General features: G+C 39.2%; 6 protein-coding genes across 18 annotated transcripts; 4 read left to right on the top strand and 2 right to left on the bottom strand.

The window, feature by feature from the left end:
• The first annotated feature begins 287 nt into the window (after positions 1-287).
• trappc13 (trafficking protein particle complex subunit 13) lies at positions 288-10,594 on the top strand. Of its 2 annotated transcripts, XM_040007300.1 has the most exons (13): positions 288-421; positions 1,508-1,576; positions 5,195-5,294; positions 5,412-5,496; positions 5,584-5,711; positions 5,815-5,887; positions 6,211-6,255; positions 6,584-6,601; positions 9,091-9,224; positions 9,302-9,500; positions 9,601-9,701; positions 9,822-9,969; positions 10,056-10,594. In XM_040007300.1, exons 1-13 carry the CDS (start codon positions 376-378, stop codon positions 10,161-10,163), a joined length of 1,254 nt encoding a protein of 417 aa, XP_039863234.1. In that variant the 5' UTR covers positions 288-375; the 3' UTR covers positions 10,164-10,594. The 2 variants fall into 2 exon arrangements, with proteins under 2 accessions (XP_039863234.1, XP_039863235.1); XM_040007301.1 differs by lacking the exon at positions 6,584-6,601.
• A 2,611-nt stretch (positions 10,595-13,205) lies between these two features.
• sgtb (small glutamine rich tetratricopeptide repeat co-chaperone beta) lies at positions 13,206-21,134 on the bottom strand. Of its 2 annotated transcripts, none has more exons than XM_040007303.1 (12): positions 21,021-21,134; positions 18,922-19,034; positions 18,506-18,609; positions 18,293-18,368; positions 17,061-17,160; positions 16,726-16,830; positions 16,489-16,627; positions 16,312-16,374; positions 15,874-15,911; positions 15,696-15,779; positions 14,370-14,490; positions 13,206-14,205 (listed from the first exon to the last, which is right to left on the bottom strand). In XM_040007303.1, the coding sequence occupies exons 2-11, from the start codon at positions 19,019-19,021 to the stop codon at positions 14,379-14,381; spliced, it is 921 nt and encodes a 306-aa protein (XP_039863237.1). In that variant the 5' UTR covers positions 19,022-19,034; positions 21,021-21,134; the 3' UTR covers positions 13,206-14,205; positions 14,370-14,378. The 2 variants fall into 2 exon arrangements, with proteins under 2 accessions (XP_039863237.1, XP_039863236.1); XM_040007302.1 differs by having other exon boundaries at positions 13,206-14,231.
• nln (neurolysin (metallopeptidase M3 family)) lies at positions 21,104-28,643 on the top strand. Its single transcript, XM_040007293.1, is given in 14 exon segments — positions 21,104-21,194; positions 21,798-22,045; positions 23,101-23,249; positions 23,643-23,747; positions 23,965-24,067; positions 24,158-24,318; positions 24,976-25,111; positions 25,976-26,223; positions 26,225-26,343; positions 26,481-26,682; positions 26,771-26,957; positions 27,042-27,170; positions 27,382-27,518; positions 27,609-28,643. Coding segments are annotated over 13 exon segments (2,055 nt in total). The 5' UTR covers positions 21,104-21,194; positions 21,798-21,816; the 3' UTR covers positions 27,759-28,643.
• Positions 28,644-29,410: 767 nt separating this feature from the next.
• Positions 29,411-77,698, top strand: erbin (erbb2 interacting protein). Of its 3 annotated transcripts, none has more exons than XM_040007285.1 (26): positions 29,411-30,071; positions 51,230-51,424; positions 51,619-51,736; positions 55,102-55,180; positions 55,319-55,408; positions 56,142-56,198; positions 57,984-58,047; positions 58,258-58,332; positions 59,028-59,172; positions 60,960-61,032; positions 64,056-64,185; positions 64,268-64,383; positions 65,029-65,098; positions 66,465-66,564; positions 67,865-67,986; positions 68,251-68,424; positions 68,564-68,746; positions 68,821-68,938; positions 69,013-69,196; positions 69,288-70,800; positions 71,369-71,512; positions 73,296-73,352; positions 73,519-73,686; positions 74,446-74,538; positions 74,623-74,697; positions 74,792-77,698. In XM_040007285.1, the coding sequence occupies exons 2-26, from the start codon at positions 51,239-51,241 to the stop codon at positions 74,897-74,899; spliced, it is 4,242 nt and encodes a 1,413-aa protein (XP_039863219.1). In that variant the 5' UTR covers positions 29,411-30,071; positions 51,230-51,238; the 3' UTR covers positions 74,900-77,698. The 3 variants fall into 3 exon arrangements, with proteins under 3 accessions (XP_039863219.1, XP_039863220.1, XP_039863221.1); XM_040007286.1 differs by having other exon boundaries at positions 68,821-68,923; XM_040007287.1 differs by lacking the exon at positions 71,369-71,512.
• Positions 77,699-80,825: 3,127 nt separating this feature from the next.
• Positions 80,826-91,887, top strand: srek1 (splicing regulatory glutamine/lysine-rich protein 1). 6 transcript variants are annotated; one of them, XM_040007298.1, is made up of 12 exons: positions 81,286-81,401; positions 82,094-82,610; positions 83,072-83,201; positions 83,584-83,699; positions 85,083-85,229; positions 85,680-85,858; positions 85,943-86,073; positions 86,164-86,275; positions 86,360-86,467; positions 86,818-86,901; positions 87,013-87,127; positions 89,431-91,887. In XM_040007298.1, the coding sequence occupies exons 3-12, from the start codon at positions 83,171-83,173 to the stop codon at positions 89,581-89,583; spliced, it is 1,176 nt and encodes a 391-aa protein (XP_039863232.1). In that variant the 5' UTR covers positions 81,286-81,401; positions 82,094-82,610; positions 83,072-83,170; the 3' UTR covers positions 89,584-91,887. The 6 variants fall into 6 exon arrangements, with proteins under 6 accessions (XP_039863228.1, XP_039863230.1, XP_039863229.1 ...); XM_040007294.1 differs by lacking the exons at positions 82,094-82,610; positions 83,072-83,201 and adding an exon at positions 80,826-81,091 and having other exon boundaries at positions 81,268-81,401; XM_040007296.1 differs by lacking the exons at positions 82,094-82,610; positions 83,072-83,201 and adding an exon at positions 80,826-81,091 and having other exon boundaries at positions 81,268-81,401; positions 86,830-86,901.
• On the bottom strand, positions 91,499-106,945 carry LOC120718674 (protein sidekick-1). Of its 4 annotated transcripts, none has more exons than XM_040007291.1 (17): positions 106,684-106,944; positions 105,586-105,990; positions 105,402-105,455; positions 103,265-103,321; positions 103,031-103,142; positions 102,769-102,926; positions 102,511-102,656; positions 97,604-97,745; positions 97,411-97,499; positions 96,372-96,579; positions 96,106-96,291; positions 95,256-95,387; positions 94,987-95,148; positions 94,093-94,236; positions 93,923-94,004; positions 93,731-93,812; positions 91,499-93,574 (listed from the first exon to the last, which is right to left on the bottom strand). In XM_040007291.1, exons 2-17 carry the CDS (start codon positions 105,665-105,667, stop codon positions 93,104-93,106), a joined length of 2,307 nt encoding a protein of 768 aa, XP_039863225.1. In that variant the 5' UTR covers positions 105,668-105,990; positions 106,684-106,944; the 3' UTR covers positions 91,499-93,103. The 4 variants fall into 4 exon arrangements, with proteins under 4 accessions (XP_039863225.1, XP_039863224.1, XP_039863222.1 ...); XM_040007290.1 differs by having other exon boundaries at positions 91,547-93,574; positions 106,804-106,942; XM_040007288.1 differs by having other exon boundaries at positions 91,547-93,574; positions 106,809-106,941.
• Between the last annotated feature and the right edge of the window lie 1,219 nt (positions 106,946-108,164).

Genomic DNA, 108,164 nt, shown 5'->3' on the forward strand with positions numbered 1-108,164 from the left:
AAGCAAAACTAACAAATTTCTATTGCTATTTCAACACAGCAGAGGTTATGGCCGAATGTAATGCCTCTTCTCACCGCTAGATGTCAGTGACGTTTATCATTAATAGCACGTTTTATCTATTTATTCGCGGTTTGGATTAGGAATAAAACATATGGTAATATAAATTAAATTGTCTAAAGTACAACTTATCAACGGTGACGAAAAGAAAAGATTCTCTGTTGTTGTAACGCCCATCTCGGACTATTGGAGGCAGTATAACATGTCAGGGGCGTCCATCCTGTCCCTAAATGACATGACGAAGAAGAAACTGCCTGTCACATAAGCAGCTAGCAGAGTGGCTAATATCACCCTGATTAGGCTGTTTTCACTGTCAAAATGGATGTAAATCAGGCGAAACAGGAGCACCTGCTCGCATTAAAAGGTATTTTACTGTTAACATATATGTTGTGACTACAGAGGTTGTCTTCATGGTTAGATGTGTCAGTGTATCGCGCTGTTGTCATTTGCTGCTGCTTCAAGTTGCTAGTAGCGCTAGCTAATGCAATATCATGCATTTACTTTTGTGAAGGTGTAAACAAGGCTGATGGCCAGTGGTGCGACTTTAAAGACTTTTCTTTTCGTTTGGGGCGCTTAAAACATATATTAAAGACCCTGTTTAGCAAAGTGTAGCTTAAGGAACTGTGTCATAGTGTAAGCTAACTCTCTCTTGTGCTCTTAGTTGTTGCAGCTAATTTATTTATTGCACTAATTCGTTTTTTGTTTGTTTGCTTGGGTTGGACTTTTTTTTTTCTCGAGGCAACATTTTTTTTGCTTCTACTTCCTCTAATCTGAATCTGACTCAAAGAAACAACTCTGGGAAGTTAAAGTGTTCATTTTCCTGTTTCTTTTTGTTAGCTTTCAGCTCACCACCCGCAAAAAGAAATTCTGAGCATAAGTGATATTCTGCAAACTGTGCAGCAGTCAGAATACTAACGGTATTACTCAAGTATTAGCTACTACAGCTACAGGTTTTATGCAGTAGCGAAGGGAAGATTTTATTCCCTGTTTTTAGAGCACTTCATGGACCTGGGCTTTGACATTTGTGAGGACTGCAGAACATTTTCTGTTAGGCAGTTACAATTTTTATCAGTGAACAGCGTGTAAGAAATGCATCTTACAACAGTTTTGAGACTATTAAACAAACTTCTGGAACTTTAGGCTTACTGCATTTACCTAGAGAGGGAGTTGTAAAAGTTGCATTCAGATAAGGTAACATATAGTTGTCCTTCACACAAAACCTGTATAATTTGTGCGTTTTAATTTTAATATCAGACCACCACTTTCCCACTCAGAACTTCTCTTTGTCAGCAGATTCATTCTTTGTTGAAATAATCTTTAGATACACCCCTGTTGTGGGTGATTTCAGTAACTGGTAAGCATTCATTCTTGAATGCAGGCTCCTGAATCCATGTGAAAATATCAGCTTGGTCACTAATTGGCTGCTAACCAGTGTCACTTTACTTTACAGTGATGCGCTTAACGAAGCCCACTCTCTTCACAAACCTGCCGGTGACGTGCGAGGATCGAGATCTGCCAGGTGAGCCTGTTTAAACTTGCAGACAGAGTTCCACCCACCGAGCCTGAAATGAATTTCACTCCATATTCTTTAGCAGAGCTGTAGCAAACAAGAACAACAGGGGTCAGGTCTGTGAGACTGAGCATCATGATATTATCAGGGAATCCAATTAGCTCAGTTGATGTTAACCAATCCAGTGCAGGACGTGGGATAGTAGGAGGAAACCACAATGGCTGAGCCACTGTACCACCACTCATAGTAATGACAGTTTATTAGTCAGAGGTCTCATACTCATGTTTATCAGGACACAGAAGATCAAATAAGACAAGAACAGTAAAACAACAGCCTTGTGTCCATGGTATAATCCCTTGCCTGTGGGTTGTTTTTGTTTTTAAATTGGTAGTCTAATGCTTTTGTTAGCATTGTGTAAAATGGAAAAGTTAATTCAAGGAGAAATCTGTTTGAACGCTTAAAAGCTTCTTGTTCATTAAATCTCCACCTTTTTACATGCATATACAACAATCTGAGAGATTTTTCCCAACTTCTGTAAATTCATGATCGTGTTCAAGAAGCTCACAGTCAAGCATTGTGAAGCTGAATGCTGAATGATAAGTGTTTTTGTTGTTGTTGTTGATGTTTTATTTTTTTTAATGCTGTTGTTTTTCAGAGGTCCACGTCAGCATTGCACTCCACTACAGGAAATAACACAAGTATTGAGGCCAAACTTGGTCAGGCAGCTTCCTCAATTTTTTTTACACTCATTTAAACATCCTCTGTGGTTGCACCAGGAAATCCCACTCAAGTCAGCTTACAAACGAAAACAAGATACTGTGTCTGCAATAGAGTCCTTGTTGGGCAAGAAAAAAATAGTTAATATTTTCAAGTTATCAAGCTTGTCCAAATGCTATAAAACAGAGGTAGACACATTAAAGTTGTTGTTGTTAATTTATTTCAAACATGTAAACGATATACAGTTACATTTAGTAAAGAAAATAAGAGAGAGAGAAAAAATACTATACAAAAGTTATGTTTTCTGAGTTTGCCCATACAGTGGATATAAAAAGTGCCAGGTTTTTGTAATGTTAAAAAATGAGACCACAGTCATCCAGTCCAGCTCTTTGCAGTGTCACTGTCATCCCATATTTTCTTCACTTTTTTGATGACGCAGTCTTTACTGTGCTCTGTGTTGTGGTATTTTCAATGCCGTGGAATTTATTTCTGTAAATGTTTGGCGACTGATAAGATCAGTGTGATGCTTTGCAAGCTCTCTGCGATGCTGCCAACCTTTTCCTGTAGCAGGCAAGTGAGTAAATGTCAGGCGAATCCTACTAGAACGCCTGAACTTTACCTGGGGGTTAATCAGTCTCTTTAACTGATGTCGAGTGTGTACCCAAGAAAACTGAACGCTGTGATTCAATAACGTGAAGTAGTTATGAGAGTGCACACTGTTTTATTTTATTTTTTTATTTCTCCTCGAACAGATTTGTTTCTTTTTTCAAATGATTGTGCGGGTAGTTAATAGTTAATTTGCTAATTATGTCAAAATTTTTGCAAAAATGTCTAAAAGGATAAAAGTGACAACTACAAGGTCAAAGGTTAGCTTTGCAGCTTTGCAAAAATTTAGCCAAATGTTATATTTGTGACAATAATCTTCCATCTTTAAACTACAGTTATTTAAGACCTTTTCTGCTGCTGGGTTAAAAATGTGTGTGCTACGCATCTGTTTCTGGCATTTTTGTAGCAACATCCATATTTGAAGGATTGCCTGCTGTCATTAGTTAAACCTTTATTGGCCAAACATCAGTATAGTTTATACCTTCTTATTAAACCTCTTCAGAATCATCATTATATTTATTAAGTGAGTTACTGACTGGCTGGCAGAGGCATTCAACAGCTAAGCAGTAATTCTAGTTCCTTCTGGCTGAATGCAGCACAGAGCAGTGCAGTGGTAACTGAAGTCCATATAAATCAAAAATGTGCTGACGAGTCTAGGTTGGACACCTATTTCTGTAAGTAGTAGGGAAGTTATAGTTTATTTTTAAAGAGATTTAAAGATGAATTGCATTAGTATTTAAAAACATTCCTTTTTCTTGGAAACTTGTTGGGTCAATTGAAAAATCAATCGGTACCTTCAGCTGACCCTTTTAGAATTAGCAGGATTTTTTCTGGGACCATAACTTTAGTATATTAAGTAAAAATTTACCTCAATATTATAAATAAGTCTTTTTACAACTGCAGCTATTGCCATCTGGTGGCCTTCAGATAGAATACAGGGTTAAGGTACTTCTGCATTGGCTTCAGTGAAGTAGCATCTGTATGATGTCTAATGTTGACAGAAACACATATTGGTACTCTCAATGTTTAATCTGTTTATTAAATTTCACTGGAGGAAAAACTTGAAAAAATGTTTTTGAGCATATTTTGGAAGGGTCAAAAACCCATGTGGAGTAATGGTTGCTCAAAAAAAAGTAACAGCGTATGAAAGATCTCATCTGTTAGGCTCGTTTTGACACCAGGCTCGTCTTCTCGCTGTTAATTTCTAGTCCATATTTATATTGTATTATCTTACATTATACATATGGACCAACAGGCGACTGTTGTTGTGATTTGCTGCTATATAAATAAAATTGAATTGTAAATTTAATCAAATTATTTCTGTATTATAATCACTTTCTAATCTAGTCCTTTTCTAACACACATAAATGTATCCTATAGCTGTGAAATGGAGAAACACACTGGTGTTCTATGTAATAGTTTAGTTTAACTCTCTTTCTTTCTTTCTTTCTTTTTTTAAATCCAATATGAACACACACATCACTGGGTGATCTGAGTATCAGCAAGGGACACTGAACTGAACACAGGGGCTGGATGTCCCCATTCAGAGTTGAGTGAAGTGAATATGCCAAAAAAAAACATTGTCACAAACTGTGAGTCCACTGAAACCCCGAGACCCTCTGTGATCAAGCATGTAGGAGTTGATGAAACTGATTTGGTTACAGTCTTAAAATGTATTTTTCAGTCCTTTTAGAAGTTATGACAGTTAAAAAAAAAAAAAAAAAAAATAAATAACTGTACTCAAAAAATATTAATAATATTCAGGGTAGAATCTTGCATGTCTTTATTAAATACATTAAAGTTAATGAAGAGAAAATTATTGTCAGGGCATCAGGTGGAAACGTATTATATTAAGATGTTAGAACCTGTCACAAAACTAACCACAGTACATATTATTCAGTGAATTGAACACAAGATGTTTGAGGCGGAGTTATTAGAAGGAAAGAAGGAGACGTTGAAACCTAATGGTTTTACCTTTCAGGTTCAGTCTGCTTTGAAACTTCATCTTCAAAGCGTCTTTCTTTAGCTTTCTCATTCTCCTTGCAGCAAACTGAGTGCTCACCTTGTGCAGCGCTGCCTTACAGCATCAGAAGAGCATCTGCCTGTTAGATATCCACACATTATGTTTCTCCAAAACCAATTCTGTTAGTGTGCACGTAGATATATATCTTATTGTTTTCATATCACTTATCCTCTAAATAGTAAATCTTTAGTGAGGAATCAAATTTCATGTGCGGGAGCCAAATTCTGGACTACATTATACATATCCATGACACCTACCTACCCATGTTTTTGTCTCCACAGCGGACTTGTTTGGTCAGCTTATGAGGCAGGATCCCTCCACCATCAAAGGTGCAGAGACCTTAATGCTGGGAGAGATGCTCACATTACCACAGAACTTTGGGTAAAACACCAATCAGCTGTAACTCTTTAAAGTTAAAAACAGCAGCAAGTGCTTTTTTTTAAAAAAAAAAAAAAACAAAACAAAAAAAAAACGAATTCTTGTCTTCACATCATACAGAAATATATTCCTCGGCGAGACCTTCTCCAGTTACATAAGCGTACATAATGACAGCAGCCAAGTTGTTAAAGACATTCTGGTGAAGGTACTGTAAAGAAGGAATACCTGCTCAGTTCAGATTGTGCGCTTTGTCTTCCATTTGCACGTAATCACGATGTGGTTCCCTATGTAGGCTGATCTGCAGACGAGCTCGCAGAGGCTGAATCTCTCCGCATCAAACTCTGCAGTCGCAGAGCTCAAACCCGAATGCTGCATCGATGATGTCATTCACCACGAAGTCAAAGAAATTGGGACACACATGTGAGTGTTCCCACTCCCGAAATGTTTTCCCAACTCACCAGTAATAAAAAATAAATAAATAAATAATAATCCTGTTTGTTTGTTGCTGTTTTCACATTTCCAGCTTAGTTTGTGCAGTCAGTTACACCACCCAGCAAGGGGAGAAGCTCTATTTTAGGAAGTTCTTCAAGTTCCAGGTAAGTTATGGCTCAGTGTTCTAATTAGGAGATGGTTGTAAAGTCACGAGTAAGCTTAGAGATGAGTGGAGAAATGCCACAGAGCTACAACAGATTGCCTTCCTCTGTGTGGGTTTGGTGTCAGGCAATCTTCTGCCCTCAGTTCAAGAACCAGCTGTAGCCTTGCTGCCTTTCCTTTAGATGAATTTCTGTCACTCTGATTCCCACTTTCAGTAAAACTCCAGTTGGACTAAACAGTACTGCATGGAAATATTATTTTCAGCTCGATGGCGGTATCTTATGAGAAAACTTCAGTGTTCAGCTTTCAATCTATTTTTAATCAGGTTTTGAAGCCGCTGGATGTGAAGACGAAGTTCTACAACGCAGAGGTAAATTAGCTCTTCTCAAGCAGCATTGCGAAGCTCTTATTTCATTTTATAGTCAGGAACATTTACAATAGAGGCAGTTAGCATTAGTTAGGCCTCCATGAAAACCTGTGTGCCTCCAGGTGAAGAAATGATCCTGGAGATAAGTGGTTTTCCTGGATAAAGGCATTAAGCTCCCCCCCCCCCCCCCCTTTTTTTTTTTTTTTTTTTTTAAATACTCTCATTTTCATAGCAGTAGCTTCGTGTATTGCAAATATTCATTGTCATCAACATTGGCATGTAACTCCATTTGTTTACTGTGTCTTGTCTTGTATTTTATTTTCTCCATTAGAGCGACCTCAGTTCTGTGGTAACTGTTTCTTCTGTTATCATCACTGAACATTAGCTTCTACTAATCATTTCTGGCGATGGACACTCTTTCTTTCTGAGCTCATACAAAGGTGCAAAGTAAAAGAATGGAAGAAAGTCTGAATATAGAAAAGATCTTCAGTGACTCAGTTGTTTGTTACCCCTTGACATAAACTTCCATTCTTTTTCTTTTGCCCTCTCTTTGTTTCCTCTTCTTTCAAACTGATCCTGCACGGTGTTTGTGGTGTCACATTGTTGTGAGTGGGTACGGCATTGATTGCGGTTAGCATCACAGAAGGTGCTATGATTAATCTCGTATCTATTCGTCTATATGTGAATGATTATGTAGTAGCGCAAGTTCAGCGCTGCTCGTTTTTAAAGTGGACCTGTTACTCTTTTCATATGCTGTTCCTGTTAAACACCAACAAAAAACCTCTGCAAAAGCGCACACACAACGGTAAACGGCTAATAGCAAACATGTATCTACACTATGATGTGAATCATGTGATTAAAACGAACGTTACTTTACAGCGTTTTTCTGTTAGCTGGTGTTTCCTTAAGTTGCACTCCATTTGACCTTTCAGGGCTGCCAGTGTGCAAAGATCACAGGCTTTAACCTGCTTCAGTTTCACACAGGTTTTTTTTCCTTTGTCATAGAGAGTGGACAATCCCTAATGTGGCCATCTAATCAAACAGCTTAGACTATAAGCGCGGAAGCCCCACCCACCTGCTCTTCAACCTTCTGTTTGCAAGGGTCAGCCAATCAGAACAAAGTTACTTAATTTATGCTGTGAATCACGAAACGCTGCCCTAGTGCAGTCTGAGAATAAAATATTGAGCTACAAAAAGCAATTTAATAGGTCCACTTTAACTTTTGTATCACTACAATTATGCTCTCAATAGTTAAACAGCCAACAATGACAGTCTTTGACTATAAGCACTAAAATGTGAGGTTTGGCTGATTTCACACTAACTTCACTCAGAATGATCAAGTCACTTATGAATAACAGGCACAAACTTATCCACGCTTCCTCCTTTTTGTTTCTCACTTTACAGTTGTGGCTGCACAGACAAGTTTACTGTTGTAAAGACATCTGAGTGTTGCTCAACCAGAACATCAAGTAGCTTCCTAATTAAAATAGGAAAGCAGAACATTCTCCACATTTCAGGCATCTAAATTCTTTCTATGTGACAACATAACTTTCTCAGGGATTAATAAAATACTCTGATTCTACGTTTGAGATGCATTTATTATGCCTCTGCACAAGTAAATAACTGTACTCTTAACCGGTAATGATTGCTCTCAAATATTAATAAACTTATTGTTTTACTTACTGCTGAGCGACTGAGTAGCAGTATTGAATTTGGCCTGTTACTACACAATACCAATACTTTTCACCTTTCCAAATGGTTTCATTTTTGAGCTGACCAATTTAATATATTTATAAAATCGGTGTACACTTGCAAAAGTTTTATTTTTCTATTTTTTTGGTTCTAGTTTAAGCTTTCTAAGAACCCATAACTAGGGTCGCTCAGTGGCCCCAGAAGTATAGTTGTACACCATAAGATCTAAACTGGTAGAGCCAGACATTTACTGCCTGGCGTTACCTTGTTCCACATTTCCTGTCTTGACAGTACTGAACAAATAAAGTCAAACATTTCTAAACATACTTTCATAAGCCAAACTGCTTGATGTTTGATAAACTAATGTTTCACTGTGCAGCCCGTACTGTGCACCTGCCGACCAACAATTGTACTAATATGTCCTCAAAGGTACACTGAGCAAACTTAATAGGATTCAGTTAAAGTTTTTCTTTTAATGCCAGTCTTCTCATTGACATTCAATGTATAACTCCTATATGACCAAAGAAATTTAAGGGTCACATTTAAGTCTGTCTTAAAACACCTCTCAGATGTCTGTAAGAGTTACAGCTTCCTGTGATCTGTGGTGTCCATGCTGGCTGTGAGAAACTTCCATACGTTTCCTAGAAGAAAACAGAAAAATCTGATTGCTCTCTGTCATTTTCAGTGAGTAGAACATTAATTGCTTTCGAGAGCAGCACTTGCAGCATCTGTGGTCTGTCTTTTCTTTTTACACGGCGTCAGAAGTTATATTTTTAGTATCATTCCTCAAAGTCTCAGAGCACATTTGTGACGACAACGGGTCACAGATGTGCTCCCCAGTAAAGAAGTAGCGCGTGCTGTGAGAACCAATGAAGCAAGTGTGCTTGCTGGATCAGGAGGTTTTACCCACTTCCCTCGGGGAAATAACCACGAGAAACTCTAACAGCCTCTGTGAGCATGTGAATATCGTTTTAAGACAAACTTTAAAATATGAGCTCATCTTTTTGAAGCTGGCACATTTGCAAAAGCCCTAACCCAGCTGTTAATACCTGACATGTTGCTCAGTTCACCTTGGAGATTATGTAGCTTGTTATAAAGGCTAACATCAAATAGCCTGTTAGTGTGACGCTGTGCTTCTGCGCTCAGACAGATGAAGTGTTCCTGGAAGCGCAGATTCAGAACATTACCACCTCGCCAATGTTCATGGAGAAAGTGTCTTTAGAGCCATCCATGATGTACAACGTTACAGAGCTCAACACGGTCACACAAGCAGACAAAGGGTAAAACAAACACACACGTGTCCTTATTTTTGATAACATTTTACACTCAATACTCAGCTGTAACTTTTCCTCTGCAGAGAGTCCACATTTGGGAAAATGTCCTACCTGCAGCCTATGGACACACGGCAGTATTTGTACTGCCTGAAGCCAAAGCCGGAGTACGCAGAGAAGGCCGGCATCATCAAGGGAGTGACTGTCATAGGCAAGCTGGACATTGTATGGAAGACCAATCTTGGAGAAAGAGGGAGGCTACAGACCAGTCAGCTGCAAAGAATGGTATCTTGATCTGTTAGCCTACTGCTAGAACAGAGGCGCTCATTTCACTTATCCTCTTATAAATACGTTTAATACAGTTTAATCCCCACGTGTCCTCCAGGCTCCAGGGTATGGAGATATTCGGCTGTCTTTAGACCTGATTCCTGACACTGTCAACCTTGAAGAACCTTTTGACATCATCTGTAAAATCACCAACTGCAGGTAGAAACCCCTGAAAAATGAAATCGCCCTCATAATACAACCCTTAGTATTATTCAGTTCACTGAGGGGGTTGAATTAGCCCATAATAACCAGCTTTTCTCTGCTTTTCTGATATTGCAGTGAAAGAACTATGGACCTGGTGCTAGAGATGTGTAATACTAGTTCTATCCATTGGTGTGGTATATCAGGGCGACAGCTGGGGAAACTTAGTCCTGGCGCCTTCCTCTCACTGCCCCTCACAGTCCTGTCTTCCGTCCAGGGTCTGCAGGTACGATCCAGACTTTGCAATTGACCGTGTGCTCAGATCAAAGTGCTCTTTACCGACTTACTCGTGTGTTTGCCTCTTTGTTTCAGAGCATTTCTGGTTTGAGGCTCACAGATACATTTCTGAAGAGGACGTACGAATACGACGACATTGCACAAGTGTGTGTGGTCTGCCCGTTTACGAGCAATGAGTGCTAGGAGTTTTCTTTACCCTTTTTTTTTTTTTGCATTTTACATATGAATGGACCAACTGTGGCATTCTGCACATGACACTATGTTTTTTGCAACTTAATGGAAGAATATTGTATTTTACAATTAATTGTGAATAATATAAATCACTTTCTTTGAAAATAATGATGTAAATGTGCATAAATGTTAATAAATCTGTCATCTTTGATTTAATATTGCTTTTAAAAAGGTGCTTCATGGCATCTGTGTTGGCTTTTGTTATTAAAACTCTTACAAAGGCACAGACATATATTTACTGACTTGATCAATGAGTTTTTGGATATTTTTGTATTTAACTGAAAATTTCTAATTATATTTTTAATGTGTTGATTCATGTGGGAATAATCTCCACCCGTCATCTACTTGGAGCTGCTCATTTCTTGTGCTACTAGTCATATATTTAAAAAAAAAAAAGAATTAAATAAAATGTCAAGGCTAAGGTTCAGGTGTCACTGAATTCACTGAAAATATAAATATTCAGAATAAAAAATACAAATTTTTAATGAAATGTGACAAATTTATGTATAATTTGCTTCTCTTATATGTGTTAAAGCAACAGGGCACTTTCACGTCTTTAAAAGCGAAAGGTCAGCCTCTCCATCTGTGTAGGAGGCTAATTGAAACACTGTCAGTGTCCAAAGAAAAACAAGTCTTTAAATACACTGATCAACAAAATTAAAATAACTCTTTGAAAAGACATCAGATCTCAATGGGGAAAAATGCTGATGTGTGTGTAATGTTAGGAATGAAAGGACGCCACATTGTGTGATGGAAATAAAAAATATTAATCTATGGAGGACTTGATTTAAAGATTACCCTCAGATGGAGCAAAACATAATATTTCTAATAATGTCCTGGTCATGTAGGCCCAGTCAGTAGTATCAATTCCTTCATCCTCCAGGAACTGGCTGCATACCTCACCACATGAGGAAGGCACCAGAAGGAATCTAGGACCCACTGTGCTAGCATAAGGTCTGTCACATGTGCTCTCCTGTGTTAAAAGCAAGGGCACCAGTGGTGGACCTGCCATTTCTAGTATTGTGGTATATACCAATCGGGCTTCACAGTGCCGGAAAGTGAACACAGGTAGTAGAGGATGTCGGACTCTCGGGCCACTCTCGTGAAGTCTGCTTCTGATTGTTTGGTCAGACATTCACACCAATGTCCTGCTGGAGGTGATTTTGTAGAGCTATAGCAGAACTCACTCTGTTCCTCCTTGCACAAAGGAGCAAAAAACGATCCTGCTGATGAGTTCAGGACCTTCTCTGGCCCTGTCAAGCTCTCCTAGTAACAACCTGTTTCCTGGAATCTCCATGGTCTTGGGACTGTGCTGGGAGACACACAGCAAACTTTCTGGCAGTGGCACACACTCATGTGGCATCCTGGAGAAGTTGGACTACCTGTAGGGTCCAGGTATCCCCTCATGCTACCAGTGATGACACTGATCCTAGCAAAATGCAAAACTAGTAAAAAAAATAAATAAAACAGAAAAGATGAAGAAGAAAAAACATTCCTGTTTTGGGGGGTGTCTCATTTTGGCCCCTCTAGTTCTGCTACTGTTACTGTATTTAACACCAAAGCGACTGAAACTTATTAACAACCGCCTCTCTTACTTAACTGATCACATCAGTATCCCACAAGTTCAACTGACTCGATGCTGTACTCTGATTAAAAAGTTCCCTTCATTTTTTTTGATCACTATACTTTCCTGTTCCAGGTCTCACTCACTGTGGGGTCTCCTTTACCAAAGAGTCCTCAGAGTGGCCCCTGTAAATAATCCTACTCTTGCTTACCAACTCCAAATTCTTGTTCAAGTTCTCATGTTCCTAATAAAGACTATTAAACTTGTGACTGTGTCCGGGTCTTGATGTTCTGGTCTTTATGACTATGGATAACTTGAAAAGTGGTGGTTCATCCAAAATCTTGTATTTGTTTGCAAAAACTAAAGTTCTTTGTCAGTGAACAGTTTATTGAGCTCAAAAGGAAAACTTAATTTGAAATTATGTGAAGCAGATCAATCTGGTATGGTCTTTGGTCAGAATAACAGCTGATTTGAAGTGTGTCCTCATCTTTAATTTCCTTGCCTGACGTGATTTCACTGACACTGAACGGCCACTGTATCAAAGTCTGTTCTGTATCAACGCGAACATGACTCAGCTGCTTATGTCAATAGCACAAGGTCTTGCAAAACACTTGCTTTTGCATGAATTGTGATGGTGGAGAGCATTTTTGGTCACACAACTAAAGTAAAAGAAAAATTACTGCAGAGAAGAAAACGTGTAAACACCAAAAAGCACATAGTGTGGAAAATGAGCCCAAGGGTATAGCAGTACTCATCCTGTTCCTCCTCACACAAAGGAGCGGATACCATTTCTGCTGATGGGTTAAGGACCTTTTACAGCCCTGTACAGCTTCCCTAATAACTGCCTGTTTTCTGAAATCTCCTCCATGCTCTTGCAGCATACAGCAATCTTTCTGGCAGTGGCACGTGATGATGTGGCATCCTGGACGAGTTTGACTACCTGTAGGGTCCAGGTATCACCTCATGTTACCAGTCAACACACAGTGACACTGACCCTAGCAAAATGCAAAACTAGTGAAAAAACAGTGGCAAAAGATGAGGTGGAAAAACTGCACCTCTAGAACCATTGCTATTTTGGGGACTGTCTCACTGTTGCCTCTCTAGTGCACTTGTTAATTTCATATACACCAAAGCAGCTGAAACACATTAACAACCCCCTTCTGTTAACTTCACACACCCGATCAGTATCAAGTTCAAAACACTTGATCTTGAAGTATCCTTGGGCAAGATGCAGAACCCTGAGTTACAAGTTGGGTGTGTAAATGTTTTGTAAAGAAAAGTGCTCAGGCACTGAAAAATAGCACAGTATGAATATGTGTGTGTGAATAGGTGAATTAGCCTTGTAATAAAAAAGTGGTTCACTGACAGTAAACAATGATTCTTTTCATATAATAATGACATTAATTCAAAGACATAAAGGCGCATGTGAGTAGTTTCGTTTCAAGACATTTATTATTTATATGGTTTAGACAAAACAATGTGCTGCCTTAGCATACCTGTGTTTCCATAAAGCATCTGATCTCAAATACCAGATTCAACAGCATGCAAAGGAGCTTGCAAAGAAAAGCTCCACCATTTGACCTTAGAACTGAAGAAGCTTCTCGGATGAGAGGTGAAACGTCTTCAAGCAACTTAAAGAAGTCCAGACGCTTTTCTTTGCAAGCTCCTTTGACTACGATGACCTGGATGACCGAGAACCTTCACAGACAACAGCATGCAAACTGAACAATATGAATATGCTGTAAGTAGTTAATCAGAAATTAAATAGGCTTAAAGTTAGGATGTTAATTTTAGCTAAAGTGCTGTAACAACATAATGCAGGCGGCAAACACTGGTATACAATTAGACTGTTGTCTTAATTAAGTTAAGTAGTACTCACTGAAAACCACTGATGTGAGTCTCAGGAACGAATGGTGTTCATCACCCAATAAACAATTACAGTGCATTCTGTCTACAAAAATAAGACTAAACAAATAATATAAACCCGATGTGTATTATTATGAGGGAAAGCCGAAGTGCTCCCCACAATGCTGTAAAAGTACATTCCTTTCAAACCCTCCATTTATCATGACTTGACAGAAGGAACCCCTAAAATCACAACATGAAGAGGGCGGTCATTTCAGCACACAGAAAACATGATCTCTGAAGGACGGAAAGAAGTTCTGAAGAAAATAGTTACTCGTATTCTGTCGGTAGGCTGAATGCATTCGTGGCTCTTTTTTATGGTTAGTGTTTACATGTGTTGTCCTAAATGTGTGAGATGCTTCACTTCATGGTCCAATCTCCAGGCTCTCATATCTCCACTCCAGAGCCTTTAGTCACAGTAAAGTGCCTAAAACCCCATCCTTGTCTCTTTATTCCAGCTATGCCGGGGGCCTGACTTTAAGAAATGGGTGTAGAGATTGTGATCGCGCCATATGGATGCCCTTCCTTGGAAAAACAAAAAAATCATGAGGCTGAAATAAAAACATTAAATGTTAATAAAACAAATATGATCCAAGTTTGTTTTTTTAGTTAGCTACAGGTTTGATTTTGAAATATTAAATAAATACCTAAATAGAACATGAATAGAACATTTTTTAAAAAGAAAATACCTGACTAGATCATGAGTGCTCCTCGGCGCTGCCGCTAAAGGAACGGCTCCGGATGTGGTTCCTCAGCTGTTCAATGAGCTCTGGGTTCTGCTGCTGGATCTGCTGGGCAAACTGTTGTCCTCTGAGAGAAAGATAACTTAGCTGAATTCTTTTCAACGAGAACAGGAACAGCACGACGAATTGTTCTGTTCTTAAAAAAAATAATGCCTGTTGCCTGGTCAAGTCTCTTTACAATATGTATGATATTGTACCAATATGTGTATTGCACACTAAGTCAGCACCACTGTGCTGCCCTATAACACTATATAGTAATAGTATTATACTATTGTACTATAGTATTATGTTTGCCAACTTTCATATGTTTAACTAAAGAAGTGGGAACAAATTCTGTGTTTTTGTGACAGGCTGCTAGCAACAATCTTTCCTAAGTTATTTGTTGTGTGTTGACACAACACTAGTTTACCTCTTGAGCTACGAATCTTTTTTTTAAGGAGCATCTTTTTTATGCTTGAAGGTCAGTGTTAAGTAGCTTGAAGGTGGTCAGGTACAAGGACGGGAAAGAAAATGAGTGAAAACACAGCCAAAGACCTTTAGGAGAACTACTGCTCAAAACCAATTTAAAAATTAAAAGAAAGTCTGGCTCGTTGGAAGCAAAATATAAAGAAATTAGGCGCGGCTCGAGGCTTTTGCACAGTACTGCAGTGCAGCTTTTTGATGCCGAGTTCCCAGTTAATGAGTGATGTCTGTTTAGGATTCTGTAACATGAAAATATCACATCAGTTAGATTGTAGCAACTCTAACAGCTGTGCCTTCTGTCCCTGCTTTAAAATCCTTTCAATCATTCAGAATCTGCAAACAGGTACTTTAACACCCCAGAGTGGGTTTGCACATCCAGACAAGGCAACAGGGATAAAATATTACAACCAATATTGTCAAAACTGCAAGTATTGTTTCAGAAATGTTGAAATAAATCTCGGTACAATTTGGGGAATTTACTGCCCAGCTGTCCCTTGCCAAGAGTCAGATCAATATCAGTAGCTACAGTAGCTGACACAAAAAACACTCATAGGTAACAAGTTCTCCTTAAATCCTCTCTACAGCTGACAAGTAAACACATTTTATCCGGTTTGTTGAATGTGTCAAGTTGATATGGTTTATCTGGGGAACTGTACAGCGCAGTACTGTACAGCGAGATGCAATATAAAGACTTTATAAAAAAACTGCCACATCTTTCAGTATAAAAAGTACATATAAAAAGGTTATTTAGCTCAACTAAATAATGGTGTAATTAAGCATTGCTTTTAATTTTTCATTCAGTGTACTTACGCTTCAATCAAGCTGGAAATGTCTGAGAGCCCTCCTACTCCTGCTGCAGGGCCTCCCACTGCATTAGACATCATTCCTGACATGCTGAGCACAGTGACACAGTTCGTCAGTTCACAGTGGGACTCGTATTTTGAAACTACACTTGAATGCTGAAGTAAATGCATAAAGTTCGACTTACAGCTGTTGTACCTGCTGGTTCTGCATCACGCTGGCAGCCTGCAAAGAGAAATCAACAGGAATTCTTGATGTGTTTCTCACGTACATAATAAATGGGCAATTTATTTTTTATCACACTGGCAATTTTGTCAGAAGAACAATCTACCATCTAGCGCTGTGGGGCCTGAATGCGCATACACAGCTATCGGATTTAGATGTGTCTTGTCCTTGATGCTGCAATAAAATCCTGGCGTGCTCGGAAAAAACATTCTCGGCCAAACGCATGCTCCCGTGTGTCATAATTTAATGAGCTCGGGTTGTCAGGCTCTCATTTCTACTAGACAATTACTGCGGTTGTTTAACAGGCTAACTATCACTCCTGGGACTAATCCAGTAAAAAATAAAAACAATCCTGAGGCTCCTGAATGGAAGCTGCGCCTGTTAGAACTCATGCTCTTACCATGCTGATGAAGGCTGGGTTGTTGATTAAACTAGCCATGTCAAATCCCAGTCCAGCTGCTATCTGTGGCAGAGATGTGTAAACGACAGTCCAATAAGAAAATATCAACATTAATCCCAATTACATTATGCTACACATGTGGAGAGGATTAAAAGCAAGAGGCTTGTTTCTACTCACAGGGCTGGTTGCTTCTTTCTGCTTCTGCTCTGCGATTTTCAGGTTGGATTTGTACGTGTCATTCTCGGGGTCCAATACCAAAGCTTTCTTGAAGTAGGTAATTGCCTCTGGATACTTGTTCATAGCTGTCAATGCCAACCTGAAACCACAGAGGAAACAGTGAGCAGTCATTTTTGGAAAATATTATGGAGAGAGCAGTTTATTTCAAAATGACTTGTTAATAGTAAATGACCCAACCCCATCCTCCCGTATGCTTTGCTGTAGGTCGGATCAATCCCGATGGCTCTCTCACAGTCACTAGTTGCTTCGGTATAATTCCCCAGCTTACTGTGAGCTGCAGCCCTGCAAGTAATAAATTCAGAGCACTGTGTAATGTTTGTGTTCAGGTGGGTAATGAAAAAGGGAGGGAATCGGTCAGCAAGCACTTTCTCGAACAGTTCAAGCATTACATCACACTTGGCTCTGCTTTGTTTGTCTACTGTCTGCCATTATATACAAATGTGCAAATCATGATTAAAGGACAAAATTAAGTTCAGATAAGTAACAGCATAAAATATCAGTTCAGTAAATACCTGTTGCAGTAGTACACAGCATTTCTTAGATCCAGATCAATGGCCTTTGTGTAGCACTCCACTGCACTCCTGTAGTTCTCCTCCTTCATGTGATTGTTTCCTAAAGAAACAAAGTGTGTAGTTATAACAACAAAGTTAACATAAAGCTCATGACTGGTTCAGTCAATCTTATGGAAAAATAGGATGACAATTCAGCTTTAGGGTGATAAATTATAATATAAGGTGTCTTTTTTTCCTTTTCTTGAGCTTTAGAAAAGCATTGGCAGGTTTTTAAATCTTGTAGGTGAAAGCAAATTGACATGTTTCATGTGCCACCAGCTACAGGTTCAGAAATCTGAACACCACCCTCCACCTTTTTTAAACTTGTGAACATACATGCATAATCCTCTCCAACATCCAACCACCAGAATAAAACCCCGAAACTAAACACTCAAGCAAGGACAGAGAAACAGCAGAAACAGCAGAACACGCCTACTCCCATCAAGGCCACCCAAATCATCAGAGAGCAAACACCCATACACACCCGCCCAGAAACCCCCAGTCGCCGCAACCAACAGCAAAGACAAAGTGGCAGTGGACGCCAACATGTCGACACAGAAACATGCAGGAAGGCCTCCACCAGTGTCTGGAGCCCTCACTATGACCCAACAGAGGCCAGACAGCACATTCCAGCATGTACAGCCAGGAATAGGATCCCACTGCACTGATGAAGCCTGAGCTTTTGGCTCAATGAGGCCTTTTTAATATGAGCAGTGTATATATGATAGATAATGAGGAAAATAACACAAAATTAGATTCAAATGCACTTGAGAAACATCAACTGAACTTGCACTGCTACAGAATCATTTACATCTCGACAAATAGAATTGAAACTAATCATGATGCCTCCAGTGATGATAAATGTAATCAGTGTGGTCCCCACCCACAACAATTTGACAGCACAATTCAATAAAACATTCCAAACCCTGTGGAGGATTAATTTACAAGAAAGCAAGAGCAGACACAGAAAGGTAGAAGTTTAGGGATTATTTCAAACTTTGTCCATGTTTAATATGATCAACAAAACAGTAATAATAGGAAATTATAAATTAAGTACTAATAATACAAAATAAGATAATGCATACATGTCCACTATGAAGCGCATCAGAGCTGATGCAAAACATTTAATATAGAAGCTCACCATATTTATTTATGACCCTAATGTAATTAGATGTGAAGTGTTTCAAGATTACCTTCATTCTTAAGCAGCTCTGCTCGTTCGATGTCTTCAGGAGATGGGGAGCTCTCTGGTATAGTTAGATTGTCATTCTGTGAAAATGAAAAATAAAAGAGTCAGTGAATAAACACACAGGACATTCTGACTTGACACAAAAAAGCACTGGTGTAATTAAGTCGGCATAATTGTACTATGTATTTTACAGTACTTTAAAGTGTTCACTACCCACCTTGAGCAGGGCATTGAGGAATATCTCTCTAAGTGACTGTGGCACTGCAAGATGACAGTCACTGGAGCTGATCTTGAAGGTGGTCTCCAAGCACTGTATAGCAACTGTGGTGGAGAATCAGCCAACATATGACAGAGTAGTTTCGAGTTAACTGGACAATCATGTTGAGTCAGAACTTGGCTGTACGCTCAGAGCAAGTTATTTGAATAATTCTCTTCAACTGCACTGCTTATCAAAGCCTGATTTTGGTCATGTTTTCTTACTACCTTGACAGTTCTTAGCTTACTATCAAGAAAAGGGACATAATGTATGTACAGTTTGTGCAGATTTAGAACTCTGAAATGGATGAGACAAGGCAGAGTGCCCATTGTTTGCACAGACACTTTCTAAGGCATAAGTGCAGTGAGTCGACCTACCTTCGAGGCTTTCCTGCTCATCAGAATTTAAAGTACCACAATGTGTTTGATCTCGTAGGAACTGCACAATAGAGAATGCCAAGCGCTTTTCCACAGCCATTTTTACCTAGAAACTGGTAGAGACAAGAAGGGGTTTGGAATCAAATGGAAAGGAAACCACTCAGTGGTGACTGAATTACTAATTCACGAGGTGCCATTTCATAATAAAAATAACAAACACATGCTTAAATAATGCATAACTGATATATAAGTCAGTATAAAATACTGTAATTGTGCTTATTTAATCAAACTCAGACAGACTCTATGCAGTCCTCTGAAGTACACACCTACTGCTTCCATAGGAATTATGAGGGTAAGCAGCAGGCTGATGCGACTTATCAAATGCACTTGATTAACTTTTGCAGCTTGCTGGTCTGGAGCATTTAGATGTGTATTCACCTCAAGGCCAGACCATGCAATGCTTAGAGAAATGGCAAAATACCCAAGAGCTACATCTCACACTCTACAGGGCTCAGTAAGCATTTTAAATGGTAAATTTAATGACAGTACACTTAGAAAAAGACTAAAATGCTCTGGAAGGCTTGCCATGAGAAATCTTCTTCTCTCTAAAAAGAACATGGCAGCATAGCTTTAGTTTGCAAACTTGCACATGAACAACCCACAAGACTTCTGGGACAATGTCCTTTGGACAGACAAGACCAGAGTGTCGAATTTAAAATGAGCACAAACACTTTTTACCAACTGTCTGGTGGTGGGCTGATGATTTCGGCTTGTTTTTTATTTGATTTGTTGAGCCAAAAAACCTCCACAGCAATGTGAGAGAGTGACACAGTTATACATTAAGGTGGTTCTACAACCTACTGAATTACAGCATGTACTTAGTTTTTCACTGGAGTGCATACAGTCCAGTGAAAACGTTCTTTTTCAAGACTGTATTTCCTGGCTGATATAGCAATCAGACAATTTTATTGAATGATGCTGTTCTGCCACAAGTATATAAATAATGTAGAATATTTAATAAAGATTAATAAAGAATTACCTTTTCCTTTTTCCAGTTTAATTTCTGATTTATGAGTTACATGTTTATATTATTGAATATTTTTTACCCCCAACTATGCAAAAATTCAGTATCAGTGTGACTCTATTAAAAGTGGGCACTACTTCAAAACAAAGAAGCTGGCTTAGGGGATAGATTTTTGGTGCTTTTAATATATGCATTTCATTTTTTATTCAACAATACATTATTTTTTATATTCTCAGGTTTAGAAGAGGCTGAGATAGTAGTTATGACCTAATTATAAACCTGGGCTCAACTATCCCAGGTTATTTTTTGGGTGCCAGTAGTAATCTTGCATTTGTTAAGGACTCTGTAGCAGTGAAGGAGAATATCAAACGACTGCATTGCATTTTGATAGTAAATCTCTACAGCTACAAAGTTGCACTACAACTGATACTGGCGATCTGCAGTTTCGGGTCATTATATTGCCTATAACAAAAAAAACCTTGCCCCTCAGAAGGCTAGTTACTGCTTGATTTTTCTAAGTCGGACTGAGGCAAAAAGTCTGTGGGGAAACTGGGGCAAAAAAATAAAAACATGGCCACAGAATCACAGTGCGGGATGCTACAGACACAAACACTATTGCCTCATACGTCTATCACGTGCTGAAACCAAGCGTTATGCTCATTTGAGTCTAGCTAGCACAGCTACTCCTCCCTTCGTGTGTTGACACACGTAAATGCAGTGATGCAGAAGCTGTGATGTAATAGCATAATGGGTGTTTTCATTCACTGCACTGACTTTATACATTTATTTCAAATAAATGCTAAAATAAAATTATAATTTAGCCAGTGGCGCTGGCAGGTGTTTGTCTTTAAAGGAAACCTACACCCTGACGGTCCGGACAAACAAGGCTCGCGCGCTGCTTGTGTGATGCTGGCTAAAACAATCACAACCCAAAAACAAAACAAGACAGGAAAACAGGAGGAGGAGAGGAAACAGAGGTCATCCTCGGAGCCCTACAAACAACACGAAGTCATATTAAAAATAACACTCTATTAAAGGATGCTGTTCAGTGTGTGTCCCCCTCCCGCCCACCTACCTGAGGTCTTATCCAGCTGTCTGCTGCTACCGCGTCATGAGGAGGGCTCGAGTCGGATCGATCGCGTCCTCCTCCTCTGCGCCTGCGCGTTAACAACGGAAATAAGAAGCGGTTCCCACGCGAGAAACGGGGAGAGATACCGTTCTTTGCGGCGACTACAGGGACTGAGCCACAGTAAGGGAGGAAGAAACGGGTTAATTTTTATTTTTATGTAATTATTTTTTTTTTTTTGCTGAAAGAAATCGCACGATACTGCTGGCATGTATCTGCTAACAGCTATAGCTTGCCGAGCACATTTGAGGTATGCTAAACATAGTCCACTATGGACTAGTCCACTAAATTGAAGTTGTTTATTACGTATGTGTGACAGATTGGTAAACTACGTTCAACAACTTTAAATTGCTCTCTTCTGCTTCCACGGACACCGGTCCACAACTAAAAATAATTTAAATTGACAAAGTGTCATCTCATTGGCACTTTAAGGATAACTGAGCTGTTTTGTACGTTTTGGCTGCTTGACAGTTATTCCACGCTTTTATGAACTTCGTTTGAAAGGCTTCCGCTTGCACTGCCATGGCATGAAACTCTACACTGATGGATAAGGGAAAAATATCACCGGTTATAACATGGAAAGAAGTGTGTCGAGTGTGCCATGAAGATAGTGCTTACATTAATACCACCTATTCGAGCGGATCGTTTTCTTGACTATGGAGCAACAGAAAATATTGTACGTTTGGGGGGCGGCGGTGGGTATTAAAAGGTCCGGTTTTCTTACAGGGTCTGTAAACATCTGAGAATGACCATCGCTAGTGGGTCAGTGCTGTCTGCCAGACACTGCGCTCAGGCAGGACATGCAAGGAACACACTGAGGTGGGACCTGTCTCCAGATAAGATCAGGACTATGACAGACAGCTTGATTGCCAGAGTAAAGAAGGTCTATGACGACGTTGGATCCCTAAATATAGAAAATGTCTCTGTTGAAAACACCCTGATGACCTTGGCTAATGCTAAGATGGATTATGCATGTAAGTCTACTGGTGTATTCTGGTTTACAATTCCATGAAACCAACAAACCCAACAATGTTTGAATCCCACTAATGAGTATACACAAGTTAACTATATGTTAATAACATCAGTAAGCTATACTAGGACAATGGAGAGCATGTTTCCTGATCCCTTCACTTTCAACTGAGTCAGTCAGTGTGGATCCATCTTTACAGGGAAAATGATCCCAGACAAGTACACACACACACACACACACACACACACACACATATATATATATATATATATATATATATATATATATATATATAAAGTACTGCACATTACATGGACTCTGTATCAGGGTACTGGCAGGTAAAATGCATCAGGTATCGGTGATATCACAGAGAGTTATGCTGCACATGTGAAAATTCTTTAGTTCTTGCAGCAATTTCTTTGCTTACATTACTCCTAGCACTGTCTGCAGCATAAGAGTAGCATCACACCTGAGCAGACTGTGGTGTGGAGTCAAGCTGTGTCTTCCTGTTACACTTCCTAACTAATTAGTGACATTTCCTATCCAAGGCCTGATGAGTTTATATAATGGTGAGGCATCCATCCATCCATCCATCCATCCATCCATAGCTCATATGAATGATTACTGCTCCCACAGTATTCAAAGTTACATGCAATGATCAGCTAATAGAGCTTCACCCAATTTGTGCTCAAAGTCAAGGTCACGTTTGTGGTTTTACAGGCAGTAACATGCAAACTGTGATTGATCATGAACCTGATGAGCTACTACGTCACTCTGGCATGTATATGTGTTTAAACATTTTTTTTTAAAAATTAATTGATATTGGAATATTTTATGCCCTTAAAGTATGTACCATTATAAAAAATCTAATTTAGGTATTCTCTTCTATTTTTTGTCTTCATTAGGAAGGAATACAAAGGCTTTTAGCTGAATAGAAACCAACCTATTCATGGATTTGAATTCTTGCATAAAATGTTGTTCTTGTTGTTGTTTTTTATTATTCTGTTATTTTTGTAACGTTCACCGTTGCTTTTTTTTTTTTTTGCTTTGCTCCCTTAGCATCACACCACGTTCTCGCCTTCCCTCAGTATGTTTGTCCTTCTAAGGAGCTTCGATCAGCAAGCACCGAAGCTGACAAGAGACTGTCTGAGTTGGACGTGGAGATAAACATGCGGGAAGATGTGTTCAAACGAATCACTGCCTTGCAGGTACGACTCAAGCCACATTCACTTCAAGTAAAGTGAGGACTTTTGTAAAAACTGATACCTTTATGAGGCCACACAGATAATGACGTGTTAAAGCAGTCTTAATCATAAGGCTAGTGTGTGAGGATTGGCTGCATTTAAGAAAATCTTAAACTATTTTCACACTTCATGTCAGCCAGAGGCCAACAGATCATAGAGGCGCAAGGACTACTGGTTCTTAATAGCCTGGAAATGAAATGTAATCTCATCTGATCAGTGGCAGCCAGTGCCATATGTTATTTCATGCTGTGCTGGCTCCCTGGCATGCAATATATAAATAGGTGAATAAATTTAGCAGAATGCCTGCTATTCTACCTGTATGAGAAGATGTTTAGTGTTATGATTGTGTTTTGGTAGAATAAACAGAAAGACAACCTTTCAGCTGAGGAAAAAAGATTCCTGGACAGACTTGTTACACTGGGCCAGAGGAAAGGATTGCACCTGTCTAAAGATATACAAGAGGTAATGTAATGTGTGATCTGATTATTAATATGGAAGTTGTTTGTTAAAGTTACAGGTTAAAAGAGTTTAGAGATTAATTCCAGTGTTTCATAATTGAAACGAAGAAGTAAGCAAATAGAATCACATAGAAAGTGCCTGTAAATCTTTGCTTATCTTATTAGATAGTAAAAAATTAAAATCTCTGTGATGTCTTTCGCTCTGTGTTCTCTCTCCTAAGGAAATAAAAAGAACTTCCAAGCTCATCAGTGAACTCTCCATCGAGTTTAACAAGAATCTGAACGAGGAGAGCAAATTTCTTATTTTCTCTGAGCACGAATTAGGTGTGTTTGATACGTGAAACTCATGAAACGCTGCCTTGAGAGCCACGCTTTAACCGTATTCACTGATTCTCTTGTGCCATACTTGCTCAGGTGGGCTAGCTGCCACTTTTCTCAGTGGACTGGATAAGACGGCTGAAGGACGGTATAAAGTGACCCTGGAATATCCCCATTACTATCCACTGATGAAGAGGTGCCATAATCCTGAAACAAGGAGAAAGATGGAAATGGCTTTTAACAGCAGGTGTAAAGAGGTAAACTGCAGGCTGATGATTAATATTTATACCCTGTAACGCCAAGCGGATCATATTTGATATATGAGTTTCTAAGACCTCTAACCATCTGATTCTTTGGCCACTTATAGGTTTTTGTTTGATTAGGATAAGCATACTATGAGCAATAATGCTCATATACCAAAAATGATACAAACTCTTTCTTTTTTTTTAGTTTTCTGAAGGTTCAATAAACACTCCAGTTTAAAAAAAATAAATAACTACAAGTCATGTTGATGTTGGACAGCTATGGATCCATACACATGTGCAGGTGAAATGAGAAAATGTGTGATATAAAAAGCTGCAGACAACAGGCCCTGGTGTTGTTGTGGTAGCTACTCAAGCCACATTGGGAAGCTTTTTCCTTTAATTTGTCACCTGCTCGTATGTCTAAATGACATACAAGGATACAATCAGCGATTGCTGTCACTTTAGCACATTAATGAAACAAGCAATGTTGCATATCCCATGTCTTTAGTGGGCTGAAGTTGCAGCCCAGAGAACCTGCTCCGTGAAACCACATATGGTTTCCAAATGTGTCACAGAATCTACTCAGGCTGGAAACCCTAAACATTATCATTCATTTTAATAAGCCTAAATGATTTCACTGATCCGCGTCTCTCGTTTTTTCCCCCCCAGGTAAACACGGCAATCTTAGAAGAGTTGATACAGCTGCGGGCGAAGGTTGCACGCTTACTTGGTTACGGTAGCCATGCTGAGTATGTGCTGGAGATTAACATGGCTAAAAATGCAAGCAACGTGTCTGACTTTCTGGGTATGGTCTCTTTGACATCTGACCTCGCTGGCACACACATCCACATGGAAACATTCCCTGTCATTTAAGATGAGCTCTCCCGCCTCCTGATAACTGCCTTAAAGTAGGAAAAGAAACTCAATAGGACAGATGAATGGCTGTGCAGCTCCACACGCAGTCACATAATATGCAAGGTGAAATGTAATCAGTTACTAATGACAAATTACACAACATCAGCTTTTTATAATTAGTAGTATAATCAACGGCTGTAATCAGGTTGAACAACTAAAAGCATGTCTTTAATCGCAAAAACCAGAGCCCACAAAAGGACCACAAGAAGCACTAAAATTCCAATCCAACAAAGGAAAAAGACAAGACTGTATACACGCACAGAGAGATGCTCAGTAAGAAGAAATCATAGAATAGGAACAAAAGCAAAAGGTTAAAGTACACGAGGCACAAGGAAAAGTTTTTCCCACAGTAAAAACAGGAAGTGTAAATTAGAAAGACAAGAGAACTAACAAAGAGACAAAGACAAGGAAGCAGTGGGATACTACAGAAAGAAGAAGAATAGAAGCATAAGAAATGACATAAATAGAATCAAAACAGGAACCAAAACTCAAAAAAATATCACACAGGAACCCAGAGCTGCAGAAATAGTTTTCAATGCAAACAACAAATTTTGAATATTCAGCATCTGCAGATTTGAAACAGATTTCCTCTACAAAAATGCTCAACTTTCATCTTCTTTTTTTTTGAGTGTGCAAAGGGAGTTAGTTTGATTTGGGCTTTAAAAAGAAGATAAGAAAGTAGACAGCAAAAGGTTCAAAGAAATTGCATGCTTCAAATTACGACTAAGGAGGTTTTCTTTTTCTGCCTTTATAGACAAGTTCCATGAAGCACTGAAGCCCGTGGGAATCAAAGAGAGGAAATACATTCTTGCGCTGAAGAAGAGGGAGTGCCTGATGAAGGGCTACCAGTTTGATGAGAAGATTAATGCCTGGGACTTGCCCTACTACATGAATCAAGTGGAGCAGCGCAAGTTTGCTGTGGACAAGGACAAACTGATCGAGTATTTCCCTCTTGATGTGGTGACAGAAGGGCTGTTTGGTATCTACCAGGAGCTGCTGGGCTCTCACATTCACAGAGGTGGAACAGGCTGACGTGTGGCATGAAAATGTCAAGCTGTACTCAGCCCGGGACACTGAAACGGGGGAGGAGATTGGTCAGTTCTACCTGGATCTGCATCCAAGGTAGATTATGTGTAATTTTTTTCAGAGACAAGACAAGATCCTGTGTTTGATGTTTTTATGAAGTGTGAGCTCACTAACATTGACCAGAGCTCTTGATCTGTGTGATAGACTTCAGCCTGACTGTGACATTTCACCAGGGAAGGAAAATATGGCCACGCAGGTTGCTTTGGGCTCCAGCCTGGCTGCGGAGGCCCTGATGGAAAGCGCAGGCTACCGGTTGCAGCCATGGTGGCAAACTTCACCAAGCCCAGGAAAGATTGTCCTTCTCTCCTCCAACACCATGAAGTGGAGACCTATTTTCATGAGTTTGGTCATGTCATGCATGAAATCTGCTCAAATGTAAGTTGCTATATTCAGTCAGGAAGTTAGTGATATTTGTATACTGTGTGCTAATGAATAAGAATGAGTTTTTCTGTGTATGCGTCAGACCGCTTTTTCAGAATTCAGCGGAACAATGGTGGAGACAGACTTTGTGGAGGTGCCGTCTCAAATGCTTGAGAACTGGGTTTGGGAAAAGGAGCCTCTGAGAAGAATGTCCCGTCACTACAAAGATGGTACCCCCATCCCAGACGAGCTGCTCGACAAACTGATTGCCTCCAGAGTTGCTAACACTGGTCAGACACTCAAACTTTGCACAAAGAAAGTCTGTGTAACATTTATGTGTAAGTGAAGAGCCTCTGTTGATGTGTTCACTTCAGGGCTTATGAACCTACGTCAGGTAGTCCTTAGTAAGGTGGACCAGTCGCTTCACACCAGCCCACGTGCAGACACTGCGGAGGTGTTTGCAAAGCACTGCCAGGACATCCTGGGTATTCCTGCTACACCAGGTCAGCTTTAGCTTCAGCTATTTAGAATATATTTGAGAAATTATTGCATTAAGCTTTCTATCAGTGATGAGGATTTACATTTTATAATAAACAGTCCACTGTGGGCATTAGTAGTTTGTATTCAGTTTTTTGTATGAAGCGCATAGACAATATCATTTTTCTTTTTTGGAGTTTGTATTAGTGATTTGTAACAAAGATCTGCTCTCTGCAGGAACCAACATGACAGCCAGTTTTAGCCACTTAGCTGGTGGATATGATGGTCAGTACTATAGCTATCTATGGAGCGAAGTCTACTCCATGGACATTTTCTTCAGTCGTTTTAAAAAGGAAGGCATTATGAATCCAAAGGTTGGTTTTCTGGATGAACATTTCACTCTAATGATGTGTCTTATTTTCCTTGAAACTGTCTGTATATGTGCATTTATGCCCTAAACACAGGTTGGAAAAGAGTACAGAAGAGTGATACTGGAAGCTGGGGGCTCTGTGGATGGGATGGACATGGTGAAAACCTTCCTCGGACGTGCGCCGTGTCAGGATGCTTTTTTCCAATGCAAAGGACTGGTTAACTCACAAGAAGCATCAATGTAAACTGATGTTCTCTTTAACTGTTTTTGTCATTATTATATTATATCTGGATGCAGGTACATTTCAGTTGAGAAATGGGGTATTATTACTATCTTCGGGATTTCACGCTAGAGTTCTGTCTGCCTTTGTTTAAATGTACAGTAGATCACGACAGGACCTCGTCATGACATGTTCAGTGTATTTTACAGCCTTTTTAATTCGTCCTGGTGTTACTAAAACAATAAACCAGGGATGTCAAACTCATTTTATTTCAAGGGCCACATACAACTTCATTTGATCTTAAGGGAGACAGACCAGTGAAACTTTCTGTCAGGGTAAAGAAGTTTAACTACACATTAAATCCATCAGATATGTTCATATATGAACAAGAAGTGCAGTTTATCTACATGATAAAAGAATTGTGCTGTAGTAAATAAAAGGCATCTGCCAGCACAATTCTTTGGGCTTAAATGGTAAGAAATGTATAAATTTACAGAAAAGGTTCTGGTTGCTCATTGCCAGGACTGTCCTGTAATTATAAAGCAGAAAGCTTTTGTTAGTTCAGAGAAAATTATCTGTTTCTCTTTATTTTGTCTTACTATGAACCCATTGAAAAAAAAACATTTCTAGTGTAGATACTGAAAAATGGGAACTACTTTTTGTCATTTAAATGTTTTTCTTTTACATAATTACTTTGGTGTTGTATGGATGACCATGGTGGAGTTATTTATAAGTAGGAATTGCTGTAGAACTCATGTCCATGATTTAAGCCCCCCTTCACATTTTCCAAAGCCATCCAGTGGGCAGAGTTGGAGTCCTTCCAACGATTCTGGCCCCTGGGCCTTATGTTTGACACTCGTGCAATGAAGAATGGACATTTCTTTATATTAAAGAATATGAATAATCTGGTTTCCACAATAGTTCTTTTTGGAAACATACATTGTCATCATTAATTTCATTACTTATGCCATCACTTAAGCTGTGACATGTCAGAATTTCCTTCAATGCAGTGATCAGATACTATGTCAGTGGTACAAAAATACTAACAGCAGGCTTTAGTTACAGGTATCCAAGCATAGACGCTAACATACCCTTACTAGATTCACAATATAGTTAAAATCCTCTTTTCAACTGTTTCTTTCTGCTGCCTCATAATATTACATTTATCAGCTACCTACTCTTGGTGGCCTGACAATTTCATTAAGTGGTTTAGAGGGTTAACACTAGAAGTTAGACTGTTCAAGCCTTTTACATTGAACACACCTGTTTTTAAGTTTCAAACATTATGGGGAAAATTCTACGCTTGAAAGGCACTTGGCTATTTTAATGGATATATCTTTGGCTATCTTTAAATCTCCATTAAAAATAATTAGAAAAAAGGCCAATATTATTCTATTTAATTTAAATTTCCAGTGAAATGCAAAAAACTTCTACTTACGCCAGAGGGCGCCACGACATAACAAGAACGACGAAGGCTGCTGCAAACAGTACAAACACCTTTTTTTGTACGTTATATGTAAATGGGTTAATAAAATACCTTGTCGGTCTGGTTTGTATACGTGTTTGCAGTCTGTGTGAATAGCCTGTAGCCTATTTGAAAGGGAAAACAGTGTCAATAAGTCAATGCACAGAGGAAGATAAGCGGAATCACTAGTAGTGTCTGGTGAGATAGTGAAAGCGTCGTCCCCGGAGCTCGGTGAGGCTGGAAAGGCGACTACTGGTGGACAGCTTTCTCCATGTACCCGCGGAGGTCACAGAGAAGAAACTCGCCACTTCGTGCTGTGCCCCACAGCCTCAATGTAGCTTCGTTCCAGTCTGTAGAGCTGCGCCTATTGTAAATGAGCAAAGACCTGGAAATTATGAGCGAAAACATCTGGGTGCGGCACACTTTAGAGGAAAAGGTTTCGCTGTGCCGGAGGTGGTTCGCAGTTTTGCCTTTTGTATTTCCTTGCTGAATGTAGTGGACATTTTGGTTTTTTCTAATGTTGTGTCATTAATTTGCATCAGTTAAGGACCATTTTTGCTCTTGTCTTCGTCGTCGGCCAGTCTGGCAGTGCCACAAGGCAATATTTTTATGTCTCAAAACAACTGAGAGGGACAACGTTAAACTTGAGGGTGGCTCGCTGAGGAGAATGTACGCACTGGGCCAGCTTCGAGTTGCTCTCTAAGTAAGGCAATATTAGCTAGCTGCTAACACTAGCCAGACCCAATTGAACTGCCGTGAAGCAAACCAGTGAAACCAGCTAATGCCCACTTCTCAAGGTGTTTGTTGGGTAGTATCAGCCTGCACATAAGCTGGATATCATTAAATGAGACGCTGACCCGACAGTAACTCAGGTAAGTGTCTTTGTTTGCGCAAGTTACTGCTTCTCTGCGGGGCCCCACACAGCATGCTAACGCTAACGCTAGCTCTAGCGTTGTATCGCTGAGGTCCCATTCTCAGGTTGTCCCACTTGAAGTCTCGCATTAATGCGGTTGATTTTAAATGTGGAATTATACGATAATGTATTGTCTCAGTGCTTGTAGTTTAGTAATGGCTGTGGGAGCATTGTTGGTTTAAAACAACAGGTTTTGGACTGTATTAACAGACTTGAGCAGCTGTGTTTTCGGAAGGTTTCGCATCATATGCTTTTGCCCCTTTGCGATGTAGCTCGCTTGGCACTAATTTATTCGCTTTAGAAAGCGGTGTAGTACATTTCAAGCTGTCAGTCTATAAGTGTTGATACTATTCACAAAACCAGCCATTAATAACTGCACCGCAATAGCAACACTCGCATCTTTTGTTGCGCCTACACCGTATAGGACGGATTAGCGCGCCGTACTTATCAACATATTGGCGTTTTCATTTTCTCGCCGCTTCATTAATCAGATTAGTGTCCTCACTTAACTCCACTGTAATTTAATCCCGTCAAGATCCGGGATAAATTCAGGACTACTCTGAGGAATTTCAGCAGGTCTGTCCTAGCCTGTCGACTTGTTGTTAGTGTTCGTCATTCACCGCTCTGGGAAATGGTGTCAGGAGATGCAATCAGGTTGAGTCTCAGGGCACCATGAAGGTAACGCTCAGGTAGACAAGCAATAAAACCGGGATCGAGTGTCGTTAGTAAAATGCCCTAGATTAAATCCGCAACTTCTCACTGGAACGTAATTGACTGTAAAGTACAGTTTAGAGGTGAATCGGAGATATTTATGCATCTGTGTAGATTATCTTAGATTTCATAACATAACCTTACAAACTTAGTGAACCAGGTGGAGTGTTGTCAGAGATAATATTTAGTAGTAAGTTGAGATACTAACTATGGATGTCATGATAACAGATTTTTACTTAATGAAAAGTATTATTTAAACTCAAAATTCACGTGCGTGGAGGTGTCAAAGGCTACTGCAACCATAACTGCGAATACATACACAATTGCGGTACAATTACACGTTCATTTTCAATACTATACGTGCATTTCGGGCACAGTGTTTTGCAATTGAATTTTTCAATCTCACAGGTGTTGTCAGTGGCTGGCACATGAATGTCTTCCAGGGTGATTTAAAACTCAACCGTTGAATTGGGTATTTAGAGCTGTCAGTCAAGCAAACAAAAACCTTATCAGATCGGTCTTTAAAGGCTCTCCCAGCTGTAATAAAATGTAAACAAAGACTAGGCTCCATCTTCCCCTGCTTGTCAATGTTATGGGCCCTTTATCTACCAGCTGATATTCGGCTGTTTGGAGAAGATTATTCAGGTATTGGTAATGAAACTGACTCAAAGTATATATAGTGTAAGCAGAGAATTGCCAGAATTTTGGATGTTTTCCCAAAGGTGTTTGTGTACACTAATTTTGTATTCTTGTAGATACAGTTCCACTCATTGGGAGAAGCTGTGTATTAAGTATTTTGTATATCACTAACAGAAGTGTCTATAGTATTCTTACAGTACACTGGTTTCATGGAGGTATTGAAGGCCTGTCATGGCATTTTGGTTATCAAGTTCCTCATGTGATCATTTACAACAGACCTTATCTAGAACTGAAGATAAGGTTCACTGTAACAAAGGCTCTTTCCTTTACTGTTCTTTTCTCGCACTGGTGTCAAAGAAGTGTTGTTCCACTTGCCTGAAAGTTTGTTGTGTCAGTCGGAGACAAGACGCTGCCAAAAGCAGTAAAACTGTGTTTCTTATCTTATGGGTATATCATGTTAAAAGCTTTTCTTAAACAATGAGTGATCCTGCTAAACTCGCAGTCAGCGGTATATCTACTGATGGAAAAGTGGCTGTACAGGCTTATCTATTTTTGTTTACATCTGGTGTTGGCTGTTAAACAAGTACGTAACATGGTGCTTTTCATTGTCACTGGATCTTAACGGGTGTCTTTTCTGATGACGCTTTATACCACGTAGGAAACCTTTTTTTTTTTTTTTTTTTTTTTCTCTTCTCCCCCCTCCTTAATCTTCTGCTTCTGTGACCATACAAGTGCTCGTTTCCTCATCAGTGTGTCTAGCCTTGATCTGACTCGTATCCTTATTTCTACCTTTGTTGTTAGTAGGTAACATGTAGTGTGCTAGTCCAAAGAGCACATGTTCGGTGACTAACTGCGCATGTGATGTTGTTGACGAGTTGGTGGCTGACCAACGACTGAGACGCCCTGTGAGAAGTGTTTACCACGTTAAGAAATTAGCTGATCCTTGCTGTGACAGACTTTCCTGTGGTAGAATTTATGTTGTGTCTCTAATAAATTGCTCCTGGCAGGTGACTGAGTCATCATGTTAGAAATGTAGAGTATTGTTGGTAGAGTTGAGGGGAAATAACTTTCCTTAATCTAAACTGTGTTTGTAGTGGTTACCCGAGAAGTGTTTTCACATTCCTCATCATTCATGCAAACATGCAGACTATATTGATTGATTCAGTGCTCTTGTACTTGTCCCATGTCTTCAGGCGTTTTGTGAAATAACAGAATGCAGGGAATACTTTGTCAGCATGTGCAAGGATTTCTCCAGTGTATTAAAAGTCCACTTGACCATTTTTAGACATAGAAAAGTTAGTAAAGAACTTGTCTAAAATTTGACTTAATGTTTTACCTGTTCAGCTCATAAACAGGCCCGACAATTTGTAAAAGAGGTTAAATATGAAGTGCTCGCCTTGTGGTATAGAGACATCTTACCTTGAATGCGGAAATTAGAAATGAGTGTCTGTCTCTCTCCGTCTCGCACTTCTGTCCTCCTGTGAGTAAAACTACACACACTCAGTTCTGCCGTTCTATCTGAGCAACTGCACTCTTAGCAGCCTGTAGGTTTTGTGGTGGAAACCCTAATGTGGGAATCAGTGGCATCATTGCAGAGATGTGTTGAAAACAGTGTTAGAAACCAGTTAAGTTTTGGGATTGTAATATTAGATCAATATGTATATATTTTTAAACTAGTTGATGCAATTTATGTAGAAGTCGTTGTTAGGTTGGATGAAAAAGCTGAAGGAAAAAACGGGTAATGCTTACAACCTAAAATGACGAAAAAAGTAAATGTTAGACTTTAATTGTGATACTTTGGCAATTTAAGCTTGCTGATTTAAAAACAAGGACACTGACAGATGGATAAATTAGTTTAAATTGGTGGTTTCAGATCCACCAATCACATGATGAAATTCAAATGACTAATGACCCATCAGTTGTCAATTGTTTCCACCTGTGTCAGCTAAGCAGCAGTTGAAGTTGCTATGCTGATGGGCTTCTGTGTGACTAACTGTAACCAGCTGTGAAAATTTCTCTAATATGGGCTGTGTACACCACTTGCAAAATTGCTAATACACTCCAAAGCATAACTGTTATTGATCTAGCCTAAAACTCATAGCACCCCAAGAAGTTGCTATACAGATGTTTTTTTTCTTTGTGTGTGTGTCTATGTATGTGTGTGTTCCTGGTGTTTAAACATGTAGTCACTTGAGCAGGATGGAGGTAGTTTCCGTGTCTTCTTCAGAAATCCTTGAGAAAGTTCTAATTGATCTCTGTGGGGTAGTTACATGGCTCTTCTCTCACTAAAATGCATACAAATGAAAAAAGTGTAAGCCTGCTGGCTTTAGAAAAGAAGTTGTTGAAAGAAGACAAAGTTCCTAGTCGTGGATGATAAGATGATAATTGTAAAGTCAGGTCAGAGAGAAAATATTTTGATTTTTCTGCTTCTCACTCTCTTGCTTGAAACATTTTGCTTATAAAAATTAAGTAATTTATTTATTTATTTTTTCATTTCAGTTAATGTTTCAGAAATGGTAACAGTGCAGAAGAGTTGATAGCACACATTAGGGCTGTGCGATATGACCAAAATCTCATATCCCGATATAAGAATTCTATCGTCCCGATAACGATATAAATCACAAAAGTGTAACATTTTCTGTAAATTCTGTGAATCTCGGGCAGCTCATTTTGCGGGACGTGTTTCCAGCTGCGCGTCATGTAGCTGGTGTCGAGTGTTTTAACCGATGCATGAAACTATACATTTTTAGACATAAGTTGTAACGGCCGCCGTTTTCTTTGTGAGTATTTCTTACACGGCGTGCTGCGGGGAAAAGCCTGTTCTAACGTTTGAGTCTAAGGTTTATTTTTTAGCACCTGGCGGCTCTTTTTTTAATTCTCATCCGTAAATAATCTGCTCTTTCACGTGATTCAGTTTATTTTGAAAAGTCTCAACAGGATCTTGAGCTTTATTGTGAAAGGTTTATGTGGAACATAAACAAGCGGACACGCGATGGTTTTACCGTCGTTGTTGCTAACCACAACGCATAAAAACAGGCGCTTGTCCGTCCGTAGTGTGGTTATATTAAATATAAGAGAAAGAGAGAACTTTAAGAAATTAACATAGCCACTACAGTGACCATCAAAACGATGAAAAAATATTGCCGTAAACAGTTTATTTTGCGACACCACGAAACAAACAATAGCGTAAAATGAAACGATAGACGTTTTTATATCGTCATCCGATATATATCGTTATATCGAACAGCCCTAGCACACATCACGAGCTGGTTGTCTTGGTGTATTAAAAAAATGTTTTCATGGTAAGTGGTGCGAGGCTAGTTGTGTTCCATCCTTTAAGAACTTTTATTTTTTTGTAACATAGCGGGGCCTTTACTTTGCAGCAATCCCAATAAGGCCAGTTAAAACATGATGATCACAACATAGTAGTGATGAACTTAATTCCAGTAATTTGTTGAAATTGTTGTTGGTATCAACCGCTGTTTTGTTTTGCTATTGCATTATCCAGAGGCACCTTCACTGTTATGGCTTATAGAAGTGTTTTCACTTCCATGTGGAAGCTGAAGTTAAAGCTATAGGAGTCCTACAGCCAGAGTGTTAAATGTCATCTGTGTGTTTATTTTGCTTTAGACGTGACTGACAGGGAGACGAACCGCTTTCTATTTTTCATGTGGGTCACATATGTATGTGTTTTGTTTTGGTTTAGATTTTTTGTTTTATGACCATCAGCCTTTGGGCCTTTGCAGTTTTCCAGGATAACTGTGAATCCCTGAAAAGACCAGTGTTTTGTTGTTGTTGTTTTTTATTCTGCCAAGAAATGCAAGAAAAGCACGCGAAAGCTTGTACCAAAGTGGGACAAAAATGGTTGATTTGATTGAAAGCACGGACCACATGTTTGAGGTTAGAAGTGCAGTCACGTAACAATGCAAGATCATGGGATTCGTGCTACCTTATGTGAGCCAGTTGTGGTTAAACTGTTATCATACTTGTGCAGAATTAGAGGATGACAGTGAAAGAGACTATAGCTGCAGATGTTTCTTTTTCAAACATGGTAGAGGATGATTTTTATGGGGATGTGCATGTCTGTGCTGATGATTGCATGGGATTAATTGGAGGGAGTGTTATCTGTGACATGCTCTTCATACAGTAACTGAAGCAGCTAATTTGATGTGGAACAGGCTATATTAAGACTAGGGATGTCCCAAGCTGATATTTATAATTTATGCCAGCTTTTCAGTCCAACTGACCTAGGTCTAGCTGTATAAAAAACACTTGCGCTTCTCTTCAAAATTAACTCTAGAGTAATATAGAATTGGCTAATTTGTTATGATTGCTGTTGAAGATGCATCAAAGCGTTTAAGAAAGATTTTAGTTTTTTATATATAGTCTACATTTATGGATTTCTTTTTTTTTTCCTCTCCCCTTGGTCTGATGCCCAGGGGTTGTTAAAAGCTGGCTTAATAAAATGGGAAGTAATGCAATGCCTCTAGACATCAATATTTAATGAATAGCCTATAAAGTAGAATGTAGGCTTCTCATAGAGTGGATGGATGGTCCATAACAAGTTCAGTGAGTCTGTGTATTGACTTGTTATGTGTGAAAAGTGTAAATTTGCATACCATTTGGCATGCTGGTGTGTTGGCTTTAAATACATCTGTGTATTCAGCTTCTTCCCCAATGATTTCTCTGCTTCTCTGACCCAGTTAGCACAGCGTATTTCTGCCTCATTCAGTCTTTGTGTTAATCGGCACAGGTATGTTTAGTGAAATGCATCTTTAGTCATTGGTACCTAACCATTAAATGCTCCAAGTTGCCCTAAAAAATATATGGGGAAAAAATGGCATCAGACTTCTTAGTAGTGTGAAAATGTGACATTCTTTGTAGAGGAACTTGTGTAATGGAAACATTTTGAAAGGGGTTTGTTTATCAAATGGAAAAGAGGAAAGAAAGAGGTTCTTAGAAGTAAGTCCTGCCATGCATGGTCTGTTGTAATAATAGCTACAGATAAGCTTGGTATTATTGCCATAAGCTGTCTTTATAATGTACAGTATAACTGATGTGCAGTAGGCAGAGCAACGCATTGTTTTCAGAATGTCTGCATATGATAAGATCCTTTGCGTTTGGTTGAGGAAGCTGTACGGCTAGTGTCATGCATTAAATATATCTTCCACACAAGACGCTGAAATATTAATGCGCTAGAAAAGTATGATATAAGGATTAACGATTGGTCGATTTCAAGGCATACAAAAGTATTAGACACTATTAAAAATGGTTAATATATACAATTATTTGTGGATAGGAAAGTCAAATGTTGTGTACCCTTTCAAAATAAACTCAGTGAGATTTTTTGTGTGGCTTGATAACCCGATTAGGCTCTTTGCAGCTTGGCACATTCATATTCATGAATGAGTAATGCATGAAGACAGGAAAAAGAAAGAAATTATACACTTATAGGTTCTCATGAGTTTTTCTCCAGTAATCCTTACTTGGGGGTAGAATGTGTTTCTTTTGCACACCTCTTTCTCAGCTAATCACGTTGGTTTTGTAACTTTAATTAGGGACTTCTCCCAAGTGACCAATTTAGACTTCTCCAAATTATTCACTGTATGTTGCCAAATAGCTTCCACATATAATCCAAAGTTTTCTCAACATTGAATCGGGATACAGTGCAGCTCATTGGGTATACAGCTCATGCAGCTCAAATGACTTAACGTTATCGCTTCTTTTTCCCTAATTAATATTCAGAGTAGTGCATATATTATCACTTATGTTTCTTGTGCCACAGCTGGGTATTAAAGATAAACTAATGTGCACTGTCAGTATTGTAAATAGAATACAGTTTGTCTTGTTTATTAATCATGTAATGGAATGGTAATGATAATACAATAATGACTCACCTGCTTACAAATACTACAGAATTATTGTTTTTGATCCATTTGTATCTATATTAACTGCACACATCTGTATTTTAATAATGTACAGTTAACAAATTCTGATATGATGACCTAACTGCTCGGTCTCAGATGAGATATCAATAATGTGAAACTCAGTTTTATTTGTTTGCACAGGCAACGTTTGGAAACGAGAGAAACTCAGTGTATGGGTTCCAGTCACCTCACTGTTTTGTTATTTAAGCACACAGCAGAGGCTGACTTTGATCACTGACCCTAATACACTATAGTCTGCCTACAATGTCATATGTCCAGCTACAATTTTAGTTGTTCTTTTTGCCAGTTAAGCACACACTAATTAACCAGCAGTTCATCCTCAAATCCTTGTGTTCGGTCACAGTGTCATATTTGACAGCAGGCTGAGGACCTGCTAAATTTGATTTTGGGTTAGTTCTCCTTAGGCTGATAACAAATTAGACCACAGCAGTCAGATCTAATGATATTATTTCCACAGTAAACCAAACAAAAAAGTGTCTCTGTAAATGGGCTCTGGCTGTGTGATTGACTTCCCATGGAACTGCCCTCTGTAAGTTTAATGGGGAAGTGAGACAGTTTGTGAGACAGTAAACTTTTTATTGTACTACTGGATACTGTTATAGTGTTTCCTGTAATATCTTGACAAAGCTTTACAGAACATAAATATATAAATGGTTTTTCTGAGGAACAGTTTGAGGGTCCACTATTATTTGCAGTATTTTATTTGAATTGAAAAATGTAGGTTAGAGCAGGAAGAGATTAGTGTGAGAAAGTCAAAGCCACCCATTCCTAATCGTTTGCCAAATGTACTCTCGTGATGTATCTCATATTTATTAATCAAACTTAATCGTATGCTCAATAGGACTTCAGGTACTTCAGCATAAAGTTTTAGATCTCAATATATGAACTGATACATTTAAGTATTTCCTCATTTGCAGGTGATTTCCTAAACCCACAGTGGCACCAATGGCAATGTTGCTTTCTGAATGAAAAGTAAAGGGGAATGGAAAAATGCCCAGACACGCCCCCTCGATCCCCCACCCCCCACTCCAGCCAACACCCCCAATTTGAAACTGATGCTTCCTTTGCTTTATTGAAATGTGTGACAGTGGGAACTTTTTTGTTTAGCAGGCTTCAGTATCTCTTATAGATGTAATGAGGATAAAGGCACCCGAAGGGGAAGTGGAGCAGAAACTAATGAGTGTCAGAGCAGTCCAATGTGTTTGCAGCTGATTGGGAGATGCTATGAATAAGTCAAAATCCCCCTCCTTTTCCTCCCTCTTTCCTGCTCTATAGCTCTGTTGTGCTCAATGAAGATAGCGGCGGGATGATCCGATCTTTCTAGCTGGCTCAGTTTGTCTCAGATCAGCTGGCAAGGCTAATACTTTTCCAGCCATGCATATACAACAGTGTTGTGTTCTGACCTGAGAAGCAAGATCATGTTACATTTGTTTTTATTGTTAGTCATACAGGTTTTCCCTAGTTAAAGAAGAGTATTTTCAATGAATCTTACAGTGTGTTATTACCTTAACATGAAAACAGTTGCATCATTCTTTTATTAAGACTTTAAGATTATTGTGACAAAATTGAGCAAATGGTTTTTTAAATATTATTGTATAATCTGATCTAAAAATTGAGTTGTGTGTTGCTGTCTCTCATATGAGTCCCAAGGCAGGAAGAACCTCTTCAGTATGTCCTTTTACTAAGTTAATAAAATGTTACAAAAACATTTGCTGAGGAAGCTGCTCCCCCCCCCAACAAAATGACTATGATGAACATCACTTCCACAGCTGCTAAGGCAACCCCTACCAAGCATGGTTCAACATAATGACTGAAAAAAAAAGAGGTTCTATTAAGCTGAATTTGGTTACTTAACATGCACCATGATGCCCCTTTTAACAAGCCTGGCTGTTTCCAATAAACCTTTAAAAAGTGTTAGACAAATAATAAACACGGCAGTGGTACTTGTATAAGAAGTCGTCTGGTGTGCACACATTGTGATGCTAAATAGATGATTGCCTCAACGTGTTAAAGGGTACCTTACTGTCTCATAAGGATGTAACCGTTTTTAATTCCAATGCCTATAAATCTAAGAAGCTTCTCGTATCTACTGCTATTGGCTAAAAAGTTATTGCAAGATTGTTTCACAGTTATTCTGATGGTTAAATCACAAAAGGAACAGTTCACTGTCGGACCATTTATTTACTTTTTTTCAGTCTTTTATTTATCGTGAAAGTCATTGCATGTTATATAGCAGTTTGTGGTGTTTTCACCTGCTTTATGTCAGCGTGGTGGCATCCCTGTCCATTGTTATAGGCAAAGTTCTGACAATGTCAGAAATCTCTGTAGGATAGGAGACGTGATACACCTGCCGGACTAGCTCTGTGTGCATTTAGCATTCCCAACTCAAAAAGGGTCAGAAAATATACCAATCTTAGGTTATTAAACAGACACATTTAAGCTAAGATGCTTATATATTACCCTGCAGCAAAACATCTGTTTTGTTTTTTTTTATAGTCAAGTGTATGGCAAGTGTTTTTAAAAAAATAAATAAATAAATAATAGCTGCAATTATCATCATGTACCTAATGTTCTGTTAATTTGGTGGCAAATTGACTTTGAAATGGTCCCACTGTGATGTCATGGGTACAGGTTTCACTTACTCTGTGCTGAGAGTAAATCCCACCAGCAAACATTGTAAAGATGCCTTTACAGTGATTGTTAACAAACAAATGTCTTTTTTCCCCCCATGAAATTCATCCAGTTTCACAGGCTTGACGAAGGTCTGACTTTGACCAACAGTAGAGCTTCTTCTATGTTTTAAATACAATAAATTGAGTTTGTATTTTTTTTTTTTTTTTAGGTGCTCCATAAACAGTTATTCAGTTTGTCTCAAGGACACTATGAATGTACAAGTCTTGTGACCTGAATAGTGATGACAGGTGACACTTCGTAGCTGGCTTCTGTATGAGAACAGGTTTGACGTTCAGGGCTTTGTCCGAAGTGCAACATTTACTTGTTTGAGTGCTTGGTTTTTCCCACTCTGTTTGCATGCAGGGCTTTTCTTGAATGTGCATTTGATACCTGTAACTTAAACCAAGGTCAGCAAACAAGTGTCTAATTTCCATGGTCATTTTCTATCCATGATAAGTACATCACATTACAAGGGACAGAAGGCTATTGATGTAGAGCTGCATAATGATGATGGAGCTACTGTTTAAGCAGCCTTTCAGCACTGTGATAAATGCATGGTATGCCAAAGTTTGCTGAGGACTGAAACTATTGTTCAGTAACGAATTAGAAATGGCTGCTTACTGCTTTTAAAGGCACATCTACTAAGTTCTTTCACTGTGTATGATAACACCTTAAGGAGTATAACATATTTTGAAGAAATTATATAGGCATTGATTGATAACTTTTAACATTATATAATTTTTTATAATCTATATTTTGATGTACAGCTTCTTTGGCAGTATCTTTTCACTTACAAATGTGTTTATTTGAAATATGATGTGAACAAAGTAGAAGTACCATTCTTCTGTGAATTCAACTTGTTTGGCAAAATTCACTTAAATTTGAGTTTCTTATAGAAACTCTTATAGAAAGAACAGCTGTAAATGGTGAACTACAATTGCATTTGTCCTTCAGCATGTGATCCGGTATCTTGTAGAGTATCTGCTTAGTTGTGCTGTTTTCTTTGAGGCCACTTTTAGACCATCAAATTTGTCTGCAGGATCCTGTACAGTACTGGATTTGCAAGATAAATCAACTAGATGCAAAAAGCCAGACTTCTGCTTGACAGTGTGTTTCAACAGCTTGGTCTTTTGTGGTTTTTATATTGTAGGTAGAAATGTTTGAAAAGGAAGTCTACAGCTAGTCTGTTCTAGTAACTTTGATATTCTGTATTTTGCAATCTCACCTTTATACATGATCTCATAGATTTTTATTTTTTTTTTCAAGGGGGAAATGAGCTATTTTTTTTTTTTCTTCTGTACAAGATAAACTGATAACAGTGCTTTGCACAAGGTTAAGCTGAGCTAATGAGAGTAGGGGAAGCATGTATGTTTCATTTTAGTCTATCCTCAGTTTCATAGTTTACTGGGTTTCTGGTTTTTTTATTTTTGTTTGGGTTTTTTTGTTTTTAATGGCATTTAATGATCAGACTTTTTGACTTTTAAAAAGACAAAGGGGAATGTTATCCACTTCCATGCTTTGCAGAAGGAAATGCGGCAGTTGTCTACATGGATACATGGCTCTGACCTGAATGTGTCTGACCTGGTTATTGAGACTTGGCAGACTGTATCACCCTCCCCTTTTTTCCCCTCCCTCTCACATGGCTAAATACAAACAAAGAAGTGACTATAGTGGATACTTACCTTGCCTTAGCCATGTATCTGTATTTACTGTGGAAGTACCATTTTTCACTAAGTTGTTTAAAAAAAAAATTGCCATAGATGTTCTCAGTTACTGTGATCGTTATCACTGCATTAAAGAATAATAATTCACTAATTCACAGCTGCCTAGTACATGAGCAGATAGCCCTCCTGCTTTTCATGAGTTGAGCACAAGCCAATGTTGGTCCCATAGCACTTGAACTCCTTGTTCAGTCAACATGCTAACTCTAAGCATCTGCCTGTACCTCATTGTAAACCAGATAAGCTAGTGTAGAGAAAAAGGTAGCCGTATGTATTCAGACTGTCATGTGAGATTTATCTTTGAGTACAATAGATAGTTGGCATAAAAAAGCCCAATGTGTTGGGCCAGAGCGCCTTGTGTCTCCTGCTGTTGATGTCTGTTCTTGTGTCACATGCTGTTCTACAGAAAAATGGTACTTAAGCCAATCCAATATACATAAAAGAAATTCCAATTTTTAAAATGTACATTTGACTTGCATTAAGTGTATTTTGCATGAAGAAAAAGACGAACATGCATAGGTTTTTTTTTTTTTTTGTTGTTGTTGTTGTTGTCAGAGAGTTTGTATCAGTATTTCCTCTGTGCAAAGGATCTCAAAGGTTCATATTTAGCTGGATATCATATTTAATTAAATACTTACCGGCAGACAGGATGTTGGAGCAGGCAGCTATTTATAACCTTAAGGATTATCTTCACATGTGAATGCATTGATCTTTGTAAGAGTTTTCACATGCTGTGCAGTGTGCACAGGAAAGAATTACCTCTGTTGTCCAGTTTGGATTGTATTACATTTATGCAGCCATCTAGGCAAAACCTTTAAGCAGGTCAGCGGTGGACCTTTTTATCTTGCAGCTCTTTGCTAATCTCATTCTGGTCTTAAAATTGAGTAGTTTTTGCTGATTTGTGATACAGCCACATCATAAATGATCCTGTAATTGTTTTTAACAGAGTTATAGGCTCCTGTAGAGCAAACATTAAAAGGAGAGATGATCTAGAAAGTGCTTCTTCTCATTCTGGTTTCTTTGCTTGGGGTTGGACCTCTCAGACATTATGTGTATTGTAGAAATGGGGTATCAAGTAATAAGTGGGGATACAAAAAAAAATATGTTAAAAAAATAACAATTACAAGCAATTAGATGGAATGTCATGCAGGTGATGCTTAAGAATAAGCTGTATTTAACTATTTTTTTTACGTTATTACATTTGTGTACTAGTATACAGATGTGACTCAGAAATAGTCTTTCTTCTCATTTTAACAGTACCAGTTAGCTGCAGTTAAAACACTTTGTAGTTTTAGTTTACTTATTGTATTAGACAAGTCTGCTGTAGAACTTTTGCAAATGGCGCTCACTAGGAAATCTTGCACTCCGTGGGCTGGTATTGCGTATACGGTGAAATAGAAACCTGACGTCAATTAACGACTGTGGTGAACCCATCTCACAGGATACCCACGTTGTTGCACATCTCAGCAGAAATGTTGTCAGTCTTTATGTTGCCAGGAAGTGGCTTCCAAAGACACAACAAGGTAGTTCTTAAAAGGTTGTGGCTTTTGTACTGATTTTGCAACTTGCATAATTAACTCAAGAATTGTTAGATTGTAATGTAACATGTCCATATTTTGAACTTGTTAAAATAATACAACTACAACAACATGAAGAAACAAACAAAAATACACATTTAAAAAGAAAAAAAAGACTTGTGATGTTAGCTACTCAATTACTATTGCTTATCATTCAGATGCTCTATCCGGGGTTGTCGTTGATTTGCTGATACATGGCCACATCATGTTTCATCTTGTACTCGGTCAAAGCAGAATTACAGTCCTCTGTAGAGGACACTTTTAAAGGAGAGATGGTGTAAAAGAGTGTCCATTTTCTCATTCGTTGTCTTTTAATCTCCTTAAAGATCTCAGCTTATATATGAAAACACATTTTCAAATTCCAGTCATACAGTCTCTTTTCATTCATTTATTTATAACTCTTGTGTTCTTCATGTGCCCACACCTAACTGATGCCACGCCTTCCAGTTCTTTCAGTTGCACAGTTAAGCCATATCTTAAGACTGTATGACATCACCTGATGAGTGTCCCAGAAAAAATGGGAGGGTAAACAACAAAGTTGTCTGGCAAAAACACCATGCACACAACTTCAAGAAGTTGGGATTTGCTGTATTTACTTGATCACTTTTACACTCCGTTGGCAACAAATTGTATTACTTTCTACACAACAGCTTCATACTAAACTACACTGAATATCTTCTCAGGGGCAATAAGATTTTAGGACTTGTCATTGTTTATTTCTAAAACATCTTCATACATTTTGTGTATTGTTATGAATTTTTAAAGACTTGGAAGCGCAATAATCATGATGATGATATGTCAAACAACCTGCTAATGCAGTGAAACCATACCTGGGCCTAAAAACACACAATCAAACACTTTTTTTAGTCATGGATTGGCCTCCCAAGAGCCCAAACATCGACTGTATTAAAGCAACGTGGGATAATCTGAACAGAACAAAACCCAGCTCACATCTGAGAGAAGCTTTGGACACTGGAGGACTATTCCTGAAGACTACTTAAAGAAATGACAGGAAAGAGTTAAACAAAGGTGGTCATACCAAACAACATTGTTAGAATTGTTTTTGCCTTAGATATTGTATTCCAATGTATGAATGCACATTTCAAAAAGTCACTGCACCGTTTTCAATTTTCCGAGCAAAATATAATGAAATGAGGGAGGAATTGAGACACACTACTTGACATTCTAACATTTAAAGTGGAAAAAAAGCAAATTGTAGGACAGATTGTTAGTAGCTTACACAGAAGGCAAGTTTCTGAACATGCTTCTCCCCTGTGTAAGGCAGAGAAGACACCATCTTTGGATGCGAGTTACCTTTTCCCTGTTTGTCATCATTCTTCTGGAGGTCCCGCCATCTCTTTAGTTCTCAGTGTCTGAATAAATGAGTTGAAAATAAGACTACCTCAAGTACATCTCCATTTGTATATTTAAAGTATTTTTTTGCGTGCGTGCATGTGTCATTTAAAAAAAATAAAATAAACAAACTTAAATCGACACACGGGGCACTAAATAAGGATGAAACTTGAAGGGATTTGCCATCCCAGAATGACACCCATTAAAATCAACTTAAATGCTTTCTGAGTAAATATCCTAGTGGACTTAGCTGGGGTGGAGGCATACAGCTGTGTAACATAGCATGTGGGAGGATTGCATATTTAAACAGTGTGTTGTTAGTCAATAGTGCAAATTGTTGGGATGGTTGAAGCAGATAATGGCCTGAGTTTGTGCAGATTTTTGTCCACTGCAGTCATTACATATATTTAAATTCTTTAGTTTTCTTGAGCAGTTTTGTGTCGTTTACTATAAGCACGTTGTTTAACAACTGATTCACAGCTAAGTGTTCCCATTGAGTGTTTTCCTTCTAGAGCTTCAGCATATTTAGCAGTGATAATGGACTGTTGTGTTTTACATTTCCAAAGCCTTCCAGTATTCTAATTTTGAGGAGTTTTTGTAGGGCGCATGCAAGTGTTGAGATTGATATGCTTCTCGTTAGTATGAGTGTATTCTGTCAGAGCCAATCTGTTTAGAGGAGAAAATTGGGAAGATGTTGTAAAAGCTCTTTGTTGGAGATCAGGTTGCACTGCCTCATTTCACCTGAAATTCAAAGAAAACAATCACGGTTTTGTTTTCAGTTGTCACGCAAGACCACTGAGACCTAAGATCGCTGGTGAGAACCAAAAGCAAAGAGGGAGCAAAACTGGAAGTTCAGGTTCCACTTAGCTGCTACAGATACTGACAACAGGCTTGCCTTTCTACCTGTCTCAGCTGTATTTCTAGTCTGTTTTTGTTTTGTGATTTGGGAAAAAAAAATTACACTTTTTCTTGGATTAAGAATATGTGGGGTAGAAAAACTTGACTGTGTGTCTTAGTCAGCAGCTTGATTTTTGTTGTCTTAACTCAACATCTATCTGCATTATTGACAAGCAACACTTCTCCTGTTGTGCCTGCTGGATTTAAATGTAATGTTGTTAATGAGGTGGCCTGAGGAAAGGAAATCTCGAGGGATTTTATTGTGATGTTTCTTCAGTAAAGAACACAGTTTTACCGTACCAACTTTAATCTCAGCTGTACTTCATACTATGAGTTCATTGTAATTTCAAATTTACAGCTAACAGAGGTTTGGGGTTTACAGAATTAAAATTGAAAGGAGTCTTGCTAGATCTTAGATCAAGTTTCACCATATTTTGCAAAAATTGTGAACTAAAAATTTTTCTTTGATGGTGTTGTAAATATCAATATTAGTGATCATCTTGTTTATGTGTCTATATTTATACAAGCATGAGATCATGACTACAAATCTGAGTAGTCTGCATTTAGTCTACAGATGTAGAAATGTTTTAAGTGTGGTTTGAATACTGAAGTTGAATTTCACCACAATTTGTCTCATGCTAGTATGTGCTTGTTCATGTTGAAATATACAAGGATTGTAGTTCTTTTAAAGGTTGTGCAACTTGACATTTGAGAAAATAAGCATTGTGTAAATCTCGCAACTTGCGTTCTGCACTTTGTTTTTCCACTGACAAATCGAATGGTAAAGAATAAGATTCAGTTTTAAAAGGAGTTAAAGTTGCATTTTAGAAACACATCTATAATGACTAGCACTCCTCCCCAAATTAAGGAAGTGACTTTTTCCCTTTCCTTTTCCATCACAGTGAGAAGCAGTTCAAATGTATCCCACGGGGTCTGCGGGTCATTATGTGCCTCTTTTCCTCGCTGCTGTATTGTTTCTGTCGCCATAATCTCTAATGTAAAATTTCAGCTGTGGCTCAGAAATCATGTAACAGTTCCCTGCAATCTGGATCAAAAGCTCCTTTCATAAGGCAAGAGCTACCCCATACTAATCACATTCTGCCATATCAACCAGACAAGTACTATAAATAACACAAGCCGTTTGCTGCCGTCAAACGCTATACTTGCACTTCAATTTAACTCACGATACATACAAATGCACACGAAGGTGCATCAACAATACCTGCTGTGTCTATTTTGAGAGTTGATGTTCTTACAATTAATTTGATCTCCTATTGTTGTTTAATTTCTCTAGAAACTCAAACAATTACTAAGGGCTTTAAAAGCTCAAAAAGCATTGCTTCACTTAAATGAAAAGAAAGAAAAACCTTTTTGGAAAAATATAAAATGATGAGAATTGGTCCGAGTGAAAGTTGAAAGTTAGTACGTGAATTATAAATCATAAATGCTTTATTTTCTAATTATGTTTTCAATAGAATATCTAAGTGCAGGTGCACAGCCTCCGTTTCAGCTGCCATTGTGCTTGTGTTCCTGTAGGCGTGGCAGGAGTGGAGCTTCCGTGATTGGCCCTAGGTTGTTTTCCATAGTGAGGCTTGCTGAGTAACAAAGTAGTGAAGATGACTCATTGAGTCTTGAGCATCAGCATCTTTGGTTATGATAATGATTTCAAAATGTCCATCATCAAATCATTTTTCTTAGGAAACTTGTGAGAGTGTTCTTGTTGTTTCCGTGTGAAAAGAATGAAGATTTCATCCCATACTGTGTACTAGCTGAGCTGTGAAGCCTCTGTTTCCCAATCTTAGAGTGTGATGTACTTGTCAGCCTATTTCTCTTTTTATTCCTGTTAAAGCTAGTTACGCATTTCTGTGAGAACAGTATTTCCGTACATACAGTTGGGTGACGTTCAGCTTTCTGGCAGTGTTTTGCAGAATAGCCTTTATGTCACAACAGGAACAGTCTGAATTTCAGAATAAACTCATCAGATGTTTTGCAGTTTCATTTTCAACACTACAGTGTTAATATTGAAATGAAGTTAAGGATTACATTAATGCTCACGATCCTTAAGCAACGATTCACAGACAGTTTTAGGGCTGACTGGCACATAATGTTCAAAGTTTGAAGTGAGCTGCTCAGTTTGTAAGATGGGTAGAGATGCTAATTTGACAGAGGACAAGAAATGAACAGAGCATGCCATGGAGGTGAGAAAAGTTAGTCACCAAAACAAAGACAGACGGAGCACAAGTTACTACAGTGTGGGTACTATATCTGAGCTTAACTGCTGGTTATCTCAGAGAGTATAAATCCTTTCTGCGGAAAGCATTTGATGGGGAATTACCCCAATTATTTTCAATTGGGACTTATTAGTCACTAAAGCAAACTACTGCTACTACTGGATAAACTAGAAGTTGGCCATTGAATACTTGTTGGCCACAGTGGAAGACCTTGGTGACCTTTTACAGAATTCACACAGATATTTCTGGCATGAAATGGATGGTAAAAACTGAAAATGTGCCATTTTCACAGTTTCATTGTACAGTTCTCTTGCATAGACCTCTTTCTGTACAGCCTTTTCTGTATTTTATTAGTGAGACGCGTTCCACATACGCAGTTAATAAGTGAGTTCAGCTGTGTGTTTTGTGAATGACTTTTTATGTCTCAGAGCTGCTTCTACAATTCACTGTAGTATCTATAGCAACACCACTGACCCGGGAGGCACTTAAGTTGCAGGGAAAGGGTTGTGACAGGGAAGAGGTTTTTTGTTTTTTTTGGGGGGGTTTTTTTGGCTCTGAGTGGGAGAACTAAGTGGGATTCTGTGACTGGCTTGCCCTCTAGATTGTTTCATTTACTGTTACACAGAAAGTGTGCCTGCAAAGTCACATGCTGACTATTCACACACACCCACACAGTTTGAAAATCTATGAATAAATATAGCTAGTGTTTTGGTTTTTTTTGTTTGGGTTTTTTAGTTTTTTGTGGGTTTTTTTTTTTTTTTTACTTTTTAACCTTTTCCGTCCCATCAGCCTAAGCACTTACTAGCACGATGGTTCAAGTAAATACTTTGCCGAAATAAGTAGGCTAAGAAAGAAAATGTCAGTCAGCCAAGAGCTTAACATGTCTGGAAATCTCCGTTGCATGTCTTGAATTTTCTTAGTTAAGAAGTCAAAAGCTCCTGATCGACTGAAGTTGGGTGAGTGTGGTCAGTCATCAGTCCCGTAACATGTAGGTCAGTGGATAAACCGATCTGTTGTAGACAGTACGGTTCTCATTAGTGTGCTGCTTTCCAGATTACTCTTTGGGCCAGCCAGCCCTGCAGTGCAGCATATCTTGTCCATTTCCGTTTGTCTTCACATCGAAGCAGCGCACCACCTTGAATAATAGTGTTATTAAAAAAACTGTTTTTACGTGGCAGTACAGCTCTTCGGCTCTGATAACTAACACTCAGGATCCATTAAAAAATGGTTTTGTTTAAGATACAAAACAAAGTTTTTCAGGTATGTCGTCATAAATTCAAATACTGTAAATATATTAAGTAAAAAGTCTCACTGATTGCCTGACCTTTTTGTTTGTTTTTTGCATACCTTACATTAACTCATAATTACTACACCTTCTCTGTTAATTCATGCTGCATTCCCTCCTCCCTCTCTGACCACTCTTAATAGCATGCGTCATACATGTGTTTATTTCTTCTTGCTTGGGTTGAATGGAGGCAGGCCCTCTGTCGTCTCCTCTGCTGATGGCCCAGATTACTCTAAGTACTTATACATGAGCTGGCCTCTTCCATAGAGAAGATTGTGTGGGAGGCTGACAGCCTTTTACATGTGCATACTTCATGTGAGTGTGGGTGAGTGCATACATGCAGCCATTATTAATGAGTGGGAAATGGAAGAATAGCTGACTGGTTCTGCATTTGGGACAATTGTGGACTGAATTGTCACAAAAGCTGTGGCAAACAAGTAGATCATACTGCCGTCTCTACTACTTTGCACTTTCTAGAAAAAGAGGTCTGTCTTTTACTTTTTATTGGCCCAATATCACCCCTAAAATAAGTATGCTGTTGCTGTTTGTAGCAAAGTCTAACTGAAATACTTGCTCTCACCCACATATAGCATGCAACGAAAATTTAAAGTCTACCACACTTCGGCGGCTCTGTCAGCCAGACAAGATACAGAGCGGATGAAGTATTCTGAGATGATTTTCTATGACAATACTCAGATTAAGATTAAGGGGGAGGGGAAGTCTCATTCTCTGCATGGTCCAAACAAAGCCCCTGTTGACCAAAGTCACATTCAATAGTGTGTACTGCACTTTGATGAAAAATTGTGTAGATTTGATCTATAGAAAACATGCATTTAATTTCCAGCATACTTCCCAGCAGTGCTTAACAAAACCCCTCCTATCCACCTTTTAATCTGTTCATCCACATTGAGAGCAGAAAAGATTTTCTGTCTTATCGATATCAGTTTATTTTGGTGTAGAGAGCTTTGCATGAAACCAGTCAAGCACAAGGATTTCCAAAATAATGGCTGACTCATGGCTTACTTTTTGAATTTATATCCTCCACTTCATTGAACAGCATCACATTTGGCATATTTATGGAAAGTTAGATGTGAAAATTGGCTTTTCCCAAATGGTAAACAGAAAGAGTCCGTCTTTTCCAGGATATTTACTGAAGACCTAAAATAAAAGTTATTTTTGTTCAGTAAAAATCTGTGTGGATTGATTCACTGGCAGTGATTATGTGCAGTGTATGCAAATTTGAGGAAAAAACTGGCAGCCCACTCCCTTGGAAGAAATAATAGTATTGAGTGTGCATGATGCAGCTTGCCAACTGCTTTGAGAGGTCCGTCTGCAAAAGTGCCTGGAGAGCCGTTACACACCAGACAGTGTACTGTGCTTTGGGACAGATTTTGGGCTGCATTATTATTTTTAAGTGTAATTCTCTAGTAACAAGTATTTCCATTTAAATTCCAGTGTTTGTTTGCCTTGTCCATTGTGACAGTTTTACCCTCCTCCTCAGATGTGGAGATGAGATTTACAGACTAGCAAGAGACAGCCTCCTACAGCTTTCCGGGGAGGTTAAATTTATCAGATATCGCAGACTAAAGTAAGACGACCAAAAGTAAACATAGCCGGCAGCCCCGTGGCTATTGAAAGAAACAGAATTGTAAATCAACTGGGTACTACTTCCTCCTACTTCTGTGCTTTATTAGAAACTGTGAGAAACAATAATGACTAATAGTCATATTGGATTTAAATGTGAGAGCCAAGGTTGACAAATGTTGAATTTTCCCTTTTATGATGATCTGAGTGATTTGTGGAAGTCGCACCAGAAGCTAAACATGACCGTTGTTTCACATCCATTTTTCTAATCTATTTAAGTCTTGATTGTTACACTACGGGCTGATGCTGCTTTTCTGTTGTGTCATACTTATTCAAATTAAATGTGCGATTTTAATCATTTCCATTTCATTAAAGTTGATCAAATGTCAACATCCTTGTGTTACACAGGAAGTGAAGTGTGATAGTAGCGCTAGTCACCAGTCTGCTTCCTTATCGTCCTAGTCTCCTTCTTCATATCTCTCCATTTTCCCTCCATAGTGCCTCAGGATGTCCAAGCGGAGCCTGTTTGTTCGTCTGGTACCATGCCGCTGCTTGCGGGGCGAGGAGGAGATCGTAACATCGCTGGACTACTCCCACTGCAGCCTGGAGACTGTTCCTAAGGAGATCTTTAACTTCGAGAAGACCCTGCAAGAACTCTACCTCGATGCCAACCAGATCGAGGAGCTGCCTAAAGTAAGGCATGCATTGTGATGTATAGAAACCTTCAGTGTTTGTACATCTTTGTTGCTAGGAGTCTTTGAGGGATACAGTTGAGCTTTATTAAAAGTCGGGACATTTGTACATTTCTCATGGGACTGTGTAGGTGAACCACATGTTAAACCACATGGTGTTTATAATTTCTTTTTTCCCCCTCCTCATTCTACAAGCAACTGTTTAACTGCCAGTTACTCAACCGACTGAGCATGCCAGATAACGACCTGACAGTGTTGCCAGCAGCGATCGCAAACCTCATCAATCTCAGGGAGCTTGATGTCAGCAAAAACAGTAAGCAGGATGATTCCTTTTTAGAACCTTTTTGCTTTAAAGCCTGAAAACTTTCCTTTGAAATTTCAGACGTCGAAACTGTCTTTTTGTTGTCATGACGGCAAGAAAATATATGAACGCAGTAATACCTTGTTTAGATTTGCTTTTTCAAAGATGAGACAAGGCGAAATGCCACAGCATGTTTAATTTGCTGTGTTTACGTCACAACATGACTCAAAAAACTGATCAATAGAGCAAGTGGACAAGCCCAGACCTGCAAGCAGCTAGAAACTCTCTCTCAAATGAAATGGAAAAAACTGAAAGGGCGATATGAAGCTTCTTTGAGCTGGTTCTCTCACACACACACTGTAACAAAATATCTACAGGGTGAATTGTCAACTGTTTTGTAGAGTCGGAAGCAGCGGCATTTGTCAAAGTTTAACATTTACTGCTTTGATATTAAACATTTGCACTGTTGAACATGACAGGGCTTTGTACTTGAAGCCCTTTAAATGTTGCCTGTTTGATGAAAGCTTTCCACAGACACACTTGGTGCTCTTCTAGGGTGACATTTAGAACAAAAAACAGGTGCAGAACAAAGTGTGTGAGGCTGCGCACCGAATCAGTCAGATGACTCTGCTGTTTAAATAATTTCTGCCTTTTTAAAAAAAACAAAAAAAATAACAACAAAATGTATATTCAGTTTTTATATCAAATACATCTGCAATAAATTGACACAGTTTTAGCCTCCGTATCGCAATCATTATTTGTAAAGTAGACTTTTGTAAATTGAAAGAAAACCAGCACCATGCAGTAGAAAAATTCAAAAGTATGATATTAAATAAGGACAAATGAACAACAACAAAAAAACCCTGACAGTTTTTAAAAAACATAATGGATGACTTCCAGTTTTAATTCAAAGAATGTAACAAAAATATTGCATTAATTGTCCATTCACTTTCTACATTTATCCATTGAAGCGGGGCTGGAGCCTATCCCAGCTGTTATAGGGTGAGAGGTGGGGAACGACAGATTGACAACCCTGGACAGGTTGTTAAGCTGTCAGCCAATTAACAGAGAGACAGATGGCCACCCACACTCGTGTGTGTGTGAGCTCCATGGTGGTGTTTGCACTATTGCCTCACAATAAGAAGGTCCTGAGTTCTAAACCAGTCTGTGTGGAGTTTACATGTCCATGTCTCCCTGTCTCCTCTGGGTACCAGCTTCCTCCCACAGTCCAAAGACATGAATGGATTTGGGTTAATTAATGTTTCAAAACTGACCACAAGGCGTGATTTAGACTTCTGTGGGGAATCCTGCAGTGCCTACAATGTAACCTAGTAAGTGGCAGACGTTGTTGCCAGTATTTATGCTTGTGCTGGACAATTATATTTTTTCCCTCCTTGGACTCTTTGTTGCGGTGGGGTTTTGGGGGGCAAACATATTTGTCCTTCTTGTTTTTCCGTTTCTTAGTACATTCACTAATATCCCTTACAAAAGTTTCAGCAGTCTCCCTCTAGGAATTTGCTGATGTTTATAAGTCCTTAGATCGGTGTTATTATTTTTTTTCCCCCCTATATTGAGGCAATGGTCATTACTCGATCACTAATAAATTCAAAAACTGCCAAGAAAAAGCCAATAAATGCACAGCAGTAATCAGTCATTGTGTAGTTATATTTCTAGTTAGGATGTAACAGAGGTTATGTGCACAGATTCCCCACCAAAACATAAATCCCCAGCAAGTGTGAATGTAAGTGAAAATTGCATTAACTGGCTGGTAATAACACCCATTTTTAAACGGTCTCTTCATTACTTGCAGCTCAGAAGTAGTTGGACATTTGAATAGTAAGCTGCTCCATCAGCAGGTGTGGTTCCCGATTGTTTCCTCATTGTTTAAAATAAATCTGGAGCTGACTCTGGGGTTTGACTTTGCATTTGGTAGCTATTCATATGAACTCTTAACTAGACCAAGGTGTGGTCAGTGTAAGTCAAGTGTGGGAACAGAAAGGCCAATTTGAAAGAAAAACAAAAGGCCTTCCAGTTCTGGTATACCCAATTTGTACCAGGAAGATGTTAAGAGAAAAAAAAACATATACAAAAGGCAAGGAAGAGCTCATACTACATCCTCTTTCAAAATGACATGGCATGTATGTTTGCCAGAGGAACTGGTTCACTAGTGTTTCTAGATGAAGTGACTGTTGAAGCAACAGGATGAATTTTTAAAACGTATAGCTTACACTGTGCTGAAAAGCTGCAAGACTAAAAGGCTGGTGCTTTACAGTGCAGATGGATAATGACCCCAAAACCCCAAAGGTTGTTTAAGGCAATGAAAGGGAATGTTCTTAAATGGCAGAGTCACTCACATGACCTCAGCTGAGTTGAGATGCCTTTTAGTGAAAGCAAAGCTGAAAGCAGAGAGACTCACAAACAAGCAGCAAAAGCCTGGCAGAGCATCTCGAGGGAGGACATGCAGCATTTAATGATGTCTGTGGAAAGGATTGCTACAGATTCCCATTTAAGTAATAATAATTATATTTATAATAATGCTAGTTTGTCCAATTACTTTGGCCTGTGTAAAAGGCAGGACTGTAAATTATTAAAGGTGAATGCAAAAAATTGATTTGCATCTTGACTGCTTCATTTTAAATCCATGAGTGTTGTACAGATCCAAAATTAGGGAAAATAGCCTGACTGTCCATACGCTTCTCTACCTGACTCCATAAAGAAGTTTGCACAGTCAGCAAAACCCTTTCAGGAACAGAGAGGTTAAAAAGGTACTTGGACTATAAACGAGTGTAAAAGCAGCCTTGATTAAACAGACATTAAAGGATGTAGTGGCATTTTCATGAACCGGAGCTTCATGTCCCGTGTTTACATTAAATGGAGCTTATCCTTCCACACAAAGCACTTTAGCCTAAGTGTTGTGGGCATAAAAGAAAGTAGGTGGAAATAAACCGTGAGACTTGATCACAATGCTCACCTTGCTGTGAAGGTTTGGTGAGAAGTTGCAGACTTCAAAATAGATCCCTCACCTTCTATTTTTGTTTTTGCTCTTTGTTTCCTGCTCTTTTATTATGTAACCGCATGCAGTTCTGCACTTTTCTTCTCTCTTTTCAGTGAAGACAAAAAATAAGGGCGAAGAAAGGTGCAGAGCTGCTCTTATTATACCACGATCACACACTGTTCAGTCAGAGAACCTTTCTGGTTCTTTATTTGTGTTAAATAAGATGTCTTTCATTATGTTTTATCTTTTTTTCATTTGACGGAAGTTATTCATTTTGTGTCAGCAGTAACAAAGCAGCTGAGATACACTGAGCAGATGTAGCTTTGTAGTCGTACTCCTGCCCTGCTGATGATAATTTTTGATGACTTCTGTTTCTCTCCAGGCATCCAGGACTTTCCAGAGAACATCAAGAACTGCAAAGGCCTAGCAATTGTAGAAGCCAGCGTGAATCCCATATCCAAGTGAGTTCGGCTTTCCCTCACCTAACACATTTTAGTTTAATGTTCCCTATAAAGTTTGGGTTCCTAGTGTTCTTGCAGAGGCTTACGAGGCTGCTTGTGTGTTCTCATTCGCGTTCTTGCCTTTGCATGTGTTATCAGGCTCCCTGAAGGCTTCACTCAGCTTCTGAGTCTGACGCAGCTCTACCTGAACGATGCCTTTCTGGAGTTCCTACCAGCCAGCTTCGGCAGGTCTGTTTCTTCCCTGGTTTGTCACACGCTGTACTTGATGGAGTCATGATACTGACATTTGAATTTTCTAAATGCAGTCAAGTCATTAACAACCGCAGAAATGCAACACAAAATGATGCTAGCTCGATAAGATGACCCAGTAGAAGTGATTTTGATTCATACTGTGGGCTACACTTGTGCTGTGTGGCACCAGGACCAAGTACTACTTTTGTCATGTCAACAGCACAAAAGTGATGCAGCGAGCATTCACAGAACTATTTGTCTGTCTATCTCTCAGACCTGGCTTACCATTAATTCTTTAGCATTTACATTTAAGTCATACTGGAGAAACACGCAGCTTTAAAAAATGATCGCTTTATTTAAAATGATCATGGTGTCTTCTTAACATTTACTTACTATACTTTTCAATATATAGTTAGGCTACACAGATTATTAATCACTTTCATTACTTGTGCGTTACACAAAAGTTTGTGTTGAGCCTTCTGAATGCAGAAAACGTGATGTGATCTGGTGCTGATTCCATCTTTATATTTCTTCCTTTTAGTACTAGTTCTATACAAGAGAAGATTACATCAGACTTTTTTGCTGTCATGTAACTGCACATCATAGCTGCTTAGTGAAAGATAAGCCGGCTGAGAAAATCATGGCCGCTAAGCTTCAAAAGCCATTTCACATAATATCCCTTTTGGGGAAAATCAACTAATTATGACAATGATTTTTTTCCTGCTTGCAGGTTGACTAAGCTACAAATCCTGGAGCTGAGGGAGAATCAGTTAAAGATGTTGCCAAAGTAGGTGGTTTTCATTTAGCAAACCTTCCAAATGTGAAATATGAAGAATGTTCATTTTAATTAAAATAATAATAAAAGCAGAGTCTCTCTGAAATTCAGTCGCTTTATGAACTGCGACAAGATTTATTTATTTATTTATTTTAATCCCTACTTCCTCATTGTCCTCTTCCTCTTGCACCCCCTGCAATGTCTGTCCTTTATCCTTTGTTTTAATCATAGACTCTTTCTCTAAACCTCTAACTGTAGTATTAAATTCCACTGTGTTACATAAGAGTCCCCTTTACTTGGCCACTTGCGCTGACAGGTTTTATAATCCTCTACTGAGACAGTGGTGAAGGTCTTTTTGCTATTTGAGAAGTGTGCTGTGAGACTGAATGTCCCACAGATATTAGAGAAAGCTCCAGGTGATTTTTGGGGGAAGTCACCGTCTCCCTGGTTTCTCTTTAATTTCTGTCACACTTGACTAGCTTTACCATCTTACCATGCTTAACGATACTTGCCTTTTTTTCCCTTCCCCCCTCTGTCTGAGTTTCCTTTTATAATCTCCCCTTTATTATTATTAATTTTTTTTTTGCATTTATTTTTCACTGACTGATGTTCCAGCCAGTGTATAAAGTGCAGTACAGTCAGTGCCACAGCTCAGAGCGGATCCCTTTTTTCTGGCTGTGTTTATGTGACAGAGGCCAGACCTGTTAAAGTCTGGAGGCCTGACAAAGAAAGGGACTAATGATCGGGAGCGTTGCCAGTGCAACACACAAGCATTTCAGAGATGTAAACAATGTGTGCAAAGGGGTGCAATAGAAGTCTTCTCAGGGCTTTCATGTAGAAGCTGCTGCCTCTATTCTCCATCTCTCTCCTCTGGTGCACAGACACACACTGAGCACATGCATAAACCAAGTGTTTTAAAGAAGGCTGCAGTGTTCCTCGCTCAGGGTCATAAGCCCCTTAGTGCTGTTTTTTTAACTGGTGAACTCACTTTCTAGATTAGCAAAAACGGCTCTTTCTCACCCTTTTTTAGCTGTTTGGTTTGGTGTGGGGGTTTTTGTGGTGTGGGGAGAAACACTGTTCGTTCCTTGGTATCATTTCTGTCCCACAAGTACATTTCCACTAACACAGTTTTCACGGTGTCTTGATTTGCTTTAGGGTTGGGATTATACTTTTTAATCAACTTTTATATTATATTCACATTGTGAAATTGACAGTCAATGGAAATGTTTTATTTTTATTTTGCTTTTATTTGCGCGTGCGCGTGTCTGTGTACGTGCTGCGTTTTTGTTTTTTGCTGCTGGCAGTAAAGGACAAATGTCCTCAAAGGTGTCTTGTTATTCGATCTGTGAGGAAAGAGTTGTTCTTAATCACTAATAATAAGCCTCTATGAAAATATTTTCTCTCCAGTTGTCTGTTGTGCTGTGGTCAGTTAAATCAGTGTTGTAAGCAGTGCGTGTTTACAGTGTAGGGGAGAATGTGAGCCTGTGGCCTGAATGTGAGAGAAAATTTTGGAGCAAGGCTTAGGGCACATTTTCCATTATTTAGAGCATATTTCTATCACGCCTAAGCTCTAAAAGGTATTTATTTCCACATAAAATTATTCAGTGACAGGAGCGAAGGCGGCGCATGTGTGCTTTCCAAATCGAACAGCATGAAAACTGACTGACAGTGGCATAGAGGAGGAATTTTCTTATGGCTGTTTTTTTTTTTTTTCTTCTTTAATATGTAAACCATGAAATTCATGTGTTTTTGTTGTTGTTGTTTTGTTTTTTATGTTTCCTTCTTGTGTGTCTGCAGAAGCATGCAGAAGCTCACACAGCTGGAGAGGTTGGACCTGGGGAGTAATGAGTTCACTGAAGTGGTGAGTATCTTTCAGTCAGTCTGTCACTGCTCGGGGCTCTCACCTCCTCCTTCCTTAATCTGTTCCCTGTCCTATTTTGGTTTTTTAAGCACATATGTCGAAATTTTTCTTTTCCTTACACTCTGAACCGTCATTTATACATGATAATGTGATTGTTTTTTTTTTTTAGCTTGCTCACAACTACGTGCTTTCTCTTTTCTACATGTGCAGCCTGAGGTGGTGGAGTGGCTGACTGGACTCAAGGAGCTGTGGATGGACGGGAACAAACTGACCTTTTTACCTGGGGTATCATATACGCTCATATTCCCGTTCAGTGACTGCTGCGTCTTAACACATCATCTTGAGATTATTTCCCTCGATTCTCCCCCAACCCCCCAAAACTGTGTGTCTCCTCAAGTCTTCATCAAAACGAGCTGCAGTCAGTTTACATCAGACTTTGAGCTCTCTGAAACCAGCAGAGAGGGCTGCGCTTTGAACGCGATTCTGTCGCAGGATGAACTCGCACAACAAAATGCATAGTTTTGGGTTTGCATATGTCCCCCAGAAAAAAATCAGCTATGAATGAATTCTTATGTCGGTGTTTTGACAGTCAGGATTTGTTAAATGAGGCTCTTCTTTCATCCAAATGACCAGCTTGTTTGTAAGTGGGTCATAATTAAAGCATTAGTTCTGCTGCCAGCATTTCAGTAGCATCAGCTGTAATCACAATCTGGCCTTTTATAAGCCATGACGTCTGTGGAGTATGAAACAAACCATTAAGTGTTACTCATTTTATTAGCAGAACAGTGTTTTCAACCTAAAATAAGTGTGATATTGTCTCCCACTGTGGGATTATATCATGTCTGCATATATAGTTAGTTTACTTCACTGCAGAAAATGTTAGTTAACTGCTTGTTTGTGATCATTTTAATTTACTGCCACAGTTTGCATCTCATACTGCTGCATAAATTAAGGGTGACTTTTTATTTTATTTTGTGCAGATGTTGGGGACACTAAAACAACTGGTGTATCTAGACGTGTCGAAGAACAACTTGGAGATGGTGGATGAACAAATCCGCGGCTGTGAGAATCTACAGGACCTCCTGCTCTCCAACAATGCTCTCACACAGCTGCCAGGCTCCATCGGTAAAGATCTGTCTCACACACACACACACACACACACACACACACACACACACACACACACACACACACACACACACACACACACACACACACACACACACCCGTATTAGAAGACCTGTTATGAAACACCTTAACTCTCTTTTAGCTGTTGCCAGCTTTTAAATCTTTCCAAGCCCTTCATCAGTGAAAAAGCCTCTCTTGTCTCTTTCTATGTCTCTTTTAGCACTTGCAGTGTGAGCCGACGGGACAGTACTACCACAAGACTTTATTTTTCTGTGTCATTTTCTCTAATAGAAACTGATCTATATATAATTGCAACAGAGCATGAAACTGATGTGCTGCATAATTACCTTTTACTTATTTTTCAGTATTCAGTTTTATTTTTGGTTTTTGATGAAACCAAATTATGCTAACAATATAAAACTGTAGTGAAGTACACAGTGAGATACTCATAACATATTAATGTGATGTCTGTAACAGAAGAAATACAATTATTCAAATATTTCTACAGCTCAGGATTGCTTTTACCCAACCCTTATTAATCTCTAAGGAATTAGGTTCCAATTACTCATGTATTCAAAATCATGTCACGGGTATGAAACATTTAGCAATATCAATGCAGCTTACTCATTTATGATTCACTGCGTCGTTTTGTTTTGTTTTTCTTTGTGGATAAATAGAAATAAAACACCATATTCAATTTGGGTTACATTTGTGACAAGTTGTTAAGTGACCAGTAAAAATAAATAAATTGCTCAAAAATTAAGAAACTGATATTTAATATTATACATATTAAGAATAAAGTTATTTGTGTAAAAAAAACAAAACTCCACAGGTTTTAAACCAATGTAAAGACAGACACATTGGCTCACAAAGGTAAATATGATTTAAACATGAAGTTAAAAGTTCTGTAAAATAAAATCATTGAGTTCAATAATGTAGACTTATATTGGATGTTCTGGGCAAGCCTAAAAATAAGCAACCTGGATCAGCAGTTTTCTTCCAGCCATGAGGGACACAGTTCACTCAGCATTAAGGCCTCCGTCGCACAGACCTACAGACCAGCTAGCAACCATCTGGAAAATGCATGCGCCACTTGGTGGAGGTTGCTGCCAATTGCTATGAAACCAATGAACCCCATTCCATTCGATTTCAATTCAGTTTTATTTATATAGCACCAAATCATAACAACATTCACCTCAAGGTTATTTATAAAGATAAAGACCCTACAATAATAGGGAGAAACCCCAACAGTCAGATCACCCCCTATAAGCAAGTAGTTGGCGACAGTAGGAAGGAAAATCTCCCAAACAGAACGTGTCAGTGGCAGTGATGCTGCCCCATTAACCCTCAGCAGTGCAGAGCCCGACAACTTCTCTGTGCGACTGGGTGACAGACAGCTGACAATTGTGTTGGCTACTTTTTTTCCCCCTTTTTCAAATGTTAATTTTGACAAATAGGTGCCTATTTTTCGAAATAAATTGTAAAGCTACATTTATAGTATTTATTGACAGTCATAATTTTGAATGGCATACTTACTCCCATCCCTTTTGCAAAAAACAAGACTAATAAAATCCTTTAAATTCATGCAAACACTGCTGTTGAAATCATGGTTGATGACGACTGCTATAGCCATTACTGTATTGACAGTATGAATGAATCTAATTAACTGGTGTGTAATGGATCTTCCTCTTTGCTGCGTACCAGCAAGTGATAGTCAATAACTGATCTGAGCTGTTGTCGACGCCTTCCTGATCCTAGCTCTCTGTTCCTTTTTTTTTTTAAAGGCACCCTGAAGAAACTGACTGCACTGAAAGTGGATGAAAATCAGCTGATGTACTTGCCAGATTCCATTGGAGGGTGAGCATCACAGCAATAGATTTGATAACAGCAGAGTAAACCCTGAGCTCAGTGGATTATTGTGTCGTTTTTTTTATATCTGGAATCCATTGATCTGATAAAACGTTTTTCTGGAAAAAGTAAATATCCCCATTAAAGAGAATGCAACCCCTGCTCGGTTTGTTTTGGTCTCGCGCTGATGATTGGTAGCTTAGTAATGGCTATGGCTATAAAGAATGGTTATGAATGTCAAGTCTTTGAATCTGCCATAGCGATTTAAGGACAGTTCATCCATTTGCTTCAGTGTGGAAGGGCTGCTGGTAAACACTGGTCTCATGACCCTCATAGGCAGTAATGATATGAAATCCTGTGTTACTATTCAGAGGTTTTTCTGTCTAATGTATACAGGTAAACCCTCAGTCGCCAGCTGCTGAGTACCGAGCCAGGTCCACACGCTGATCCTCTTTCTACTCTGAATCATTGACACACAGTTGACAAAGATTAGGTTCCATTTAATCCATGCTTTTATTTTTTTAATCCGTCCCCTCCAACATCCATGAGAAAGACAAATCTACATTACCTGATAAAAACAATTGTATCTGTGCAGTTTTTTATTACTGTTTTCAAACACCCTCAATTGCCCCTTATGTTAGAATGTGCCGCCTTATGTACTTTGACGTAGATTATGTGACAAAGCCTATGGTTTAGCTTAATCCCATGCAAGGGTTTTAGTTTAAGCAAGCTCATTTCCTCCCCCATTTATATGTAGCTGGTTTCGTTTTACTTCGCCACTTGTCCACTGGGGTTTTTTTGTTTCCCTGGTGTATTTTTAGTAGACAGGCGTCAGATCCTTGTGGCGTTTCATGGTACTGTAGCATATGAGCTTTCTGGACGTGGGGCTGCTTTGCATTAATATGAAACCCAGCGTGCATTTACATTTTTCACTCAGCAAAATTCCGCTTAAAGGATGTCCCATGAAATATTTGAGATTTGCATTTGCATCAGTCTATTTTTGTTTCACCGTCACTGTACAGTAACTTTGATCCAAAGTTGATCAGAGCTTTTCTTATTTAGTTACTTAGCTGTTCATTATTTAATAGTCTCTGTGAAGAATTTAAAGAGATCAGAATGCACTGACGGTTGTAAGCAATGAAACCAGATGCATGTTAGTATGCTTAACAAAAAGAGCCACCTAAATGTGGTAGCAGCGCTGCGTTCAGTTTCTTCAGCATGTGTTTGAAGCCCAGCAGCTGCCGTCTGAAAGAGCTTTTTCAGAAAGAGCAAAACTCCAAGTGAATCTTGTGCTAACATCCTAGACATTACATGGCTGTCTGCTTAACATCCTTCAGCCATCCTGAGCTTTCTAGTAAGTAATAGCTTGCTTAGCTACAAATCTTAATATTGTTATTGAAGCCCTGTCCATTGGCCGTTCCTTTGGAGTTGATGTTGCTCTTGGTAATCTTCTTAAATATTTCCCACCCTGTTATGACTGTCTGTGGCAGTTTAGAGCTAAGATGATCTTAATTTAGTACCTGCCCACTTGGTGGTGTTAATGGCTTTTTCACCTGTTAACAAATTGATGTTGCAACCAGAGAGCAAAGAAATTGTAGCACGTAGGAACAATAATGTACCACAGACAGGGATCCTACTAGGGGTGGGGGGAAAAATCGATACTGTGTAGTATCGTGATATTTTGCTTGCTAATAATGTATCGATACAGGGACAGCAGAAATCGATATTTTTGTTACAAAAAAAGTTTTTGTGGACTGGAACATGCTCTGACTTCAGAGCATGTTGATCCTTTTTCTGAGCAAGAATCCTGACATTCCTTCACTGTCCAAATGTGTTCAACTTTTTTTTGGCAGCAATAAACTAAATTTAAGACATGTTTTATTTTAATTAAGTTAAACTTTTGTATTTAATGTAAAATTATATTTTGTTTTAATTTACTTTCAAATTCTTCAGTTGCTGAAGGGGCTGCATAGTTTTCATAAATTGCATAGTTCAGAATAGCTATAATTGTACCAGATGGTTGCATTCAGTTAAGTTGGACTAGACTAATACAAACCGTTCAGTTTGTCAACAATAAAACTGAAATGAGAGAAAGACTGAGTGCGAGACTTTGATATTAGATAAAATGAATATTGATAAAGTTTACCTTTATGTACAGAATCTGAATATCGCAAAATATTTTAAAAAATTGCAATAATATCGTATCGTGGGATGTATGGTGATTCCCACCTCTAGATCCTACCATATCATCCTTCTTTCCCTAACCCATCTCAAATGGTAAATGGCCTGTATTTGTATAGCGCTTTACTAGTCCCTAAGGACCCCAAAGCGCTTTACATATCCAGTCATCCACCCATTCACGCACCCATTCACACACTGGTGATGGCAGCTACATTGTAGCCACAGCCACCCTGGGGCGCACTGACAGAGGCAAGGCTGCCGGACACTGGCGCCACCGGGCCCTCTGACCACCACCAGTAGGCAACGGGTGAAGTGTTTTGCCCAAGGACACAACGACCGAGACTGTCCAAGCCGGGGCTCGAACCGGCAACCTTCCGATTACAAGGCGAACTCCCAACTCTTGAGCCACAATCTCAACCTAATTTTCTGTCTCTGCAAACAGTGTAGGATATGTGACTGTGCAAAGGACCGCAGAAATAAGTTCACCACGTCACACACAGTCTAATCCCTGATTGCGCGCATTGATATAATTTACATAAATTAGATAAACACGTTTACTGTATTTAATAAATAGGTCTCAAGTTATACTGGCGTGTGTGTGTGTGTGTGTGTGTGTGTGTGTGTGTGTGTGTGTGTGTGTGTGTGTGTGTGTGTGTGTGGACATACAGATGTCCAATCGGAGATGAGCAAAAACGAAATTTAATAAAAAATGTATTGGTGTTCTCCATTGCAGCAGTATGTTCAGTATTTCTTTGTTTGTAAGTGTCTGACTGCTGGTGGTAACTTCTTGGCAATTTAACTGCAAAAAAACTGCCATTAAAGTGGATTTTTGCCATGTCTCTCTGCATCAGGTTGACATGCATTGATGAGCTGGATTGCAGTTTCAATGAGATTGAAGCGTTGCCAGCCACCATTGGCCAGTGTGTCAATATGCGCACCTTTGCTGCAGATCACAACTTCCTTGCCCAGCTTCCACCCGAGGTGAGTGTGCGCATCGGTTTGGAGATTTTAATCCGTGTGTTCACTGTCTGCAGTGAGAGTCATTGGTGTGCTCGCTTCACAGATGGGCAACTGGAAGAGGGCAACTGTGCTGTTTCTACATTCCAACAAGCTGGAGTCTTTGCCCGAGGAGATGGGCGACATGCAAAAGCTCAAAGTCGTCAACCTCAGCAACAACAAGTGAGCCTTCTCTGCTTGTTGTATTTTTATTTTTTTTATATTTTTTAGAAACTCTGGCCTGATTTTAAATATTATCTAAATCCAAACACGAAATTGCTGTAGTCTTCTGTTTTTGTTGTGCATCAGATCTATTTGCAATTATTTACTTTGTTCAGACTAAACAAGGTGTTAACTATGAAATCTACACATTTTGTTCCAGATTTTATCAGAATTACACAACATAACTGACAAAACAATTGTTAGATCAGTTGATAAAATTAAATAATATATAATCAATTTTACGTACTTTAAATCCAGGACATTTTAAAAGCAGTGATTCCTTCACTATGTAAAGCTACCAGTTAATAAAAGCAATCAAATGTCTTGTCTTACGCTTATTTTCAAATGTGGAGTTTGAAATTGGACCTGCTGATTACAGTATTGTGATGAAGGCTTATTAGAATGAAAAAAGGGTAAGGTCTTGATCGTTTCCTTTTTTAAGAAAAAAGGGACATTTTCCAGGCTTCTCTTTTATAGTCGGCCTGCTTAGATCAAATTTGCCTGACAAAATGAATTAAATTGACTTTTTTTAAACTCGCCCAGGAAAGCAGTTTTAAGCGTTTTGGTGACTGAGTTTTGTTTTTTTGGTTTTTTGTTCTACTTCAGGTTGAAGAATCTTCCGTACAGTTTCACCAAACTGACTGAGCTGACTGCAATGTGGCTGTCTGAAAATCAGGTAAGACTGCACAAGTATTAGGCATAAAACAATAAGGCCTCTGGGTTCAGAGGTGTCAGATGGGAACAGCAAAAGCAGGAGCGTCTGTGACTCGCACTAAAAATTCAGCTGTAAATCAAGAAGCCTTCCTGGTAGCTCGCAGGAAGGTACATCTAACCACTTCCAGGACATCTGATCTAATGCAGGTCAGATTGGATGACCAGTCTTTAAAACAGAGTAGAGGTTTCTGGCACAAGTTCATTTACAGCTAAAGAGGTTGAAGCACCAGTAACACTTTTATTATAAAGAACCTCTGTATTGCTTGATCAACACATTTGGGTCATTCTGTATTTCAAATTTAAAAGGATCCTAATGATTCTCAGAAAATGCCCCCTTAATGGTTATTTGAGTGGCAATCTAGACAAGAAACCTTGACCACTGAATGTGTAAATCTGTTGAGACTGCAGCAGCCAGACAGAATTAAAGTGGTGTTCAAAATTACCAGGCAAGTTGAGGTGCATGAAATTTGGACTTCTTAACAGGAAATGTCTGGTCGGCTCACATGAGAGCAAAAGGCTTATAATCCCAATTTGTCACAGCAGGGTGACTTTCTATGGTAAAGGAATACTTGACCTGGTCATATTGTCAGTATACAGAGGCAACGAAAAGATGGAGAACACTCTGTGGGACACTGTGGATTCAGTGTGTTGGCTTTTGTTCAGCTTATTTCCAAATTACAGTCTGACTCTGACTGCATTCTCAAATCAATTATTCATGCCTTTTCCCCTCTCCTGGCTAGACTGTCCCAAGGTTCTGTTTGGGTGCCTTAACAAATTGTCCCCAGGAAACTGCAGCTGTTTGAGAATGCTGCAGAGAGAAGATGTAGAGTCATCCACACAGCATCCATCACTGCTGTCCTGCTCTTATATAAACTGTCTGATTTGTAATGAATAAAATCTCTAAAACTTTGTGGTCCTTATATCTTTCCACAATCACATTCCTACCTAAATAACTCCTAACAAGGACACTGCGAAGACAGGCAGTCTGCAACAGCTACATCAACACTAAGACACATGGATGCAGTTGGACAGGTGCAACAATGCAGACGGGGGCCTAAGGCAAGCTTAGAGCAGCCTCATCAACGAATGGATGACAGGAAGAGGCACCCAGATGTGTTAAAGTAATGTGAAGGCAAATTAGAAGTGAAGAAAGTCGTGAAATAGCTGTGTAGAAGACGGGTTGAATTTATCACGGCTCCATCTTGTGATGTGTTATTTTCCCCTGCGGTTAAGTGTTCTCTTCCATATTTACGTTTTTGATGTCCCATGTATTTGTCAAAGAACTGCTGATTTTACATGGCACTCAACCCCATATTTTGTCCACACAGTCAAAACCCCTGATCCCACTCCAGAAAGAGGAAGATCCAGAGACTCAGAAAACAGTGCTGACCAACTACATGTTCCCCCAGCAAATTAGGATTGAGGAATGTGAGTAACTGCTCTTTGTTTGATATACATTTCCAAGCTGTAAGTGGCAGACTATCAAACACTTCACTCACCCACCTGGGTTTCAGCATCAGGACTAAGTACTACTAGCACTGACATAAACCCTAAATTCTCATGGACATTCTTAGGTGTTAAGAAGACTATATTGTGTTACCCTCACAAAGTTTGATGACCTACAAGGATCCCTAAATGCATATTTTATAAAAGACCTTGTTATCTGAGACTGAAGCAGGGGAAACACTAGCCATCGTCTTCTTGTCAAGCACCTGTTTGTTTGGTTTCCTTTTACAGCAGACAGCTCACACTGACAGTGGTTGTATCTTTACTTTAGAGTAATTAGTGGTTCGTGGTCGGCGTGCTTGAGCTACTGAAATGGTCACGAGTCTTTTTTGAGACGTCGGGGATTTCTGTCACAGCCTGAACAGTTACGGCCCTGTGGCGGGCTTTACATCATTTGCCGTGTTTATTAGCTAGGGCTTGTTTCCGATCAAGTCTTTTCTTTTGCTTGGAAGCTGGAAGTATTCACAGCCTGACTGCAGTTAACATGTTTTACAACTTGTTGATATGGAGAGTACACAGCAGGTGACTCAGCAGGTTCACTGTGACTTCACGCTGTGGGGTGTTGTGAAGTGAGCTACAGTTGTGTATGTAATCTTTTGAGCTGATGTTGTCAGAGAATTAGTCAAATGGGATCTCTTATCAGAAAATTCTACTACACACCTTCACACTTAGTCTCTCTATTGCTAAATCGAGAGCAGTAAGCTTTTTACAACAGGAAAACCACACTGATTGACACCTTCACAAATATTTCACAGCGTCTAATTGTCTGCTTGTTTCATTTCAGGCAAGTCGTACAGGAGTTATGGTGAAACAGAGAGACTGAGTTGAATCTTTCATGTTTTTTCATTACCGATTAACCACAAACTTGCTTCTTTGCGTTTACGGTGGAGTATTCATACTGAAGATTAGTACATAGTAGCAAAATATTCTCTTGGAATTTTTGGATGCCATCATAGAAAAGGAATTTATTGCAACATCAGTTCTAGGGTTTAACAGCCCTGTTTGGTTCTTTTGGAGTTTTTTGGGTTAACTCCCAATTTTCAAGTTCCTCCACAGCTCCCTTCAGTTTATTGGCGTTCCTCGTGTTTCCTTTGCGCCATCTTGTGGTCACATTTATTATGTGACAGATTTAGGTTGAATTAAAAAGTCCTAATTTGGGTGGGGGAAAAATTCAAAAAACGAATTTTGATTCACTGCCTGGCATTTTTATTTTTCCCCACAGACATTCCAAACTCTGACTCTGAGAGCTTTAATCCAACTCTGTGGGAGGAGCAACGCAAGCACCGAGCTCAGGTGGCCTTCGAATGTGACGAGGACAAAGATGAGAGAGAAACGCCCCCGAGGGTTAGTGCTGCACATTTGTTACTGCTTATATAATTGGAAAAGGAAAAACAACAATGGCGACACGAATTACCGCAGCAGCAGGGGCTTTTTTGGACACAAATCTTCACTTTGTTTCCTCCTCTGCGGGGATGGGGTCTTATAAAATGGGATGTAATTTCTGCTTTAGCCTGTCATCTCTAGCATGAAAGCAGTCTTATTTATTTCATCATGTTACCATTTTTGGTCAGCTTTAATTTTAAACTCTGTGTATTCAAACTGTTGTAGGAGGGAAACCTGAAGCGCTACCCTACACCATACCCAGACGAGCTGAAGAACATGGTGAAAACAGCCCAGTCGGTGGCTCACAGGCTCAAGGAGGATGAGTCGAGTGATGAGTCCAGCAAAGAAGCAAAACCTGTTGAGAGAAACCACATTGGAGTGCAGGATGTGGGGGTAAAGGTCAGTGAAGGGCTCCACTTGGAAAGAAACCAGCCTCTTTCATTTCTGGTGTCTTGTTGTTGGATTCATTTAAATTCCCTTTTTAACCTCTCCATAAGGTTTTAATGCATAACTAATCACCTGGACTGTTTTTGTGCAGGTGATTGAAGCCCCCTGTCCCAATGGTGTAGCGTCAAACATGGAGGCCCAAGTGTCTGCCGACGTGTGTGGCCAAAATCTCTCTGCACCCGAAGCAAAGGACACTTCTGAGTCTTACAGCTCCCAGAAAATCCCCCTCAAGTCTTCAGAGGACTCAATGATGAACCACGAGGACACACTAGAGGTAGTCCAAATAATTCAGTACTTCAGATTTTTAGGACTTCTCACAGTTACACAAAGTGCTTCCTCTGTCTTTAGGATTCTGAGGAGCTGTCAGATGAAGAAGATGAGATGAAGATTGCAGAGCTCAGACCCCCTCTTATTGAGATTTCCATCAACCAGCCTAAAGTAGTGACTCTAAGTAAGGATAAAAAAGGTAACTATGAAGGATCTAAAGTGAAAATTGAAATGTCTGGATGCAGAACACTGACAGTAATTTCTGACTAACAGACGATGGGAAAGATGCAGATTCTTTGCTGGATGACACCGTGGCTAACAGCAACCAGAACAACAGTAACTGCTCATCTCCATCACGCATGTCAGACTCTGTGTCTCTGACCACAGACAGCAGCCAGGACAACTCTTTGTGCACACCTGAGAGAGAGGCAAAGATGCCTTTCCTACCAAAAAGCCGGTTAGTGCTTTTCCGTATGGTAATATACACTAAAGAGGGGAGTGCTCCTCCTGCTCTTATTTTACTCTTTCAGTATTTGTCCTCATTTCAGGCAAGAAGATGAGAATATGAACCAGCCTAAAGACACCACCCCTCTCCTCCATAATGGCAATGGCTCTGAAACGTCCCTCCAGGCCCTCTTAAAAACCCAGCAGGCACCACCAGAAAAAATGGGAGACTACGACCTGTCCATGGAAGCCAGACTGGCCTTCATTGAGAAGGGAATAAACAATGGTATGGGAGACACGTACACCAAGTGGGACCAGATTAATATGAATGTGACCAAGCTGCCAACTGACAACATGGTTCAGCTGGATGAGTTGGATAAAGGCAAGAATGGTTCGTTAGCTCAGGAGGAAGTGGACAGCAAAGAGGGTTACGATAACATGGATCATTTACAGAATGGAAATCGACAGGCAGGTGACTGCAACGATAGTCTGGGGAATAAAAGCCTAGGGATGAGAGGAGAAACAGCTGCTGTGCACGTGGCCTCGACAGGCGTGACAGCCTGCAGTGACATGTCTCTATCTCGCAGCACTGAGGAACTGTCTCCAGAGAAAAGGTGCCATCCCCCGCAGGTGTTGAAGTCTCACAGCATCAGCAACATAGAAACAGGGGCCATGAGGTTGTACTCCTTTGATGGAGATGATGACTCAGTGGGGACTAGGGTGGCAGGGGCCGGGCCAGGGCCAGGAGCTCAGGGCCAGAACATAGTCAGGAGCAAGTCAGCCGGCCAGTTGCTCAATGATCAGACTCTCCTGGTCTACCCCAACTCCTCTGCGTCCTCTTCAGACCTGCTCTCCTCTTCTAAGCTTCCTGCCAACACAAGCAGACATCCAGTCTCCTCCAGCATGGCCATGGGAATCCCTCCTCCTCAGTACAACATACAATACACAAACAGTGACATGTCTAAAGAGGGTCTCTGGGGCCAGAGGACAGCCATGGCTTCAGAGCAACAAGGCTACCATCCTGCTCCTCCTCCACACTCACTAGCCAACACCAATTACTCAAACCGTAATCAGGCGCCTCCTTACCCTCTGCAGCCCCAGCAGAGAGGCCCTGCGATGGCTTCCAAAGCTTCTGGGGAGATGTGGGCTATGGAGAGACTTCATTCTGCTGCAGGCCAGCCTAGAAGCAGCACCCTGCAGAGGCAAGGCAGCACTAGCTCCACAGCTTCCATGTCTGACCCAAGGCGTATGCAGTTGTCCGAAGGAGACTACATGACATACAGGGACATTCACACCCTCGCCAGAGGGCCACTAGCAATGAGTCACGCCATGCAGAGGCCCCTCTCAGCTCGCACTTACAGCATCGATGTACCCGGAGCTTCCAGGCCTCACAGCAGCAGGCCACCGGCCCATGAGCTTCCAGAACGGACCATGTCTGTTAGCGATTTTAATTACCAGCACAGCAGCCCCAGCAAGAGGCCCAACACCAGGGTGAAGTCTGAGCACTCACTCCTCGACGGGCCAGGACAGATGCAGGGAGGAATGGGAGCAGGGAGGGTTCCAGTAGACTGGAGAGACCAGGTGATGCGGCACATCGAGGCCAAGAAGATGGAAAAGGTAAAGAGTTTTATTATGAAAAAAGAACTGCTTGATATCCGTGTGTGTGTGTGTGTGTGTGTGTGTGTGTGTGTGTGTGTGTGTGTGTGTGTGTTTTGGGAGGGAGGGGTTAAAAGTTTATGTTCATCCATAAAAGCCCACCAGCATAACATGACCACAAATGAACTCCTAATATTCTTTAGGTGGAAGACACTTTAAACAACAGGATCTCACTCTGCACATAGTTTTGGTTTTTGTTGGTGCTTCTGAATGCAAACAGAATTTAAGACTGTAGTGTCAAATAGAGGCAAAGAATACATAAATGAAAGCAATCACCATAAAGATCTAAACCTACTTTGAGTCACCTCAAAACCTGCTGAAACAAACCAAAACCTAAATGTTTGTGTGAATCAGCTATTTAGATGTAGCCTACTAACCCAGCTATATGCAAACTATACGTGATTCACTGCATGTTTGTCTGTATATGCTTTAAACCTCTTTGTTGTGTGTTTTTTATTATGTCATCACTCATTTGGTGCATTGCATGGCCACCACTGACTTGTTGGTGCTGGATGTTCCGTGTCATCAGAACGCGCTGTCTCGCTCCTATAATTCCAATAACGCTCCGCTGAGCTGGTCTCACTACGGCAGCTGTAGGGATATGCATGCCAGCCAAGGGTCCCTGGTCTTTAGTGTCAGGGACGGACAGCCCTACGGAGCTCTGGGCTTCTGTGTGAGTACTGTCAACTCGTAGATCGCTCCTGCAGCTCATACTAAAGCCAGGGTATCCAGTTCCTGCAAGTTTCACATCCTTTACAAGAGAAGGAAATGTCTGTTTCCTTCTCTGGCCAATGTTGAAGTGATCACAGATACTCGAAAGCTATGTTTCACTTGTCCTTTTATAGGCAAGGGAAAATATCATTCCCAACATATGATTTTCATGACCATGATCTCTGTTAGTGCCTAAAATATCAGAGTGAAACATGGATGAATTCTGGTTTTTGTGTTGTTTTTTGTGGTTAAATACAAGTAGAGCTGTTTAAAAGGGGTCTCCTTCTTTATTTGTACCATCATTAGTTGGTTTACTTGGTTTCTCATTTATAAACTTTACTACATCTGTGGTAGAATGAGATTAGTATGATTTCATACTGAATTTTGATAAAAATTATTTGGAAGTAATCAAAGGTGAAACTGCTTCCTAACAAAATTTAGAGGCTGTGTGAGGAAAAAAATATCGGACAACATGAAAACAAACTTTGTTTTGTTCTCTCTAAGAAAAGTCTACTTTCATTTATTCATGAATATTAAGTATGGTACAAAGCAGCTCCTTTTAAACCTACCAGGCTCTTGTACATCAGAATCAATATCGCCGTGCGTCATCTGTCTTCCTTGTTGCTCTTGCATTTCACAAACCATTCATTTTCTTCTCCTTTAATTGCACTTCAAATGCTTCTTTTGCTCGTCTGCCACCTTCTTCAATCCAAACTTTTGATCACTTCAGAATCGCTTCATAACCTCTCACGGTGTGTGTGGGGGGGGATGAAAGCTATGTTTGTGGAAGGTAAGTAGTCAATGTGTGTGTCTAAATGATTTAGAAAGGGGGTATTAGATCTGTAGAGGCAAAACTAAAGCTGTCTGAGAGTGTTGTGTAACCACTTTACTGCTTAACATTCAAGATTCATCTCATCTCCTGGTGGCTAATGTTCCAAATTATATTCTGCTTGGTGTTTAAATAGAAGCTATGCAGACTTTAATCTCAGTTTTTCGTGTCTTAGTTGGTGTGTTGATCGCTCTGTGGTGTCTTCTAAATCAACAGCTTGTGTGATCCCAGAGTCTCAGTAATCGATGTTTTTTTGTTATCCTTGATTGCAAATGGGGTTAAAGTGGGCAAGTCCCTAATGGTGTCCCAGCACCTTAAATCCAATAGGCATGTCCTTCCAGCTGACTGCATGGAGATACTTGCTCAAGAAGAAAACAATGACATCCCTCCTACACCTTCGACACATCCTTTTTTCTTCCCATCCTTGTGATGTGTTCAGGGTGCAGATGTAAAGTTGTGGCCAAGGTACTTTAGCGTCTAGTAAGTCATGTAGAAGAAGAGTGTGCATAAATGGACGGGCTGGGGGGGCGGCATGCTAGTGTGGACAAGAGAGGAAGATGAAATATTATTTTCAAAGGTAAGGACTGCCCAGCAAGTGAAATTTTATTAGCTAAAAATTGGAATTTTACTTGTTATTTTCTAAAATCATAATTTTGAGAAAGGATAATCGTCATATTTGCTAAATCCACAAAGAGAGCGAATATCAGAGTAGCAGTTGATCAGTGTGTACACACAAAGAAATCAGCTGGCGCTCACAGAGCTAAAGTAAGTCTTTCTACCATGCTGCACGGCTGCTGCACCCAATCTTAGGGTTTCCACTTTTGCCAAATCTCCACTTTAACCCCTGGTTGCAAATCGATTTCAGTGGATTGAGGTTGAGTGCAATGTTGGTAATCGTTCCTTTCTTCCCATCCAGGATGATGTTTTTGGTCCCCAAGGGATGCAAAACTACACTTTGGACCCTGCCAGAAAAGTAAGTCTACTACCGCCAGACTGTGGTTAGCAAATACAAGTTTGTTTAGAGTAAACAAGATGTTATGCATCTTCTATTCATTCAAACTGATAGTTTTGCTACATGGGAATTAGGGATAGAAATTCCAAGCAATAAAACCTGCTGATTGTGTGTGATTATTTCTTAGGTGCCTTTGATGAATGGTCAGATGGGTCCTTCGGCTCGTCCTCCAATGAGCCAGTCGTCCATGGCACGTCACCCTTCCAGAGAGCAGCTCATCGATTACCTGATGCTCAAAGTCTCCCAGCAGCCCCAGGGGCCTTCACGAATTCCACTTGAACCCATCCAACAAGAGGTGAAGGATGGATTATTACTCAAAGAAATATGTGATTCAGTATTTAAGGGAATGACGTATTTTCTTAGAGAAGCCTCTTTCCATTAGCTGAGGTGTTGTCATTATGCCTCATCGTGACTGGCCCAGACATTTAAGAATATCAGACCGATTTGATGACTGGCTAAATTCCATATTGAGCTTGTGCCAGCCCCTTTTTTTGCAACTTACACTGCTGTTCCAAGTTAAGCTTGTTCCTACTCCCACAAGTCTGAACTTGGCGATCTCAACCAGAGACGGTCCAGTAAAAATCCAACTGTAGAGCCTCAGGTTATCGTTTCAGTTTTATTTAGTTTCTCCTTCATCCTTTATGGTAAACTAAGCTAACCGCTAGCTGCCTGCTGAATTGCATTAAATAGGCCAGATGTTATTACACTCAAAGAGTCTATGTTAACCTTTTTAGCATATTGCAGTTGATGTGGTCTGAAAGTGACCTAGACTTCTGCACCTTCTCTGAGCTGTGATGGTAGACTCTGACTGTACTTGTCTGGTGGTTTCATTAGTTCTTCCCCTGCCACTTGACATTAGTTCGGTGTTCGCTGACATTGAGAACCTGATATTCTTGTTCACTCCAACAGAATTTTAGTAGCTTTCTTTCGTTTACATTTATCGTAGCTGGCACTTTAAGTCGAGAAAACTTTCTCCTTTAATTTTACGACTAATGTCAATATATTGTATCGTAACAGTGATCATGCGTAATGAAAGTGTGTGGGTGTGTTTCAGATCCGTGTGAAAGTGGAGAAGAATCCTGAGCTGGGTTTCAGTATATCAGGAGGAATCGGAGGCCGGGGAAACCCCTTTCGTCCTGATGACAATGTAAATTAATACCATATTTTGTCCCCCTCTTGCAAAGAAGTCAGTTCTTTTCTAAGATTTTATATCTTATTGTTATAATTTCAGGGTATATTTGTAACAAGGGTTCAACCTGAAGGACCGGCATCAAAAATTCTTCAGCCTGGGGATAAAATCATCCAGGTATTCTGCTGTCTGTAGGAATCAGTGTTTTGAGATTAATGTCTTTGGAATATTAACCAATAATCTAATCTACCGTTTTCTTCTCCCTCCTCAGGCAAACGGATATAGCTTTGTAAATATCGATCACGGGAACGCAGTGTCCCTTCTGAAGACTTTCCCAAACACTGTGGACTTGATTATCGTAAGAGGAATCCAAGCATAGACTGAAACTGACCTCAAATAGAGTGTGACATATGGGAGAAGAACTGAAAAGCATACGTTGACTTGTCATATTTTTGTACTCAGAAACTGATCCATTGCTACCTATCGGGACTATTTATAGTAGAGATCATGGGAGCCTTGACTAAATGGGGAAAAAAAACCACTGAATGTAGTGGATCAAAGTGAGACAGCAGAAGAACATCTGCAAGTACGAGTCCTCAAAAGGCCATCACTGTGGAATATATATATATATATATATATATATATATATATATATATATATAAATTTTTTTTTTTTTTTTTTTATATACAAAAGAAGCTGAAGATATGACGTCACTTACTGTGGTCTCTGTACAGGTCATCTTTTTTTCTTTTTTCTTTTTTTAAACCCCAAAACTCGTCATGAGTGGATCAGGAGTTTGATTTCACTTCTGCAGATGGATATTAATCTGACCACTAGGGGGCAGAGCTCCTTCTCTTCTGCCATCCAGTTTGCCTTTTTTCTTTTCTTTCTTTTTACTTAAGATGTTGAAACCATTTTCCAGTCTGCTTGCGATCTTAACTGGAGGACAGTGTTACGTGCTTGCTATGTAGAGACGAATGTGGATCAAGGAGGCGTTTGGCTTTGTTTTTTGTGGGAGAGATGCCCCCCACCCCCATCCCTTTTTTTTTTTTTTTTTTTTTGTTCTTGCAAGATCAAACAGTTTGCTTCCACAAACCTGTGAATCCCCACCATCATACAGACACTTCACTATTTCAGCTCATCCCTGACCTCATCACTCCAACTGGGCATATCACATTGCCACATTGGATTGTGGAAATCTGCAATATAAATGGAGCTGAAGAAATGCACCCTGCATGCGATCACATAATGGGACAGGAAATTGGAGGCATATAATAGTTGGGTTTGGTTAATCTGCTTTGCTAGTCTTTCATTTAAAATACAGAAAAACACAGATTATTGGGAAATATTCATATTTGGTTAGTAGGTAGATTGCTGCAGATGGATACATCGAAGTTGTTTCTTTGTTTTTAGGTGCATTTCTCGAATCATGGGAGCTGTTTGACGCGGAGGACGATGTGGAGGTTATGCTAGTTTAACCAAAGCAAGTTTAGAAACCGTGGACAGACGGTAAAGAAAAGCAGGAGGTATCTTAAGAGAGACTTGAGTCATGTTTTTAATTTTTATTTTTAGGGGCTTCCTCTTTCAGGCAGCCGACAGTGAGTTGAGAGGGTTTCAACATCTGGCAGTTTTATTATAATTTTTTATTTTTTTTAAATGGACCATAGGTTGCCTTGTGTGTCTATAAAAATGTTTAGCCATTGTTTTAATCACCTTTTTGTTTTGTTTTGGGGATTTTCTTCGCTGTACAGAGAATAGATTTAGGAGAAACCAGTTGTCAAGTGCCATAGACCTTGAACTGTTTGAACAGGGTGGTGGGGGGACCTTTGACGCCAGAACCCAAGCAATACTCACATATTCACAACCTCCTGAGTACGTTTGCAGCATAATGGCTTAGAAGCAATATTTAAAGCCTTTATTTTCATTCACACAAAAAAAAAATCTTCTTTTTTTTAAACAACACAACCTTTTAGTATTCCCTGATGATTTTACATGATTTTTTTATATTGTGAAAAGAATCTTTTTGTAATGAAATGGCACAGGAAATAAATATATGGTAGTGTTTCAAAAAAAGATTTAAAAAAAAACAAACAAAAACTCTGCGTTGTGTAAGAGCAGGTTTTAGCGTGTGTTGCGTAGCATACCGTGTCTTCTAATGTTTTAATGTAGGTCGAAACATTTGTAATGTTCGTCACCGAAGGAAAATTGTGGTTTTTAAAGCATTGTCGTCAGCGTAAAAAACTAGACTCTGATTGGGACAGTGAATGCCTCATTTGCAGCCGCACATTTGTGACCACTGAGTTGTACAATATAAATTGCATTTTAACAATGTTCTTGTTCTTGTTTGAACAAGAAGCATCCCCTCGACTCACGACGGCCGATTAGATTAGGAGTCGTCTGCTGGGCTCTTCTTGTACGTGGCAACAGTGGGGAAAGTATTTGATTCATGTGGCACTGACAAACCAAAATGACAACACTGTGGAAATTGACGACATTTTTATCCGTTTTAATAAAATAATATTTAGAATATCACGCTGATCTAAATGAAGCTGTACCATTTTAGTTTTTAAATTCAGTCTTGTTTGGGCAACTTTTGTTTTCAGGAAAGTGACAACATAATGTGCTTCTGACATTTTTAGTTTCTCACAACCTGTTTTTTGTTTTTTGTTTTCACACTGATGAGATTATTGATTTTATTTGTTTTAATTTTGTGGGTTTTCTGTTCTGTCTCTGACTTTTAATGGGAAATGGTTAATGGTCACTTTATAATCATGGCAAAAAAATAAAAAATAAAGTCTGACATTGTAGACAATCTAGGGAGATCAAGCTTGTTTTCATGCTTTCTTCATCCATGTTGGTTTGTTTCTCACGCTCCTGTTTTATTTATTTAGCAGCCTTCTTTGGATTTCAGACCTTCCTAATCAAACTGTAAATACCCTTAAAACGTTTTAGAAAAGAGGTCATAATGGCATTAGTGACTTGCGATTGTAAAACCAGCAATAAATTGCAATTCAGAGACACCAGTTTTAATGTATAGCTACTCTTTCTAAATGGTCACGGTGAGATGATGATCATGACGATGATTGATATGCATTTATCCAACATTCCAGATTTTGTACATAATTACCTGTTTCTGAAGTAACCTGTGGAAAATAAACTAATGCTGTTTAACACAGATTTCTGTGTCGTTTTCTTTTATTATCCTGTGAGTTTATATAAAAGGATGAATGCAAAACTGGGATTAGATTAACTGGATCACTACATAAATAACAGACTGTACTGTTAAGTTTTTGGGGAGTAATTTTGCGTCAGTTTAAAATCCACTGGGATGGTAAACAATCGGTATCATTAAAGTACAGACCTTTGGCTTACATTGAGTAGGTTTAACAAAAGTATTGATTGCATTGCCTGACATTTTTAGTGCAATTCTAACGTAACTAATAACTTATTTTTTTGTAGTCAGTGCTCCATTTTCAAAAGGCTCAGAAGTAATTGGACAGTTGATAAACTGCTTCATGGCCACATGAGGCTCATTATTTAATGACAAATTAAGCAGATAAAAGTTTAAGTTGATTCCATTTGTTGAACTTGTATCTGACAACTCTTGGTAAATGGACTGGTTCTTGTATAGCGCTTTACACAACTTACCTCATACACACAAGCACTTTTCTTCCTATGCTCTATATAAGTGCTTCTATCTACCATTCACACGCATTCATAATCTGATAGATTCATCTGTGAGCAACTTGGGGTTAGTATGTTGCCCAATATTTGGCATGCAGACTGGAGCAGACAAGGATGGAACCACCACCTTTCCAATTAGTAGGTGACCTGCTCTAGCACCTAAGCTACAGCCACCCCACCCACTCAATATGGGGTCCAAAGAGATACCTATACAAGTGAAGGAGGCCATCTTTAGACCAAAAAACCTAACAGAATTTTTTTTAGAAGTGGTCGAATCAGCAATCTGTTACTTTATTAAAACTGAGAAATGCACTGGCCAGAAAGACCACCGAAGACACCTGGTTACAATCAAAAACAAGAAGGTCCGATTAGATTTTGTAAGAAAGCATCTAAAAGAGTCAGCACAGTTCTGGAAACTGTTCTTTGGATAGATGAAAACAACATAACTTGTACCAGAATGATGGGAAGAGCTCATGAGCCAAAGAAGATCACATCATCTAGCAGAGCGGATGTTTGCTGATGATGTGACTGCTGACACAAGCAGCAGGATCAAGTTGCAAAACTAGTGGGATGGCAGCACAAGCCAGGATTTTCCCATTCAAAGACGCTTCAGTGACCGAGCGTGTCACCAAATGTCGGCACAATATAGCATGCTTTCCACTAACTGAAGGCAGCTGCAGTAAGAGCCTGGCAGCATCTCAAGGGAGGATGTGGCAACATCTGTGGCTTCTACACTTCAGGACTTTTATCCAAGTATTAAAAACAATCTTTATATTAAAAATGATGTCAAAGTTGTCCTCTGAAAATGGGTGCAGTGTATCAAAGTGTCATCCATAAAGAGTCAATGTAGAATTTTTGTTAAAGCCATTGAATTAACGGTAAAAATCTGCAGTTCACTCACATCTTGACTGTGGACCTCACTGTACAGTATAAATACATGTGTGTGTGTGTGTGTGTGTGTGCGGATCTCACACGTCATGTCAATTACACACACAATGACATCATAAATATATGCTTCTTTAATGCTTTTGTACAGATATAGGTTCGGACTTCATGAAAACAAAATTGCCAAACATGTTTATTTTTTGAAGGTTATGTTTTTGGTTGCACTTGGGTGCATTAGTGTCTTTAAACACAATAGCTCGAAAAGTTTTTAATGAATTCTGAAGATGTATACAATCACACTATCTGCATTTAAGTTGTGTTTCAAACGTTTAACTTCATCTGTTACCCGGTGGATACTAATATTCAGTACTTTCTAATTTAATTATTGCTGTGGCGATCTCGGCACAATATTTGACATAATTTCCTTAGGGATAAAGTATTCTGATTGTGGTTATAGAATATTTTGAGAAGCCCTGGCTTCACTGAGAAAGTTAAAAAATGGAAATACAAATTTCAGTTGTTCAGTATGTACAGAGATGCTATGACGTTTGGTTTAAAGATGGTGGAATTTAAAATGTTTCGATTTTCACTGGGAGTGACCAGAATGGACAGCATTAGAAATGAGTACATCAGAGGGACGGCTCAGTTTGGAGAAAACGTTAGAGAGACTCGGCTGACGTGGTTTGGACGTGTGTAGAGGAGGGATTGTGGATATGCTGGACAAGAGATGCTGAAAATGGAGCTGTCAGGCGGGAGTAAAAAAGGAAGACCTCGGAGGAGGTTCACTGATGTAGAGAAGGAGGGCATGGAGAGGGTTGGTGTGACAGAAAAGTATGCTAGGAAAAGGTTGTGAAGGAGGCAGGTGATCCACTGTGGTGACCCCTTAAGGAAGCATCCAGAAGAAGAAGAAGAAAAAGATAAATGAGTAACTAACTAACATGGACACATACATTCAAATTTGTTGGCTGTATTAAGTAAATGTCATAGTCTCATGTTATTGAAGTGACCCATGAACTTCACTAAAGTCTATAAGTCTTGTCGATGACCAAGTCATTGTGATATATATTCTGCTTGGCCCTAAATATTTTATTCCTGTGGATGAATAACTTGAGCATATCGGATCCAACATGCTGTGCTACTTCCACTTTGAAGATCAGTTGCTTGATTCCTTTTCTTCTTTTCACAGCCTGCAAGGTTTAATTTTCCTAGGTACAATTATGCTAAAAATTGTTATCATTGACATTTACTTTATTTATTGAGGTGAGCAATAAAAGTTAATTTTGAACCAGGCCAGTATTGTCCTAAAATAGTGACTTCTATATATAATCCCTTATACTGGTAACTGTAATCAAAAGGATTTGCGAAGGGCTTACATATAAATGACAGATAAAACCTAAAAAGACCTGTTTTTGCAACTATCTTTAAGATTATTTTATATTTTATCATTATTATGCATTATTTGCCTATATTAGAATCAATCCTGTCCTTTTTGGCCACTTAAAATATCTTAATAGGACTGTAATGTTATATTCCTTGCGATTTCTGCTGGCTTCTTCGCCAGTTGACAGAAATGACTAATGTTTTTGTTTTGTTTTTTGTTTTTTTCTGGCTTGATATCGACCATGAGCGATATGGCCAACGAATCATTTTAAACTGATTAAATGCAGTGTACTATACAATGCACCAGGGGGCGGTAGCGGACCTCAAAGCGTACTGTTCACTCCTGTTGGGAATAAAGAGGAAGAACCCCTGTCGCTCCGCCTTCTTGGATGCTCTGTGTATTTAACACAGTAGGGTAACTGAAAAATAAAAATAATTTTAATTTTTAAAAAAAAAAACGTTATTTATTGCGTCGCGTTTAGTAGTTTGCATAATGAGCGGGATACCGGGGACACCCGTCGTCCAGATAACCAACCTGTCCTCGGCCGTGAGCAGCGAGCAGATGCGCACTCTCTTCGGTTTCCTGGGAGACATCGAGGAGTTGCGGCTCTACCCGCCCGAGTAAGAGCAGTCTGCCTCGGCATGGCTAGTCAAGCAACTCTGCGGACCTGCGGCCTTGTCGCGGTTCTTAAATTATAAACTAAAAAGTCCCAGATGAAACAAAATGAAATGACTAACCCGCGTTCCCACGCTTCTTTCTCTCCTTTCTTTTCCTTTTCCCTTTTTTTTGTTTACAGCAACGCCCCCCTCTCTTTCTCGTCCAAAGTGTGCTACATAAAGTACCGAGACCCCTCCAGTGTTGGTGTGGCGCAACATCTCACTAATACTGTGTTTATTGACAGAGCTTTGATAGTAGTACCATGTGCGGAAGGTGAGTGCAGGCCTTTACGTTTAAAGAAACAACCTTGACTTTGTTATGACCTCCTTCCTCTGAATTCAGTTGTTGTGGTTGAATTCTGGGTTATTTTTTTGTAATTGTGATTATTTTATTTAATTTTTTTTAACCCACATGAAAAATTGTCGAGTTGTGCCACTGGTTAGGTCTTTTTTTTTTTTTTTTTTTCTTTTTTTTTTAACTGTCTGTGTACAATTATTTGGTACAGGTTAGTGGTTGTATCGCCACAGCATTTACAAAAAAAGAAATTCCCATAGCACCGAGCTAGGGTCTCTTGTTTGGTTTCACAAAATGGTTTCCACACAGGCCATTAAAGCTAGGTTGAATGTTTTTGAAGCTGAATCCACACTATAAACACTGGACTGCCTGCAGAAAATAGTTTTATGCATATTTTAAATATTGTTTGATGGATATTACTCAATAACTCACCCTTTTCTCTCTTCATTAAAAAAAACATAGATACATATTTTTTATTTGTTTTTGTTTCGGTGCTTCTTTTCATTAAATCTCCCTCCTTCTTTGGTGCCACTGTTGTTCCTTGTGTACAGTCAAAATGATATCACCTCTGACTTGATGCTTTTTGTCCACGTGACTTGGTGCTGGATGGCTACTGAGTTTATTAATTTGGTTTTGTATGTTTTTTCTGTGTGATTATGTGTGCATATCAGATGACTAGAGTGGCCCAGCTGTTACACTACTACACTAGCCTGAGTCAGGCATTGTTTTCCAAGCCACTATCCCCGATCGGGCCAACGCAGCCTTCAAGGGGGGAATGTGACCAGGAGAATAGCCCGCTGAACCTTCCAAGATGGACACCTTGTCTCTTTTTTTTTTTTTTTTTTTTTTTTCCTTTTGAAATTTTTTTCTTTTGGTTTGTTTCCTTTCATACTTTCCCATGTTGTCCACTCTCTACTGTCTCTATCCAGAATACTACAATATTGCTTATCTCTAGCGTTGTGTTTATATTTGTTATTTTGGTTTGTTGTTTTGATTATTGTCCAACCCCCCCCCCCCCCTCTCTCTTTCCGCTACAGCTGCAGCTTGTGTGTGATTGAGTTCTGTCCAGGTTGCTACGGCATACCGATGGGGATGTGTGTCACACATGGGATGCTAGGAGGATCCCTAACACTTTACTCTCCCGTCCACTACGCCTCGTTGTAGTGAGGGGCTAGTCTTTGTGAAAAAGTGAGAGTCGGCAGTGAAAACTTTACCTCATCGAAGCATAAAATTCTTCAAGCTATAAGTGCACTTCACATCTGTAATTCAAGTGTGTTGTAAAAGGCAGCAGTTAGGGCTTTTTCCTCATATTCGTGCTCTACGACTCTAATGTGGATGTTTAGTATTTAGCAGTGAGTCAAACGCATTAATGCTTGGTGACATTAATGCTCCTTTTTTTCCCCTTCTAACATTAGAAGGGGAAATGTGTCATTTTTATGCTCATTTCCCACAGCTATGATACGATAAACCTGTAGCTGTTTTTTTTTTTTTTTTATTAACTTCTGCAGCAAGGAAGCAGATTAGAATGCAGAGAGGGAAAAAAAGAAAATTCTAATTAGTTGTTTTTTATAGCTAAGTTTTGGCTAACCTTTCCTACAGTTCTTAAAATTGTTGTTCTTTTCTGTATCTGATGTTCTGTGTGCTATTAGTGATGCAGCCATTGGGGTTGTCTTGTGTTGCACACCTTTCCAACACTCCGAAACGATCGCCCCCTCCCCCCACGGAAAAGCGTCCATGCTTGATATCGTATGGTTCATGACCAATATGTTTCCAGTACAGGTGACCCATACATCAAAGTGTTGACTCATTCTCTGCATTATTTTGTTTCTCCTTTCTTCCTTTCTTTATGTTTTTGAAAAGAGACCAAGGACAAAATAAGTTTTCTTTTTGTTTTTGAAAAAGTAAGGATTTTCATTGAGAATAATTCAGATTCACTGAGAGAAATGTTTTTTTTTCTTTGTTTTATTTTTTTTAATAAAAGCAAAGTAAGGATGCTCGGTCTCCAGCATATCATGAGTAGACAGTAGAAGATTTGTAGGCTGTATGGGAAGTGTATGCTCTCTTTCTCTCTAGAGTACAGTGGGCTAATTGTGCAGACATAGAGGAGACAAAGAGGAGAGTTTTTCTATTGCCTTCACTAATATCTGCTTTTGTCCTGCAGGGAAAATCCCAGAAGAGGCCAAGGCTTTGTCACTTTTGGCACCTGCCACTCCAGTACCCAGTCTGATTCCTGGTGGGGGATTGCTGCCAATTCCTGCTCCAGCTCCACTTCAGAATGTAAGTCTGGCCACTGTCATAATTCGTGTCTGCCTGTTATTCATGCAAGTAAATCATAATATACAGTTGCATGTCATCAGGTAGTGATTTAGGGAGTGCCTCATTCGGTTTTGCTTTGTGGTCTACTGGTGAAGCATCCATTTTCATTATCACACAGTAGCAGTCAAGAAGTCAGAATTTTGATTGAGATTAAAACTAGGAAGTGTCATTTTGACCCCATCCTACAACAACAGCAGAGGGGACAAAGATGTCAAAGTTGTTAATTTTCATCGAATTTTAACTAAAATTGGACAATGCGAGTATTTCAGATTGTTTAATGGTTGGCGTGCCATGAAAATGTGAGAGGGTGGGGTTTATTTTACCAGAATTGCATGATTTTTAAAATTTCACGAGGTCAGAATGATCCATTCTAGTGTAAATCATGATCACGGTTTTACTTCGCACTGTTGAATAACTATTACCAACTGATGTTTAAAATGTGTGCTTCACCAATAGAACACAAAGCAAAAACAAATCAGGCACTCTCTAAATGATACGTCATGATACTTTCCCGCAGCGTGCAGCTTTAAGTTTCCTGAAATAATGTGGATGAGTAACTATGCTAAAAGACAGATGTGCAACATAATTCATATGTGGAGCTGAGTAGAAGAGCTTGTCTCCTGAAGCAGATCATCATCTGCTGTTTAGAAATATTTTGGCTTTACTGAAAACTCACCACAAACTGCAGGATAAAGAATGCATGACTTAAAGACAACAGCGCTGTGGTTACTAACGTGGATCACCTGCAGTCGGATGTCCGTAAAAGCGAGCCTGTGCAAGGGTGCAATGGTGTGGCTAACAATGCGTTGAAATCGCCAATTTGATGTCATTCTGTGTGGTCAAACATGTGAACTAAACATCGTAGAGTCACCGCGGATTTAAGAAAATGGTAAATGGAACAATAATTGCACGTGTGAATAACGGCTCTCTGGTCCAAAGTGTCAAAACCTTTGCAAAGGTGTTAATGTGATGATGATCTTAGTTTTAGTTTTAGTCACGTCCTCCGTGTAGGAAACAGTAAATTGAGTTATTTTGTTTAAATGTGTTTCTAGGTGATGCACTTAAGTCATGCTAACAAACACCTTTTGTTGTTTGCAAAGGTTAACTAACAGGAACTGTAGCAGTGGTTGATTTTGGTACTTTTATACTTTTACTGTATTTTATTTGTGTTTTGGGGGACGAATTTTATTTTGCTGCAGATATTTGTACATTAGCAGAAATGTGGCACAGCATGGATGTGAAAGCAGCTTTAAGTTTACATGACAGTATAATAAAATGATCATGCCTTTCACCATAATCGTGCAGTACTAACAAAACCTGTGTCTTTGTTTCACACACCTGCAGCTGAACCTTCCCTTAGTGAATCGACTTCCAGCCAATCTCGACCCCTCGTCGTCAGTACTCGCCCAGCCGCCGCTCATGGGAAATGTGGATCCCTCAAAAATTGATGAGATCAGGAGGACAGTGTATGTTGGCAACTTGAACTCACAGGTAACATAAAAGTCTTCGTATATTTAAAGGCCATGTGACCTCATTCTGCAGGCTCATGATAATATTATTACTTACTTGTTTGGGTTTGGCTTGTACCACCTTCACCATATTGAGGAAACTATAAGCTCAGTTGTAAAATTCTGGGCCAATACTGTTGTTTTAAACATCTGTGAAACATCTGTAAATTGATGACATGTACAGCCCCAGTTCTAAAAAAGTTGGTTTGCTTTTTTAAATGTAGATAAAAACAGAATGCAGTGATGAGTGCAGACATCCGAAGGTTAAACAGAGAAAATAAAAATTAAGAAAAAGATGTGACAAAATCTGAGAGCATTGACAACAGTTTCTACCAATTAAATTGCCCAGTTCTAGGTTCAGCAGTTTTTAAAAAGCTTTGTATTTTGGGGCTTGTATGTTTCTTTAAACTGAGTTGATCTTTTCTTTCCGCAGACCACCACTGCAGAGCAGCTGTTGGAATTCTTTAAACAGGTGGGAGATGTGAAGTTTGTCCGAATGGCCGGAGATGAGACCCAGCCAACTCGTTTTGCCTTTGTAGAGTTTGTTGAGCAAGAGTCTGTTGCCAGAGCCCTCACATTAAATGGAGTCATGTTTGGAGACAGACCACTGAAGTATGTATTTAGTTAAAATTGTAAAATGGGAAAATGCGTAAAATAACGTGGTTTTAAGAGCCGGTTGATACTTTTGTCTTTCAGGGTTAATCATTCCAATAACGCTATTGTGAAACCCCCAGAGCTGACGCCTCAGGCTGCTGCTAAAGAGTTAGAAAATGTGATGAAGAGGGTGCGTGAAGCACAGTCTACCATTGCTGCTGCCATTGAACCTGGTACGATATTTGGTCTTCCTGCATGAAGACTTGATTAAAGTTGCTGAAGTAATTGTCGTGTACTGAGACTACTGCTTGTTCCTCTCACAGAAACAAAGAAGCGTTCCTCCAGCCAGTCTCAAAGGTCACGGCGGTCACATTCACGCTCACGCTCCCGTTCACACTCAAAGGCACGCCGGAAAAGATCCCGCTCAAAACACAGGTGACCGGCTTTTTTAACATCAGGATTTTAGTGTTGCGTTACAATTTAGTTGTTGACACTTTCCCCTTTTGCTTCTGTTTGAAGCAGAACATCACAGAGGTTGTTGCCGGGCAGTGATTCACACAGTTCCCGAAGCAGTCACAGGAGACGCTCTCGCTCCAGAGACAGGAGACGCAGTCGGAGTCGCTCGAGGTATGCAGTGAGGCAAAAACCTCACTGATTTTTTTTTTTCTTCCCAAGAGTCTGAATGTCTTTGTTATACTGTCGTTTAGCTCAACACATGGGACCACCTACAGCATACTCCTGGAATATTTCTGGATTATTACGTGTTTAATAATAACAATAATAAAAGAATCTGATCAGCTGTAATAAGACCTGTGATTCTTGCCTTTGGCAGTAGAGGGCACCAGATTCTTAATCTTCATATCTCCCTAAATTTGCTGCTGTTTGTATGTTATTGTGGTGCAAAAAAGGATGTTGATCGTTTAACTAAAATAAGATGTGTTATTTATAACACCTTTATCTCCATGCACTTAATAAAGTGTTGTTACCAGGGGGCACAAGCGCAGGAGTAAGGATCGGTCAAGAAGCCCTCGAAGGAAAGCCAAATCACCATCACCAAAAAGGTAAATCCAACCATCTCATGCTGCCAAACATTTTTTGTAGGTAAGTTTTTTACTGTGTTATACAATTGTAGGTTCAGTTATGTTTGCTTGAAGGTTGGTTCTTACTTTTAGAAGTAAAAGAGAGAAGAAGAGAGAACGCAGCAGGGACAGAAGGGACGGGTCCACGTCCAGAAAAAGGAGCCGCAAAGACGAGGACAGGATAAGGAGCAAAGCCAAGCCAGTGAAGGTATTACAGATTACGCTTCAGTCACAAATCTAATAATTTACAAATAAGGAATGACTCAGTTATGTGCACATTATGTTGCTTATACTTGGAGTTATCTAATTATTCCAGATCCATAGACCTGGAAGCATTTAATAATACAACTTGCATGCACGAGCTTCGTCTTTCTGGTATGTGACATCAATCTTTTGCTGTATGGTTTAGTTCTCAGCACACTTTGGTTTGCAGATCACTCTGAAAGTCCCATTCTGAATAGTTTCTACCTCAAAAGTAGTGGCATTGTTGCATGTCATTCACACCAGCACAAGTGAATGTTTCCATTAGTCTCCAACTTGAGTATCAAACCACACGACTGTCCTACTTCTGAAGTTTACTACATAGATCCCCCAAATGATAGCCAAGAGATAAAAGGTGATTTAGATTTGTGACACTTGAGCCTTTCTGTTGATAACAATCTGAACATTTGTTTGACAAGTAAGTAACAGCCAAACAAATGTTCTCCTCAAAAACCAGAATCAGAATCAGAAACTTTATTGTCATTGTCACGAGAACAACGAAATGAAGAATGGTCCCCGATCATTGCATCATCCCTAGCAATATCAAAATATAAATAAAACAATAAAATTCAATAAATAAAATAGATAGAATACTTAAAATACTAATAAGATGTAACAATAAAACATTCACATACATTCCCACACACATGCTTCAGGCCATGCATAGATTAACACAAGAGTGGCGTGATGGACATTTTTTTTTGTAGTATTCAGATGTGTTATTGCAGTTGGATAACAGCTGTGTTTGAGTCTATTAGTCCTTGCTCTGATTGCCCTGTACCGTCTGCCTGAGGGCAACAGTTCGAACAGGGAGTGGCCAGGATGTGAGGTGTCTTTTATGATGTTTTGGGCCTTTTTAAAACAGTGGGCATTGTGTAGAACTTCCAGTGTGGGGAGAGGGCAGCCAGTGATCTTTTGGGCGGTGTTAATGATCCCTTGGAGTGCTTTCCTCTGAGCCCCTGTGCAGCTAGTGTACCAAATACATATGCAGTAAGTTAGAACACTCTCAATGGTGGCTCTGTAGAAGGACACCAGCAGTTTCTGTGTGATGTTATTCCTCCTGAGAATTCTCAGGAAGTACAGTCTCTGTTGGGCCTTTTTCAGCAGCTCGGAGGTGTTCACACTCCAGGAAAGGTTCTCCTCTATATTGACTCCCAGGAAGCGGAAGCTTGCCACCCTTTCTACACAGTCCCCATTTATGAATAGTGAAACCACCATCATTTCTGCAAGACGAGCTGTAGCATCCGTATGGGTTTGTCACGTATTTTGGTTAACAGCTTTTTACATGAAACTGCAACCAGAATCAACACAGTCACTGTTAATTTAATATACAGTGAAGCTGGTACAAATATTGATTTAAGAAAAGAAAAGAAAAGAAAACTTGTTATAAAAATATAATGCATCTTGATTAACATTTCTGCTCTTCCTCCCTTTGACCTATGTGTTCCAAGTAACATCAGAGCTCTTAGCTCTGGTGCTGATTGCTGCAAAGTTACGCAAACCAGATTTAAACCAGTATTCCAGATGATATGCAGGCTGTTACAGGAGTGAAATATTGATTTTTAGCAAGCAGACATAATAACAAAAAGCACAAGAATCGGAATAGTTTAATGAAATTATTTATTTACAGTTGCTCCAAGACAATAAGAACAGTAACAGACTGAACTAAATGTAATATATTACAAAGTTACAAAATCTAAGAAACAGCTCTAATATATACGAAAAGCTCAATTATAAATATGCAGAATATTACAGAGATATATATGATTGACATTTTACTGTAAACTGTAAAACATTGTTATTTGTTATTTTCACTGTAGAGCATGTGCAAAAGGGTGTAATTATAGATGGAGTTGTATAGGGAGAGAGCCACAGGCAGGAATCATTTCTTGTGTCTTTCAGTGGTGCATTTGGGTAAATCAGTCTTTCACTGAGCATGCTCCTGTGGCTGTCCAGCATGTTGGGTGGGAGGTATTGTCCAAAATTGTCCTTATCTTGGACAACATGAGGGGATGCCTCAGCTTATTCCAGATACTAATTTTTATTATCAATTAGTATGAGATTAGGTACATATTTGTACTATAAGCTTAAGTACTTGATGTTTACAACTGTCAGTTAAACTCCTGTTTGAAAAAGATGGAAGTATCAAATAATTGTTAATGTGCACAGCATAGTTTTCCTGCACTTGAGCGTTTTTCTCTTTGAATATTTTTGTTGGTCAAAGTTGATCGTTCATTGTTGCCATTTCAGGCTGAAGCGAGGTATGTCAGAGAAGGAAAGGAAGACAGTGACAGAGAAGGCTCAGCCACACCAAGTGAGGACATGACGTCATCACCCTGCGCCCAGCATAACGGCAGCTACAAGACTAACCACGAGGAGGAAGCATATGTTGGTGCAAAGTGACTTCAGCAACACCATGGACACTAATATTGTTCATCCAGGTATCTTATTGCCCATTGTGTGCGTGAGTGTGTGTGTGTGTGTGTGTGTACATACAGAAGCACTGAATGGCATCTTACTTTTTTTTTTTCTTTCCCATTATCATCCCCTGACTGGTGACACACATGGCTCCTCTAAATCAGCCTAATCTCACTATCAGACCTTAAGGGCAAGTGAGTGCTCAGCATCATAGAGAAGGCCACACTTTTTCTGCTTAGCTATTCCACTGACAACTTCTTCTTCTTCTTCTGCTTTTATGTCCTTATGGTATAGGTTCTTAAACTTTTGACAGCTAGTATAGTAGTACTGTAATGTTCCCGCATTTCCAGGAAGGTTGGTCACATTCCAGATACACAGATGAGGAATAGAGGTCATACTCATTTATCGATTCATTTAAAGCTAGATATGTTATTTGTGACTGTCACATATTTACATATTTATTAACTGTAAAGTTGAGTACTTCAAAAAAGTTTTGAAGTAAAAATAAGCAGCAACAATCTGCAGCAGGAGTCAAATGTTTGTCTTAAATTGTTTAGTGAGGAACATAAAGGGTTCGTTGCATGCCTGTCCTGTGTGAGAGCCAGAGTGAAAGCAGGGTTCCCATAATCTGAATATTAAAAAAAAAATAGCGTGAAATCCCATCTTAGACCCTCAACCTGAGTCTTTCTGTCATCATCATGTCGGTGTTGTTAAACAGGACATGGTGAGCAAGAAGGCGATGCAAGTAAGAAACTGAAGGTTACACTCCTACACTAGAGACTGGTTAATTAGAAGGTAGGCCTACCTTAAAGCAGCTAACTCTAATTCTTTTCCCCCACAGACTTGTACACAGTCTGGCTTGTTTTTCTCATTATTTTTGCTGCGCTGGCTGTGGTCACACAATGGCTGTGCGAACAACTTCCCATATTTGTTTTTTTTTTGCCTTTTCACTAAGTGAAGCAATGGCACATTATATATGTGATGTTTCAGGAAATGGATAAACACAAAGTCCCTTAGAGGAATATTGAGTTTAAAATAACATTTCTGCTTATGCTGAAAAGTTCATTTGCCCCTTTGTATGTTGGTGAAGGAAAATGTGGGCTGTGATGTCAGTGAAGTTACCTTTAAGTCCCCTTTTTGCACCATATTTGTTTTATGGTCCGGGAACGGTTGCATCCTGCAAACTGCATTTTAATTTTATGGCTTGAAGTGGCATAGTGACAAGATTAGAGAACGGTGTTATCTTATGCTGTGAACAGTGAACTCATTTGGTTGACATGAACACTTTTGTTTTATTTCATAGCTGTACATCATTGAATCAATTTTTTTATTTCTGGTTAGCAGTTGCAACAAGGTCACAAAGTATCACGTCCTGCTATTGTTCTAATACTGTGTGAGGAGAAAAAAAGTTATATACTGTTTTATACTGTATATAAGTCACATGCCTATACTGTAAAATAATGGTGATGTGCTATAAATGTCTGTCAGCTCATGTTACTGGAGAAAGTGGGGCGATTAAAGTTCTCAGAAGCAGCCAAGAAGAGACTGAACAGGAAATGTCAAAGGTCCACAAACGGCATGTAAGCACATTAGGGCCAAAAAGTGCCTACACTAAGAAAAAATATGGAGACTTGTTTAGGATGTTGAAAACTATTGAGACATTATATTAAAGTTTTAGCTGTCCTCATTAATTCGTTACAGAGTATACTAATAATTAAGTAGACCTAGACCTATTTTTCTCAATTTTTACTATTTCAGTTTATTCGGTCGAGTGTTTGCAAGCTGGCCCCAGATTGAGATCTATGTGACTTTGTGTATGTGTGTTTTCTGTTTTTTGAACGTGTTTTTAAAAGGATACTTTATGGCTGTGTGTGGCCAAATTCCTCTTTGCTGGATTTTACAGACCTGATTTTATGATTGCTTGTATTTTGTTGTCCTGCCTTCTGCCTTTTTTTTTCTTACTTTGTTTTTACAATTTAAAAAAACAAAACAAATCTTCAGTCTGAAGTGGTCATCTTATGATAAAATGTAGTTTTAAAAATCCAAGTATTTCAGTATGTGAAGAATTTTATTTTTATAAACATTTACCCACTTCTGAAGGTATATTATGTATAAACATGTTTGACGGTTCAGTCCATGAGGAGTGGTCCTTTGATGCTGGATTTTGGACTCTATGTAAAAGTGTGGTGCCACTGTTTTTGAAGAGCTTTCATGTATAAATCCTCTTCATTTCAAATCTAACAGTACATCCGTTTCCAAAAACACTCAATAAAAGAGATTTTTCATTGACTAATTTTGTTTGATTTTTTAACTTGGGCTTTGTGTTGACTGTGGTGCACCACGAGTTCTCGATATGGGCCCAGTTAGATTATTATCTGTGCTTTGAAAGAGTAGCAACAATTCATATTTACGGATAACACTTTCACTCATCTGTGTGTGCGATATATGATCTGCCTTTAGAAATCTCTGTTAATTGAACAGTGTCTGACCAAAGTGAACACCTTGAGCTTCAACCATTTGTCTTCCGGTCAAACGTCTGACCTCTGCTGTGACATACCCCAACTTCAATGAGATAAAAAGGCATAAAATTTGTTAGACATTCATGCTCCTCAAAAGATGCCGGGCAAGAGAGCTCTTTATTTCCAAGTAAAAGTAATCTGTAAACATGATGAAAACCACATAAGCCACAGTCATACCTTCCATTTATTGTGGTTTAGCAAAGGTCGGCATGGCTAAGACAAGCATTTCAAGTAACACCTTATGGTTGTAGACTGCTAAGCTTTGTTTAGGCTTTCTGCAAAAGGGTAACGTAAAGTAAGGTCTTCATTATGAGAACAGCCACTGATTGAACATTTCAGACCAGCTGACAATGAACAGCCTTCAAAAAGTTTGAAAATGTTTTTGTGTGTTAAACTGGTGAATGGTGCCTTTTTTTCCCGTGACTTAAGGCCACAAGATTTTGCACAACTACCTCTATTCGGTCTTTAAGTGATGACGTCACGAATCCTGCTTCCGGGCCCAAACGACTCTGCGTTTAATAAGGCTTTTGTGTTTTTTACATGTTTTAATGCTTTGTATCTTGTTATATTTAATCTCAACAAGCCAGTAATCACTGTCGGCCTCTCTCTGTTTTTATTACCGCTAACCTTACCATGTAACTTCAGCTCAGCCCATGCAGCAGTATATTAATAGCTAATTCATTGACCGTGGTAATGGTTAAGTGCACTTTTTGGGAGGATGTTTTGTCTTTTTACTCCAATTCTAACAACTGGCATGCCATTCTTTTGGTTAAGTTTTTTACATAAATGTGATGTAAACACTGTCTTGGTAATTCTGCTGATTTTATTAGCCGAATGAATCCATGTTGTTGGTAAACTGAATTGTTCTTAAGTTGTTCATAAGCCACAGCAGAAACAGTCAGGGGCAGCAGTTCTTACTTTGGCCTTTTAGACTAAGTTGTTCACATAGTGATTTTTCCTCTTTATACTCTGCAGTTTGACCTTTATCACAAAATAGTGGACAAGTGGTCACTGTCTGAGACTGGACTGGTGCTAAATTGTCTTACATAGTCCAGTCCTGGCTTAGGATTGAATACAGTCAGGTCTGCGTCCTCTGGGTCACTTTCCATGTCTTGAGTAACGGCAGTGATGCTCTGTGGCATTACCTGCTGAAACATTTCCATCGTGGTATAGCCACTTGGAAAGGGAAAAGGAAAACTTTGTAGGTCTGTCTGCTGGGTTTCCAACAATGTGTCTGTAGTATTGTTGGGAGATATATTGCCAGTTGCATCATCTGTCTCTGTTTGGATCCAGTTACAAGTAATTCCTGGTGAATCTCCCCGTTTGTCTAAGCCACAAAGAAGCGGTAGCATTGCTGGCAATATCGTGGCAGGGGGGACAGCTTCTTTCTCAATTATATGGAGACTTTTTGTTTCCCATTCTTCAGCCTTCAGAGTATTGATTGCCTCAAGGAGTTCCTATGGAACCAAATGACACACTGATGTATTTAATTTTATACAACATATTTCATCTGATGCACTGGGACTATAATAGCAGTCCCCTAAAATAAGTTTCAGGTTGTTTTAGGTTTCCACAACATTAAAACTGTGTGCTTTGTCACAGCTGACACTTACCAGTTCACAGGGCCTGTCTATTTTCTGCATTGTATTGCTCTTTCCAGGATTAGGTATGCTTGGCCAGAGGACAACTTTTGCTCTAAAAAGCATTAAAGGAATAGTTAAGGTAAAGCTTGTGCACAGTGGTAGACATAGCTAATTAGCGACTTTGGTGGAATCCTGTTCCAGCTATTGGTTGACAAGTTGTACCTTTTTATTATTGGTGGTCCAAATATCAGTCCAGCAGCCAAAACTGCAATGGCTACAATAATACTAGTGAATTTAAAACTTCCTGTGCAAATAAATAAATAAAGGCACAAACAAAAAATTAGAAATTTAATTATATGTACAGTTGATGGTTGAAATATTACTTGACTGACCTTCTTGAGTCGTTGTAAAAAAGTTGGGTTCACTTCGTTTTCCTGTTCCTTTAGAGGTGAAACCTGATATCTGGACTTGGTATGTTGTGCCACTTGTAAGATCCTTTAGTTTATACTTGTTAACATTTGGATCCACTGTAATGTCTGCAATCAAAATGATAGTTTTTGTCATAATTAGCATGTTAGCATTGTCTTTATGAGCATGTTAGCATTGACATTACAAGCATGTTAGCATCGTCATTATGCGCATGTTAGCAGTGACATTAAAAGCATGTTAGTACTGACATTATAAGCATGTTAGCGTTAGCATTATGAACATGTTAGCATTGACGTTATGAACATATTAGCATTATCATTATGAGCATAGCATATTAGCAGTGTCATGGTGAACATGTTAGTGTTGTCTTTATGAGTATGTTAGTATTATCATATGAAAATATTGTCATCATGAGCATATTCACTTGCTGAAATAGCAGCAGCGGTGTTAGAATGGCTTTCCTGTCAAATGATTTTGGAGTATTTTAATACGTGAGTGGAAGACTTTTCAAAGAAATAATGTAACGGTAACATTTGATAGTAGATTATCTTTAGGTTGCTCGGCCATCTTGACAAACTAGTCCTATCCAGAGAGTTAATTAGGTTATGATGTCATAGCTACATCAAGTAGTGTATGAGGTCATTAAAATCAAGACTAAAAACTGCAGTGTGATTACAGCATTCATTAACTTCAGGAAAACTGAGAAGAGTAAACAAAGTAGCTGACAAACAGGAAATTCAGTGAGGATGATGCATGTGCTGTAGAGCAACCAGTGGATGTGATGCCAGTGCTATTATTATATTCAACAAAATTCAGCAGTTTATGAATAAGCTTATGAGTAAGTGGAGGTGTCTTACTGTTCTCAGATTCTGTTCCCCTCAGGTGGTTCTCAGTGTAGTGGATTGTGTAACCCAGTAGGAAACCTCTGGTGTCTTCTTCTGGGATGGATGACCACTGCAGCACCATTGAATTCTGTGTCAAATTGTAACTTATGATGTTTGCGGGACCACTCACAGGAGCTTTAAGAATGACACGGGAAAGCAATTTCAAGAGGTCAGAGTGTTTTGTTGGGGACTTGTAATGTATGTGTGTCTGCTTGTTTTGGAGAAGAGTGCCTGTGCCTTACTGCCTTCCATGAAATAAAACTTTCTGCTTGCAAACGTTCCTTCGCTGTTGTTAAGATGCTTCATGTTGCAGGTGTCCTTATTCGGTCGCACGTGCAGACTGACGGTGTATCTCTTGTAAGGCTTCAAGGGTTCTGGATATTTGAGATATCAAATGAATTATGATTGATCGCTGGAAGAAAACGAAATATATTTATTACATTTGCAAAGCAACTCAAGTGTTCACAAGCAAGTAGATATATATATCTTTTCAAGTTTCCACCATGTTAGTGTTTTGGAGCCAGGTTTGGGGTGCACAGACCTCTGCAATGGACTTCCGACAGGTTTGGTTTTGAAGCTGATTTAGCACTTACACAAACACTTTTCTCAGTCTTCAAGTTCCAAGCTCTAGTATTATTTTATTTACACATATCTCTAATTAACAGGTATCTGCAGGCGGAGACATACATCTATAGCCATACCAGGTATCTATGCATGTATCTAATCAGTTTTTCTAGCTCTAGAATAAGTAAATAAATACAGATTGGGACAGTACATTTTCTAACGCAGAAGCTTTAAAAACAAGTCCACAAATCAGTGGACAATGTTATGGAAGTAGTTTCCACCTTTTATAAAGAAACATATGCTTGAAACATTTGGGCCATAGTTGCATACTTACAATTAACTTTAACCGAATTAAAAGCTTTCCCTAGCCATATCCAAAGTGTTTTTCCCAGCTAAATCTGACAACATGCAGTGATCTCTGCTGACCAATATCAATCCAGTATTGTGCATAAAATCATTTAGGCAAGTCAAAACAAATTGCATTTAAACGGTGCTGACCAAAAACTCATAATATTAACATACCGGTACCTTTTAAAAGAGAGAAAGTATAGTAGTTTTTGCCTTTAAGGTAAAAGGACTTGTACGCTGTTTTAGTCTTCTCTTCCCTCCACTCCGCACAATAGCACACGTATTTTTTGAGAAGGAAATCTTTCCAGTAGATTTTGAAGGATATGTTATTGTGGACTGTCACGTTCAGCTCATCATCTCCCATACCTGTGGATGTATACTTTGTTCAGATCTGTGGTGAAAACGACACCTTTAAGAGAGCTGTAAGGATGGAAATGAGTACTGACTGTCCATGTCTTCGCGGAGGGGTATTATATGGCTCACAGCTGGAGAGATGCTGACGTTGTTGAAAGACTGGATGCTCACACTATAAGCTGAGTAGGAGAGAATCAGTGTGATGCTGGGCTGAATGGTGTTGATCCGCTCAATTGGGGCCTCTCCTGACTCTTTCCCAATGGTCACAATGTAGCCATCATGCAGGTCTCTGGCAGAAACCTAACAATCAAAAACAGTTTATTATCAAAACAAGCAGCTATGACTAATCTGTGCATTTACATTCACCAGCTACTAGTATCGGGTTGGCCCACCCTTTGCCTTCAAAGCTACCTTAATGTTTCATGGCACAGATTCGACAAGGTGCTGGAACCACACCTCAGAGATTCTAGTCCATATCGACATGACCTCATCACACAGTTACTGCAGATTTGTTGGCTGTGCATCCCAAAGATGCTCTATTGGATTGAGGTCTGGTTTGAGATCATGTTCCAGAAACCATTAAGAGCCGAAAGCCTGCCAAGAAAATATTCCCCACCCTATTACACCACCACCAGCCTGAAACATCTATACAAGGCAGGATGGTCCCATGCCTTCATGTTGCTTACAGCAAATTGTGACATCACAGCAGAAATTGGAATTCATCAGACCATGCTGCCTGGTCTGATGAATTCCAATCTTCTGTTGAACCTGTGTGAACTGTAGCTTCAGGTTCCTGTTTCCAGCTGACAGAAATATCACCCGGTGTCCTCTGCTAGCACAACTGCTTCAAGCCTCACAGAAGAGCTCTTCTGCATACCGTGGTTGTAACAACTGAACATTTCAGTTACAGCTGCTTTACAATCTACTCAGAGAATCCTGGACATTCCCCTCTGACATCAACAAGGCATATTCTCCCAGAGAACTGCTGCTCCATGCGATTGTCATATTCGACATTTTTTGCGAGCAAACATTAAAACAGGTGTACCTAATGAAGTGGCTGCTGAGTGTTTTCTACATTCTGCTTTTTGTTTAATAGCATGTTCTCAGAAGATGTTTTTGAAGAAAAATTACCTTCCAGGTTATTGAAACAAGGCGAGTACCCTTTTCATTGGCGACGTCAGTTTCTTTAAAGTTGACGATGACCGGCTGTGATGTCACCTCTGAAAGAGCAAACTGGGTTGTTTTTTGTTTTTTACTTCGAACATAAGCAGGTAATCCTTTATCCGGTTTTAGGAGAAAAACAAAGTAGAAAGCAAACACTAACCTGATGGCACAGTGTAAGCTTCACTCCATGGGCACTGTGTACATTTAGTATTGGTGATGCAGTGTATCTGTAGAGCGTAGGCCACTGAGGAGTTTAGATTCTCCACTCTGCATGTAGTTTTATTCTGGGACATTCCAGGTGACTGCAAGCAGCACAGAAATCAGTGTGTGCGTTAGGGAAGTATCCGAAATAAACATCTGTTTTGTTTTTTGTAGAGTATAGTAGAAGAAACTGGTTCAGAGCAAAAATGCAAGCCACAGAGAGCAGATCAGAATGCCTCCAGAAAGAGGTTAAGAACTAAAGTTTGGAAAAACAAGTACGCCTGCAGTTACAAGTAATTCAGGTAATTTGTATATTACCTGAATGAATTCCTTAATATACCTAATGTTCACCGTGTACTTTCCAGAGTGTGAGTAAGGATTCAGGCTGGATTTAAAATGGATCGTTTTCTTTAGCAGAAATTGATATAAAAGATGCTGTGATTTAAAATTAGACTGGAAGAGAAATACAATCAGAGCGAATGTTGCAAAGCAAAAATCACCCAGCTCATGGTAGTCGATTTTCTTTTCAAGCTTCTGAGACCATATTTCAGAGAAATTTGACTTTCAGTTAGACATAATCTCATCATCTGGCAACTTTAACTGTTACATGACTAAAGTGTGGGCAGTTAACGTCAGTTGGTAAGCTCTGACTCATTTCACGGAGATCTTTACGTAGACCTTTAGACGTAGGCTACTTTTTGTCTCCCTCAGATAAATGTGTCTGTCTATGAGAGTTGCTGTCTTTCAATGTTTATTTTGTTTTTTTAATCCTTTATTATGGATAATACTGCATCGGAAAGGAAAGCACCAGTGTTTCGAAATCATAAAAGTCCAGCTCAGATCATGCTGCACTTTAAAGGCAAATCTAAGATTCAGCTATTTCAGATGTTGTTTACATTTCAAACCTGCTTTTGAATGCCTCTTTCACTCTAATACAGTATAGTGATGGAAAACTGTCAATGGTGAAAAGACCCGAAGAGCAAATACAAGGACAGGCATGGTGTGTGTTAGATTTTCAAAGTAGAAGAAAACAGTAGTTATGTATAAGATGTTAAAAGTAAAAAAAACCTGCCTGTCTTAGCCAGGCAGACTGCCCTCTGAATGCACTGCTGTGCCATATTTGCTTTTTCAAGTCAAGCTCTATAAAATATCTGTAGGCTTGTGATTTTCTAAATTAAATTTTATCTATTTATTCATTCGCTTCTGTTATGGTAAATGGTAAATGATGTATTTGTATAGCGCTTTACTAGTCCCTAAGGACCGCAAAGCGCTTTACACATTCAGTCATCCACCCATTCACACACTGGTGATGGCAAGCTACGTTGTAGCCACCGCCACCCTGGGGCGCACTGACAGAGGCGAGGCTGCCGGACACTGGCGCCACCGGGCCCTCTGACCACCACCAGTAGGCAATGGGTGAAGTGTCTTGCCCAAGGACACAACGACCGAGACTGTCCGAGCCGGGGCTCGAACCGGCAACCTTCCAAGGCGAACTCCCAACTCTTGAGCCAACTCTTATTATTATTATTATTTCTATCATTATTCACACTACATGTGAAATATTGCAATGTCAAAGCTGACAGGCAGGGGGGAAAAAAGACCAAAACCCCCCACAATGGCTCATCAACTGCTGCACCTGTAAGGAAAAAACCCACAAATACAAACAACACCTGCACGAGAAAATTATGCAAAAACATAGATACACAAATCAACAGTCTTGTTGTATGTGTGTAGGTCTGTGTCATTTCTGCTGGTTGTTATATGTATACACACACACACAAAACCCATCCTCACACCACGATCCCGACTCCACCACCACTTTTCCTATGGCACAATGCAATCAGACAAGTACATTTCTTCTGGCAACCTCCAAGCTCACACAAATTTGTACATCATTGTAATGGCAAAGATGAGCAGAAACATGGCTCAATACATGGGTGGGGCCTGGAAAGGAATTGGCAGCAACTTCAGAACGAAACAGCAGCCTGTGGTTGGACAGACCAGTCACTTGAGCCTGGAAGACCAGAGTGACCACCTTGTGCACTGCCTGGATTGACTACAAGAAAGATTACGACTTACTGGCTGGAACTATACAAGACCAACAGGACCCTAAGAGCCTAAAAGGACCCTAAGAGGAATTCAGTGAACAAAGTGTGTGATTTACCAAGGAGATGCTCTGTCTCCAGTGCTGTTCTGCATATGCTTGAACCCCTTCAATCACATCATTAACAAGATAGAGTAGTTGGCTACAGATGCCAACTATCGTATGAAGCAAACTTTAGCCACTTCCTGTACATGGATGGCATCGAGCTGTATACCAGGAGTGAACAAGATACTTCACTGATCCACACTACTAGGACCTACAATAATGACATAGGAATGTCATTCAAACAAGAAAAGTGTAGTCGAAAGGCAACAAAGACATTGAGGATAGCTATAAGAACCTTGAAATCCCACAACCAACTTGTAAAGCTGCCAGGAAAGCTGCATATTGCTGCACACCTGCAGAGAATAAGTCCGAAGAATATCTGGGCAATCAACAATTATGCCTGCCAGTCATCAGATAGCCTGCTGGGATAGTATGCTCACCAAAGGAGGAAGAAGCCATTGATATCAAAAAAGAAGGGACTTGCCTTGCATCAAGGGTTTAATCTCAAATCCAGCACCCTGAGACTATATATTAAGTACAGGAAGACAGAGAAGGACTATTGAGTCTCAGAACTGCTATCCAAGATGAAATAACAAAGATCCACATCTAAAAGATGGCAACAACTGTTTATATGCTGAGTGAATACCTCAGGCAGCAGAAGCCCTTGAAAGAAGAGGACCAAGAACAGGTCCATTCATGCCATGGACTTAGTCCTGAGGTCAAAGTGGTTTACATCTCCAAACGTGGTTGAGTGTGTAGAAACAAGATATACTGGCAATTTAACAATATGATTCGGCAGCATGTGGAGGAACCATGCACAGACACAATAGCCTGCAATCAGCCAGTGTGGATGTGTTTGGTCACAAAATAACCCTTTTTGCATGGACATTGGGAGAGAAGATTTTCATGGGCAAAACCAACATACTCAACACATACAAGGCCACAGTTGACTATAGTCGATAAAGATGCGGTTATTTTTGCTCATGGGGATTTATAGTTGTCTCTGATGTCTCTGGTTTTTTTAGGGCATGTCCAATGTTCCCTCTAAGTTTTCATGTGTCTGAGCGAACGCACAAGCTCCCTGAGCAATCCCTTGGAGCACTGTGAGCAACAGCAGACGTGTGGACTGTGGTCACGCCGGCATCTAATCCATCCAAGTTACATGGTTTATTAAAATAATCAAATTACAGCGTTTACATTTATGTTAGACTACTTTTAATTAACTGCTTTAGCCCACTTACAATGAAAATTTTAAAGAATCTTGTTCCTGACCTGTGTAGTATGTTAACAGTATTGGAAGTAAAAATAACTTGAACTCCAATTTTGAAAACACAACTTTATTTATTTATTTATTTATTTATTTATTTATTTATTATAAAGCTCTGACTTGTATTATGAGTCTGTGGTCTGGGAGAGAGTCCTGTAACTCTCCGTCTGCAAAATACAGTATATAAAGACCAATGTTGGGCAAATAATTATATAGTTACTTCTCCAAAAAAGTTACTGAGTTTTGCAAACAACAAAGTTTTTTGCAGCTGTTTACCTAAAAATGCAGCCAAGGCGTTTTTTTAAACAAACATTTCAAACTATTTACAGAACAATCAGCTGTTCTGCATCAAATTTGATGCCACACAAACTATTTGTGCCACTCCAAAAATAATCTCTGTCCACTATGAGATAAAGGAGAACAAAAGCCTGATACCTGCAGGCCTGACAAACGGAGATGTATCTCTCCTGTAACACCTTTAACAGTCTCATTGTTCTGACACACACAACAAAACTATTGACAACACTACACACTGACTACACAAGATTTGCGCTAAACGTCGCAAATCTCTCACATCTCAAAACACTGCCGTCACTCCTAAAACTTCCCCCTTCCTAAACAACTAAATGCCACGTTGCCATATAATTTTTGATTGGTCGACATGGTACATTTTTCCACCAATAGGAAAGGGTGGGGTTTTTTTTTTTGGTTTTGCTCAAAAGCAGAGTGCTTCGATGTTTTCCTTATAAAACGCCGATTTAACCGTCTTTCTCGCAGTAAATATAAACAATGACAGTATTCAGGAAGAAAACCAAACATTGCATATTTTTTTAATCACAAATCTGGTTTTACGTGACCTATCAACACAATTTAAAAACTGGTATAAAGTCCACACTTTTTCCGTCAATTGCTCCGTTGGTCCTGCTCACATCTCCAATGGTTGTACACGTTGTCATTAACGTGGCTTCACATCAGCCACGCTGCTTTGCTAGCTAAAACACCGGTGTTGGCACATAAGGACGCTGTCATAGCCTGTCGACAACGTTGATTAGCTCGGTATATACGAATGTAAATCGTGTGATTGGCTGGACTATGGGATAAGGTGGCATCGTTCTAATCCCATACAGGAGCAGACAGTCACTTTCTGACTAACACTGCAAAACAGAGTTGTTAGTTTCAATTTTAATTTTAATTCAGGTTAGATTCTTTTTGTGCGCAACGCAGATTTTTTTGTGCGCAGAGACTGTGGCAGCAGTGCGCAGCTTAGAGGGAACATTGGGCATGTCTGTCTTTTGTTAACAATGACTTAAGCTGGGCAAGCTAAAGACCAGCAGCTTTCTTTTTTTTCTGATGTTTTGTGCACGCGTGTGGATAACCCTCTGGTCTTTAACAGTAGTGCTCTGCAATAATGCAAATTTTGATTTCAATCGTTACCTAGTAAATAACTGACCTCATTCCATTGAAGGCTTCCCAGTGCTTTGTATCTGACAGAGTAAGACATGATATGCTTGACATCGTTTTGATCCCAGCTCACATTTATGTCCAGTTTCCCAGAGTGCCGTGTGAATTTCACATAATTTGGAGGGTCACATCGCTCTGAAACAGTCAGGAAAATTATCCCCAAAATTTCATCAATTTTTAAATTTTAAACAAAGTGCTGCTCCTTAAATTTTTATTTATTTATATATATATATATTTTTTTACTTACGCAGGCTCTCCGGTGAACCTTGAAAATCTGCCTTGGTGCAATTTTTTGACTGACTGTTTTCAAAAATCTGAATGGTCACATAGTGGTTTTTATAGAAGGTTATCCCTTCACGAGATTTATTGATGTTTTTATAAACTCTGCAATAGTTTCCTTTTTGTCTAGAAGAAGAAACAAGAGATGTTAATTACAAACAAGGACATTTTCATATGCATTTTTAAAACGTGTGGTTGTAAGGTAAAAAGGGAAAAACAAAACTACTTACGGTTGTATTACGAGTATATGTGTATTTTTGGATGCGTGTTTTCCAGGTTTCCACATACATCTTAATTTGGACCATGGATATTTAGTAAAACAGTCCAAATCACGGACTCCATCTGTAAAAGAGGCAGTGCACAGTCACCATAAAGAAAGAAAGAAAAAAACCGTTTTCCTGTCTCAAATCTGATTTCAAAGATTATGGGTCACCTCAGGATGACCCAGTATGTGTTTTCTTTACCTGGTTGAAGTCCACAATGCCGGTATTTGGAAGAAATCTCGTTTACCTTGCACTTCTCTGCACATGAATATGGTATGTGACACAAAATATTTAGTAAATTCATGAGAAATTGTTACAAAAGTAGATGTTTTTAATGATACAATTTTTACAGGTCCCGTTTCCCAGCAAAATTAAAGCAGTGTAAGCTGTTATTGGTATCTACCATCACACAAAATTTGAAAATAATATCTTACAGACAGACAGACAAACAAAGACAACTAATTACAAACTCCCTCCCTTCCTTAAGTACACCTGGCTTGGGACTTTATCAGTCTCTCGATGCATTACGAAGGAATTCTGGTCCACTCTTCTTACATTGTTGTTTTAGCACATTAAGCCTTTCTTTTTCAGTCACTCTAAATTTCCTGCTGTCCTGGGGATCATCGCCCTGCTGCTGCATGACTGACGTTGGGCCAAGCTTTAGCTGTCCGACAGATCACCTTGCATTTGACTCGAGAATACTGTGCAAACCTCCAAACATCTGCTTTTATAGACGTGCTCACACTTGGTGATGATCCCCTTTCATTTCTATGGAAGCAGTAAGCAGTAGTTATGTTTTCGCACATTGTTTCTCCATTTCATGTCATTTTTTTTGTTCACCTCCAGTTGCATTTACCTCAGTTTAAGACCTGAGAGTTATACTATGGGGGAATTTCGACACAGTCTCTCTTTTCTTTGCGTCAGCTGGTTTGATAAAAGCTAAAACCTCCGTCAGATATGATGGATATGAAAATGCAGATCATTAAGTTTCTCTTATAACCCAGGCTTTCTGCTTCAGGGTCTGTACAGCTCTCATAAAAAGGGATGTTGCACATTTCATTTAACTCTTGCACCGCACAAAAAGATCACTACGAGTGGCATCTACTCCAATCAAACACATCTCAGATGATGAAGATAACATGCTGGTAAAAATCTATAAAGAACACAAAAAACTATAACAGGACAATGCGATATTGGTGCAAATTAGGCAGGATGTTAAGGATGCTGAATTGTGGGATTTAGTGCATTTAGAGTGTTAAATAAACATTTAAATTCAAGTTAATCATTTTTTTGCTGGGTGCGCTCTCTACGCTGCTGTTTATTTATAATGGCTGCGCATTAGACCTCTGAAACCTTTAAGTGGGTCCATTTAAATAGTAAAGACCGTGGGGCTTCGCTTTAGTTGGTCAACAGATCTAAGTGAAATTAATTTTACGACAGACCTTAGCAATGATCTAATAGATGTTACTGAAGCACGCACATCTCATCTAAATATGCAAACTCCAGTGGGACTGCGACGTTTGCACTGCTGTAACTGTACAGCTGGGCTTCATGTGCGATCTTAGTAAAATACAGCTTAACAAGCTGCACGTGCAGAGAGAATTGCATTGCACTTAAAACATAAGTTGCAAATAAAACAATCAGAGATAATGTGGCACAGTTGGATGATTTCAAACCTAAACTCTGAATATAATATGCTCCAGACCAGATTACACGTTCAGCATTACCCTGATGGTAGAAAGAGCTGTTTTTGTGACCCAGAAAACTCTGATATTAAGCTAAGATTTAGATTTATGATTTTATTTTTAAATTATTGTTACGTTCTGACAAGTACAACTGACGGAAGGTGCACTTTCTTTTTTTCAACATGACTGTATGATGGAAGTTCAAAACATTCTCCATGCAAGTGCTCTGATATAGTTATCATTTAAAAGGGAGGATCAAGTGCGAAGTTTACATGTAGGGTGTGGGGTCCAGTACAGTAAACAGAGCCTGACATACTGCTGCTCTCTTCATTAGTGATCGTGGTGGTGTAAAGCATATTTATGAGTTGTTATTTCATCGATGAAGTGAAATACTCTGTTGGACTGAGTTGTTGTATTAGACTGAATGAAGGTTAAAATAAATGGCATGTGACACTCTGGGTTAAATGTGCAAATGTAGGGCAAATATAGTACTACCACTACCGTCCTTCACTCTTCATCTTGTGCCAAATGAGACAAATGCTCCACAAGTTCACATGAATCAGAATGCTGGAAAATTGCAGTACACACAGCGCTAACCAATATATGAACAGTAATAAGACAATGAATTATTAGAAATGTTGTGGTAATCCTACCTGGAGTTACTTGAGAATGCATGGAGAGTGTAGCGTAGTGAACAAGAATCAGACCTTGAATGTGAACAACGGGAGTTATCACAGAGATGTTCATGGATTTAAATCCTTCCAGAAAGATTGAGCTGTACCAAGACAAGAAGTTTATCAAGTAGAAAGGCAGATTTATAAAAAAAAGGACGCTTACCCAGGATGATATAATATGGATGGCTTGCACATGAAGAACATCTAGAGTCTGAAAAATCCAGCTGAACTTTACAACCAGCCATTTCGCCCGGGTCTGTCTGAAAGACTGAAACCAAGACGGTGTCTTCGTAACCTCACACCCACAGTCTTCTGCCATTCACAATCATGATTCACACAGTAGCTGCTCTCTCCAGCGTGTGTGAGAAGGAAATATTTTCGGGGAGTTTTGACACTGAGCATGGAGGGGCGGAGTCACAGTGTGTGACACAGTTCATAGGACTCATAGACTGACAAGAAACGGTAGGTCCCCTGAAGTATGCAGAAACAGCCTTGTTTGTACTTCTTCTTTCCACAAATAGAACTGTTGAGTCGAAGATGTTGTATCTGCTCAAACAACAGCTTCGCTCTGAAGTGCAGGAGGCAACAGAAAGCAAGAGAAGTGACTGTGACTCAAAAGAAGAGCAGGGATGGCTTTGTGTGCTGTAAATTCAAATTCTATTCATGCTTTCAAAGAACTGTGTGTGATCTGAAAAATTACAAATCAATCCACTAGAACTGGAAAATATGTTTTTTAAAATAAAAATTCTAAATCAGAAGTCTAGTAAACGAACAATTTTGAAGAAAAGACCTACACAGTCCATTAAAAGAAAATAAAAATACTGCTTTCTGCCATTTATAGCCTACAAACACAAATATTATAATATTTTTACATCATATTTCGGTGCTGTTTTTAACCAAAACGAGTTTAAAGGGAAGTAGAAAGCACTTAGTGACGCACAAATTGCGTCACTAAAATAAATAAATTTTAAAAATTCACACATTTCACCTTAACTGAAATATAAAAGCGGACATTTCTTAGATAGATAACATCTTAATCATGTTTTTAAAGGAAGGAAACATGAACATGAACATGAAGGAAGAGGAAAAAAACAGCATGTTTGAAGCTTGAGTCACAAGAAATGTCACGTTCGTAATTAAAAACTGCTTCATCTTATTGTAAAAATGATCATTCATTCTGTTCACAGTTAAGCTCAAACATCTAGGTGAAGTAAACAAACGAACAACGAAAATAAAAAGACATAGGAGTAAACAAGCTAACCTTTGTGCGTTAACTGCCACATGCTCTGTGAGAGACGTGTGGTGACTCAGATCGCCCTGTTTTCCAATAATCTACAGTGCCATCAGAATTTTACCAAAACTGAATGAGTAGTCCATTTACCTTACCTTCACGCCCTCTAAGCTTCTCTAGAACGTGTTTTTAACACAAGAGGTTAATATAGTGCTTCTGTAGTGCATCTGAAAAATGTGCTGATGTTTGAGAGTTAGGATATGATTGATGAGTCATTTATGACAGACTGATTTGCCAGCCACAGGATGGAGTCTGTTCAGGGAGTGTTTGCATGCGTAACCCAGGAGGTTCAGACTGTTAAACCTCATCGTTGTTCCTCTTTGGAGCTCACACAAAAATATAAAAAGCTTCAAAAAGGCAGAACAGGAAAAGCTAGAGAGCTAGAGTGCTGTTAATCTCACACAGCCCAGTGCAGCAGGATCACAGCATTAATAGAAACCTGCTTTAGAGTGCAACTTAATACTTTTCCTGTTTTAGTTTTTCTGTATTACACTGCTTTCTGCTTCTACTCTCTGCCCTACAGCTTGATTTTGGATGTGAATGTTGTCCTTTGTTTTCCATACTAATACTTCTTATTTTGCAGATTTTTACATGTGAATCTGCTATAATTCTATTTTACTATAGAGAAAGTTACCCAATAGTATAAGTAATTAAAATCACTTCCAGCTGCAACATTTAAGTTATAAAAACAATAATTAATATATGAATCAATAATTAGAATCAAGTCACATACTAGAATAGAATAGATCTTTATTGTCACTGTTACAAGAACAATGAAACACAGTTTGGCATCTCTCCGTTGGTAGCATGTAGATTTACATTCAGATTCTTTTAGGATAGGAAAAGAAGATAAAATAGACTTAAGTTTCTAAGCAGTAACATAAGTATCTACACAAAAAAGATAGATATGTATAAGTTATATACAAAAATATATGCCACATAATGAGCAGGTGCAATGTAAGGAGCAAGTGAGTGATCAGTGGAGTATAAGGTGCAATGTGATCAGCAGTATTGCACATAAGGGGTAGGAATGCTGGTTGCTACTATAACAAATACAGTTAAATAAATAGAGGTAGCAATGTTAGTTGCATTATAATGTAATGAATACGGTTTATAAATGCAGTGTAAAGCTCTGTGAATGCAGCAGTAAGTCAGAAGGCTTTCGATGGTGGAGCGGTTTTTGGGGTAATTGGGCCTGACGCAGCTTTCTGAGAAAGTGCAGCCTTTCTTGTGCTTTTCCTCCCTGGTGGGAAATGTATATGTACTGTATAGGATTCTGCAAAATGTGTATTTTTACCTAGTCTCAGTGTATTTTCATGCTAAAACATTTGTATTATTACTTATATTCGGTTATAACTTTTACTGAATAAAAGAATCTAGCTCATTTACAGCCCTGTGCTCTCAGACAGATGGTATTACATGAAAAGAGGCTGAAAAGGATTTTTAATATT

The sequence above is a fragment of the Simochromis diagramma genome, unplaced genomic scaffold (assembly GCF_900408965.1).
Source record: "Simochromis diagramma unplaced genomic scaffold, fSimDia1.1 OVJJ01000682.1, whole genome shotgun sequence".
NCBI classification, from domain to species: domain Eukaryota; kingdom Metazoa; phylum Chordata; class Actinopteri; order Cichliformes; family Cichlidae; genus Simochromis; species Simochromis diagramma.

What these genes read in the sequence shown, in the direction of transcription:
- sgtb (XM_040007303.1), bottom strand. Translation starts at nt 19,021, where the DNA reads ATGGCTGTGGAAAAGCGCTTGGCATTCTCTATTGTGCAGTTCCTACGA. An exon ending in TGAGCAGGAAAGCCTCGAAG is followed by an intron (nt 18,610 to 18,921) that starts GTAGGTCGACTC and finishes TCTCCACCACAG; the next exon opens with TTGCTATACAGTGCTTGGAG. An exon ending in GCTGTGTACTACTGCAACAG is followed by an intron (nt 16,831 to 17,060) that starts GTATTTACTGAA and finishes TATTACTTGCAG; the next exon opens with GGCTGCAGCTCACAGTAAGC.
- erbin (XM_040007285.1), top strand. Translation starts at nt 51,239, where the DNA reads ATGTCCAAGCGGAGCCTGTTTGTTCGTCTGGTACCATGCCGCTGCTTG. An exon ending in AGAGAGAAACGCCCCCGAGG is followed by an intron (nt 67,987 to 68,250) that starts GTTAGTGCTGCA and finishes AAACTGTTGTAG; the next exon opens with GAGGGAAACCTGAAGCGCTA. An exon ending in AGGCCAAGAAGATGGAAAAG is followed by an intron (nt 70,801 to 71,368) that starts GTAAAGAGTTTT and finishes CCGTGTCATCAG; the next exon opens with AACGCGCTGTCTCGCTCCTA.
- trappc13 (XM_040007300.1), top strand. Translation starts at nt 376, where the DNA reads ATGGATGTAAATCAGGCGAAACAGGAGCACCTGCTCGCATTAAAAG. An exon ending in TTAAAGACATTCTGGTGAAG is followed by an intron (nt 5,497 to 5,583) that starts GTACTGTAAAGA and finishes TTCCCTATGTAG; the next exon opens with GCTGATCTGCAGACGAGCTC. An exon ending in TGTAAAATCACCAACTGCAG is followed by an intron (nt 9,702 to 9,821) that starts GTAGAAACCCCT and finishes CTGATATTGCAG; the next exon opens with TGAAAGAACTATGGACCTGG.
- srek1 (XM_040007294.1), top strand. Translation starts at nt 80,964, where the DNA reads ATGAGCGGGATACCGGGGACACCCGTCGTCCAGATAACCAACCTGTCC. An exon ending in AGTAGTACCATGTGCGGAAG is followed by an intron (nt 81,402 to 83,583) that starts GTGAGTGCAGGC and finishes TTTGTCCTGCAG; the next exon opens with GGAAAATCCCAGAAGAGGCC. An exon ending in AAATCACCATCACCAAAAAG is followed by an intron (nt 86,902 to 87,012) that starts GTAAATCCAACC and finishes TCTTACTTTTAG; the next exon opens with AAGTAAAAGAGAGAAGAAGA.
- LOC120718674 (XM_040007291.1), bottom strand. Translation starts at nt 105,667, where the DNA reads ATGGCTGGTTGTAAAGTTCAGCTGGATTTTTCAGACTCTAGATGTTCT. An exon ending in CATATACTCGTAATACAACC is followed by an intron (nt 102,927 to 103,030) that starts GTAAGTAGTTTT and finishes TTCTTCTTCTAG; the next exon opens with ACAAAAAGGAAACTATTGCA. An exon ending in GGACCACCAATAATAAAAAG is followed by an intron (nt 93,813 to 93,922) that starts GTACAACTTGTC and finishes AATGCTTTTTAG; the next exon opens with AGCAAAAGTTGTCCTCTGGC.